This window comes from Lactuca saligna, chromosome 4 (genome assembly GCF_052625555.1).
Source record: "Lactuca saligna cultivar CGN05327 chromosome 4, ASM5262555v1, whole genome shotgun sequence".
NCBI lineage: Eukaryota > Viridiplantae > Streptophyta > Magnoliopsida > Asterales > Asteraceae > Lactuca > Lactuca saligna.
This window is the reverse complement of record NC_136420.1, coordinates 272,779,450-272,923,628: the sequence shown is the minus strand read 5'-3', so window position 1 is coordinate 272,923,628 and position 144,179 is coordinate 272,779,450.

The following is a 144,179-nucleotide window of genomic DNA, read 5'->3' as shown; positions in this document are numbered from 1 at the left end:
ATTATCAAGTGACACATATAGAGGGCGCGCATTTAACATACAGCGCCCTCCATGTTTTTAATTTTTTTTCTGATAACACTAATTTAAGGGCACGCAATAATGCGTGACCTAAATCCTTAAATTTTTTGAAGAGATAACACTTTTTTAATGTCACTCTCTTTTGCGTAACATAAATTAACGAGTGTCGTGGTTTGCGCGTCGTAAAAGGGTCTTTTTCTTGTAGTGTTGATTCATTGTTTCCGTGTGTTGTGAGTTCCTCATAACCATACTAGACGCAGTACCTATGTTGACATTTGTCACCCCTAATGACGGACTGTAGCTAACAGTCAGTGTGCGGAGTTGTCAACCTCGTATAGATCTATACACACTTGTCACGCTCTCCCTTCAAGAGACTCTGGTTATAGGTGGGGAATTTCATTTGGTACAAACAAATCCATATGACACCACATGATTGCTAACAACGAGTTCACGAGTAATATGATGAAAAATCGTTTGTATGAAATGATTTCCTTTTCTACCGTGTTACAAAGACGTGATGATGAGTTGAGTTTTCTTGTAAAAGCATCATGTTATAGTTGAAATGGTTACCCTTGATATGATGTAGTATGCAAACTTATAAATAAAACATATTTCTATTTATAAAACATATTGTATCCTAAGAGGGTAAAGTTGTGTTGTGAGGTATTTTGCATGATAATAACTTCATAAGATAGTTAAAACAACAGTATAAAAAGTATAGCAAAAGATCGATGTTTCACATGATTTTAGTCGTGTGTTTACTTGTATTCCCCCCCTTAAAAGTGTATAAAAGCTTTTATAAAACATTTGAAAACGTAGTTATATGGGTATGAACTCACCTGATTGATTGAAGAAAGCGAGATGAAAATCGAGTAGAATTTTGACTCGGAAAAGTTGATTTTCTCGGGATTCTTGGGAATCTCGGAAACACAAAACCTTCCTTCGGGACTTGAAGGTGAAAACAGGGGCTTTGGGAGGGTCTCTGGGGCTTAAACGCAGAGTTTCAGCGCGAGAAAGAAGGGAACTGAGCAATGAAACTCGGAGCCCTTGAAATCTATTTATATAGGCATTTCTGGTGTGCCACGTCGTGGCTAAGGTTGGCCACGTCGTGGGGAGCAATTCTTATCTTCTTCCATTGATTGGATGCCCTCAGTCACTTGCCGGGTCGCGGCAAAACTGTGCCACCTAGTGGCAAACCTGACAGCCTCAGATTTCGGGCCTCGAACTTGTAAAATCCGTAACTTTTGCATACGAGCTCCGTTTTCAACATTATTTATATGCACGCGTAGCTGAAAATATGCTCTACAACTCTCGTTTAGACTTCATTGGCTAATTATTTATTTTTAACGGGCCGGGACACGAATATTCCGTTAAAAATCCATAACTTCTTCATCTGATGTCCGTTTTTGTTAGACTTTTCATCGTTGCACTACTATTGTTGAGACCTTCGATTTTCATTTAGGTTGTTTTGGCCAAAAGTCTCTCGATCTCTATTTCGAGTTTTTAGCTGTCTACTATTATATCCGGATCTTGGAAAAATCAAAACTTCTTCATACGAAGTCAGATTTGGACGTTCTTTTTATGTACGCTCGCAGTTTAATGTTATCTACAACTTTCATTTAGATATTTAAGGCTAAAAACTATTGTATTGAAACTTAGCGTTTTTCGTTTAGTCGGTGTTGTCGGTTTTGTTGGGAATTTTAGAATGGTTATAACTTCCTCGTTATAACTCGGATTTTTGTGTTCTTTATATGTATGAAAACCTTGTTACGATTACTACCACTTGATTTAACCCAACTAAGATTTTAGTAAAGTTATATTTTGACCTAAATTTGACTGGTTTTACATTAGATTGTCTCTAAATATCGGGTTGTCACATCATCCCCCCGTTACAGAGAATTTCGTCCCGAAATTAGAGTTTAAGCAGAATTGATAATCATGCTATGGTTAGAAGTTTTATTTGCTCCTCGTGTTCTTAAGTGAACTCAGGTCCTCGCTTGTCATTCCAACGAACCTTTCACTATCGGGATACTACTTTGCTTCTTTCATTTGACTTCACTTGTGTGGTAACTCTTCTTGGTCGAATGTATGCTGAATGTTTTGTGGTTTGTGAGAGTATACCCTACAAGTGGTGTCTCCAGATCTTCAGAGCAATTTCCATTGCTCATGACTCAAGATCACATGTTGAATACTTAACTTCTTGTGTCTTAAGCTGTCTTGAGGTATAGGTAGCGACCTTTCCTCTTGCTTAAGAACACAACCAAGACCTTGGTTGAATGCATCGCCTTTCACCACGAAATCGTCTATCCCCTTTGAGAGGGATAATATCGGTGCGGTGCACCAGGCTTACTTTAGCGTTTGAAACGCTCTTTCTTATTTACAGACAAGTCCGGTGCTCCTCCAAGTGATAAACTTGGCCTGAAGAATCCTCTTCTGAGGAGTTTGTTAAGCTCACTAAGAAGTTTTTGCATCTCAGTTGGAGCTAGAAGATAAGGTGATTTGGCTACTGGGGTAGCCCTTGTAACTAAGTCGATTCAGAACTCGAATTGAAGTTGTGGTGGTAATCCCGGTAGTTCTTCTGGAAAGGTGTTGGAAAGTCGCGTACTTTTGGGATGTTCTGAATGTCCTTCACTTCTTGGCTTGTATCGACGATGTGTGCAAGGGATGTGTGATATTCCCTTCGCAAGCGCTTTTGAGCTTAAATACACGAAATGATGCGAAGGTTCGTACTTGATTTGTCTCCGTAAATAACAAGAGGTTCTTTGATAGGGAGGTTAAGATGAAAAGCATTATCAAAGCACTTGATGTCGGCTCGATGTAGACTTAACCAACTCCTATTGATTATGATGTTAAAACCTTGGGGTGGATTAGATGTCGTGAAGATGTAAAAGAAAGTAAGACTACTCGTGAATTAGGGAAAAGGATAGGTATTTCTAAGTTTATTCTCACGGAAGCACGATCACTCTCAGCCTTGGGCAGTCTTCGCCCTGAAGTTCATAGTAGAACCCATACCAGGTTCATCAATCACAGTCTCGGGTATACGAGTTGTATATAATTAAGATTGAAACTGTGGGTCTTTGGATTGAACTTGATGTACTACACGAGTGGTACTTCGGGGAGGTTTGCTGAGGTTTCTTTGGAAAGGATAAGAAACATGAGGTACTCTATGCATGAGTACTTAAGAAACATGAGGTACTCTACGCATGAGTACTTCAGAATTCTGAAGTGATAGTTTCGATAGAAAGATGATTTCGAAGAAAGAGATTTACGCACGAAACTAGTATTGTGAGGATCAAATAGACTCTGATCGTATGATGAAATCAGAATCACTTGGAAATAAATACACTAGATTTGATCTTAAAGGCATTACAGATAAAACACAATAGTGCAACTTTTTAACAGAGTTATAGTTTTTTAGAGTAACTACAGGAATACTTTTACGAACAGAGTATACTATAAAAGGCAAGTATACGCAGCACGAGGGTCCCTTAACTGACAGGATCTCGCAAAAGAAAAGAATCGAGTTGCACTAGTTTCGAACATGTTTTGAAAACATACATAATACTGACGATTGGAAGTGAACCTATACTATAGTAGGGTCCTTCATTGCCTCTCTCCATTAAGAGTTCAAACTCCTCCGGATTCACCGTCGTTCTACTCTGTTGGATAGTCCCTCTTGAAGTGTCCCATTACGCCACATAGATGGCACATTCGAGAGATTTCGACATTGGTGGTTGAAGTAATGTGTTGGATCCGAGTCTTGCAGTAACGGATCGTGTGTCCCTTTTTATTGCAGTTTAAGCATTGCATTTTTCGACAAGGTCCATGATGGTGATAGTTGCATTTGTTGCACTTTGGGAGGTTTCCAGCCTACTGTCTGGCCGGGTTAGGGATAATTAAGATACTAGAAGAGATGGTAGTAGGAGGTACGGAAGTCGTGGCTGCGAAGGCTGCCACGGTTTGTTGTCTTTTGCTCGCCCCTTGGAGTGATTTGCCTTTAGCTTTAGCCTAGAACTTTTGTTTGTTATTCTTTGGCTTGGGATTCGGGGTGTCGTGGTAGTTTGTTGCTTGTTAAGGTACTTGATTGTTACTTGGATTGGAATTATCGTTAACAATCCCGCTAACATTCGCTTTGTTAGTGTTAAGGTGGGTCAGAACAGCTGACACGGCAGCCGAGACTGCAGCTTGAAAGGTAGCTGCATCAATCTGAAGAGTTGGTGTTTGGTTGATGGGTTGATCGTTTTTCTTCGACGACATGATTCTGTTACACAGAAAGAAAAATGAATTTGTGAGCGAGTATGGTTGAACCTAGACGTAGTTCAATCGTTCGTGTAATGAATGGAAGTATGTTCTCGAAGGTTTGACCTACATCCCTATGATGCAGTCCCAGTATGGAATAGTAGTATGTTCATGAAGGTGTGACCTACATCCCTATGATGCAGTCCTAGTATGGAGTAGAAGTAAATTAATAGAATGGTCTCAAAATGCTTATCTTCCAAACCAGGGTATTATTGGTTGATGGATAACATGATCCAACCTTTGAGAGAAACTTGGAAATGATCCCGGAGTTAAATTACCATAGTCCAATAACTTGACTAGATGGGGTTTTAGATAGACTCAAATGAAAGCGTGATGAAAGCATTTGAACAAAGACTGACACGGAAGTTAGCCGACTGTCGATATCATTGATGTTTAAGACGTAATAGGTTTGGGAAATTGACCTTGTTGTAGGTCTTACATCATATTCGGAGTAGAAAAGTCTTCGACAGCATAAAGACTTAAATAAAAGTACTTATAGTACAAGGTAATTACATAGAAAGTACTACATAGAACTTAGACAGGAACACGGTATCTCCTACTGGCGACGATCACCCCTATGGTGAACCCTTAGTTCGGTTAGTTGACGTTCCATATCAAGTAGGTATCTCTCGTACACCCTCTTGCGTACTTGGAGCTCTATGACTTCGGCTCGGGTTTCAGCTAGTGCTTGCAGCAGGGTCTCATGGTTTATCTCAGAGCTCTCACGAGCATCTTCCAGACGAATGGTGCGGAGGGTATGCATGCTCGCATTGGTATTAACCTTTTTGATACATTGGAGAGCCGTCATGCCCTGAATTTCGTTTCGGGCAACTCTACGGATTAGGATTTGTAGAACTCTGTCTGCTGAGCTCCCTTCATTTACGTTGTAGAAGCTTCGATCTCCATTAAACGGAATAGGTTGATCTTGCTCTTTGCTCCATGTTTCCAACCATTCTACCCAAGGAGGCGTCGGGCCATGAAAAGCGGGGGGAGGGTTAGGATTTAGAAATGGAGCTATCGGGGTAGGTTCTCAACCTCAGGTTCAGAGTTATCAACATCCGAAAGGTTTTCAGCATGGTGATCATTCAAAGGTATTGGATGATCATTCTCGGGTTCTTCTTCAAACCCTCCAACATTGCCTTCGTTCGGAAGCTACGGGTTGCCGTGGGGATGGAGTCTAGCCACTGTGTTTGTACGAGAATAGGGAGATAAGGATTGTCTAGAACTAAGGCACATAAGGTTGACATCAAAGTTAAACTATTGTTGCATAAAATACTCCTATAGTATTCTAAATGTTATGTTTGATTCTAAAGTTTATAAGTTTGGTAAGTTTTAGACTTGTTGTCCATTGTAGCTATCTCCTGGCATACACAGTTCGGCTCTCAGACAAATATAGTTGATCAGGCAATATTTATCCCAGTCCCGATTACATATCCCAAGGCATACCTGTATTGCACAACTCATCTATAATACTTCTATATTGTTTTAATTATGACACTGACCCTTTTATTAATATGAAATGAATGCATGCCTACTTTACAAAAACTAAATAAATTTAATTTTAAAAGTATGACTCTTACTCAGAGTGTTTTTTCCCAGTTGCCTTTATAGTTGTATATCAAAAATGGTTTTGATATACTTAGTTCACTATAAACAATGCTCTGATACCAATTTGTCACACCCCCAAACCAGAACGGCGGAAACGTTCGGGGGCGGAGGACGTCATGTCAAGTATCATAACAATTGAATAGTAAAGAAAGTACACACCACCATAATATAAATATATTTGAAAAGTTTACATGATTGTATGTGTTACATGTTTGCAAAAGAAATCAAATACAATATGGTGACCCAAAATATGTTACTAACGCCAGCGCGTTAGTCTTCAAAATTAGTTGCTACCTGGTTTAGCGGTTTCCTGAGAATACAAGTTATTTCAAAGAAAAAGTGTCAACATTTAAGTTGGTGAGTTCATAAGTAGTGTTTTGAGGAAATGTATGCCATTCGAAAGTGCGTGTGTGTTTTCCAGAAAATCCGATATTTTCTTATAAAAGTATGAAATGCATGAGAATATTTGTTGTATAAATTGTATGTATTTAAACCAGGAAAATCCCTTATTTTCCTAAAAGTGAAATGTAGTCTCAAATGACCAAGACCGTAAGCTGTAAGCAACTATGACATGCTCAAAAGAATGATGTTTTAAATTGTTATTGTACAAAATGAATGTATATGAACTAGGAAAATCCTATATTTTCCTAAATGTGAAATGCGGTCTCAAATTACCAAGACCGTAACATGTAAGCAATTATGACATGCTAAAAAGAAGATGTATAGTTTTATTGTTAAGTAAAACTAGTTGTGGAAGTGTTTATTCTGAGTTTTTGATTATGCTGATAATACCCTAGAATATAGTTATTACCCCCCAAGCATGATTGAGTTATGTATTACTACGTGCTTGAGTCATTGTTTCCACGTGTTGTGAGTTCCTCATAACCATACTAGACGCAGTACCTATGTTGACATTTGTCACCCCTAATGACGGATTGTAGCTAACAGTCAGGGTGAGGAGTTGTCAGCCTCGTATAGATCTATACACACTTGTCACACTCTCCCTCCAAGAGACTCTGGTTATAGGTGGGGACTTTCGTTTGGTACAAACAAATCCATATGACACCACATGATTGCTAACAACGAGTTCACGAGTAATATGATGAAAAATCGTTTGTATGAAATGATTTCCTTTTCTACCGTGTTACAAAGACGTGATGATGAGTTGAGTTTTCTTGTAAAAGCATCATGTTATAGTTGAAATGGTTACCCTTGTTATGATGTAGTATGCAAACGTATAAATAAAACATATTTCTATTTATAAAACATATTGTATCCCAAGAGGGTAAAGTTGTGTTGTGAGGTATTTTGCATGATAGTAACTTCATAAGGTAGTTAAAACAACCGTATGAAAAGTATAGCAAAAGATCGATGTTTCACACGATTTTAGTCTTGTGTTTACTTGTATTCCCCCGCTTAAAATTGTATAAATGCATTTACAAAACATTTGAAAACGTAGTTATAGGGGTATGAACTCACCTGATTGATTGAAGAAAGAGAGATGAAAATCGAGTAGAACTTCGACTCGGAAAAGCTGGTTTTCTCGGGATTCTCAGGAATCTCGGAAATGAGAAACCTTCCTTCTGGACTTGAAGGTGAAAACAGGGGCTTTGGGAGGGTCTCGGGGGCTTAAACGCAAAGTTTCGACGCGAGAAAGAAGGGAACTGAGCTATGAAACTCGGAGCCCTTGAAATCTATTTATAGGGGCATTTCTGGTGTGCCACGTCGTGGCTAAGGCTGGCCATGTCGTGGGGAGTAAGTTTTATCCTCTTCCATTGATTGGATGCCCTCAGTCACTTGCCGAGTCGTGGCAAAACTGTGCCACGTCGTGGCAAACCTGACAGCCTCGGATTTTGGGCCTCAAACTTGTAAAATCCATAACTTTCGCATACGAGCTCCGTTTTCAACGTTCTTTATATGCACGCGTAGCTGAAAATCTGCTCTACAACTATCGTTTAGACTTCATCGGCTAATTTTGACTTTATTTTTAATTATTTATTTTTAACGGGCCGAGACACGAAAATTCCGTTAAAAATCCATAACTTCTTTATCCGATGTCCGTTTTCATCAGACTTTTCATCGTTGCACTACTATTGTTGAGATCTTCAATTATCATTTAGGTTTTTTTGGCCAAAAGTCTCTCGATCTCTATTTCGAGTTTTTAGCTGTCTACTGCTATATCCGGATCTTCGAAAAATCATAACTTCTTCATACGAAGTTAGATTTGGACGTTCTTTTTATGTTCGCTCGCGGTTTAATGTTATATACAACTTTCATTTAGTTATTTAAGGCTAAAAACTATTGTATTGAAACTTCGCATTTTTCGTTTAATTGGTGTTGCCGGTTTTGTCGGGAATTTTAGAATGGTTATAACTTCCTCGTTATAACTCGGATTTTTGTGTTCTTTATATGTATGAAAACCTTGTTACGATTACTACCACTTGATTTAACCTAACTAAGATTTTAGTAAATTTATATTTTGACCTAAATTTGACTGGTTTTACATTACATTGTCTCTAAATATTGGGTTGTCACAAAAGGAGTGATCCGCTTCGGGAAGACAGGGAAATTGGATCCCCGATACATTGGACCATTCTGGATCATTGCTAGGGTTGGCAAGGTAGCATGCAGGCTAGAGCTACCGGAGGAGCTTAGTCCGATCCGTAGCACTTTTCACGTTTCGCAATTATCAAAGTGCATTATGGGTCAGGAGGCAGTAGTATCGTTGGGTGATATTCAATTCGACGAGCGCCTGAATTATGTGGAGAGGCCCGTGGCCATACTGGAGAGGAAGATGAACGTTCTACAGAACAAGGAGATACCTTTTGGTAAAGGTACGCGTGGGAGAATCGGAGGTGATCCGAGTGGACGTGGGAGCCCGAGTCTGAGATGTGCGTGCATTACCCGGGTCTATTTACTGCAGCAGACTTCAAGGATAAAGTCTAGGTCAGGTGGGGGAGAATTCTAACATCCTTTACTTTTACAAGTATTTCTGAACCCTTTCTACTATCATTATTTGGTCGTTTGTAGTCCTTGGGGGTCAAGGTGTAGAGCCAAGATAAGTGAAAGGGACAAGGTTGCAACCTTAGGTCATGAAGGAGTACGTTGAGCGTACTAAGGTCCGCCTTAGTACGTTGGGTGTACACTTACATATGTTGGGCATACTTATGTCAGGATGAAACCCTAATATTTAGGGTTTGGGGTTTATATAAGCAACCTTAGGAGCTCAAAACCTTCCCTTACCCCATCCTCCACTACTTACAGTCATTTTCCCCAAACCCTAACCATTTGTTTGAGTGTTTGAGCTTATTAAGTGTTTTAAGAAGAAGGTGTTGCATCAAGGCGTGGGAGAAGAAGATCAAGATTGTAGATCTGATGTTGGGTTGCACCCTAGAAGCTCCAAAATGTAAAAAACTTCAAACTTTATGCATATATGTATAGATCTTGCCATTTTGCTTTAAAGGACCATTTCTTTTCGCAAAAAGTCCCAAGATGGTGCATGATGTGATATGGACGAAATGAATTGTCCTTATAGAATCTTGAACGGGTTTTGAGTGATAAAAATGAGGTCTAAATGGCTAAAGATGTCCCATACATGGGGTAGGAAGGTCTTAATGGATTAAGATCAAGTATTAAGAGCTTTTAGGACGTCCAAAGTGATAAAGTTCGTGACTTTATGGGTCATAGGCACGTTTGGTATTTGGATCTGAAGTTTGGGCTTAAGTGCTTTATCCATTAAGCACTTATTCAAAATTTGGCAAACCACTACGTACGCCCATCGTACTTAGTTAACCACCCTGATGGTGTTCAATATCATGACGAGTACGCCTAGCGTACCGGAGGAGTACGCCCTGCGTATGTCCTCTGTTGGGCTTTTGACAATTAGGCTTGGGGAAATGGGTTGCTTATGGACTAGTTGGATTTGGGCCTTTGTTGGACTTTATGAATATGGAGTTTTGGGCCATTTTTGAATATGGAGCTTGGAATGAGGCCTAATTAGACAGTTGGGGCCAATTTGGTAAATTGGGCCAATAATGGGCTTTGCATAAGGACTTTCAAGATTATGGATTTGGCATTGGGCCTAGGCACAGTAAAGATGAAGGAAATGATGGATTGAGTGGACCCTTAGTCAAAGACTAATATCTCGGGTGTTGACTTAGTGTTTGTTATGTAATAGTTCGGGATTCCGGTGAGATAGCGATTAGAGGTTTTCAGTAGTTTCAGCACTACTTGCGAGGTGAGTTATCCTCACCATATCAACTAGGTCTAAGGCACCAATGTCGGCCCTTATCGGATTTGGACCCCAATTTATTGCATGATATGCTTCTTAATTTACACCCTGGTAGTTAGGTTGGTGATATGCTATGTTAAGGACTGGTTAGGTATGTATCCTAGTAATAGGGTGTTGATATGATTAGTGATCGGTTAGATCGGTTTGGTTGTTATACATGCTAATGTATGATATGTATGTGCACATGTTTGTTGATTGGGGGATCGGTTAAGGCGGTTCTGCTTTATGCTGAAGAACAACATACCCAGGGTGGTCCAGATAAACTTAAGGTCCTCCAAAGGGGTTCAGTTAGGCCGAAAGCCCAGAGAGCGGTCCGGAGAGGTTGTAGGCCCTGCAAGGTCGTCCAGACGTGCCGAAGGCCCAGAGAGCTGTCTAGATAGGTTGAAGGCCTATGAGACGGTCCAGTCAGGCTGAAGGCTAATTGTGCATGATGTTTGTTTATATGTTTATATGACATGGTTATATATGTATGGTGTTGGTATTTTGGGGGTAACTCACTAAGCATTCGAGCTTACATTTGTTGATTATTGTTTAGGTACTTCGGATGAACGTGGGAATGTGAAGGCGTGACCGTACACTTCCTTAATTTTATGTTTATGATTTCTGTGAACTCTTATGTGATACTATTTTGAAAATGAATTGTAATAACTTAATGATTTTTAAATGTTTTAAAAAATTCAAATTTGGCATGCTTTTTATGAATGTTATAAAAATAAACAAATGAACATGAACAATTTAATTTATTAAACGAACGAACACGAACAAGGAAATTCATTCGTTTATTATCTGTTCGTATTTATTCATTTGTCCGACTAACTTAAAAAAACAAACACGAATAAGCCCTCAGTCATGTTCTTTCGGTTCATTTACAACCCTACTCACGAATACTCTTATCAAAATCCCGAATAGTAGATGTCACCAATATTAAATGCATTCTTCTTTCCACCATGCTTACTATATATTATTTGAAACATCATTGAACGGACAAATCTATCTACTTAACATGAGTATTCAATTAAACAATGTAAACTTAAAAAGCCTAAATGCTAGAAGTAACAAATTACTTTTTAATATAGGATGGGTAAAATATTAAAAAATAACAATGTATTTTTTTCACAGCTGGTCGTGTTAATGTTATAAGTTCAATTTGGCCTGTCGTACACAATACCGGAAAAATAAAATTAACACAGGATGAATCATGGGCTTTGCTACTAGTTAACCTTATACTATAAATAAACACTTATATGATAAATTTTAAATTAAATACATACATAATGTTTATCGGCTAGAGAATTGTCAAATACTTTGTTCTTATCGGTGTGAGCATCATCGAGTACTTATACTTACTCTCGTTCTGTTTATATAGTTGGAAAGAATTATATATATATATATATATATATATATATATATATATATATATATATATATATATATATATATATATATATATATATATATATATATATATAAAATAAATGTAGACATTGTTGAACGACTTGAACATCTTGGTGAACCTGTCTAAGCTGACCATGCCAAATCTGCTGCTACGTGGAGTTGTGGGACCGTCGGGCCCACAGGTACCGACCGTAACTTCCGACCATTTTATCCCAACATTGTTCACCTTGAGAGAGATTTTTAGTAGTTTCTTTTTAATTCTGTTAGATTTTATAATGATGTATGGATTTGATATGTTTTTAATAAATTATAAAGTAGTAATTTATATAAAAAAAATTAATAAAAATATAAATTAAAAAAACATCAACATTATATAATGAAAATTTTTCATTTAATGTTTCTCCTGTTATTTATATTTTTTATTAGGTTATCTAATTGTGAGACTCATGTATTACACGTGTTAATTTTTAATATATATATATATATATATATATATATATATATATATATATATATATATATATATATATATATATATATATATATGAAGGTGTAACACCGTAAATTTTAGAACCAATTTTTCATTTTAAAATCATAACATTCCTGGAACACATTTCACAGAAAGCTCATTTATTAAATTTATAAAACACAACCCCATAATTGTTTAATTCAAATTCCAGGATGTTCGAAATATAACTCTATCTCTGTTGTGTACAATCAAGTCGGTGCCTTCTTGCGATCCTGAGAAAACCTGAAACACATATCACATAACACGGGAATCACGAAGCTTAGTGAGTTCTACAAAATACCACATACACCTATTAGCCACTCGAGGCTATAGCTCTCTAAGACCTTCTGGTCAATGCGTCTTAGTGGGACCCTCTGGTCCCACAACTCTGGTAGACCTTCCGGCCCTACCATGACTTACCTTCCGGCCCCAAACTATGATTGCCTTCCGGCCCTAAACTCTGATTGCCTTCCGGTCCCAAAACATACAACATATACATATCACATAAAGCCACATAACTCATAAATACATAAGACCTTCCGGTCACACATAGTTACCGTTCCAGGTAAAGTATAGTGAGAAGACTCACCTTAAAAGCAACCAAGCGACAGTCTCCCACTCAGAAATATCGACCTAGCTTCCACCTAACACATAGTATAAACATTTATTAGCAATACTTACTCATACTCAAACATACCCAAGGCTATTATCTTTCTCTGTCTAACTCTTGAAGTGGATAAAAGACCATTTTACCCCTCCATGGTCTCCATTACACATGGTTGACACAACCCTAAAGTCAACCGAAGTCAAACTCAATTCAACAGTCTAGATTTGGCCTGAGTCGGCGAGGGAACCCTTGTTATTCGTCGAGTCCACTCACTTTCTCTGAAGTTTCACGAAGATTTAGCTCAACTCGTCAAGTTGATCCCACAACACATCGAGTTAGTACGCGACTCAGCTTGATCAGGAAAAGCCTACTCGGCTCGTCGAGTCTGCACATTGACTAGGTGAGTCTATCCAGTCTCATTCTCAATCGGACGATTTCAACCAGATCTATCACTCTAAACTATAGATCTATCATCTTAAGGCTCAATAATCACGTAAAGCTTCGATCTTTATGTTCATGCATGACGCTATTGCTTCAAGACGCCATTACATGCTCTTCATGAAGGATTTAGCTCATCAACCCTCATTTGGACAACTAAAGTTGGGGCATCTAATCTTCAAGGACCTCATAAGGTTAACATCTGAGGTTTTCCACCTCAGATCATGTCTCAGTTAGCTCATAGGCACAAAAGGAGGGGAGTAAAACCCTAAAACTCCCAAGATCATGAGATCTAATCAAAATAGATGAAATGGATGTAAGCTTTTACCTTCTACATCAACCCCACATAAAGAAGTGCTAGATCCATAGCCCCCATCTCGTTTCTTGCTTGAATCAAACTCTTTTGCTTCCAAAAGACCCACCAAATTACTTGATTTCATCATAAGAACCCACTCATCGCAACAATGGCGATCTAGGGTTTCTCACAGGAGGTATGGGCAGCTAGTGAGGCGCATCTTAGGTTATAGGTTCCCTTAAATAGGCCCCAACCCCGAAAACTTAGGGTTTTCTCTTCCCAGGACCTACTCGGTGAGTTAGACCTCTGATTCGTCAAATCCACTCATTAAATCCACGTGGTAACTCGACACGACTCAGTGCGTCAGGCATTCAACTCGTCGCGTCTCTCCTTATTCATCAAAATTGAAACACAAAAATACTATTCCTGAAATTCAGATGTTACAAATCTCCCCCACTTAATTTGATTTCTCCCTCGAAATCGCTTTTTAGCATTACACAGGTCACAACCTTAAAGCCCGCGAAGCACCACCAAAGTGGATTTCATACCATACACTGTCTTCCTCTAATAAACCTTAAAACTCATTTCCCTCTTTTTGTCGCAGTAACTGATAGAAACTAGTCGAAGCCCCACTAATTTGTTACTGATCACTATTCCATACATACTATGCGCTTCACATCAAACTCCAAGGAACGAAAGGCTCAGATTACACCAGAGACCCGACCACTACACTGCAATCGAAATCCTATATAACGGATAACTCCTAACATCCTGTCCTTAGACAAAAGAAGTGATCAGTCTCGCTCAGGGGCATCCCCTGCAAATATCTCCTTCAACCACGGAGCCCCAGGTCAACTTCTGACCAAGTATTGAACCCCCAAGGGTAGCCCATTGCACACCCCAAAACATCCCACTGACTTCTTTCTCACTATAAATTTCTCAGCCTATTGTGACTGTAACGCCCTGATTCTCAGGTATTGTTTTAAATAAGAATTATTGGGTTAAACCTCACTCGACGATTTGGTTTTCCTACTCATCGAGTAGCAGCGGGGTGGGATCGCGTGTTAAGTGACCTACTCGACGAGTCCATATTGGGACTCGGCGAGTAGGAGCTAGCAGATGAAACCCTAAATCTCGGGGTTTGTACCCCTATTAAAGCGACCTTAGCCTCCCTTGGACCTCTTTACGGTTCTAAAAGAGTCCTTGAGAGCCCTTATTCGTGTATGTGTGCTTTGTGTGTGTTTGAAGCTTGAAAAGAGGATCTTTGGAAGGAGAAGACTTGGAGGAGAAGGAGATTGGAGCATTAGAGTGTGGGAATCAACAGTTATCTCAGGAATCATCTTCCAGAGGTACCTAAATCGACATCTTTCTCGTAGATCTCTTCCATTAGTTGAGATTTAGGGTTTTTCTTGGAATATCAAGTTGGTATGATGAGCTATGGGCTAGATTTGAAGTTGTAACTTTAGATATGGACCCTCTTCGGATTCTAGAAGCATAAAGTTACAGTTTTGATCATGATTGCGGTCCCTCTTGAGCATGAAGACCCATTAAGAGCTTAGATTTGGCATTTGGAGCCTTTAAATCCATGCATGCACGTAAAGTTTGCAACTTTACGTGATAAGCATGTCCTAGAAGCTTGGATATGTGAGTTGGAGCCACTGCATGGCTCAAAGTAGTTCTGTATGGAAAAAGGACTGAATCGACTCGGCAAGTCACAAGGTTGACTCGGTGAGTCACATGAATATGGCTGCGAACTCGACGAGTTGGATGAACAACTCGGCGAATCCGATGAAGATTGCCATAAACTCGACGAGTTTAAGAACAACTCGGCGAGTCGGATGAGTTTTCTCCAGGATATGTATGTGTGTGTATGTGTCAAGTTGCAAGGAGGAAACTCGACGGGTGGCCTTAAAGTTTGATCGAGAATTGAAGGAACTCGACGAGTCACCCCAATGACTCGGCGAGTTGGAGAGTGCTTCAAGGAACTCGGCGAGTAGCCGAGGGTACTCTGCGAGTTAAGGTCAACATGGACTGTTGACCATGACTGAGTACTTTGACTTTGACCAAGGGTTGACTAGTGGGTTATGGAGTACCTTATATGGTTAAGGACTTATGAGTATGTTGTACTATGATAATAGGTGGTGGAGCCTGTGTCAAGTGATCCGAGGGTTGGAGTTTACCTTTTGAGTCGACATCTGCAAGGTGAGTTATCCTCACTATATCGATAGGTCCTACAATACCAAGGCTGACCCTTTAGTTGTTATTGTTACGGTGTGCTACATGTGGTTATGAGTTGTTAGATTGGAATGTTATGCTCTTATGATCCGTAAGGATTGGTATGTTAGGGACCTGCTAGGTCGATACTCTAGTTACAGGAGGATTCTATGGTTGATGATCAGTGACATAGATATGTTTTATGTTGTATATGCCAGCATATGATAGTTATGTGCACATGGTTATTTGCTTGTTGGTTGGGTTGATGTAGTCCTGCTTTGTGTTGAAGGCCAACATACCCTATGAGTGGTCCGGGGAGATTATAGGCCCACGTGGTGGACCAGTCATGCTGAAGGCTTGGGATAGATCCAGACAGACTGTAGGCCCAGTAGGGCGGTCCAGTCAGGCCGATAGCACAGTATGCATGATTGATTGATTGATTATTACTGATATGGTATTGTCAGTGTGGTATTGGTATTTTGGGGGTAGCTCACTAAGCCCTCAGGCTTACAGTTTTCAGTTTATTGTTTCAGGTGCATCAGGAGATCATGGCAAGGCGAAGGCGTGACCGTACCACTCCTCATCCTTATGTTAGGATTTTGGGACACTCTGACGGATATTAATTTGAAAATATTTTTGTAAACAAATGCTGTTTGATTTTATTTATGATTGAAAAAGTTTAAGTTTAGCGTAAAATTTATGGATGTTACAGTGACACACAAGTCACAAAGCTTGCCCTTCAATCAAGCGAATACTGCCACCACCAGAGTTCGACACCCTCGGTCTCTGACATCTACTACTCATTAGCTCTATGCGTCCCGAGGTCCTTCTCATATAAACGAACCATCCCTACACAGGTCTAAGATATTAGATTATACACAATACCCCTTAGCAGTGACCCACCACTAAGCTCGGAATCTCATCTCGTTTTCATATTCTACCCCTAGAGCCAACTCAAACTCGAGAGTCTGTTCTGCCGTGAAATTAGATCTACTCTCCCCAATGAGGCACTCAACTCATAATCCATTACTCATAACTCTCTCTTACATCCAATTTACTCTGATTTCTATCACCACACCGAAGCTCTGAATATGATAACTTCTGAACATTAGGGAGACCCCAGTCTCGCCCATGGCCTAACCACCAGGCCCACAGACCCAAAGATAAGGCTACCCATGCCTAGGAACTCTCCTGTATCATGCTCTGACTAGTGAAGGCTACGGAACCCCGTAGTTCCATAATGCTCTCTCTTACTGCTTGGCGAATACTACAACTCCCTGCAGTATCGCCACACCATCTTGCTGACTGGTGGACACTACAGCTTCCAGCAATACCACCACACCCTCTCACTGACTGGTGAATACTACGGCTCCCCGTAGTATCACCACACCTTTTTACACTAACTCATGGATGATGCAGCCCCCCGCAGTCTTACAATACTTCCTCCTACCACCCCACGATCTCATCCTCAATCGATGCTATAATGCGTACACTAACTCTTTTTCCACAGCCCAACCTTGATAGGTGCACGCACACCCATCCAAAAGTAAACATTCACTACTTTGGACGACAATCGTCATAACAAAACTCCTTTTCTCGCTGCAATCCACATTCTTAAATAATCTTGTTTGTTGTCAATTTTCTGAAGGGCTCCCTCTAGAACCTTAGATACTTGCTACCCATTTTCCATCTCTTAACTCATGACTTAAAATAATATGGAATTAAGAACATCATACTTGGATGCCTCATTACACCAAAACAAAATCTCACGATGTTCTGCCTCAACCAAAGATCTCACACTCACGACATCATACTCAAATACTACATTACTCATTCATAATCTCACAACCGATCTTCCTTTCACATCACTTGTAACCTCAGAGTATTCCATTTCCAATTTGAAACACAAAGTCATCGTCAAAGGTTCAGAACCCGGTGACGAAAACCCGAAGCTCCACCTTCTATTGATCACTACCCTTACGGAAATACTCATGTGGATCCTGAAATTGGTTGACACATCATCTGTTGCCCTTCCTGGTGTATATATCATAATATATACCTGCACTTGTAAATTTATGCTATTGCACCCTGAATCTAGCGACCCCATCACACTTAAACTTTGACATACGTAATTTCCGAAAATCCCAGGCCATAATGAGTTCTCCAACCAATAATCACCTGTCGGGGATCCACTCATCCTTTCCTAACCACGCACTCGTACATTTTCCTGCCCGGCACCTTCCCTCATCCTTCACTATCTCAGGTCTCATATGTCCGTACCACAGGTTCCCATAGTCATTTCTCTGGCCGCACTTGAATGGATCACCGATCCGTTTTACTGGAAATCCAGTTCTCCCCCACTCAGGGTTCGAATCATCCCCATTTGGCATGACCACAATCTACTCAGTAGACTGTCCCACCAGCTATGTCACACTTGACTCTTGAATGTATATCGCAATCATCCCAGGGACTTCCCTAAGGAAACCAAATAATACCCGAAAATCCCTTTCCTGATAGCATCTTGGATTCCTCCCCACATAACTGCCTCTAGACACTTCGAGGCCTCCGACTGATACACCGCCAGAAACCCCACTTTTCCGAATCCAATTTGTCTCAAATATGGAAATAGTGCCCTCTCACATACTTTGACTCTAACTCTTCGCCTCGCTTACCAAATCGGGTATAATCATAAAAGCACATACATCATCCTCATTATCGATACACAATGTAGACCATGAGGGCCACCACCCTGATATGCTCATCTCATCCACCGAAAACTGACAATAACAATGCACCACTCTCAACAAGGCACCTTCTTGTTCCCAACCATCATAGCCCCACTAATGAATCACTCATGAGATAAGAATATCTGTCATAAATTACCGCCCAAACATTCTGGTCAAAAGATTACAACCCTTTGCTACCCTCTCACGGTCTACCTCTAACTGTGAAACCGGACTCTCATTATTCCCTTCTGCTTCTCACAGAAAATAGTACAACTCTAATCACTGAAACTAGCATCTCCGTTATTGGCTGACTGCTCAGCTCAGACTGCAATCCTCCATAAGGCAATACTTGTATTCATCCTTGAGTCTTGCGACTCCAATTAACCTCTTCACAAAATTTTTGGAAATCATTCGATTTTCCACCCTCCTTAATTTATGTTCCATTGGAACTCGTTCACATGGCCCTTTGGCCCCACACTCTATTACATCTGATCCCTAGTTTGATAAATCTCAACAGTATAGCTGGTAAAAACCCAAAGCACTATCCACTACGAAACATGGCACTCGAAACATGCTATCTCCCCCCAATCTGCTACAGATCATGGTACTCGAACAATGCGATCACCTCTCATCTGCTACGAATCATGGTACTCAAACCATGCGATCACCTCTTATCTGCTATGAATCATTGTAATCTAACCATGCGATCACCTCTCATTTGCTATGAATCATGGTACTCGAACCATGCGATCACCTCTCATTTGCTACTTAGAACATCTAGAATTTTCCCAGTATCGAGTATGGGTCCTCTGCTTTCAGTAGTACGGGCCCATACTACCTGCCACATCTACCCATACTTTCCACCTGAATCATCCCAAATTTCCTAAGTAGGTACTTATTCTCTTCAATTCACCAATCCCATCATACTTGTTCGCTCTCCTGCGAATACTCTTCTTCCATCAGCATGCTCATCTGACAAAGGTCGTTCCCTAGGCTCTCCCTAGGTCCTCACACTTCTCTTCCATCAGCTGCTGCAGAACTCCTTATGATGCCTGTCATCTACCTCATGAATATCGTCATATTCACTTAGTAGCTGACTCCCGTCATCAATAGTCCCACAAAGCACGGAGCAAGAAGCATTCAGGCATCGAATATCCTCCATCAACACATAAAACCACTCTAGGCTACAATTTTGCTCGCTCTACACACCCTCAAAAGGGTATCACCGAACTCAAGCAACTTTACCCCTCATGGGTATCTACTACTCTCTAAAAAGGCTTCTCCAATGCTCATCTAGGTATCTCTCCTAGATTACTTCTCTATTCAAAGCATAACACAGATAGCAAGATCCCTGGGCTAAGGCATCACAAATCAGGCCACTCTAGTCCTAAATCATGAAATACCTAGACTACTTCTATCATGCATAACATATCTCATATCATCTCATAACACCTAAAGTAAGGGCAGTTTACGAAATCACCGTTGGGGCACTGGCTGATTGTACACACGACTCGTTACCTCTTTCTCTTAAAACTTCTTACTCATTTGTAGAAAAACTTTCTTTTGAAAACCTTTCTTAATTCCTTAGTTTGAGTCCAGACATACCCGAAGGTGTATCCGAATCCCTAAAACAAGGCTCTGATACCAAATTGTAACACCGTAAATTTTAGAACCAATTTTTCATTTTAAAATCATAATATTCCCGGAACACATTTCACAAAATCTCATTTATTTAATATATATAAAACACAACCCCATAATTGTTTAATTAAAATTCCAGGATCTCTGAAAGATAACTCTATCTCTGTTGAGTACAACCAAGTTAGTGCCTTCCCGCGATCCTGAGAAAACCTGAAACACATATCACAGAACATGGTAAGCACGAAGCTTAGTGAGTTCCCCAAAATACCACATACACATATTAGCCACTCGAGGCTATAGCTCTGTAAGACCTTCTGGTTAATGTGTCTCAGTGGGACCCTCTGGTCCCACAACTCTGGTAGACCTTCTAGCCCTACCATGACTTGCCTTCAGGCCCCAAACTGTGATTGCCTTCCAGCCCTAACTCTGTTGACCTTCCGGTCCCAAAACATACAACATATACACATCACATGAAGCCACATAACTCATATAAATACATAAGACCTTCCAGTCACATATCACATAAAGTCTCATAACTTATACATACACATAACACCTTTCGGTCACACATAGTTACCATTCCAGGTAAAGTATAGTGAGAAGACTCACCTTCAAAGCAACCAAGCGACAGTCTCGCACTCAGAAATCTTGACCTAGCTTCCGCCTAACACATAGGATAAACATTTCTTAGCAAAACTTACTCAAACTCAATCATACCCAAGGCTATTCTCTTTCTCGGTCTAACTCTTGAAGTGGATAAAAGTCCATTTTACCCCTCCATGGTCTCCATTACACATGGTTGACCGAACCCTAAAGTCAAATGAAGTCAAACTCGAGTCTATAGTCCATATTTGACCCGACTCGACGAGTGCACCCTTGTGACTCGTCGAGTCCACTCACTTTCTCCGAAGTTTCGCGAAGATTCAGCTCAACTCGTCGAGTTAGTACGTGATTCAGCTCGATCAGAAAAACCCTACCGAGCTCATAGAGTCGGCTCATTGACTTAGCGAGTCTACCCAATCTCATTCTCAATCAGATTATTTCAACCAGATCTATCACTCTAAACTATAGATCTATCATCTTAAGGCTCAATAATCACGTAAAGCTTCGATCTTTATGTTCATGCATGATGCTATTGCTTCAAGACGCCATTACATGCTCTTCATGAAGGATTTAACTCATCAACCCTCATTTGGACAACTAAAGTTGGGGCATCTAATCTTCAAGGACCTCACAATGTTCAGATCTGAGGTTTCCCACCTCAGATCATGTCTCAATTAGCTCATAGGCATAAAAGGAGGAGAGTAAAACCCTAAAACTCCCAAGATCACGAGACCTAATCAAAATAGATGAAAAGAATGTAAGCTTATACCTTTTACAGCAACCCCACGTGAAGAAGTGCTAGATCCATAGCCCCCATCTCGTTTCTTGCTTGAATCAAACTCTTTTCCTTCCAAAAAAAACCCACCAAATTACTTGATTTCATCATAAGAACTCTCTCATGGCTCCAATGGTGATCTAGGATTTCTCACAGGAGGTACGAGTAGCTAGTGAGGCGCATATTAGGTTATAAGTTCTCTTAAATAGGCCCTAACTCCGGAAACTTAGGGTTTTCTCTGCCCAAGACCTACTCGGCGAGTCAGTGCTCTGACTCGTCGAGTCCACTCATTAAATCCACGTGGCAACTCGACATGACTCGGCGAGTCAGCCTTCGACTCGTCGAGTCTCTCCTTAATCCTCAAAATTGAAACACAAAAATATTATTACTGAAAATTCGGATGCTACAAAAGGTCTAAATATTTAAGAACTTTTAATTCATAAGAAAATAAGAAAAATAATGAACTGTTAAATTTGAAGTGTTTTTTTATCTTTTAACTTTAAATAAATAAACAAAAGAAACTAATGAACTTTAATTTGAAAATATTTAAATTAGAAGGTAAACCATTAATAAAATTGATACCATTTGTTATTATATATATATATTGCAATTATTATATTACCATATTATGTGAATTTTAATAAATAGAAAAACCCATAAAATGACATGTGAAAAAAAATAATTCAAAATAAACACAAAATAACGTTTGACAAAATGAATGACAGTGTAACATATAACAATTTTTTTTCCAATTATTAGAGTAGACTAGTTTATAACTTGTAGAAACCATGGTTATAAAATTAATTAAACTTTCATAGTAAAAACTCAAAATTATTAATCAATTATTTAAAATAAACTATTTTAGATAAATTATTAATTAAGAGATATGTTTTAGTTATACATAAAATTATAATTGTTGATTTAAATAAATACCTAAAATTATATTACCTTATAAAATGCGTTAATTTTATTTAAATTTTTATATAATGTTATCCTCTCTAATAAATAAAGTTTTTTTTAATTGCTAATTGTCACACTCATTCAATTTATTAAATGTCATTTTGTGGTTATTTTAAATTAAATTTTTTTCCACATATAATTTTATTAAGTTTTTTTCTACTTTAGTAAGTTCCACGTAATATCTTAATATAATAATTGTAATAAATATAGCAATAAATAGATATTAATTTCCTTTTAATTTCAAAATTACCAAAATTAATGCTCATTAATTTCTTTTCTTTATTTTTATTATTTATTTAAATTTAAAAGATAAAAAACATTTCCATTATAATAATTGATTATTTTTCTTGTTTTATTATTAATTCAAAGTTCTCAAATATTTTGACATTTATATTTAACTTTTTTTTTTTAAATTAACCCATTTAATATATGATTCTCACAACTAATTAATTTAATTTAATTAGAGTGGGAAATTTAAAATTTAAAATTTAAAATGAACGATCAATAGATTGACAAGTGGCATGATATTAATTTGGATGCCTAATAGGCTGATACATAAGAAAAGGGAATAGAACAATTCTTTTATTCTTTTATTAGAATTAGAATTAGAATGGGGAGATTTTATATAACTTTTATTTATAAATTAACCTTTCATTTCTTTTGTTACAAATATATAATTAAACAATATAAGTGGTTAATTGAAATTGTTATAATTTTTTTTCTTTAATTATAACTAGAAAGGTTACCCCCGCTACGCAGGGGCCAAAAAGCTTTCAATGTTATTTCTGAATCGATAAATATGACAGACGTAAAAAGTGCAAGTATAAAAAGTCCAAGCTTTGCTCCGGACCGTTTTTTTCCTGTTTTTATGAAAAAATGTAAAAGTTTTTACTATAAGGACCAAAAGTGTCAAAATGGCTAAAGAATTAAAAGGGTAGGAATTAGTAACTTTTTAGAGAAGGGATCAAAGTTATCAAACCGTTAAAGTTTTGTGGTCAAACTTTAAATATTAAAGGATTCCTAAAAAATGTAAAAATATTGATTGCAAGGACTAAACGTGTCAAAATGGCTAAAAAATGAGAAGGAAAGTTGCCAAAAAAATATTCAAATTTACTCTTCCCAACTTTGAAGCCCAACAATAATTAAAGGATCAATTCTGCCAAAAAAATAACAAGTTTACTATTACTACTGATTCATTTATTATATATATATATATATATATATATATATATATATATATATATATATATATATATATATATATATATATATATATATATATATATATATATATATATAGGAAAAAGTGAATATACCCTTAAGGGTATATAACCTTAGGTACCAAAACACACCATAATATGTCGTTTTGTTTGATATATTCATGATAATGTTATTAAACTTCAACCCCTAACTTGATTTACTTTCAAGATTTTCGAAATTTCATTATTATCTTCCTCTTACATCACATCTTTTTGCCGACCACATACTAGGTTATACATATTGTAGTTGAAAATAAAAATTATTTAAGAGTAAGATAAATGTGTAATTCATAAAAATCATGGAAGTAAATCAAGTTAGAAGTTAAATTATAAGAACCTTAGACAATTAAAATGAATTATATGATACAAAAGGTTAATTTGGGTACCTAAGCTTATATACCCTTAAGGGTATATTCAATTTTCCCATATATATATATATATATATATATATATATATATATATATATATATATATATATATATATGTTATAAATTTGATGTAACTAAAAGAAGATTAGTAAAACTAAACTAAGAACCTTTAAGAAAGAAGAAAGAAGAAAGAAGATTTGGAGAGAATTTGATAACTTATATAAAGTATTCAAATTGGTGTGTCTTTTACATATGTGATAGTGCTATTTATACTAGTTAAATCACTAGACATAATTAATGAGTTCTTACACATATTTGACATATTTATCATAAGAGTTGAAAATAACTCTTACACATTTGACATTAGGAAATGTTGTCATTCAATTATTTACAACACTCCCCCTTGGATGACATCATTTCAAATTAGAGTTCAACCTTGAAGTACTGCCTCATTAAAAACCTTGCTAAAGAAAACCCAGTGGGAAAAAAAACTTTAGCGAAGGGAAAAAGAATGCACTGTATAGTTGACTCCCCTTTATTTAGACATCTGTCACATTATATTCTATGCACATGTCGCATTCCGATGCCATGGACATGTTTCCTGAATATTGCAGTAGGAGGTGACTTCGTAAAAAGGTCTGCTGCATTGTTACTGGATTGAACATATTTGATTTCAACTTGATGGTTCTTTATAAGCTCTTGAGTGTACTCAAAAAACTTTGGAGGTATATGTTTTGTCCTGTCGCTCTTGATATATCCTTCTTTCATTTGAGCGACACATGCTGAGTTATCTTCATATATTAAAGTTGGACATATATCCTTTTCAAGTCCACATGAAGTTAAAACTAGTTGTGTCATTGATCTTAACCATGTACATTCTCTACTAGCTTCATTTAGTGCAATTACTTCAGCATGATTTGAGGATGTGGCAACAAGTGTTTGCTTTTGAGAACGCCAGGAAATTGCAGTACCTCCATTCATGAATACGTATCCAATTTGAGATCTAGCTTTATGAGGATCGGATAAATAACTTGCATCTGCATAACCAATCAAACCTTGTTTTGAATCGTTAGGGTAAAATAACCCTAAATCACTAGTTCCTCGAAGGTATCGAAAAATATGTTTGATTCCATTCCAATGTCTTTTTGTTGGGGCTGAACTAAATCTTGCTAGCAAGTTTACTGCGAAAGAAATGTCAGGTCTAGTACAATTGGTAAGATACATAAGAGCTCCAATTGCATTTAGATATGGCACTTCTGAACCAAGGACTTCTTCATTTTCTTCGCATGGATGAAATGGATCCTTGTCAATATTTAATGATCTAACAACCATTGGAGTGCTTAAAGGATTTGCATTGTCCATATTGAAACGTTTCAAGACTCTTTCTGTGTAATTTGATTGATGCACAAGTATTCCGTTAGGCATATGCTCAATCTGTAAACCAAGACAATATTTGGTTTTTCCAAGATCTTTCATTTCAAATTCTTTCTTTAAAAGTTCAATCACTTCAAGGATTTCTTTATTCGTTCCAATGATGTTCAGATCATCAACATAGACTGCTATGATCACATATCCAGATGTTGTTTTTCTTAATGAATACACATGGACAAATAGTGTTATTTTTATAACATTTACTTGTCAAATAATCGCTTAAACGATTGTACCACATGCGCCCAGATTGCTTTAAACCATACAAAGATCTTTGTAATTTTATAGAATACATTTCTTTGGGTTTTGTACTTAATGCTTCAGGCATTTTAAATCCTTCAGGGATTTTCATATAGATATCACTATCAAGTGATCCATACAGGTAAGCTGTAACAACATCCATAAGACGCATCTCTAAATTTTTAGATACTGCCAAGCTGATTAAATATCTGAAAGTGGTTGCATCCATTACTAGTGAATAAGTTTCTTCATAATCAATTACAGGTCTTTGAGAGAAACCTTGAGCAACAAGCCTGACCTTGTATCTTACAATTTCGTCTTTCTCATTTCTTTTTCGTACGAAGATCCATCTATATCCTAATGGTTTCACAACTTCAGGTGTGAGGATAATGTTCCCAAAAACCTTTCTCTTGTTAAGAGAATTTAATTCAACTTGCATAGCTTCCTTCCATTTAGCCCAATCATTTCTTCTTTGACATTCAATGACAGATTGTGGTTCAGGATCATCATTCATAATATCACATGCAACTGAATAAGAAAATATTGCATTTATACTGTCAGTTTCATTTTGGTTACATATTCTATTTGGCTGACCATAATTTTGTGCATCATCCTCTTTTCCTGGGGGAATTTGAATAATTCGTGTTTCTCCAGGAACACTTTCCTCATGATCTAGTGCATTTTCTGCTCCTTTTCTTTTTCGTGGGTTCTTATCCTTAGAACCAAATGGCCTTCCACGCTTCAGGCGTGTTTTAGACTCTTGAGTGACTTTATCATCAAATTGTCCATGTGGAATGTCAATTTGAGCTGGAACATTGACAGCGGGTATATATGATTTAGTCACCCTTTTTGTGTCAGTAAATGCATCAGGTAATTGATTTGCCATTTCTTGGAAATGCATTATCTTTTGAACTTCTATATCACATTGCCTTGTGCGAGGGTCAAGATATGATAAAGAAGGCTCATGCCATGACACATCCTTTTCCATGATCTTCTTTTCTCCACCTAATGATGGGAAATCTGCCTCATCAAATTGACAATCTGCTAGGCGTGCTGTGAAAACATCACCTGTTAATGGTTCAAGATATCTTATAATAGAGACTGACTCATAACCAACATATATTCCCAACCTTCTTTGAGGACCCATTTTTGTCCGTTGAGGTGGTGCAATAGGGACATATACTGCACACCCAAAAATTCTCAAATGGGATATATTTGGTTCTTGACCGAAAGCAAGTTGTAGTGGAGAATATACATGATATGAACTTGGTCTTATGCGTATCAATGATCCAACATGTAAGATTGCATGGCCCCAAACAGACACAGGAAGTTTGGTCCTCATTATCAATGGTCTAGCTATTAGCTGGAGACGTTTAATCAGTGATTCAGCTAAACCATTTTGTGTGTGTACATGAGCAACTGGATGCTCAACAATAATTCCGACAGACATACAATAGTCATTAAATGCTTGTGAAGTAAATTCACCAGCATTATCAAGTCTCACTCTTTTGATAGTATAATCAGGGAAATGTGCCCTTAATTTAATAATTTGGGCAAGAAGCTTTGAAAATGCCATATTACGAGTTGATAATAGGCAAACATGAGACCATTTACTGGATGCATCTATTAAGACCATAAAGTATCTAAATGGTCCAGATGGAGGGTGAATCGGTCCACATATATCACCTTGAATTCTTTCTAGAAATCTAGGTGATTCCCTTTCAACTTTCATTGGAGAGTGTTTTATAATTAACTTTCCAAGGGAACAAGATATACATGGTTTTATGCTATTGGATTGAGGGAACTTTTGGTCCTTCAATGGATGCCCATGTGTATTCTCAATTATCCTTCGCATCATTGTTAATCCTGGGTGGCCCAACCTATCATGCCATAAACTGAATGTCCCAGGATCACAATGTTTTCCTTCGATTACCATATTTGATTCAAGCATATGTATATATGTATAATGCAGACCGGAATCAAGTGTTGGTAGTTTTTCAAGCACATGACTTTTGTCTATAATATACATATATTTCTTATTTTCAATGGTCACAGTCTTTGTGTCATATCCTTTGAAATATATGTCATTGAAACTTAATAAGTTTCTATTAGACTTTGGAGAAAATAAGGCATTTTCTATACAAAAGTTTGTACCATTTGGTAATATAAAATGGGCTTTCCCGATTCCCTCTATCAAGTCTGCAGGACCTGATATTGTATGTATAATTGTTTTTGTTGGTACTAATTTTGAAAAATATTTCTTTGATTTCAGAATAGTATGTGTACTACCACTATCTGCTATACAAAGATCTCCAATCTTTTCTTGGTGTTGTGCTCCAGTTGGACTCATATTAAACTTCACATATAAAAGGAATAATAAGTGAATAAACATAATCATAATTATTATTAAAAGAAAGTTCATTTATTGAAGGAAAGGCATTACATGTAAAATAAACGAAGGAAAAACAGTTTTACTAGAACAATAATAGATTTTTTTTAGTTAATGTCTTCCATGTCATTGTAGAAATCGACAACATTTAGCGGAGTGAATTCAACATTATCAATGAAGTTTGCTTCTTTTCCTTTTCCTTTAATGGACTCTTGATAAAGTTGACAAAGATGTGCAGGTGTGCGACAAGTCCTTGACCAATGGCCTGTGCTACCACATCTATAACATGAACCATTAGATTTTTGTGATGTCCCAGTGTCATGCCTTGCCACTTTGGCCTTATCTTGTGTGTGGACATTGTTTCTTTGTGAATGTTGGTAATTATTCCTTTTCTGGCCACGACCACGATTATTACCTTGTCCACGACCAGAATTATGGTTCTGATTATGGCTTTGGTTTCGATTAAAATAGCCACGGCCTCGTCCTCGACCACGACCACGCCCTCGTCCACGTGTATTGTTTCGATGACTATCAATATTTGTAGCATTTGCTTCAGGAAGTGCTACTAATCCCGTTGGACGAGATTCATGGTTTTTCATCAAGAGTTCATTGTTTTGCTCTGCAACGAGCAGACATGCATTCAATTCAGAATATCTTGTGAACTTTTGCATCCGATATTGTTGCATCAAGGTAATGTTTGTTCCATGAAATGTGGAGTAAGTTTTCTCCAACATATCTTCATCAGTAACTTCTTGTCCACAATATTTGAGTTGTGAACATATTCTGAACAAAGCTGAGTTGTATTCATTTACTTTCTTGAAGTCCTGAAACCTCAGTGTTCTCCATTCATCTCTAGCATTTGGAAGTATAACTTCCTTTTGATGATCAAATCTTTCTTTCAAAAGATTCCAGAGAATACTTGGATCAGTAACATCAAGATATTCAAATCTTAACATTTCATCAATATGCTTACGAAGAAAAACTTGTGCTTTTGCTTTGTCTTGTGCCAAGCAATTATTAAATTCATTTATAGCATTTGAGATTCCTATGGACTCAAGATGCATTTTTACATCTATCATCCATGGCACATAGTTTTTCCTGCTAACTTCAAGTGCTGCAAACTCGAGCTTTACAATGTTGGACATAATGTAACTATAAATTTTAAACAAAATAAAAATTAAAATCCATTTATTTCAATAAATATTACACAAAAAAGAAGCGGTAAAGCTAACATTGCATACAAGCCTAAAAGTAGATGAAATTCCATATTATCTTCGATGTTAAAGATTGGGATAAAAAGTAATATGACTATTATAGTCATGATTATCACAAACGGGTGAATCATCATGAACCTTGATTTCTTGAAATTGATTTGTTTGATAGAAGAGAGAAATATTTATTGTGGGTAAAATAACCAGGGTAAATATATTTATTTATAGTAAAAAAAAATATAGCCGTTGTTTTTACTGTTTATAACCGTTGCACATATATATACAGACATATATATATATATATATATATATATATATATATATATATATATATATATATATATATCCGTTTTGTATATTTATAAATCATTTAATAAGATTTATAATTAATACATAACTTTACTTTGTATAATTTTACTAATTAGATACATTAATAAATATTAGTAAATGTTAAAATAAAATTATGAAGAGTAAAAAATAAACATTGACATGTATAAATAAATATAATTTAAATGTTAGTATGCATAAAGAAAAAGTCAGTTGCATAATATAAATGTTAGTATGCATAATTAAAAGTTAGTTGCATAATGTAAATGTTAGTATGCATAAATAAAAGTTAGTTGCATAATGTAAATGTTAGTATGCATAAAAAAATTAGAATACATAAAGAAATGTTAGTATAAGAAATAAAAATCGTTAGTAGTCCATAATGTCTATAATGTATAAGTTTTATTAATTCATTAGTATTATTATTTATTTTAATATGATGAGGGTTTTTATAATTAATAATGTTTTTACTAAGTAATACATACCTTGATTAAGATAGATGTGATTTCCACTTCTAAATAACCTTTGTTTGAGCTTTCGTGCTGATAACGTGTTATAAATTTGATATAATTAAAAGAAGATTAGTAAAACTAAACTAAGAACCTTTAAGAAAGAAGAAAGAAGATTTGGAGAGAATTTGATAACTTATATAAAGTATTCAAATTGGTGTGTCTTTTACATATGTGATAGTGCTATTTATACTAGTTAAATCACTAGACATAATTAATGAGTTCTTATACATATTTGACATATTTATCATAAGAGTTGAAAATAACTCTTACACATTTGACATTAGAAAATATTGTCATTCAATTATTTACAACAATATATATATATATATATATATATATATATATATATATATATATATATATATATATATATATATATATATATATATATATATATATATATATATATATATATCTTTTGTTACAAAACTTTAATTAAGCAATATATTTTGTTACTTAAAATAGTTATCAAAATTTTATTTAATTATAAATTTGATATCTTTTCTTACAACGTGTAATTAAAAATATGCTTCGTTACATGTAAAAGTTATTGGCTTTTTTATTTAAGTATAAATTATAAGAAAAATTATAAATTATAAATTATATAAAAAGAATTCTTGAGCAAGACATTTTATTTAATTATAAATTTATAATAACAATTATAAATTATAAATTAGACAAAATTACAAAAATGTTCCCTGTTGTTTGCCAAAAGTAACAAAGTCAGTTCCTATTAATTTTTTTTTATGTAAATGCCCTTGTAGTTTGCAAAAATTGCACAGATGGCCGTTTTTACTAACGTTGTTAGTATTCAACAGTTAGGGACTGAATTAAGAAGAGTAATTTCGTCCTTTCAAGTATACAGGAAACTGGATTCGCAACTTTGGCTAAACCATAGAGATTATTTTTGTAATTTAGTCATAAAATGATAGAAAATAAGGGGAGAATGATTCAAACTTAGGACCTCCTTCCCCTTCCTTATTCAACTAAAGTTTGCTAGAACCAAACCTATTATATATTTCCGAAAATTAATTAGTATTATAAAAAAGTGTAAGTAATTAATAATAAAAAAAATAAAAAAAACATATTTTAAAAAAACCTAATAAAACAAAATATATTTTTAGCGTATTGTAAAAAAATATTTTTTACAAAAAATTTACTTGTTTTTTTACATATTTGTTTTACATATTTTTTTTTAATGTAGTTAAAAAAATACGTTTTTGTATACTATGTTATTACATTTGCTATGATCCTAAAACATATTTTTATGTTTTCATTTAAAAATACGTTTTTATTTTCTTTCAGATAGAAAAAAAGTTTTTTTTTATGTATAAAATATGTTTTTTATATATTTAAAAAATACATTTCCGTATAAAATGTTATTACGTAAAAACATTAAGAACGTGATAACAGAACGTAAAAATATGTTTTAAGATCAAATCAAAACGACATATATTTTTTAGGTAAAGCAAACTAAAAACGCTTATCATGTTAACGTTTTTAAGTAAAAAATTAAAAAAAAAATAATAAAAATTTTTTAAAAAAAAAAAAAAAACGTTATATGGGTGAGGGACAAATCACCCATACATAAAAAAAACGTTTTTAGTTTACTTTACGTAAAAAATATATTTTTACGTAAAAAACACATTTTTATTTTAAAAAAGCGCATTTTTACGTAAAAAAATACATTTTAACGTTATGCTAAGGTCTTTAGTTTGCTTTGCGTAAAAAATATAAGTCGTTTTGATTTTTCCTAAAACATATTTTTATGTTATGTTATCATACGTAAAAATATTTTATACGAAAACGTATTTTTTAAATATATAAAAAACATATTTTATATGTAAAATTTTTTTTTTCTATGTGAAAGAAAAAAAAACGTATTTTTATATGAAAACGTAAAAATATGTTTTAGGATCATAGCAATGTAATAACATAGCATACGAAACGTATGTCTTTAAATACATTACAAAATTTTTTATGTAAAACAAATACGTAAAAAAACAAGTAAATTTTTATAATTTTTTTTATAATACGCTAAAAATATATTTTGTTTTATTAGTTTTTTTGTAAAATATGTTTCTTTATTTTATATTATTAATTATTTATGTTTTTATATTATATTAATTAATTTTCGAAAATATATAACAGGGTTCGCTCTAGCCTAGTTGGTTTGAGCTTTGACTGAATAAAGATGGGGTAAGTAGGTCCCAAGCTCGAATCATTTTCCCTTTATTTTCTATCATTCTTATCATTTTAAGACAGAATTACAAAAATAGCCTCTATGGTTTACCCACAGCTGCGAATTCAGTTTTTTTATACTTGAAAATACGCTTGCTAATTTAATCCGTAACGGTTGAATACTAACTGCGTTAGTAAAAAGGGTCATCTGTGCAAGTTTTGCAAACCACAGTGGCCATTTGCATCAAAAAAAATTAATAGAGACTGACTTTGTTACTTTTGGGAAACCACAGTGATTATTTTTGTAAAATTGTATCATTTTCTTGAATAAAAAGTAACTATATATATATATATATATATATATATATATATATATATATATATATATATATATATATATATATATATATATATATATATATATAAAGTCAAGATCAAATAAGCAGAAAATTTTTGGTAGCACGGTAAGAAGTTTTTTTCTACATATTTTTTTCGCGAACAAACAAAATGAATCATTAGATGATTCATTTGTAAGATGATTCACAAGAAAAAATTCTCAAAAAAACATCTAGATGATTCATTTATATAATGATTTTGTTGTTACTCACTAAAATTATCATAAATGTGAATTTTTTCTTAATTTACTTAAAAATGAATCATAAAGATGTTTTTTTGAGAATTTTTTCTTATGAATTATCTTACAAATGAATCATCTAGTGATTCATTTTTTTTGTTCGTCAAAAAACTATGTAGAAAAAAACTTCTTACCTTCCTACTAAAAAAAATTTCTTACCGGATATATATATATATATATATATATATATATATATATATATATATATATATAATAAAAAGAAAAAAATTTCTTATGTGCATTAATCCATAAATATTTTTTTCTTTTTATTATATATATATATATATATATATATATATATATGTATATATATATATATATATATATATATATATATATATATATATATATATATATAGGGTTAGGTTCATTTGAGACCACCTATATTTTGTGAGACCGTGAGACGCATTTTTTTTTTATTTTTTTTAGTTAATTCATGTTCCGAAAATAATATTTAAAGAAAGAATTTTTTTGATTTTTCCATTTATTTTGCATTTTAAAATTATTTTTAGACTATGTACAGTGTAATATTCTATTTAGAATATTTCACGTATTTTAAAAAAAAAATAGAATTTTTTTAAATTTTTTTTAGTTAATTCAAGTTCCGAAAATAATATTTAAAAAAAGAATTTTTAGATTTTTCTATTTATTTTGCATTTTAAAATTATTTTTTAGAATATGTCAGTGTAATATTATATTTAGAATATTTCACGTATTTTTCAAAAAAAAAAAAGAATTTTTTTATTTTTTTTATTTTTTTTTATATATTTTTTTATTTTTTTTAGTTAATTCAAGTTCCGAAAATAATATTTAAAAAAAGAATTTTTGGATTTTTCCATTTATTTTGCATTTTAAAATTATTTTTAGATTTGGTCTTACGGTCTCACAAAATTAGAATGGTCTCAAATGAACCTGAACATATATATATATATATATATATATATATATATATATATATATATATATATATATATATATATATATATATATAATTGCAAGGTTTCTTAGGTGCCATTGACGGTGATGGTTTAGTGGCCATTCAGCAAAACAAAAAGCTACATGATCGATACACTGTTACGTTCGCATGTCATCTGCTAGGATATTTCGATATTGAGAGGTTTAGTCAAGTATGACCAAAATAAAGTACATAATATCTTGTTGGTATCAAGTTAAGACAACGCTATTGCTTCTTGATGTCATAGATAACAGCGGGAATTTTTAATATTTATTCTAATAAATTAAAATATTTTTTTTTGCCAAATGTTAAGTTATTATCTGTATCAATTTTGTGGTTTGATGTCATTTTATTGTTTCTTATTTATATATTAATTTCATATGATATTTAAATATAATAATTATAATAAATATAATAATAAATACATATTAATATTATATAACTTTTCTTTTAATTTCTAGTGTTTTATCCTTATAAAACATAATCAGTTTTGTTAAATGTTATGTGCTCTTGCATTTGCATTTGACAAATATTATTTTTTAAGATTAAATTTTTCTTTTTACACTTGTCAGTTTATGTTCTCATGCATTTGACACATGTTATTTTTTTAAAATTTTAAATTTTATGAAAATATAATTGGATTTCAATGTTTCACAATTAGTTAATATAATATGTTTCTAAACATTTTCAAAAAGATCAACTTAGAAAATGACAATGTTCATCTCTTTGTGAAAGATTAATGGAGTTGTCAAAACGATCTTTTGAATCTTTGTTAATCAGTTAGGGGTTGTTATATATGTATAGAAGATTCAACCATGATAACAAAACTCGAAATGAATGAGAATGGTGTATTGGGAACATGAAAAAGTATATTGATAGTGTTACCAATATGGTTCATTAATGTAAAGCGGTTTTCACACAAATTTATTGGATGGTTGTCGTGTATTTTATAGGTCATAATATTTCCACCATATTTGGAGACATGGGATTTATGAACGTTTTGCGAGAAGTTTGGAACCATAAATCAAGTATACATTGCATAAAACATTTATTCATTATTTATTTTTTAGAACAACTACAAGTAACTTTGACTAAAACATCACTTCTAGTGGTATTGTATGAAGCCTCTATAGTGTTGAGGTTGGAAGAGATAATATTTCATTCTTTCCAAAACCCAACATACTAGTAGCATAAAGAGTGTCTAGCATTAGATGATTTGAAACATTATTAATGTCTTCATTCACAATGTCTTCATTTGCTTTTTCGGAACACTCCACTGCTTTTTTCTCCTTGGTTTGGTGATTTTCTTCAATTTTGGTGTTGAGTCCGTCTAAAAAATTACAATGTTAATTAATTATAAAAAACGTAATATTTTATAAATACACCAAATTTAGATTAGATTAATACCACTGTGAGAGGCGTCCGTTGAAACCGATAAACACCCCTCATTCGTTGTGGCCTAACAATAGGACTGACTATTTTTTTGTGATGTTAAACCACGACGATGATGGCTTAACATATTGCCTTGTAGTTGTAGGCCCGACTTCCCCCTCCAAACCATGGATAAATGTATCATCATAATTTAACTATGTACCATGGTAATATGTTTCTTCCTCCTCTTCATTTACCATGTCATCTCCACTAAAACCTGTATGTGGTTTTTTTTTTTTTTTTTTTTTTTTTTTGTAATACACGGTCTACTTTAGAAGTTAAGTCAATCGCAACGCCTATTAGACGCCTCACGAATGCCTTTGTGCCCGTCTTCTTCTTTATTGGGGTTGTTGATGTTTCACTTGACATACAACTTCTTTCTAATTGAGGTTGTTGCAAGGTAGAAGCATTTGTGGCCGTTTCAGTTAAAGATGTTTCCGACTTGTACTTCTTTCTTCAAGGAGGCAAGGCAACAATAGGCGGTGGTCTTTGCTTCCATGGGGGAGATTCTTCATGGTTAAGAGTCCATTTCACATAATGAATATAAAAAGGCTCCATGATCTGCGTCTCGGTTGCCACGACAACATCATGATGGTTGTTAGGTTGCAAAAAATCAAATTGTTAGTTTAACATGAAAAAACATTGAAATTTGCAATTATATATAATTATAATATAAAAAACCATACCACAGACACGTTGATTATTTGACAACAATCAACCCAAGATAATGATGTTTTTCTTCTCCACGACCTCATTTGTGGAAACTCTGTCGACATGCGAACATAATATTGTGTTGCCTCTAGGAACGACTAAAAAATCCATACATATGGAAAAAGGTAAGTATGATGTTATTATAGTATAAAAATGAAAGTACAACAATATTATACAGTACAAATAGAAGTACAATGCTATTATGGTAAAAAAAATGAAAGTATGATAACTATTTAAATACATTAGAAACTAACCTTAAAAGGAAATATAAAACTGGCAACGGTATACTTGTGTACTTTCGTCAATTCGGAATTGGCCTCCTTCAATATTCTAAAATTTTATATTTTATCAAACATTCCACGCATGAACCCCGAAGTATAAGTCCAGAAATATGTACCCCATGCTAACCTGTAATTTTCAAATTATTTATTACAATTATTATTGTATTTATACACATTTTTAAATGTATACATACATATATATATATATATATATATATATATATATATATATATATATATATATATATTATCAGCAATCTTGTATACTGCCACGAGAATGCATGTTTTAACGTCCTGTCAGTGGAGACCTTTCAACACAAAAACAAGCTGGATAAGCATTACCGCATCTTCATCCTGAAGTGCCAAATAATTCGGAGACACAATGTTCCCTTCTAAATCTCTGAGCCGCAGACGTGCATCTGTAATGTCAAGGAACAACAATCCCAAAGATTTGAATTTGACCGACCTTTTTCGTCGTGGAGTAAATCCACATAAGGACCAACTCCTAACCTACTAATCATAATATACTCAGTTTCACCAAAATCCAACTGCATCCCACGTATCTAAAAAAACCCTCCCCGATTCAAACACTTCTTGATATTGTACTTCATGCAACATCATCAAATGTACAAGTGTCACAACCCCAAACCAAGGATGGCGGAAACGTCCGGGGGTGGCGGACCTCATGTATAGTATCATAACAACGAGTACAACAGTGATCAAAGCAATACAACCAATCATAAATATAAGTGGAAAAGAATTACATGGTTTCATGTAACGACCCGTCCCTGGTATGTGGTTTTCAGTATTTATTTTTTTTGAAGTTCATGGAGGAACTCGGCGAGTCTATGTCCCGACTCGTCGAGTAGGGTCGCGTTGTTGATCAGCGTATAGATCGGCGACTCGGTGAGTCCATATTCGGGACTCGACGAGTCAGCCTGCCAGGTTGAAACCCTAAATCTCCGGGTTGCTCACTATTTAATCCACCTTATAGCCCCCATTCTCGCCTCCTTCACCCTCAGAATGCTGTGAGAAAACCCTAATCCATCCTTGAGTGATCTAAGTGTTCTTGTGTTGATTTGTGAAGGCTTGAAGAAAGAGAAGAAGAAAGGAGCAAGGAGAAGAGGAGTAGTGCAAAGATCCAAGGGCAAATAAGAGTTATTTGAGGTATTCTTCGGATTCCCTCTTGTTTTATGCTTTAAACCTCCATTAGAACTCTTCTAGATCTAGTTGATGCTTTTCCCAAGCCTTATGATTGTATGGATGCCCTAATAAGTTGAGATATCCTTAGATCTATTCATTGAGAAGTTTCAGAGCCCATATCTATTGGCTTTATGAAGATACTTTGCATGGAAACCCTAGATCTAGCCTTTATTATGCTTTTTGAGCCATTTTATCTTCATGAATGCATGTGGGCACGTAAAGATAGAATCTTTACGTGCTAATCGAGTTAAGGGAGTCCAGATCTATAAGTTTTATGCACTGGATTCAAGCAGAATCAAGTTTTGAGTTGCTGCATGCAAGCGACTCGGCGAGTCGGAAGAACGACTTGGCGAGTCGAGCCGCAAGTCCCTGATTTTTCCCTTTTTGAGTGATGTCGAGTGAGACCAGTGAGTGGTGGAGTGGACTCAGTGAGTTGTGGTTAGACTCAGTAATGGAGGGACTCGGCGAGTTGTTCATACAACTCGGCGAGTCCAAGGCAATCTTCTTAGCTCGAAGAACAACTCGTCGAGTTGTTCATACGGCTCGGCGAGTCTGATGCAGATTGCCTGAGGTTTTAGATTCGAAAGGGAACTCGTCGAGTTGATGCCATACTCGACGAGTAGCAGCGAGTAGGGTGAGAAATGAGAGTAGGGACTCGGCGAGTTGGCGGCCCAACTCGGCGAGTCAGGTCAACTGTAAAGTTGACTTTGACCAGGAGAGTTGACTTTAGCCAGGGGTAGAGGAGTCATTTACCCCCAATACAGTTATTAATAATTTGATTGAGTGTAATTGTGGATTTGTAGCCGGGGAGATACCGGAGCAGCAGCAGATAGTTCCCGGAACCACACACTCAGCAGCCAGATCACGAGGTGCGTTTCCTTTCAGTAGGAACGGGTCTAAGGCCACAATGTCGGTCCGTTTAGCTAGCAGTAGTATCCGGACTTCGGTTCGATGCAGATTTTAGTATGTTTGATGCCTTCGTGGCTCAGACAGTATTTGGTGTTATGTATTCCGGGTTACATCACGATGTAGTATGCTATGTATGTACTCATGTTAGTTGATATGCTTATGTGATGCTATGTTCAGTATGTTCCGGATTTCTGTTCGATGCAGTCAGTTCCGGACTTCGGTCCGATGTAGTAGTTCCGGACTTTGGTCCGATGCAGGAGGCAAGGCCTCAGTAGTTCCGGATCCTGATCCGATGTAGAGGGCAAGGCCCTGGTTAGTTCCAGACTTTGGTCCGATGCAGTTTCCGGACTTCGGTCCGATGCAGTGGGCAAGGCCCAATATGTGATTATATGTATTATATGGTATGTGGTAGTTTGGGGGAGCTCACTAAGCTTCGTGCTTACAGTTTCAGTTTTGGTTTCAGGTACTTCCACAAGCAAAGGGAAGAGCTCGAGTTGATGGCATCGCACACACACACACCACAGCGTCATTTGTCCTGGGAGTTGTTTTGTTTCTCATAGATGTGACTAATACATTCTTGATTCAGTTTACTTATAACACTTTACTATTGTTGTGAGATATTGACGTACGAGTTTACCTTATGATTTTATTATGGTGTTTTTAGTAATTATTCAACAAAAAAATTTTGGGTCATTTTTTTGGGATGTTACAAGTTGGTATCAGAGCCTTGGTTTGAGGAATTCGGATGCACCCCCGGGTGTATCTGAACTCAAACTAAGGGAGAGATAAAAAGATTTTCAAAAAGGAAAAATGTTTTCGAATGAAATTTTGAAAAAAAAAGAGAGAAAAAAGCACTTAGAAAGAAAAGAAGTTTTAAACAAGATAAGGGTGTGGTGCATGCGATCAGCCGAGCTCAAGTAAGTACTCCCAAATTACCCATACAAGTTTTATAATTATGAATAATTGTTCCAGTTTTAGTAGAACAGCATGCTAGTATAGGACTAAGGATCTAGGAAGATGTCTTATGTGCCTGTTATATGTGTTTAGCTTTATGAGAATTGCATGCTAGTAACGAGTAGACAGCAGTAGGATAGCCTATTTAGGTTATGCCTGGTAGCGCGAGCTTAGCATTGTATGCTAGATCGGTTTCTCGTTATGAGAGTAGGATTGCCTGGGTTATTTCTGGTGTCCAAATGCTGCTTGCTTCGTGCTTTGTAGAACTCTTAGTAATGAGAGTTAGCCGTTAGGTGAATACGTCACGTCACATATGATCAGGGTTGAATAATCTCAGAGTGTTGAATTTGGCCCTATTGCGCAACTCTTGTTTGAGTCTAACCGTTGTAGGGACGAGCCTTTTACTCGAAGGATTATCCGAGCCTCATCACATGTGATGGTATTCAGGTGATGGCTAATTAGCATTTCAAGGAGGCCTTCAGCAGCTGAGGACTGTTTTGAGCAGAGTCAAGATTTCCCTAGGGCAAGCCTAGGATGAGAGTAGCAGAGAGCAGCAGTAGTAGAAGTGACTTGGTGGAGTCAAGGCAGTTCTTGAGGAAAGTACGGATATATGTGGAAGGTAGTATGGGCCCGTACTACTGAAAGCAGAGGATCCGTACTCGAATCAAGGAAGGCCAAGACAAGACCAGGAAGCTAGTAGTAGTATCATGATCCATTGAGATATTTCAGTTTTCTGATGTTGTTATGATATGTTTCAGAATGGTAGTTTTGCGTTCAAGACCGGCAGTCGGCAGTTCAGATGCCGGAGGGGGATCAGGATCAGGATCAGGTCCGGAGGCCGGGCAGATGGATGAGCAGACCAGAGAGTTCCTTTCTTCTGATGTTACCCGCATCATACTGGAGCAGACTCCTGTGATCTTCGGTTCGATCAAGGAGGGTATTTTAGAGCTGATGGATGAGAGATTGGGCATTTTCCGTGCCGAGATGGCGGCCATGATGGGGTCGCGCACACTTACGTTCAGGGAGTTTAGGGCATGTAGAGCTCTAGACTACCATGGGGCGCGGGACCCCATAGCGAGCACGAGATGGTTGGCGGATGTGGTCAACGCATTCCGCACTAGCAGGTGTCCCGAGGGGGACAAGGTTAGATTGGCGTCCTGTCTTCTGAAGGACAGGACACGGGATTGGTGGGAGGAGGTCGGTCATACCATTGGAGATGATGCAGCGTTAGATGCCATGACCTGGGCCGATTTCTCTACCAGGTTCAGGGCAGAGTTTGCACCAGTTATTGAGGTACAGCAGTTAGCCCGAGAGTTTCAGGACCTCACCCAGACTACAGAGACCGTGGCGGAGATCACCGCCAAGTTCAGGGAGAGGGCTCTTCTTGTTCCTCAGTATGCAGCCAATGAGGAGATGAAGAAGGCCCGTTATCATGAGATGTTGTGGAGTGATATTCGCATGTTTGTGAGCTGGTCCAACTGTAAAACGTTGGATGACATGATTGCTAGAGCTCGGGAGAGGGAGATTGAGCTAGAGATGGAGAAGAAGAGGAAACCGGAAGCGGTTTCGGGTTCAAGAGGTTCGGGCAAAAAGCCCAAGGTATCTGATCACAGGTCCAGGAGTCAGCAGAGCCACGGTCGATGTGGCAAGTGTGGGAGATTGCACGAGGGAACGTGCAAGGCAGGGAGTTCCGGCTGCTACAAGTGCGGTCGGACTGGGCATTTGAGCAGGGATTGTACGGCCCCTGCTACTGCTGTTGCAGCATCAGATCTGATTTGCTTTCAGTGCAATCAGAGGGGACATAAAAAGTCCCAGTGTCCAAGTTTAGCTGCAGCAGGGAAGGTGGTTGCACCTACCCCTGCTACTTTGAGGATTACAGATGGCCCTCAGGGCCGAGCAGAGACACCAGTGGCTAGGAGCCGAGCTTTTCAGATGATAGCAGAGGAGGCGTGAGCGACTCCTGATGTGGTGACGGGTATGTATTTTTTTCCTTCATCTCTACATTATTGTTATTATTATTTAGTATTGCTTATGGTTATATGTTTTGTATAGGGTCATTCTTTGTGAACGGCATCTCTGCTACAGTATTATTTGATTCGGGGGCTACTCGATCGTTTGTATCGCTAGCGCTTAGCAAGAGATTTAGTAGAGCTCCTAGGGAGCTGGATTGTCCACTAGAGGTTGAGATAGCAGATGATAGGACCGTGAGGGTTGCTAGAGTACATCGAGGATGTTCTCTTCAGTTGTTTGACGAGCAGTTTTTGGTGGATTTGGTCCCTATTCCCCTGCGAGGAAATAAGGTTATAGTGGGCATGGATTGGTTGAGTCCCAACGGGGCCGTGATTGATTACGAGTTACAGATAGTGAGGATTCGCACTCCCAGTGGTGGAGAGTTAGTGATTCAGGGCGAGAGGCCACAGCGTGGACCAGTTCTTTGTTCAGTCGTGAGGGCGAGACGCTATTTTCAGCAGGGTTGCGCAGGCTATGTAGCCTACGTTATGGATGCCCGGGAGGAGGGCAAGTCGACAGTGGACGATGTTCCGGTAGTGCGAGACTTTCCGGATGTATTCCCGGAGGATTTACCTGGAATACCTCCCGAGAGACAGGTCGAGTTTGGGATTGACCAAATTCCTGGTGTGGCTCCGATAGCCAAGGCACCGTATCGGTTAGCTCCCTCTGAGATGCATGAGTTGTCTACGCAGCTGCAGGAGTTGCTGGACAAGGGTTTTATTCGGCCGAGTAGTTCACCCTGGGGGGCGTCGATCTTATTTGTGAAGAAGAAGGATGGGTCGCACCGTATGTGCATCGACTACCGGGAGCTGAATAAGGTAACGGTGAAGAACCGTTACCCTCTCCCGAGGATAGATGATTTGTTTGATCACCTTCAGGGAGCGTCTTGGTTCTCCAAGATCGATTTTCGCTTCGGATATCACCAGATGCGAGTTAGAGGCGAAGATGTGCAGAAGACTGCTTTCAGGACCCGATATGGTCATTATGAGTTTGTAGTGATGCTTTTTGGGCTCACTAATGCTCCAGCCGCATTCATGGACCTCATGAATCGCGTATGCAGACCGATGCTGGATCGGTCTGTGATAGTATTCATAGATGATATCTTGGTGTACTCCAAGACTCAGGAGCAGCATGAGGAGCACCTGAGGGAGGTGCTAGAAGTGTTGAGAAAGGAGAGGCTTTTCGCAAAGTTCTCCAAGTGCGAGTTTTGGTTGCGTGAGGTGCAGTTCCTTGGTCACCTCATCAACCAGAAGGGTATATTGGTAGATCCGGCCAAGATAGAGGCCGTGATGCAGTGGGAAGTCCCGAGGTCTCCAACCGAGATTCAGAGTTTCCTGGGGTTGGCAGGGTATTACCGGAGGTTCATTCAAGATTTCTCCAAGATTGCAGTACCGCTCACCCGACTGACTAAGAAGTCGGTGGTGTTTCGTTGGGGGCCTGAGCAGCAGACGACATTCGAGACCCTCAGGCAAAGGTTATGCGAGGCTCCGATTCTTTCCCTGCCCGAGGGGATAGAGGATTTTGTAGTCTACTGTGATGCCTCAATCACAGGTATGGGAGTAGTGTTGATGCACCGGGGGCATGTGATAGCCTACGCCTCGAGACAATTGAAGCCTCATGAGGCTAACTATCCTACGCACGACTTGGAGCTCGGGGCAGTGGTGTTTGCCCTCAAGATTTGGAGACATTATGTTTATGGGGTCCGTTGTACCATCTACACGGATCACAAGAGCTTGAGATACCTTATGGATCAACCGAGTCTAAACATGAGGCAGGGGAGATGGTTGGATGTGCTGAAGGATTATGATTGTGAAATCCTTTATCACCCAGGGAAGGCCAACGTAGTGGCCGATGCCTTGAGTCGGAAGGTGACAGCAGCCCCTATCAGAGATTTGTGTTTGAGAATGACTGTGATTACTCCGTTGTTGGAACGGATCAGGGAGGCTCAGGTTGAGGGCCTCAAAGAAGAGAAGCAGAAATGTGAGAGGATTGTAGGTCGAGTAGCTGCGTTCGATTATGATAGTCGGGGGTTGTTGACCCTTCATGGGAGAGTGTGGGTACCGTACGGAGGCGGAGTACGACAGGTGTTGATGGACGAGGCTCATAAGTCTCGATTTTCTATCCATCCAGGGGCAACGAAGATGTATAGAGATCTTCGACCCGATTATTGGTGGCCCTGCATGAAGCGGGATGTTGCTTGGTATGTGGAGAGGTGTCTGACCTGCAGGAAGGTCAAGGTAGAACATCAGAGGCCGCACGACAAGATGCAGCCGTTAGACATTCCCGTGTGGAAATGGGAGGACATTACTATGGATTTTATCACCAAGCTTCCCAGGACCACACGAGGAGTAGATTCGATATGGGTAGTAGTGGATCGGTTGACGAAGAGTGCCCATTTTATCCCGATCCAGGAGAGTATATCGGCAGAAAAGTTAGCCGATATCTATGTGTGTGAGATTGTGGCACGCCATGGAGTGCCGGTATCGGTGGTGTCAGACCGAGATGTCCGTTTTACCTCCCGATTCTGGAAGCGGTTCCATGACGAGATGGGTACTCGTCTCCACTTCAGCACTGCTTTCCACCCTCAGACGGACGGGCAGAGTGAGAGGACGATTCAGACTCTTGACGACATGCTTAGGGCATGCGTTTTGGATTTTGGTGGCAGTTGGGATACATATCTTCCATTAGCGGAATTTTCATATAACAACAGTTATCATGCGAGCATCGATCGACCTCCCTTTGAGATGCTTTATGGGAGGAAGTGCAGGACCCCGATTTGTTAGGGCGAGGTGGGTCAGCGAGTCATTGGGAGCACAGAGGTGGTGCTCAAGACAACCGAGTTGATCCAGCAGGTCCGTAGTAGACTGCAGACTGCGCAGAGTCGGCAGAAGAGTTACGCCAATAGGAGGCGTTCAGACTTGGAGTTCCGGGTGGGTGACATGGTTCTTCTGAAGGTCTCACCTTGGAAGGGTGTTATCAGGTTCCGGAAGAGGGGCAAGTTGGGTCCTAGGTTTATTGGTCCATTCAGGGTTTTGGCCCGGGTGGGTCGGGTTGCTTATCGGTTAGATCTTCCGGCAGAGCTTAGCCAGATCCATGACACTTTCCATGTGTCTCAGTTAAGGAAGTGTTTGGTGGATGAGTCAGCAGTTGTTCCTTTAGAGGATATCCAGGTGGATAGCAACTTGAATTATATTGAGAGGCCGGTCGCGATTTTGGACCGGAAAGCAAGGACCTTGAGGAACAAGGTAATTCAGCTAGTGAAGGTGCAGTGGGAGCACCGGAAGGGGTCTGAGTGGACGTGGGAGGCTGAAGATGAAATGAGAGAATATTATCCCGGGTTATTTGCAGATGCAGCAGCAGACTTCGAGGACGAAGTCTGAGTCAAGTGGGGGATAATTGTAACGACCCGTCCCTAGTATGTGGTTTTCCGTATATTTTTTTTGAAGTTCATGGAGGAACTCGGCGAGTCTATGTCCCGACTCGTCGAGTAGGGTCGCGTTGTTGATCAGCGTATAGATCGGCGACTCGGCGAGTCCATATTCGGGACTCGACGAGTCGGCCTGCCAGGTTGAAACCCTAAATCTCCGGGTTGCTCACTATTTAATCCACCTTATAGCCCTCATTCTCGCCTCCTTCACCCTCAGAACGCTGTGAGAAAACCCTAATCCATCCTTGAGTGATCTAAGTGTTCTTGTGTTGATTTGTGAAGGCTTGAAGAAAGAGAAGAATAAAGGAGCAAGGAGAAGATAAGTAGTGCAAAGATCTAAGGGCAAATCAGAGTTATTTGAGGTATTCTTCGGATTCCCTCTTGTTTTATGCTTTAAACCTCCATTAAAACTCTTCTAGATCTAGTTGATGCTTTTCCCAAGCCTTATGATTGTATGGATACCCTAATAAGTCGAGATATCTTTAGATCTATTCATTGAGAAGTTTCAGAGCCCAGATCTATTGCCTTTATGAAGATACTTTGCATGGAAACCCTAGATCTAGCCTTTATTATGCTTTTTGAGCCAGTTTATCTTCATGAATGCATGTGGGCACGTAAAGATAGAATCTTTATGTGCTAATCGAGTTAAGGGAGTCCAGATCTATAAGTTTTATGCACTGGATTCAAGCAAAATCAAGTTTTGAGTTGCTGCATGCAAGCAACTCGGCGAGTCGGAAGAACGACTCGGCGAGTCAAGCCGCGAGTCCCTGATTTTTCCCTTTTTGAGTGATACCGAGTGAGACCAGTGAGTGGTGGAGTGGACTCAGTGAGTTGTGGTTAGACTCAGTAATGGAGGGACTCGGCAAGTTGTTCATACAACTCGGCGAGTCCAAGGCAATCTTCTTAGCTCGAAGAACAACTCGTCGAGTTGTTCATACGGCTCGGGGAGTCTGATGCAGATTGCTTGAGTTTTAGATTCGAAAGGGAACTCGTCGAGTTGATGCCATACTCGACGAGTAGCAGCGAGTAGGGTGAGAAATGAGAGTAGGGACTCGGCGAGTTGGTGGCCCAACTCGGCGAGTCAGGTCAACTGTAAAGTTGACTTTGACCAGGAGAGTTGAATTTAGCCAGGGGTAGAGGAGTCATTTACCCCCAATACAGTTATTAATAATTTGGTTGAGTGTAATTGTGGATTTGTAGCCGGGGAGATACCGGAGCAGCAACAGATAGTTCCCGGAACCACACATTCAGCAGCCAGATCACGAGGTGAGTTTCCTTTCAGTAGGAATGGGTCTAAGGCCACAATGCCGGTCCGTTTAGCTAGCAATAGTATCCGGACTTCGGTTCGATGCAGATTTTAGTATGTTTGATGCATTCGTGGCTCAGACAATATTTGGTGTTATGTGTTCCGGGTTACATCCCGATGTAGTATGCTATGTATGTACTCATGTTAGTTGATATGCTTATGTGATGCTATGTTCAGTATGTTCCGGACTTCCGTCCGATGCAGTTAGTTCTGGACTTCGGTCCGATGCAGTAGTTCCGGACTTTGGTCCGATGCAGGAGGCAAGGCCTCAGTAGTTCCGGATCCCGATCCGATGTAGAGGGCAAGGCCCTAGTTAGTTCCGGACTTTGGTCCGATGCAGTTTCCGGACTTCGGTCCGATGCAGTGGGCAAGGCCCAATATGTAATTATATGTATTATATGGTATGTTGTAGTTTGGGGGAGCTCACTAAGCTTCGTGCTTATAGTTTCAGTTTTGGTTTCAGGTACTTCCGCAAGCAAAGGGAAGAGCTCGAGTTGATGGCATCGCACACACACACCACAGCATCATTTGTCCTGGGAGTTGTTTTGTTTCTCATAGATGTGACTAATACATTCTTGATTCAGTTTACTTATAGCACCTTACTATTGTTGTGAGATATTGACGTACGAGTTCACCTTATGATTTTATTATGGTGTTTTTAGTAATTATTCAACAAAAAATTTTTGGGTCATTTTTTTTGGGATGTTACATTTCAGGTGTTACATATTTCAAAATGATTGATTACAACATGAGATAAAAATAGTTGTTCAACATGGTAGCGTTCCATCCTCAAAAGCTTGTGGTTACCTGGGTTCGTTGATTTCCTGAGAATACAAGTAGTTTTGAAAAAGCGTCAACAATTAAGTTGGTGAGTTCATAAGCTTTTTGAATGAAATGTTGAAATCCATTATTGTAAAAGTAGTGTTGGTTCCAGAAAAATCCAATATTTTCCTTCTAAAATGTATTGTAGTCTAAATTGTCAAGACTAATAGTGTGCTAGTACTTTTCCATTTAAAAATCGTAATTCAGGCAAGTTTAAATCGACATAAACTTACAAAAGTGATGTGTGGTCCTTAATTTTAACACCGAAAGTGTATAAGTAATATCAATACTTATTGATACAAAATGTGATTTTAAATCGACATGAAACCCTTTTTAGTTTGAGAAAATCCCCATAAACTTTATGTGTTGTTAACTCTCTATTTGAGTCGCTATAACCATACTATGACTAATGAACCTGCCACGACGTTTCTCAAGCTTCGAAAAGTTAAATGGCATTTGTCACCTCAGACCTGCCGGTCTAGCTGTTGCATGCAACTAAGGTGTGGGTTTGCCAAATCCAATATAGATCTATACACAACTATCACGTTCCCCCTTACAAGTGACTCTGGTTATAACTACCAGGAATTTTAACCTGTACTCTAAGAGTACTGAGAAGAATGTCTCACAATTTACGTTAACAATTTTACGTGTAGTGTGCGTGAGTGTAAAACCTTTTTCTGTGGGAATAAAACCTTCCGAAATGTGTTCATTGTGTTAGTGGAAACATAAACTATACCTATTATAGCTTATCAAAACGTTTTGTAATGGTAGAAATCTTCTTTGTATACGATGTAACCCTTTATAATGAGGTAAAATACATGTAATATACCCAACATGCATTTATATATGTTAAAACACACCTTGCTCAACAGGTTACAAGGTGTAAATAGGTTATCAACCATTTGCTAGTTTTATCTTTTCTCTTCTTGTTCTTGGAATAATTATAGAAAACTCATAGAGATAGCGCCTAGTTCGTTCATAATTTTTGTCATGATTTTTAGAAGTTCATAACTGGTGTGAAAACGTCCATATTCACAGACTGGTCCGAATTCATAGCTACAGTGATAGACAGTTTTGTAAAAATCGCAAAAAATTGTACAAAAATCATGTGAATATGTGCAAGTATTCATTTTAAAGGTATAAACCTAAACTATTTGCATCTAATACAGTTTTTAAAAACTAAAAAGTTTAAGATATTCAAAACAGTCCGTGAATGAACACTAATTTTTCTGTTGAAAGCTGATGTTTGAGTTTAGTTATGTTATTAGTCTTTTAACTTGTATTATCCCCTAAAACTTGAAGAAAACATATAAATATGGGGGGTATGAACTCACCTTGAGTGATTTCAGAAGATGGATGGTGAATAGAAGAAGTTTCCAAGTCAAGAACACTTGGGAGATGCTTGGAGATTTGTAGATCTAGCAACAAGTTTGATGATATTTGTGTATGGAACCCATGATTTGAGTGAAGGGCTATAAGATAATCAAGTGGAGGATGAAATTTACTTACCAAAACTAGATGACAAGCTCAAAACCCCTGGAGAATCTCGAATTTCTTGGAGAGAAAATGGAGAGAGAAGAATGTTATCTTTTGGTGTAAGAAATGGCTTCTTGGAGGAGATATAAGAAATTCCAAGCCCATGTACAAGATAACTTGCTGGGGAAGGGTGAGAGGGGGCAAGGAATAGACTAGGGGTGATGGGATTGGTGACTTAAAGCATGAATAGTGACATGGAATGGGTTTAGGAGGTAGCTTGTGTCATAGATTTATGGAAAAGTCAACACTCCACCTCAAAATCTTATCCAAAAGATATTACTCTTAGGCAATGATTTTCCTCCAAATATGATTAAGATATGAATATTTAGGGTCTCTTATGTTAAAATACGAGTTTGGGTGAAAATATCGTGTTAAAATCACGAAAAACAGGCTTAAAACGAAGATTGGGTAAAAAACCGGGAAGAAGTTGCGAAATTCCGAAGTCAGGAGGCGAGGTTCGGTCTTAGGAGCTGAACAGCCGAATGGTAAGTTCGGTTTGAGAAGGGTTCGATTGATACATTAGAACCAAGAGTGAGAGGTTCGGTCCGAGCCTCGCAGGCAAAGCCATCAGAAGGGACCGAAGGCGAAGGGTAGTTCGGTTCTTGAGGAGGTCTCAGTTCTTAAGCTGGTTTCGGTTTCATACAAGTTCGGTCCTCCTAGTTTGGCTCCTTAAGAGGGTTCGACTCCTTAAGATGGTTCTGCTCCTGAGAGGGTTCGACTCCTAAGAGGGTTCGGCTCTAAGAGGCTGTTTTTCGTGATTTCTTCTCTTTTTGAGTGATCTTTGACCAAGTTAAGGGTCAGGATAACCCAGATGACTATAAAAAGTTGAGAGAGATTCTAAGAGAGATTTGGGAGAGATTTCACATATTTTGAGAGATTTGAGAGAGATTTCACATACATGGATAGATTTGGGAGATGTTTTACATACTTAGAGAGATTGGGAGATATTTCACATATTTAGAGAAATTTAGGAGAGATTTCACCTACTTAGAGAGATTTGGGAGAGATTTCACATACTTAAAGAGATTTGGGAGAGATTTAACATGCTTAGGGAGATTTTAGATAGAGAGAGGTTTATAAAGAGAGATTGAGAGAGACTTCGTTTGCGAACTTTGTGAGTGTTTAATGTCGTAAGGTAAGGTTTGTAAACCCCGTTAAGCCGTGTTTAAGAGTCTTATACACCCTCAAAGGGTATGCCTTAGTGTTTTATCGTTTTGTTACCCCACTTACCCTGTTTAGGGTTTAATAATTTCGATCATACGAACTTTCCAAGTGATATTTTCTTATTAAGATAGCGAGTTGTACCGTAGCTAACATATTGTAAACCATAATATACAAGGATTACAGAGTTGATCGGTCTGACTTGTTGACTTTATTTGACTTTGACTTGACCAGAAAATTGACGGTTTTCACAACAAGTAAGGGGTCACCATTGGGGACATGCATTCCTGAGAATATTCCAAACGGTGAAACTTCCAGTAATGCTCATTGTGATTGACTTAGTCACGGAAAATAGTACCAACCACGCCTTTTAAAGTTAAATTTGCTTTTTGTTGGAGACCATCATGCTATGAAACATATACATTTAAGTTAATATAAAATGTTATTAATTGAAAATAAAAACAACCTTTTAAAATTACATAGTAATTCAATTAAGGTAATAAATAGCAACATACTTTCAATTTATATTATAAAATTAAAAAAATACTCAATTATACCATTCACATCAATTTACATCAAAAATTAAATAGCAACGTACTTTGAAATTAATTGCTATTAAGGGATCATTTTGAAATTAAATGATATAAAATGGCAGAAAAAAGGGAAAATTGGAATTTTAGGTCATTCTGCGGAGGTTATAGGTCATTCCGCGGAGACCCTAATGCGAAGTAACGTATCTCCTCCACAGAATGGATATTTTCCATTTCAATTAAAGATTAGGTCGTTTTGTGGAGAGTATAGGTCACTCCACGGAGGGCCCTCTACGGAGTGGCCTATCCCTTCACAGAATGGATCTTCACAATTTCAAACCCATTTCAGTTCTATATGCACCTATTTGTAGGTTATGAATTGCATATTCATACCATTTTAATCCTAAATCTAAACCATACGAAAAAGGGAAACATTAATCTAAAGAGCATGAAAAAGGATTACCTAGGAGTTATATACATTGGTGAAAATGTCGATCCATCTACTGTCCCCTGAAAATGTCGTCCGAAGTGGGGTTAAACTCGATGTCGGAAGAAAGGGATGCTGACGGGGGTTGAAATCTCCACCCCCCAATATATATATATATATATATATATATATATATATATATATATATATATATATATATATATATATATATATATATCATACATACATACATACTTATAAAGCTAGCATTTTTCTTGAATCTCAAGCATTTGAAACCCCCATTCTTTTTTCCTTTCACCACATTCATTTGAAACCCCCATGACTTTTCAATTTCTTTATAATAATAATTATAATTTGGTAATTAGGTTAAATAAATATCAAATCTAAAGTGTATTCATATATAAACTAAATTTCAATATTGAAATAATATCTATAATTCTACTTATAAAATTATGCTTTTTAACTTTTAACATATTATACTTAATTTATTAGTCTTAATATATTGTTGGATGTAAACGATTATCATTTTAAAGGTATAATTTTTGAAAAATTTGTATAAAATACTTAAATTATTAAATAAAGTATAACATTATAGGCTCAACTTAAATATAAATTTTATTTAACTTAGACAACCCAAAGATTATTTTATAAATAGTTAAAAGTGATAAATTGTAGTATCTTTCTAATAATGATTGTAAGTTGGTTAATAAGGTTAAATAAATATCAAACCTAAAGTGTAATCATAAATAGACTAAATTTCAATTTTAAAATAATATCTTTACTTCTATTTATAAAGTTATGTCTTTAAATTTTAACATATTATACTTAATTTATTAGATTTAAAATGTTGTTGCCTGTAAACCATTATCAGTTTAAAGATATAATTTTTGAACAGTTTGTACAAAATACTTAAATTGTTAATTTAAATATAACATTACAGTGTCAACTTAAATATAAATTTCAGTTCCACTAAAAAAACCAAATAATATTTTGTAAATAGTTAAAAGTGATAAATTATAGTGATAAATGCAAAAACTAAATTGTAATATTAGTTTAACTAAAATATTTCCTAAATATATTTATATAATCGTTAAAAATTTTCAAATAAGTAGCTTAAAATAGCTTATAATAACAATAGTTAAAAATAACTTTGTATAAATGATTATATTGCTACCTTTAAAATCAAAAAATAATGTTTGATATTTTAAATAATTATAATAATAGAAATTAAAATATTAAGCAAATAAATTTTAAAAAATTAGTTAAAAATAACACCTATAAATAATATTAAACCATATATAATATTTAATTTTATTGATGTGTAACTCGCGAGTAGAAATTTTTCAAACGATTGAGATTATGACGTTATAATAGATTTATATATTATCATATAATTCAAAATAATCAATATATTATATCAAATTAATATACGAGTTATTATATAAAATTTAACAACAATGTTAGTGTTATATTTTAAAAAATATACATTTGTAAAGATTTCAACTATATAGGTATTTCTGCGCATTACAATATCAACTCAAATATAAATTTCAGTTTCATTTAAAAAAAACTAAAGAATATTTTGTAAATAGTTAAAAGTGATAAATTGTAGTGATAAGAGCAAAAACTAAATTGTAATTTCAATTTAACTAAAATATTTATTAAATATATTTTTTATAATCGTTAAAAGTTTCCAGATAGGCAGCTTAAAATAACTTAGAATAACAATAGTTAGAAACAACTTTATATAAATGATTATATTGTTAGCTTTAAAATAAAAAAACAATGTTTGATATTTTAAATAATTATAATGATAGAAATTAAAACATTAAGAAAATAAGTTTTAAAAAATTAATTAACAATAAAAATAACTATAAATAACATCAAATCGTATATTATATTTAATTTTATTCATGTGTAACTCGCGCATAGAAATCATTCAAACGAATGAGATTATGAAGTTATAATAAACGTATATATTATCATATAATTCAAAATAATCAAGATATTATATCAATTTAGTATATACAAATTAATATATCAAATTTAACAACTTGTTATATTTAAAAAATCATATATTTGTAAAGACTTCAACTATATAGGTGTTTCTGCGCAACGCACGAGCATTCGCCTAGTATATATATAGTTGGTATTTTCCCTTAAGATATGACGCTAAAGTAAAGTAACCAATTGAGTAAAGTAATCAAGCACAATAACTACAGCGTATACCGGTAGCTGTAATCAAACACATTTGTTTCATGTAATCTAATTAGCTTTTTATCTCTATTTTTATAAACTATATTTTTATAGAACAAATTCTCATTTCTAACATTTAATAACAAAATTTTATGTTTACGAAATCAAAGATATGCAACAAATCAAACAAAATTTATAAAACTTTTGAACCTTTTGATATTTAAGAGAAATTAAATATTCTACTAGATTTTATTCTTTCCAATCTTCTTATTTATTTAAATGATGACATGTGTCCTATTAGTATACTACAATATCATTAAATTTCATCAAATATACTGTAAATAAGACACATGTCACCATTTAATTGGGGAATAGGGGATTAATAGGAAAAACAAGTAGGAGGATATTTAATTTCTCAATATTTAAAAACTAAAAAAATATATTAACAAACGTGGAACAAAGAATTGTATTACAACAAATCAAATAGATGATGTACAACAAATAAAACTAAATTTACACGACTTTTGAATATTAACGGGTCTAAAAACCTAAGCTAGGTGTTAGATTTGTGGTATAGTAAGGCTTGGAATTCTGAGAATTGTGTAAAACACTTTCAGATTAAAGCATTTGGGTGGTACTCCCAATATTCTTTAATCGGATAAGACTCAGAGGGACAAGAACCTGGAATGCTTTGATGATTATTTCGTTGTACCAGAAAATGAGACCAAAAACGAATTTATGATCTTTATCTGAAAACTGTCATATGACAGTTTCAAACTATCATAAACTGTAAAAACTGACATAAAATGGAAGTTTGGATAAGGGTCAAACAATGATCAATTCTCTGAAAATATGTTTTTCTGATGCATTTTTTATATAGCAACATACCCTAGCCAGGGTCAAACAATGGTCAGCTCGACCCCAGCCAGGGGCTCTGCCCCTTAGATCCCGCCAGGGGCTCCCGCCCCTTGGACCCTGCTCCCAGTGGCGCTGCCCCCGGACCGCCGTTCGTTTAGCGGCTTCGCCCCTAAATGACAATGTACTTTGAGAACTTGATCAAACTTAAAAAAATGTGTACTCCACACCTTCCTTACTTGTTTAATATTTATCAAGATCACCTTTGGTCAACAAAGTAATCCCATTATACTTAAATAATATTGATGATAACAAATCACCAACACTAGGTGTGTCCATTAGAAAGAAACAACATCAAGGATCTCAAAGATCTATGGTTTAAATGGTAAAAACAGTATCATAAATCTTTTTAATATATAGCAAGAATATACAAACATTAACCACAAATGTAGAACAAATCAATGACATGTAAAACAAAAATTCCATAACTTTGAACTTACGAACACTTATAAATCAAAAAATCTATGTCCTATATGTATGAACGAGGGAGATTAACCTCGTCCAAATCTGAAAAATCAAGGGAATAGAAAATGGAAAACGGTATAAGATCAAGAATGTTTTTAACATATAACAAATACATAACTTTCTACCCTAAATCTGGAATAAATAAACGATATACAACAATTAAAAAAAAACTTTACACAACTTTTGCAATAGTTACCGTTTATAAATCTAAAAAATCTATACTTGTTTGGTGGTGGTAATCAAAACCAGCTAGTCTTCATCATAAATATAGGGTTTTAAATGATGGTGATTGTTGTTAATGGTGGTAGACCGATGACCACAAAAGTGGAGAGAAAGCTACATGACGGTTTAAATCTTGGGTTTCAAAGAGATTAATAGAAGAAACAAGAGATTGGGTGCTCTGGAGATACAAAAGAGGTGATGTTAGTGTTACATGACTGAGAGCGTTGGCTATTTGGGGTTTAAGATTATGGGGTAGTGGCAAGTGCAGTGATGGTTGTGATTTCGGAGAGCAACGATGGTAGTGGTGGAAGTGGTTTGGTTTTGGTGGTGACAGAATTTTCAAAAGTGAAAGGATGCTAGACATAGAAAATTAGGGTTTTGATATAATAGGATGAAATTAGGAAAGTCTTTGATAGTGACATTATTTGTTTCTGAATGGTTCTAAGTTATTCACTTGGATCACCTTTAAATAGTGTGAAAACGTAAAAACACTATGTTTCTATTATTATTCTGCAATGAATGTCATATATGTGTATTGTTGAAATAATTCTAACAATAATATTAACATTTGATTATTTATATATTTATTAGAATGTTATTATTTTATTATAAATTTACGTATGTGTATTTTTGTAGTAAATTCTAATTTTTATTTTAACATATGACTATTCATTTACTCATTGCTGAATAATAACATAAAGCTGTGGATACAGAATTCAATGCAAAATAATAATATAAAAGTAGTATTTTTATGTTTTCACATTTTTTACTGCTTTTATTTGAACTATCCTACACACACACACATATATATATATATATACATATATATATATATATCTATCTATCTATATATATATATATATATATATATATATATATATATATATATATATATATATATATATATATATATATATGGGATGGTTCCATTGACATTTTAAAAATAAAGATATTGAGATTCAACATCAGCCACATGTATACGTAAACATAAATGATTATACATATATATTTGTTCACAAAGTGAGTAATCATATATGATTATGGTGGTTGGTGGTGACAGAGGTGGCAATGGTAAATGTGACGAAGATGGTAGTGGTGGGTGGGTTGGTGGTGCTTGTGGTGGTGAAGAACGTGGTTGAGAAAAAGGAATGGGTGGCACTGCATCATCATTTAAGATTATATGTCTCTCATTGTGCTGGTACACTGGAGCGCTAGAGCGGCAAATGAGAAATAGGAGGCTAACATTAAATCTCAAGATTTCTATTTTTTTTTAAATTCATATATATATATATATATATATATATACATATATATATATATATATATATATATACATATATATATATATATATATATATATATATATATATATATATATATATATATTAGGCACATGTTAAGGCACGACCCACGAAGGGTAATATGGATATTTCTTTTACCATTGTCTGAATCTCTAAAGAAATATATATACTGTGTATATTGCTATTATCAGGAAAGAAAAGTTGTGTTGCTATTATTGGCAAAGAAATGAAAGTAAATACGTTATTATGGATAGGAAGAACAATGATAGTCAAACAAATAAACGTTTGGGCAAGAAACATTAGAATACCAAATATCAATTATATATTTAAACTTTGACTTCAAATTGTGATGACTGTATGTTGGGAGTATATTTGTTACTATGAAAGAGAATAAAATAGTACATGGATGTGAATAAAATCATACAGAAAGGCTTTAACAGGGATTGCTAGAATTGAAGATGTATTTATGGCTAATTGAGAAATGGTTTGAAGTCACTTTTCTCTACACATGTGCGGTGTCTTCCATATAGAGGCATTACTATTCATGCAATGGAAATAATTAATCTGCATGCGTTTCCTAATCATGTATATTTCAAGATAAGGTTAGTAGTACATTTGTATGACTTAATAGAACTTGGATTATTTCTTTCTAGATATGTTTAAATGTATAAATAAAATACAATTTAATTTAATTTTACAAATATCTATTGCCTTTCATCATTGAATAGTTTGTAGAGATGGGGACTACATTAACCCTCTTATATTATGTATGTCACCTGATGCTTAATATAATTTGGATATTATAAGATTTTATTAACTTATTGCGAACACTATGTACATTTTGGAAAAGCCATATAGTTTGATAAACAACTCATCCTCTCTATATTTTGACACGTAGAATTTCTTTTCTTTTTCTTTTTGAGAATTTAAACTTGATGTTCATTAAAACATAAAAAATGTCATGGTTTAGATTTGGAATGTGGAGGATGTTGTTGTTGTCTCTGCTGGTCTGATGGGTGATAAGCATGGAATTAGGAAGAAAGAAAGTTCTACTTGAAAATGGAGAATGAATTTTGAAAAATAAATCTACAGATAAAGAATTAAAAAATATTCCAAAATGATATACTTATTTCTTGAGGTCATATACAATGACTTTCTCATGACTTTTATAAGCAGTCAAACATATGGTAACACTTGCAACATAAAGGTTAAGTCTTGTGTCCTTGTAAATTCAATCAAACATTTATAGATTTATTAAATCATAATTTTAAAGATCTATATTAGGGTTTTTTTTGTTATGTTTCATTTATAATTCATCTTTGTGAAACTATATTTAAAAAATAATCTCTTTTTGAGGAGATGTCTAAAATCTAATTTTTTACAAATTACATGACAACTACCATCCATGACCATGTACGTACGTTGCTAAGGATAGTGCTTACTTTGTTTAATGACATCTAATCTACTCCTAAGCAATTCCTTAATTCCACTTATGTCCATGACTTGAATTCAATCCTCGATCTCAAAGAGGAAGGACAACACCTGAGACCGTTGGGCTAGAAGTCATTTAATGGGGATTCATTGGCAAGATATGTTAAAAAGGAACCCATGCGGGGGAATAGGATACCCCCACATTTAATTCACGTATACCTACAGGTCGTAGTCATGTTAGTATGTGGTCTTTAACATCTATAGGTCATAGACCTGTCCATGTATGTGTTGTTAACACATGTCGATCATAGATATGTCCGCGTTAGATTCCTTAACACCTATAGGTTACAAACCCGCACATGTATGACTTATAAACATCTAATGGATTTCAAGCCTGCCTATTTTTGCCAAACTTGTCCAACGTAGTCTGTGGTTGTCACTTAAATTATACTAGATGACTATTCCCTACTAGTACACACTACAACGTTGGTTATGGCCTCACAACATATTTTACTTTCCTCAACCCTTTACTACCCGATATGATTTAGATAAAATAAGTAATTTAATATTTTAAAAGATTTAACCAAGTAAGACACATTGAGCAAGAATATTGCAAATATGGGAAATAAGAAAACATATCATCTAATAATTTAAAATGCTTCATATCTATGCATAAGCTAAAAGTAACTATGCACTCACTTGTTAAAGTGGATGATTGGAAATTTGAGCAACGTTTTGCTTCAATACTTAACTTTTCCTTTGATATGACCTAGGTATGAATGTTACTATGCCTTAGTCTTATATTCTAGTGAATAATGATAATCAAGATTCCTTACTAATCCTAATGTCAACATCAAAATCTATCAAGTAATGAACAACCATGTAGGATCATATCAGAGGTAGGGTCCATTTGGAAAATTGAGTATACTATTTGGAAATCCTGCTTTAAACACCTCACTAAATCCAACATTGACATCATCCCCGTAAGTAGATCAATTAGTATAATGACTTGGAATTACTGGTAAATCTTATTTATAGTTTCATAATAACGACTATGAACAAAAAAATCTACACTTAAAATAACATAAGTGTAAATTAACTTACAGAGATTTTAGCAAAGACCGGGAAAATACGCAAATTGAATTCCAAACCGAACACCTCTAATTGTCTCCTCTCTGAACCTGCAGGCCTCGCTAAAGTAATTGAGAACTAAGGATCTAAGGGTGTAAGGGTGGAAAGTGTTCCAAAGAGAATATGAGGAAATGGATGGAGAATAAGTTGAATTTCAATGAATTTAAAGGGATGAAAAGCAGTGCACGCCTACCACTATTTTTGGGCGCACCGTGCTTAGTGTCTTAAGAGGTGATGTAGCAGATATGGAGTGATGACATGGGTCAAAATCCTATGGTGGGTCAGAAGCACACCGCGCCTCTTGTCTGTGTGCAGGGCTACGTGTGAAAAATCTTATTTTCTTTATAAATTCATATCTTCTCAGTAGGAGTTCCATTTTCGACGTTCTTTATATTCATGTGTAGCTATCATCGTGTACTATAATTTTTGTTTAGACTCTGGCGGATGAATCTCACTTTATTTTTAATCGACTTAAATTGTTATAGTACATAGAAAAATAATAACTTTCACATACAATATCCATTCTCAACTATCTTTATATCGACAGATAGGTAATGACGAGATATCTAACTCTCGTTTATATTGTTTTTTCTAACAATCGACCAATTTGAATTTTGGTATCTGTGTCGCACTGTTGTGCTGATAACTCCCTCTCACGAAGTCTATTTTGGACACTCTCTATATGCATGATCTTGATTTTACGATTACTACAAATTTCGTTTTGACTTCTTAGACTAATGAGAAGTTTCGATTTAATTTCGAAACTTCAAAGAAGCATAACTTCCACATATGAAGTCGTATTTCAGAGTTCTTTATATGTACGAAATCCTTGTCACATATGCTATAACTTAAATAATCTTCTATAAAGATATCATTTTCTTGCCTATTATATCTTCATTGTCTAGCTCGTATCTTGGGGAATTACAAGATACATCCAAATTAAACGTAACCAGAATTGGTATCAGGGTGACTGCCATCCTAAAACCAAAATAGGAAATGAATCAGAAAAAATTAAAACAATAAAAAGTTTTGATCTTTCAAAATCCAAAAACAGAAACAGAGAAAAATTTGATTTGAAGATTTACATTCTATAGACAGCAGCGTGAAGGTATCATGTTCTTCAGTGCGTCTCTCATTTCATACATTAGTAGACTCAGGTGTTGCTGGTTCCGAAGTTAGTGAGAAAGAGAAAGAGAGGGAGAGGGGAGAGTGGGAGAAAAAGATAAGTGATTTATGTTTTTTATTGACAACATCTGAAACAAAATAAGAGTCATGATGATGAAAAATATGATGATGATGGACATTTGATTTCCAAAAGAAATTACATCAATTAATCCTCTTGGAGACATGCGTGAGTTGATGAAATATTTAGCCATGAAATGGGGTTTTTTGTAGTTGGTGCGGTCAGTGTTTTCTATTGAAGAAAACAAGAATATAAATCAGTCATCAAGTGACAAGAATGAATTACTTACCAATGAAATTAGGGTTTTTTTTCTTGATGATGTCCTCAATATTCATTGCTGGAGAGGGAACTGGAGTGATAGTTAGTAGAGAAGGAAAATCGATGAGTTGATGGGTCTTGCAATGTGGAGATAAAACGTTGAAGTATATATGCTTAGCTATGTTGTGTCGATTGGAATGCAGGCTACGTGGCATATTTGGAATAATGTGAATTTTATTTTTAAGGCATGACAATAAAAAGGTTATATATATATATATATATATATATATATATATATATATATATATATATATATATATATATATATATATATATATATATATATATATATATAATACTTTTATGTTAATCAAGTCCATTTAACACAACATAATAGAAATTATAGTCGATGTATTATGACCACTCGATAATTTAACATATATTTCATCCCACTTCTATTTTAATTTAATTTTAATATAATAGCACACTTGGTACAATTTGATTTCAAAATACAGCATATAAGTTGTTACCAAAACATACAACAAAATACATCCAGGAACTGAGCTAAATAGTGTTTTGGTTAACTCAAAATTTTTGTAACTAAATTAGTATGTGAGGCGTGTCTGACACCCGATTCCCAAATTGAGTATTTAACAGGTGCGCTTACCAATTTTTTTTGTGAGGGTTTCATGTTTGGAGATTTTAATTGTATTTATCAATTCCCACGTATGCTTTTCCCATGCTGTGATTTGTGGTTTTATAATCCAATGGAAAGTAGAAGGATGGGGCAAATGAGGAAGCCAATAATCATATTTTTCTAGAAAACTGAAAAATTGTTGAACTGTGGTGAGGGCGAAGAGTGCTTCCAGCCTAGTGGGTTGGACATATTTTAGGTTTTTGGGTTATTTAAGATGCCTTAACTCCAAAGGGTTGTCGTTTCTCAGCCTCCATTTACCCTAGAATGTTCTTTGAGTGAAACCCTAGCCTATTTTCAGTATTGTGGGCTTATCCTATCTCGTTGAACCATTTTTGGGGCTTATTTGGGTATTTTAGTGAAGCTTGAAGATCAAGAAGGTTTATTCGGTTGCAAGGATGGTGGTTTTAAGTGTACATTCAACAATCTTACTTCATTTTTGGACCTTTTCGAGTATAAAGATTCAAACTTGCTCTTTGGTTTGCTAGATCTTAATATTTGCTGTGTTTTTCACTTTTTGGTCCATTTTGTTGGTGATCTTAGAGTTGAATAAACTACAAAAGCTATTGAGCATTTTGAAATGTCCCTTAGAGGTTTTAGGATAAAAAGTTTGTGATTTTTTGCTTTATCATAAGGTTATGCAAGTGGTTTGGTCCATTAAGTCAACTTTGAGTGTTAAAGTTTCGATCTTAAATGTTAGGGATGTCTTAACAGATAACATTGGAAATTTTATTCATTAGTATCCCAGTGATAATCAGGTTTAGAAAGTTTTACCATTATGAAAATGTCAGGGCTCGGATGTGACGTGTTTTTAAGGTTTTTCTAGATTTATGTCTAATTGTCTAAGAACACGACTATTTTGTTTTCTTGTGGGCATGGGGCTCATAGTTCAGGGCACATAGCGTCTGTTGACTAGATTGTTAAGTTTTCTACTTTGATCGTTGACTTTTGACCAATTTGACTTTTAGATCAAACTTACAGGTTTTGAGATGTAGACTAAGTTTTAACTTGTGTTTGGTATAGGAGGTTCGAGTAGCAAACTATTTGGACTTTGAGTAGTCAGATTTAGCTCATGTATTCAGGTGAGTCTTCTCACTATACTATAGGACACTGGGTGTCTTTATGTATTATTGTCTTTGTGACTCCTACATGGATGTTATGTGGGCGAGGCCTAGTTGCATGATTGTTTAGGAGAGGCCCATTATGGTATGTTGTATCTTGGGCAACTCACTAAGCTTTTTGCTTACAGCTTCAAGTTTAAATTCTGTCAGATTTTTCTAGTTGGAAAAGGAAGGGCATAACTTGATTGTATCACATCTATTGGAGATGTATGTAGTTAAAGAATTATATTTTTATAATATGATCATTGTTTGAAACAATTCCTTTTTTAGATCTTTAAAATTGGATTTGGAACAAATGATTTTATTATTAAATAAAAAATTTACTATGAATTTTGGCTCATTAAAAGATTGTATCAAAGCCTTGGTTTGAGGGATTCAGGCTCACACTAGGTGCGTCATAATTCAAACTAAGGAATAAATGAATATTTTTACAAAAAGGTTTTTTTGAATAAGTTTTCTAAAAAGAATAAGAATATGAAGAATGAAATCAGTCGGAGCTTGAATAAGTGATTCCCAGAATACCCAAATATGTTGTTAAGTGTTATATTATGATGTACATGCTAGAAGTTATAATTGATATTGCATGCTAGAATACATGCTTAGCAGAGACGGATTTTTGTGCTTATTGGGTGAACTATTAGAAATGCATGATAGTGTGTAGGCTAAGGATCTTGCATTAATTGAATTTTAGAATTGCTTGATCTTGATGATGCCTTTTTTTCTTGAATGTTGATTGCTTTTTGCTATGTGAAACCTACATTTATATTAACTAACTATTAAGCGAATGGATTAGGTTACATGCCATAAATATAAAATAGTTTTAGAATGTTTAATTTGGCCCTATTGTGCTGCTCTTGTTTCGGTCTAAATGATGTAGTACAAGATCTTTCAGTCGAAATATTTCTTAGCTTTTGTTGCATGTAACTGTATTCGTAAGATAGTTATTTGACATTAGTATAAGTTCCTTATATGGTTGATAGCAAGGTAGGTGGAGTTCGTAGTGGCTTAGGGAGAATGTCAGGATATGCTGATATAGGTATATGCAAAAAAGGAATCCTACAAGAGAATCTAGGAAGATTAGTGGTGTGTTCTTTTTGTGATCACGTGTATAAGAGATTATAACTTTCAATAATGGTCATGTGTAGTGACTTGGTAACTTTGAGGAAATTCTTGAGACGAGTATTGTAGGGTTTGAATATGTTGTGAGGTGTTGAATTGTGTCTTAGTCAGTTTTTGTGTCGAAGCGTGTTTGTATGATTGTTTATTGTAAGGGCATTATGTTTCGAAACTTAAGTGTTTTTAGTCCCTTATATTTTTTATATGGTTTCTCTATCCCTATATATGGGATGAGTTAGAGTTAGAGAGTGACTTATTGATTCACTTTGTATTCTTTGAAATATTCTTTGTACTTGAGAAAGCTAATCGATCCAAAAAGACATTATTTAGATCTTGTGTTCATCATTCTTTCGTAACTCTGATCTTGTAATTCTTACATGATTAAATCACAACCACATTTGGCATCAGAGTAGGAATCAAACTGTTTACAATATGATTTTCTTTTGATTTCAAAAATATTTTGAGGCTCGTTCCAGATTCAGAATTTTCAACTCTTTTGAATCTAAAAATCATTGTAGATCATCTATCTTGATTCGATTATGCGTTTTGTTGTTTGAAGTGAGTAAACATTGTCAATTTCTGATAGTTTTCATTGTTATATCTCAATTTTTTAAGCTTTCTTGAAAAACCTTCCGTACAACAATGGCAAACTTTAACATGAACACCATGACATCTTATTCTCATATTCTTGGTTCTTCAACAAGTTACCAATGTTAATTCTTGAGTTTTACAATCAATGGGCTGACTGTATGGAAGACTACTTGAATGAGATTGATGAGGAGCTCTGGAAATGCATAATCAGTGATTTTCGTCCTCCTCCTGTTGTTCAAAATATTGGAACTTCTTCTAATAATCAAAATGTCAAAGAACATGTTGAGAAATTACAGAAAAATGAAAAGAAGTGTATGCAAGAACTTTGTTGTGCTCTACCACCAATAGTATACAATTATGTGCACAGCTGTAGAACCTCAAAGGAGATTTGGGATACGCTGAAGGAAAAATGTCAAGGAAGAGAGAACAAATATCAGTTCAGTCAAACAATGTATGCTGGAGTTAGGAGAGTTTAAGCAAAAGGTAGGAGAATCGATTGAGTCTTATTATGATTATCTGAATGAGATTATCTTGAGGTGTAACAGATATGGCATAATCAGCTCTAAAATGGAGTTCAATCTCGCTTTCATCATGGGTCTTTGAAAAGAATGAAGAAATGTTAGCCTCATGATAAAGACACAACAACGTTCTGATTATTTCTCTTTGAATGATCTTTACAATGTGGTGAAAGCACATGAAACTAAAGTGAACGAAATTGCTGAGGAATCGAAGATCAGTCTTGGAGGTCCACTTGCTCTTGTTTCAAAAGTTGTTGGAAGAGATGTTGAAAAAGAAAAAGCTGAGAAGGAGAATTTAGAAGATAAGGGCTTGATAGTCAACTCAGATGAAGAAGTTGTAGCTTTTTACTCAAACAACCGAGCAAATAAGTTTTTCAAAAATCCTTTTAATGCGAAGTCTCGAGCAAGTGATATGAAAGGAAGTTTTGATGGAAAGTCTGTGGGTGAAGAGAAGAAAGTATAGAAGAAGGAGGTCAAGTTTGAAGATACGAAAGTAGAGAAAACGCTTAAAGGTGACCGTGGATTCAACTACCGTTACTGTAATGGAGTGAATCATATGGACAATGGTTGCATGTTATGAAAGAGGGATGAAAAGAAGAATATAGTCAAAGATGAAGCTTATTATGTGGAAATCTTGGAGGAGGTAAGAGCAAAAGCGAAGGGGATGTCTGGCCAAGGGTATGGATGATGAAGAAGGAACCTACCAAATTTGGTTGTCAGTTTCTAATGATGAAGAGATGTGAAACCGGACACATGAGGCCATGTTTGTGAAGTAAGAGGAAGAGGAGGAAGAGAAAGTCACAAGGAGGTGCTTTGTTTTGACATCAACTCATGAATCACCCATGACTTTGCAGGTATGTTCTCTTTCACAATCTTTTAACATTCCTTTTAATGCTTACAATTCGATTTTATCTGAGTTTGATGAAGCAATTACTTATGTTAATGATTTGCTTAATTCTATTAGTAATGATGCTAAAAAGACTAGTATTCAACTGTTAGAGGGACTAAGGATATTGGAGACTAAGAAATCATATATAGATTAGTTACACTTTCAATTGACAAATGTAATGTTTTATCGAGATAGTTTAAGATCTGTGAATAAAGATTTGCATAAATAAAGAAACTTTTATTGTAACACTACTAAGAGATTCTATGGAAAATTAACTGCTTTACATCATTAATCAGATATTAGTAGAGAACAACATTGGAAACTATTACCCTTTTTAGCTTTTGAAAGGGAGAAAATAGATTCGATTTCCTATGACTGTGAAAAGAAAATATCATAATATGAAAAAGTCCCAAACGATTCTTATGCGTATGGTATAGTGAGAATTGATGAATGTTTGGATGCAGAAGAATTAGTTGCAATTGTCAATGAGACCTTGACCAAAAACGAACAAATCAAAATTTTGAAAAAAATTGAAAATTTGACACTTGACTCTTGAAACAATTTTGCTGATATCAATGATAATTACGATGATATGAGTGATATTGAGACAGAGAAAATTGTTTACTGTTCTCAGTTATTTGTTATTAATGTTACTTCTTTAGCAAAGGGTAAAGAAAAATGCAATGATTCTTCGGTTAAAATTGACACCGACCAACCATCGACTTCAAAAGTTGGCGATCCTAAACATGTGACTGTTGAAGATAGTCAGATAGATAGTGATGAAGATGATGATGATATGCTGGAAAAAAGAACTATTCACCAAGTTATTGTTGAACAAGTGTACGAGGATACCAAGAAATTCGACAAAATCATGTAGGAAAAGGGTTCTCATTTCTTGAACCAAATATGGATGTGTATCCTAACTTCAAATGCTCAGATGAAGTTGTTTTCCCAAATCAGGTGTTTGTTACCTCAGGAAATGGTGATAAAGTTAAACATGAAATCAACAAAATTTTTAAAGAGGATAACAAGCATGTTTCGAAAGAAGGATTTTTTTCAAATCAAAGTGTTGTCGAGAATAATCTCACCAAGAACTCATGCACTTTTCAAAGACAAAAACCACAAAGAAAATGAGTTCTTAAAACAAAAATCGAAAAATTGAAAAAACAAGAAAATGAAGTTATTTCTCAAAAATCTAAAATAAATGATCAAAATTCCAAAGATCAAGTCAAAAAGGTTTCAAAAGAAAATGACATTTCAAAACGAAAAGCAAGAAAGAAAGTTTATTGGCAAAATATGGAGTCTAAAAAGTCACAAAATGTTTTGTTAAATAAAACGTCTGGAAAGAAAGAGTCTAAATCAGTTCAAAAAGTTCTCATAACGAGTCTTTTTTTAAGAAAACAATTCTTCAAAGTCAAAAAGTTTTGTAAAAAACATAACCACAAGTTTCGATGCCAAATTCAAAACAAAATTTTCAAAAATCAACCAAAGAAATTTTTTTTAATCCAATGTCAAAGAATTTTGTTCACCATTCACAAAACAAAAGGTTTTCTGAGAGTGAACAAAGATTTTCTAATCAACAAAAGGGTTTTCAACCAAAAGAACACAAGAACTTTTCTCAATTTTCAAATCAAAGAGGATTTTCGAAAGTTCCACAACATTTTCATCAATCAAATGTTGATTATCAAAAACGTTTTTAAAGTCATTTTCATTCACAAGTCAAACCTGGTTTTCCAAAACTACATTCTGAAAAATTACATGCACACACAAAAAGACATGTGGCATTTCAACCCACTCAACCACATTTTCCAAATCCATCTTCTAAAAAGCGAAGTAATATTTCATTTTCAAAAGGAACAAATGATGTCAAAAACATCAATCATTGGTTGGAAGAAAAAGACAAATTTTATCAAATCGAGAAGTTTTCATACGAATAAATCCAATATGCATATGAAGGTTACTTGAATGAGTCTTCGAATGGAAGTTCATCATCCAAATATTCGAATCGCTCGGTTCGAAAATGGAAAGATGTTCCTAAATTGAAGGTTGAGGTGAAACAAACTGAGAAGCTTAAAGAGAAAGTCAGTGTTCATCCTAAACCAAAAGATGATTTCATTTCGATACCCTCTTCTAGAGAAGTGGACTTAATAGATAATTTGAAATCAAAAGTCCGTAATTGGATTATAGGATCTTGATTTCATCATGCCTTTTTCTCTAAGAACCAAGGACCCAAAAAACCTTGGGAACCTAAATTATTCAATTGATTGCAGATTTTGTGTGACGATCAATATGATGACAAATGATATATTGATAGTGGTTGCTCTCGTCACATGACTAGTCAGAAGGAAAACCTGCGAGATTATCGAAGTCTTGATAATGCTCGCATAGTGAAGTTTGGCAACAATCATAAATTTTATGTCAAAGGTTATGGTAAAGTTACGAATGGAAACTTCACTGTAATCGAGTAGCATATATTGAAGGTCTTCAACATAACTTGATTAGTGTTTCGTAACCAGTTGTGAGCACTGGCAATCAGGCTATTTTCAATGAAGAAAGAAGTGTGATTTCGAACATTAAGACAAAATAATTTCTTTTCAAATCCAAAAGAAAAGGATACATGTTTACCCTTGACATCAAACCAATTGTTGGTGTTCCTTCAGTTTACTTACTTTCAAAAGCATCATCAGACATATGCTGGTTATGGCATCAGAGGCTTTCTCATTTGAATTCCATGAATCTGAATAAATTAGTGTTAAATGATCTTATTCGTGGTTTGCCAATATTAAAATTTGATAATGATATTTTATGTGCAGCTTGCGAACAAGGAAAGCAATATAGATAAGGTCATCCGATTTTCATTGATTCAAAGATTGTTGAACCTTTGGAACTTCTTCATATTGACCTTTGTGGTCCTTCGATGTTGAAACTCTCAACAAGAAGAGGTACATTTTGGTTATTGTTGACGATTTTTCTTGGTTTACTTGGGTATATTTTCTTCGTTTAAAGTCATAAACAACTCAAGCAATGATCGAATTTTCAAGGATATTGAAGTGAGTTTAAAGAAAAAGGTTTGAAAGATCAAGATTGAGAATGGATCAGAATTCAAGAACAAGATTCTTGATTCGTTCTTACTTGAAAAAGGAATTTTGCATAACTTTTCGTCTCCTTACACACCTCCACAAAATGGTGTTGTTGAAAGAAGGAATCGGTCACTTTGCGAACCTGCTAGAACAATACTTACATATGCGAATCTTCCACAATATATATGGACTGAAGCCATTTCGATAACTTGTTTTACTCAAAATCGGTCTTTTATTCATCGTCGATTTAAATAAACCCTTATGAAATCATTAAAAACAGGAAACTAAATGTTGAATTTTTCCATGTTTTTGTTTGCGGATGTTTTATTATGAATCTTAAGGATAAGCTTTCGAAGTTTCATTCAAAAGGTGATGAAGGAAATTTCTTGGGATATTCTCATAATTCTGTTGCTTATAGGGTGTTAAACAAAAGAATCCAAAAAATCGAAGAAACTCTTAATCTCACATTTGATGATTAATATGTTAGAAGAGTCAATAAATGTTCTGAACAAAAACCCATTATTAATGAATCAACTATTGAATCTCGAATTCTGAATTCATTCGATTTTGATTTTGATTTAATTTTTGGTGTTCTTGATAGGGAAATTGATGCCGAAAGCAATGCTGATGACAATCGTATGCCTGAGGAATCAAAACGTAATGATGGTTCGACTATCACACATGATGTTGGTGATTCCATCTCATCAACCAATTCTCTACTGAATAACGAAAGTATGCTGGAAACTACTAATGCTTAGGTGGAGGCGGAGCACTTGACTTCAACTAATGTTGTTGAGGGGACACATACTTTCGAGGGGGAGAAAGGACAATTGAATGTTAATGTTGAGGGGGAGCATCTTCATGATAATCCAAGTGTTGAGGGGGAGCAAATGGAATCTCACATAAATAATTCGAATTCACAAAATGAAAATTTTCATGATTCAACTGATCAAGCGTCTGTCGCGGGTGATGGTTCCGAAACAAATTAACCATTCGAGGATGCACTATTAGATTTTGATCCTTCATATCCACCAATGTATAGATGGACACGAAGTCATCCACATGAACAAAATTTTGGTGATCCTCAAGCTAGAGATTTTAACAAGAGCTCAACTACATGCGAAGAATAAGGTATTAAATGCCAATTAAGAGTTTTGCATGTTTAATGTGTTTATTTCTAAAATTAAACCAAAGTCAATGAAGATTGCTATGGAAGATCCTGATTAGATAGTTTCTATGCAATCTAAGTTGGCTGAATTCGAATGAAACAAAGTGTAGAGACTTGTTCTGAAACCTAAACATGTATCAATAATAGGCTTAAAATGGTTTTTCGAAAATAAAACTTATAAAGAAGGGAACATAGCTCGAAATAAGGCTAGGCATGTAGTAAAATGATATTCACAAAAAGAAGGTATCGATTATGAAGAAACCTTTGCCCCTGTCTCAAGACACGAGGTTGTTCACATCTTTTTAGCCTATGCAGCACACAAGGATTTCGATGTATATCAAATGGATGTAAAGTGTGCTTTTCTTAATGAAGTGCTAGAAGAAATGTTGTATGTCGATCAACCCCCAGGTTTTATCAATTCTCAATATCCTGGTTATTGTTATGTTTTAGACAAGGTTGTTTATGGACTTAAACAAGCTCCTTGAGCATGGTATGACACTCTTACAAGTTTCTTAAAATCATTAAAATTTAAACAAGGATGAGTTGATCCTACTCTATTTCGCAAGAAAGTTGGGAATCATCTTATGCTTGTTCAAATTTATGTTGATGATATTATTTTTGATTCAATTGACCCTAAATTGTCTAGAGAATTTGAAAACATGATGAAAACTTAGTTTGAGATGAGTATGACGGGGAAGATAAACAATTTTCTGGGATTAAACATTCGTCAAAGCAGAGAAGGAATTTTTATCAATCAAGAGAAATATTGTCAAAATCTGCTTGAAAAGTTTGGCATGAAGAATAGCTCAAAGTTGCGAGTACCTATGGCAGTTGGAATAATATGTGGTCCTTCGTTAGACAAACCAGCTGTTGATCTCACTTTGTACTGAAGCATGATAGGTTTGTTACTACACATTACAGCTAGTCGAACTGATATTATGTTTGCAGTGTGCAATTGTGCTAGGTACCAATCAAATCCCAAAGAACCACATCTTAGAGCAGTCAAGAACATTTTTCGATATCTCAAAGGCACAGTTTCATTAGGATTGAGGTATCCTTCGAAAACAGGATTTTTCATTCAAGCATTTTCAGATGTAGACTTGGATGGTTGTCAAACTGATCATAAAAGCACAAGTGGCGGATGTCAACTTTTAGATGAGAAGCTTGTTAGTTGGCAATCGAAAAAGCAAACATGTGCTTCGATTTCTATTGCCGAAGCTGAATATGTTGTTGTTGCAGCTTGCACTTCTCAAATCATATGGATTCAAAGTTAACTGCATGATTATCCAATCAACATGAAGAAAATTTTGTTGTATTGTGACTCACAAAGTGCTATTCGCATATGTCATAAGCCTGTGCAAAATTCGAAGACAAAACACATTGCACTTCTTTATCACTTTATCAAGGATGATGTTGAAGATGGAAATATCGAAGTTCACTTTGTAAAGACAACTGATTAGCTTGTTGATATCTTTACAAAACCATTAGATGAAAACAATTTTATTTGAATTTTATCGGGCTTAGGAATGCTTGACGCAAATGTTGTACCGGGTCTGAGTTCATTATAAAGCAAAGGTATGTCAACTTTACGTTGATCCATTCGGAGGTTACTGTTCACCATTGAGTGTTTGACATGCTTCGATTTTGAAAGTCCGCTGATTGATTCTGTAGGTGTTTCGATTCTTTAAATCTCTGTAGTTAGTACTGTAGATTTCGCATGTTTAGTTCATTTTTTGTTACAAAAACACAAAAATAACAAAAAGACTTTCTTTAAGTTATGTTATTTCAATTTAAAACCAAAAACATCACAAATATTTTTTTATTTTGTTCTTTTCATTTCAAAATCCGAAATCTAAAAATAATTTTGTTTTGTTTCATTAACGTGTTTTGTGAAGCTTACTTGCGAAAACCTCAGGTGGGACATACATTGCAACTTTAGGGAAAGGTATAATTTTGATACTTTGCACTAGTTAAGTGTCTCTAGAAGCATGTTGCCCCAAGCCTCCCAGACTCAATGGGTTTTCGAAGCGTTAATGGATCTCTTATCATGATATTTCCTTCCCAATCAGGCTACATTTCCATTTGTCACTAAGCTACTTTACTCTTCTCAAATGAGTTAAGAGTTTCCTACTTGGTCCACTTATAACAAAGGTACATTTCGAATCTTGAACAAACCTTTTTTTTATCGTAATGTTCTTTCACGGTTACACACTATGACACATACCCAAGACATCTCTGGTCGAAACCAACCAGATTATAGGTATGTAAACAATTTGTATTTATGATCTGTATTCTTTAGACATTGATGAAAGTGAAACCCAAAACTTTGAAACTTACAACTAGAGGCTCAATGTCCAGTTGGTTTTTGGTTATGCATTTGGTGGAATGTTTTTTTTTGTTGGGAGTCTTAGTTGTGTATCAACAGTCATTGGGCGAGTGTTTGTTTTTGTGGGTTATTTGCTAAGAGTTTGGTTACTAGTGTTGGGTATTGGTTCTAGAACTTTGGATCAATAAGTTCATTATAGATCTTTTGTTTGATTTATCAGGTGGTTGTGCACCTAAACTGATATGGAAGTTTAGATGCCATGCAAGATTTTGGAATGACTGTTGTTATGTTCGGAAGAATGACGGGTTAGCGATGAGTTGACAAGAAATCAAGTGACCAACAAAATCTATATTGGACAGGGTTTTTCCAAAAGTGACAACCGATCTTTGAGTATGAATTATAGGGTTGTACATCGATGGGTTCCTCATCTTGTAAAGCTATCTTTGGGCTTCGTTCGTGATTATCATGTTGAGGGTTCCTATTGGCATATTTTTGCTAAAAATTTGATTGTATCATTAGTAAGAGAAAGAAAATTACAGTGGTTTTTGTTAGTACATTTGGATTGGATGGATCAAATTATGGAGTGGGTTGAGGAATTCATAAACGATTTTATGTAAGGTATGTTTTCTACAATTTATCCAAGTCATATTTTGAGTACAAAATCTAGTTTAAGTACCGGAAAATTGTAACACCAGGTTCCTGAATTAAATATTTGACAGGTGCACTTACCAAATTATTTATTTGAGAGTTTCATGTTTAGAGGTTTTAGTTGTAATTCTTTAGTACTACATAGGATTTTCCCATAATTTGATTAGTGATTTTATAGTCCAAAGGGAATTGGGAGGCTGTGACAAAGCAAGAAACCATTAATCATATTTGCTGAACAAACTAAAAAATTGATGAATTGCACTGAGGTCGCGAAGAACCTTTGACCCAGTGAGTTGAACATGTTTTTAAGGTGTTGGGGATAATTAAGGTGCATTAACTCGTAGGGCTTGTCATTTATTAGCCTTTATTTAGACTATAATGTTTCTTAATTGAAACCATATCCTCCTTTTAATATTATAATCTTATCCTCTCTCCTTGAAGCATTTTTGGTGCTTATTTTGGTAATTTAGTGAAGCTTGAAGATAAAGAAGCTATTTTTGGTTATATGGATGGTGGTTTCAATTGTAGACCCAAAAATCTTACTTCATTTTTGGACTTTTGTGAGTATAATAATTCAAACATGCCCTTTGGTTTGGTATATCTTGCTATTTGTTGTATTTTGTAGTTTTAGTCTATTTTGTTGGTGGTTGATAGAGTTAAAAATGTGATCTTTGAGGTAAACGAACTGCAACAGCTTTTAGCCACTTTATAATGTCCCTTGGACCTTTTGAACTAAAAAAATTGTGATCTTTTGATTTCCCATTAGGTTATGCAAGTGGTATGGTCCTTTAGGTCACTTTTGAGTGTTAAAGTTTAGATCTTGCATGTTAGGGATGTTTTAGTGGATAAAGTTTCAAAATTTATCCATTAATCCGAAAGTGAGAATAAGATTTGGAAAGTTGAGACCTAACTTAATGGATTCAGTCGATTTACCGTTATGGGAAAGGTCAGGCACGATGCTTTTTCGAGGCTTTTCTAGATGCACATCTGATTGTCTGAAAATGTGGCCATTGTCTTTTTGTGGGTGCGGGGCACCTAGTTTTGGGTGCGTAATTCGTGTTTGTTTTTGGAAATTCGGATAGTTGATTCTTTGGACTTTGAGTATTCAAATTGTGCTTACGATTCTAGTGACTCTTCTCAATATACTGTACGACACTAGGTGTCGTTAAATGTTGTTGTATTTGTGAATCGTGGATGAATGTTATGTGGGCAAGGACCGGTTGCATGATTTTTTTGGGTGAGGGTATCTTGGGAAACTTACTAATCTACATGCTTAAGGTTTCATGTTTAAGTTGGTTCATATTGTTATCGTTGCAAGGCGAAGGGCGTGGGTTTATTATATCACATCTATTGGATATTTCCAAACTTAAAGACTTTTATGTTTATACTGTGATCAAAATTTGAAACATATGGTTTTATTTACATCTTTGAAGTTGGATTTAGAACAAACGATTTTATTATAAAATGAAATTTTACTAACAATTTTGGGACGATACGCATGATCTTTTGTTTAAAGAATTAAGGAAGAAAAACTAAAAAATCTTTAAGATTTTGAAAAATGTTGAAGATCTTGAAGAACTATCAAGATCTTAAAGATGTTGAAGATGTTGACAAAAATCAAGATCTTAAAAATAAAATAAAATGCAACTAAATATTTTGAATACTTTATATGCGTGATATTTCAGAATTTCAAAGATATCCAAAATGCAAAGAAAAGCATGTTGTAAATATTTTACTGTAAGAGACGAATAAGGAGTGTCAAATGTTTAAAATATGTTAACTGTCGAGATGTTTCAGATTCATAAAAGATTTCAGATAGTCCAAGTACATTAAAATACATAAAATTATGAAGATGTTGAAGATAAGAAGAATATTAAATATGTTTGAAACATATAAAAGTAAACATTCAAAATGTGACTGAAGATATTCGAGGAAAACCCTTGATCTTGGCTGACATCTTTGACATAAAACCTCGTGAGCCGGAAATATCCGATTGTCTTTGATGATTTTACTAAGAAATGAGTGAGTAGAAGCAATATATGTAATGTTGTAGAGTAGAGTTGATAGTGTAGATATAGAAGAGATAATATGAGTTAGTGTGTGTTATCAGTGAGTATGTTAGGGATGAGATTTAGAACCGGAAAACCAGACCGAAACTAAAGTCGAACCGGAACCTGAACCATTAGAACCAGAATATGTAGAACTAGTTATGGTCCTGGGTTTAAAAAAATGGCATTATCTGGGTTTTGGGTAATCTGGGTTTTGGGTCCTTCGGGTCCGGATAAAACGGGTTTAAAAAACGGAACCATGTTAGAAACTAGAACTGGGTTTAGGGGCCGGAATCGGTTTTTATGAAAAGTTTAAACGTGAATATCTCATTCTTTTGAAGTCATATTGACATGAGGTTTTTTTCAGAGTGTAGTTTATAGTTTATATTCGTTTTGTCATTTTTGGTCTCATATTCGTTTTTCAGAGTGTAGTTTATAGTTTTGTCCAAAAATGGGTTTTTTTCAGAGTGTAGTTTATAGTTTATATTCTTTTGAAGTCATATTGACATGGGTTTTGGGTCCTTCGTTTTGTCCAAATAAAATACTCTTTTGAAGTCATATTGTCATTTTGTCATTTTGTCATTTCTGGGTTTTCCGGTTCTAGATCCACTTTTTTCCGATACCTTACCCGAAATCGGCTCCTACATACCGGTTCGGTTTCCGATCCTACAAAATCCCGTTAACCGGTTTCCAGGTTTTCCGAATCCAGATTAGGACCCACTATCATCCCTAGAGCATGTTGTGTTATTTTTTTTGTACAAATCTATATTTATATATAAGGGTCCTAAGCAAAATCCCTACAATGTTGGCATTGTTTACTCTTGAACATTATGCTAGAAATTTGTAGTGCTATCTTGACCGTTGCGCTAGAAATAGGTGATTACCAAGTATTATTCTATGCATTTCTTTAGGAAATAGCAATTTGACAGGGTCTTTATTGATGTTTTCAGCATCTGAATTGGACAGGAGAATAAAATATAGAATAATAAATTAATTTAGTATGCTTCATAATCTTGACTGGAATCTTGTCCAAGATTTTGATTGAGATTTTATCCAAGATCTTTAAGCTCATTTTTACCTTCAATCCTACTAAAGACGATAGTCATAAATTTTCACCCACAAAAATTTCCCCTTAAAATATGAGTTTAGATTATAATTTGCATTTTAAATTTCAAAATATAAAAATTATAAGATCTTCAAAGGATTCTGTTGTTGATATGTTGTTGATAAGAGTAGAAATCTTGTGGTATGAACATAAGCGTTAAATATGGATAATACTTATTAATTTAGTTTTTAGAATAATATTAATTTTATGTCCCAAAAAAAAACTTAATTCAAGATTGATAAAACCTGATAAAGTTCGTTCATTTGGACAAATCTTCAAGAGTATTTTATTTCGCATGATCTCAATGCAAATCTTCAAAAGAATCTAGAAACATTCTGGAAAAATATTTAAAATTTCATAGGATATACTCAAAGTTCCTTAGGAATGTATCCAATGTGACTTAGTGTGTATTATCAATGAACGTGTTGTATCATTTTTCTGTGTATAACTCTCTCTTTATACCTAAGGTTCCTAAGGTAAATTTGTAGAATTTTGGCATTATCTTCTTTTGACCATTATGCTAGAAATATGGAGTTTTATCTTAACCATACGCTCCAGGACTCGATTCTTCGGTAAATAACACTTTGACCGGGTCTTTATTGATCTTCTCAGCAGATGAATCATATAGTAGAATAAACGATAGAATAAATTAATTTAGTACGCTTCATAATCTTGACAGATCTTATCCAAGATCTCGATCAAGATTTTATCTAAGATCTAAACCATGTTTACTTTGAATTCTGCAGAAGATGTTAGTCATAAATTTTCACCCACAACAAATAGTTACAACTGTTTTACATACCTAAAAAAAAACTATACATAAACTTATAGTTATTCTTGTTGAAGACCAATTTTGCAGTGTTTGTGGTTTGTGAATATTTTTTTATGATTTTATTTAATTAAGAGATTTATGCACTTTTTTGTAAATATTTGAGTTTTGCATAATCTTGTAATCTTTTTTTTTTTTAACGTAATCGAGCTTAGCAAATGATCGCTCCTTAAAAAACTTACTCGTTTTGTAGAATGCATGAGTGTATCATGCCACAATCTCTATAAATCTTTTTGGTTTTAAATATTCATAAAGGTAAAAGCTTAAAATAAATTTTAAAAGTAAAATCCTAATAAATGACTAGTCTGATAAATAGTTTTGTATTAAATGCATTTTCTTGGAATTGAAAGATGATGAATTTATTGCTAATAAATATGGAAGAAGTATTCAGAAAAATTTGCATATAAAATATAACAAAGTGATCATTTTAAATCAAATACAAACTCAATCTCATTATAAAAAATTTCTATTCTCAAACATTCCCTAAAGAAATGACAATAAAGGTTGGTCACAAGGTGGAAGTTATGGGCACATAAGAGGGGTTGAAAGGACCTTAGTATATGGAAAAATATTAGATATGTGAAATGGAAGATGTATTGTGCAATATTGGACATTCATCACAAAGAATGGAGATCCTCTATGAGAAGTATTGGCAGTGAAGTAATTCAAACGTACCCACCAGTTGTGGTAAAACACTGTGAAGTTTGAGACATTCTTCATGTCTGGTACACAGATGGATGGTGCTTGGGAACATATTTTGAACGTCAAGATGGATAATATTTTATGTATCTCCATCAATATAATTCCCACATCCCATTTCCATAAGGAAAGCTCAGAGTTCACCAAGATTGGAGTTATGTGAATGAACTGATGGATATATGTTAAGAAGTAACTAGTATGTACTTGCTTATGAAATGAAATGATTTTTTTTGGTTTTGCAAATGTTTTTAAAATTTACTTTTTCAAATGTTTTTATGCTTTATTAACAAGAAAAGATTAAAACCTAACCGGAAGAAATTCAAATTTCACTCTAAGAGGATCAGTAGTCAAGTTTCATCATCTGAAGACCATTTAAGATATGCACTCAAGTCTTTTCGTTGAGAGATTTTGTTAAAATATTGGCTAACTGTTCTTGGGTAGGGATAAAGTTAATTTCAATATATCCCTCTTGGATGTGATCTTTGATAAAATGGTAACAAAGACCAATATGCTTTGTTTTTCTAATGTGGAATAGATTTATAACAAATTCAAATTGCACTTTTATAATCGCAAAATAGGGGAATCCGCATCATGTAATTGCCATAATATTTTAACTTTCTTAGCATCCATAAAACTTGCGAAGAACACATAGTTGAAGAAATATATATGGCCATGGTAGTAAAGATAAAAACAATTGTTTATTTCTTCAACTGCCATCTAACAATTTATCACTAATAAATTGACAACCATTAAACATGTTCTTCCTATCAAGATAGAAAACACGAAGACCAACATCTGAGAATGCATGAATAAAGAAACATGTTTCGGCAGGTTAACAAATGCTTAAAGATTGTGTCTTTCATTGTGAGAATGTAAGGTTCACGAGGATTGGACTGATCTTGTTCATATTAGGAAATAGATAACATAATACCTGGTCTATTTGAAGTAAGATATAATATTTGATACTCTGATCGATCAAAAACTGGTTTCTCTAGTGAAAGATGTAGTTTTGTTCCAAATGACATAAGAACCTTCACATTATAGAAAATTTCCACACCAAAGTGTGCAAATAATTTCTTCGTCTAAGCTTCTTGGTTGATGAAAACACTTTCTTTTAATTGATGAATGCTATGTCCAATAAAGAAAATGCTCATATCAAACTGACTTTTCATGAGTTCCTTAAAACGTTTCTTGCAAAACTTGGGTTAATTCAACCAAAAATGATGTCATCAACATATACCTAAATCATCATGGGATTTTTACGAACATTCCTAGTAAATAGAGTAGGGTCAACCGAGCTTTGTTTAAAATTTTACATTTTAAGAAACACTATCAACGTCTTGTAACAAGCTCTAGGTTCTTGTTTAAGTATATAGACAGCCTTATCTAGAATATAGCAAGGATTTGGATACTTCTCATTCATGAAACCTAGATTTTGTTCAACATAGAAAGTTTCCTCCAATCTAACATTCAAAAATTCACATTTCACTTCCAATTTATGGACTTTGAAATTTTGGAGTGCAGCATACGCTAGAAATATTCGAACTGACTCGAGCCTTACAACCAGGGAAAAGGGTTATTCATAACTAATGACCTCTTGTTGGCTGTAACCTCTATCTACTAGACATGCTTTGTTTCGAACAATGTTTTCATCATTGTCTTGCTTATTTCCATAGACCCATTTTAAACCAATAACACCTGAATAAAATGGATGGTCAAACCAATCTCTAAGCATGATTTTGGTAAAATATGAAATGTCCTACTTGTATCACCTCTACCCAATTCGAATGTAAAAGGGTTTCTTTAATTCTCTTGGGTTCATCTTTCAAAATGAAGACATTGGGTATGGAAAATGTGAGAGCAGTTTTTTCATAACATGTATTATGATGAGGAGAGTAATGCCCAACTAAATGAACATGACATTTCCAGGAATGAGATAAGAAAAAAACCTACTAAAAGGTAGAGTACATAATGTATTACAATGTATTTTGCCTTTGGACTAACAGATGAACACAATGCATCAATGTTAAAATCATAAAGCGGTTTGGTTAAATCAAAAGTCAAATGGAAGTCAAATGGCGTATAACACACATGTATTTAAGGTACGTGACCTGGTGAGGTGTCTAATTTTTGGATGCGTGTAATAAAGTGGGTGACAGGTGGTGAAAGATAGTGTTGTATAGCAAAGGAATAGAAAGATATTGTAGACTCTAGAAAGCAAGCATGGATGTGATGCGTACATAGCAGTGATGCAAAGCATCATCATGTAAATCATCATCATATATATATATATATATACACACACACACACACACACACACACACACACACATATATATATATATATATATATATATATATATATATATATATATATGCTCAAATGGTTTATCAAGATGATTCTTTTACAAATGAAACCTAGAGAAATCAATTGGTGATTTGTTGCTAAAGAAGGCGAGTATTAACGTCAGTGAACAAGGATACAACTATCGATGTGTTAGTGTAACATCCTCATATTCGGGCTAATCAATAATAAGCGTTAAAAATAATTTTTTTATTATATATGATAAAAAATCTTAACCAAAGTAATAGCTATGGTCAACAATTGTAACATATATCACGTAATAAATAAGAACTATGTGAATATTATTTGTTTCATGATTATTATAATATAAATAGGAAAAATCATCCGAATCGTCCACAAATCGTAAAACTAAGTGCGCAAAAACATATATATATATATATATATATATATACACACACACACACATGTTATTATACATTTAGAATGTACACATCTCCCTGATCCCGAAAATATAAATTTTATAGAAATACGACTCAGTATGAATTAGATATGATTTTTAAAAGATATAAAAATCAGCCGCGCACAACGAATGTATGACATAAAAAGCTACGAAGAGAATGGTTGAATATTAGGTAAGGCAACCAAAACGAAAATCGTAGTACTCCTTAAAATAGGAAAATTGAGAAAAGGAATGCCAAAACGGAGTCCGTACGAGAGAGTTATGATTTTATCAAAATCTTTTAATTTTATAAAAATATGGACAAAGATATAAAATCAAAATTAGCCGGCGGAGTCTAAATGAATGTTGTAGATCTCGTCGATAGCTACGCGTGGATATAACGAACGTCAAAAACGGAGTTCGTATGAACGTGTTATAATTTTTAATTTCAAGACTCCTTACTAGAAGCCTCCACTCCAAACGTGTGTTCAAAGTCAATATTTTGTAGAAAAGCCCAACTGTTCAAGATGAAGTTATTCATATCGAAGATTCATATGTTCATCTTGAAGTTGTGAAGAAATCAAATATTAACTCTGAAGCCAAGCTTAAAGCGAAGATTGAAAAGAATAACAAGCTACAAACCCAGGAGGAGTTAGTTAAGTCATAAGAAAAGAAAGCTATAAACCAAGGGGGAGATTTTTGGGTCTAAATGTATGGTTTATACTTTGATTTTCTAGGCTATTATGGTTTCCGGTCATGGGCCAAAAACAGTCTTGGGTTTTATTGTAGTTTGGACCGAAATCATATGTGATTTCGGTCAGGCCTTTGGGTTTTGGGCTTGGGTTTTTGGTCTCTATATATATATATATATATATATATATATATATATATATATATATATATATACATATGGGGGAATAGAAAGAAGGGGACATTCAAGGAAGGGGATGCCATTGTTAAACTTGGTGTTCTAGAGAGAGAAAGTAGAGAGAATGTGTGTGTGTGTGTGAATCTTATGTATTGGATCATATTAAATATCATTGTACACATTGAAGATTCATCTTGTTCTTTTTCTTCTTCTCAATTCTATCTTTCATCATCCACTTGATTGGGATTCCACACTATCAAGTGGATCTGATTGATACATCAAAACGAATTAGGGACTTAAACATAACTTGTACACAAATTTGGAATTGGAAAGGTCTCATTCATGGAACATAAGAGTTCATAAGTTATGAAGGTCAAATTTTTTGACAAGTTACAAAACTTTCCCTCAAGTTTTGGAACTTGAAAAGTTACATTAATGAAACTTTAATTCCAAACCCTGGAGTTTTAAAAGTTTAAAATCCAACCCTTATACTATTATAATATTAATGTTATATATATATATATATATATATATATATATATATATATATATATATATATATATATGTAAGACAAGTTAGTCTTAGCGTTAGTAGGCCTCATTCACGAAGCCGATCTATAAGTGAGTATAAGGTTACTACCTATAAAATGATGGTTTAATGGGTGTCTACTCTCATCCACCGCTTCCTTGATTGGTCAAATCTTGTTAGCCGAACGGGTAGGATAGGACACTAATGCTCATTAATAACTATAATGAAAATTATTAAATTAACTAAACTTCTATAAATTCCAAATCTTAGTTACTTTAGGAAAAAAATGTGAAAGTGGTGCTATTCCATGAAATTGCACTTCGCACCTTGGTAAGTTGTTGGTGGAGCATGTGTGGTTAACCGGCATGCTAAGTTGGGACTGACAATGAGTGGAAAAGGGTGGCTTGGTGTTGATCATGATTAATGGTGTGTGTGTGGTTAACTGACACATTGATTATGTGATCTGTAACATCGAGAGTACCAAGCTAATTTTCATGGTTATTCACACCTTGTTTGTGATCCTCGGTATCCCAATCACAAACTTGAAGGGAATAATTGAGATTTAAACATGCCATTGAAGAGTTCAATGAATCTCAAAAGAATCGAGGAATTTCAATTCATTTAAAACCTAATCTTTAATCTCATTTTTCATGGTGGAAATTGGTAAATCGTCATTTACCTACCTTCAAATATTTTACAATTAGATTATGGCATCCCTCTTCCAAATTGTAGAATATTTTGTTGTGTCCTATCCTTAATATTCCATTTTGGGTGTTATATTAAGGATCGTTATCTAATCTAAACTTTGTCTTTCTTTTTAGATGTCTACTTCAAGCAATGCTTGCAACCCAATCCCTTCCGGCTCTTTCTCCCTCATGAACTTATGTGGGAGGGTCATCTTCGATGGATCAAATTTTATGATTATATTCAAAACATCCATTTGTGATTTGTCATATCGAGAATACCAAGCTAATTTTCATGGTTATTCACACCTTGTTTGTGATCCTCGGTATCCCAATCACAAACTTGAAGGGCATAATTGAGATTTAAACATGCCATTGAAGAGTTCAATGAATCTCAAAAGAATCGAGGAATTTCAATTCATTTAATACCTAATCTTTAATTTCGTTTTTCATGGTGGAAATTGGTAAATCATCATTTACCTACCTTCAAATATTTTACAATTGGTGTACGGCATCCCTCTTTCGAATTGTAGAATATTGTGTTGTGTCCTAGCCTTAATATTCCATTTTGGGTGTTATATTAAGGATCTTTATCTAATCTAAACTTTGTCTTTCTTTTTAGATGTCTACTTCAAACAATGTTTGCAACCTAATCCCTTCCGGCTCTTTCTCCCTCATGAACTTATGTGGGAGGGTCATCTTCGATGGATCAAATTTCATGATTATATTCAAAACATCCAAATCGCTATTCGTTATGAGGACAAATAATATGTCTTTGATAAAGAGATTAAGGATATTGATGAATCAACTATTACTCCCGAATAGATTGCTGAGTATAGAACTCATAAGAGGGACACGACCAAAGTGTCATGTATAATGATCGTTACCATGACTGTTGAGCTTCAAGATTCCTATGAGGAATTTTGGCCTTATGAAATGCACCAGGATTTGATGGAAAGGTACCATGAAAGTGCTCGGCAGGAGAGGTATGAGATGATTGCCTCCATGATCACAACCAAAATGAAGGATGGAGAGTTAATCACGACCCACTTGCAAAATATGCAAAGGTTTGTGGACCACTTGTTGAAGTTGAATGTCAACTTCAATGAATAGTTGGCTATAGATATTATTCTGTAGTCTTTACCTCATTGTTATGATTAGTTTCATATGACGTATCATATGAACAAGAAGGAGGTCACTCTAAGCAATCTTCAAGGTCTCTTGAGAACTACTGAAAGCAATTTGAAAGGCAAATATGTTGTACCTACTCCTACCGCAACTCCCCCTGTCCTAGTAATTGGACATATAAATGGAAAGAAGAGGAAGACTCCTTCCAAGAGTCATAAGGGAAAGTCCCTTGTTGGATCCTCTTCTAGTGGAACTAAAGTTTCTTCTGTTACACCCTCTTCCAATCCAAAGGAAGTTGAGTGCTTCCATTTCCATGAAAAAGGGCACTAGAGACGAAGTTGCCCCAAATACTTGAAGGACATCAAGGATGGAAAGATCAAATTATCATTTGCATGTTTTTATAATATTCTATCTAATAACTCATCACATGCTAATTCTCGGATCCTTGATAAAGGATGTGGTTTTCACATTTGTTCTGATTTGCATGGTCTAAAAAGAAGTAGGGATGTGGAGCATAGGAAGATGAACTTAATCATGGGGAATAGGAAAAAGTCATCTGTTACCAAGATTGGAGTTTATTCTTTATTGCTTAGCAGTAGTTTAAAATTAGATTTGAATAATTGTTGCTACTCGTTTGATATGGCGAGAAACATTATTTCCTTTCACAGTTTGTACGAACAAGGTTTTACGTTTTCTTTTAATAATGAAATTAGTTCAATAAATGCTTATTTTAATGGTGTATTTTATTTTTAAGCATTACCTTGCAATGGCATATATGAAACTGTGATGGTTGTAGATAACTTAGTAAATAATGTGTTTCATATTGATTCATCTAATGATTTGGATAAATCTTGCTTATGGCATTGTCGTCTTGGACATGTCAAAAAGAAGCACATAGCGCAACTCCAAAAGGATGGAGTGTTGGAGTCGTTTGACTTAAAGTCAGATAACACTTGTGAATCTTGTTTACTTGGAAATATGACTAAGTCACCCTTCACTGGTTCTTGTGTAAGGGGTGAAGGTTTGTTAGACCTCATACACACCGATGTGTGTGAACCCTTCAGAACCGCCACAAGGGATGCTAACCGCTTCTATGTGAATTTTACTGATGATTACAGTAGATATGGCTATGTCTACTTGATCAAGAATAAGTGAGAAGCCTTTGAAAAGTTCAAAGATTTTAAGCAAGAAGTGTAGAATAAATTAGGCAGGAAGATAAAGATGCTTTGATCCGATCATGAAGGAGACTATCTTAGTATCAAGTTCCATGACTATCTTAAGGAATGTGGAATTATATCACAATCGACACCACCTAGGATACCACAACTTAATGGTCTAGTTGAGAGGCGCAATCGAACCTTGCTAGACATGGTTCGTTCGATGATGAGTCGAGCCTTATTAATCTAGACCTAACTAAAAAAGTTGTCAAAACACCTCATGAAATGTGGACAGGGAAGGTTCCCTCATTAGCATATATCAAGCTTTGGGGTTGCGAAGCTTTCTTAAGATGAGAGACTCATGAAAAGCTTGAGCCTCATAATGAGCGATGTATTTTCATCGGCTACCCACATAAATCCTTTGGATATCTCTTCTATAGACTGGGTGACAATGTTGTCTTCGTTACAAGGATAGGAGTTTTCCGTGAGAGGAAACTCATATGCCAGAAGGATAGTGAGAGGCAAATTGACCTTGAGGAGCTTCAAGATTTAAGTTATGAATGAACCTCAAACGCTAGCACTCAAATCGATGATAGCACACTGGTAAATTTGGAGGAACCTCACAACTACAAGGAAGACATGGCTCGCCCTAAGTCTGCTAAACGGAAAGAGGCGATGGACATCGAGATTCAGTAATGTATGACAATCAAGTTTGGAACGTGGTTGACAATGTACCAGGCCGTAAGACAGTCGAGTGCAAATGGATCTTCAAGAAGAAGATCGACATGGACGGGAAAGTACACACTTATAAGGTGCAACTGGTTACGAAGGGATTTACTCAAACTCCTGGAGTTGACTATGATAATACCTTCTCACCAGTAGCGCAGATTAAATCTATAAGGGTTATGCTGGCTATAGATGCATTTCATGATTATGAAATACGGCAAATGGATGTCAAAACAACTTTCCTTAATGGGAAGTTGGCTGAGGATGTTTACATGAATAAGCCAGATGGTTTTGTTGGTGCAAAGTACCCTAATAGAGTGTGGAAGCTTGAGAAATCCCTTTATGGATTTGAAACAAGCATCTCGCAGATGAAATCTTTTTTTCGATGAGAAATTCAAAGAGTTCGGTTTCTCAAGAAGAAAGGACAAGTCATGTGTGTATGTCAAATTTAATTGGAGTATAGTTATCTTTCTCGTGTTGTATGTGGATAACATACTACTCATAAGAAATGACATCCCAACCTTGCAAGAGGTTAAGTCCTGACTTGGGAAGTGTTTCTCTATGAAAGACCTCAGAGAAGCTGCTTATATTCTAATGATAATAATATTGAGAGACTATAGTAGAAGACTAATAATAATTAGTTAAAGTACCTACTTTGACAAGGTGTTGAAACGTTTCAACATGCAGGATTCCAAGAGAGGAGAATTACCTATCTAGAGCAATACCAAACTGTAACATCTCAAAATTTCCAACAAATTTGAACTTTTTAAAATAGCATAAATCATACATTTAATGTATCTTTTTCAAAAAAATTGAAATACCAAACCCCAAGATCAAATCAGTTTCCAAACATTAGTAGTTATAATTCTAAAATTTATCAAAATGTAACCAATTCAATATCAATTCTAAAAACCTTCCTAAAGCCAGTATGCACAATCATGCCCGATCATCTTGTGTACCTGAAATAGTAGTTTTAAGGGAAAATGGGTAAGCAAAAAAGTTTCGTGAGTTTCACACATACATAGTATCATATCATATAATCCTTATCCCTATACACGAATACAATCAACATCAAACACATAACCACGCATGCATATCAAAGAAAAAAAAATCAATAACATACATACTCCTACTGGGACACATTGGCTAGGCCTGATCCCCATTGGTCAGTACATCGAGCCCTTGGGATACATTAGCTAAGCCCGATCCCCCTTACCCGAACCCATTGGGACACATTGGCCATGCCCGATCCCCCTTGCTCAGTTCGTAGAGCCTTTGGGACATATTGGCTATGCCCGATCCCCACTCGGATGCATCGGGTCCTACCATGAATAATCCTCAATACATGAGGCAAACCACTAGACTCTACCCCGCCTAGTAATACCCACATAAATAATACAATACATACTACACATGAGCTAATGTAAAGAAGATATAACACAACACGGTGTAGTGGGGAACACACCTCCAAAATAAAAGCAACATCCAAAGCAACCCGAAACTCACTCACACCTTCTTGCCTTTCACACTTCCTAATAATAATAAATTGAGATGGTTTTAGTTGTTAAATTGCCTTAATTATGAATATAACTAATGGGTAAATTTTCCAGATTTCTACATAAAAATTAGGGTCTGTTCAGGACCTGTTTTGCCTACCTTAATTTCTGTGTTATTCAAAATTGTATCAGATGAAGATAGATCATGTCCTTAATTTAAAGGTAGTACTTGCACACATTCATACGATTATTCTACGATTTATGACAAACTTTACAAAACTGCCTCGCATAAGAGATCATTCCGGACCAGTTTGGGTAAATAGTCGTTTTTACCCTGGCTATAGGCATTTATCGATTTCGGTCAAAACTAATGAAATTTAGTAAACTCCAAAATGAAACTTTGGGCACTTGTTTCGTGCAAAAATGATGTTTCTATAATTATTTATGATATTTACAAAAATGGTACAGAACAATGGATTTTTCAGAAAGATAAAACTAGGGTTAAGGTTCAATCCACTTAACCCATTAGGTCCCAATCTCAATTAAAACCTTCCAAGTCTGTAAAAAATCAGCCCTAGGTCCTAAAGTACTTTTCGAATCAATGAGGAAGAAATCATACCTATGTTTTTGAGATTGAAAACCCCATACAAGCCTTGCAACGAAAACGATTTCGATAATAACCCTAAAACTTCTTCCATGATCGACGATCTGTAACACGAGCTCCAGACATTTAAACCGAAATACCAACAGTCAAAACTTTGATACATGTCTTGGGAGGAGGCATGCCAAATTTCATGACGATCTAACAGTTAATTCTCCAGGGATCGTCCAAACACTGATGCAAGGTCTTCAAAAACGGGAATTCTGAAAATTCTTCAACTTGGATTCGTTTTCTTTTGCATGATCGAACTAGTGAGTGGCTAGGGCTAAGTTTTATATTAGTTTATGTTCCTCATTGGCTTACTTTGATCCCCATGCTTCAAAACATTTATACTTAGGTCCTCATTTTTAACTCCGTAACAAACTTAACATTTTTTTTATTAATGTTATATCTTTCTAACCCCTCATATATACCTTGTAGAAACTAATATGAATCCTTAAAATCATATTATTACTTTCAACTCTCAAATAATAACCCTTAACATTATAAATCTATTTCTACGATAGTTAACTGTTTTAAAATATAAAACAAAAAAATGGGGCGTTACAACTCTCCCCTACTTGAATTAGAATTTGTCCTCGAAGTCCCTATCGGTGAACCACTACGAGTGATGCTCCCACATCTCCGTGTCTGTCTCCTAGCCCATTAAGAACCTTTCTATTTTTTTCCAATTGAACTTTTACTATCCCGATCACCTTGTTATGCAAGGTATTTGTCTTTTTCTCAATGATGACAATTGACTTTTCAACGTAGTTGAGCCCGCTCATTGATCTATATATCTTCCATAGAAAGTTTTGTGCATCAGTCCCAACTCATCTGCCAGCTCCAACCAATACGCCACCTTACCAACCCAAGTAAAATCTTGTAAGGGCCTATAAGTTGGGGTTCTAATTTTCCCTTCTTGCATAAACGAATCACCAATTTCCATGTTGAAACCTTTAGTAACACGTAACTCCATCCTGGAAGTCTAAATCATTCCTCTCTTGTCAATGTATCTCTTTTGGTGACTCTGTGTTGTAACCAATCTCTTTTGTACCATTTGGATCAATTTATTCATCTAAGCACTATATTTATGCTCCCTAAGACCTGATGACCAAACTCACCGCAACAAATAGGCATCCTACACTTCTTGACATACAACGGATCAAATGGTTGCATGCTAATACCGGAATGAAAGTTGTTATTATTGGAAAACTCAGCCAATGGGAGATAACGATCCTAAATACCTCCAAAATCGGTGACACAAGCTCGAAGCATATCTTCGAGTGTATGGGTCGTCCTTTTACTCCGCCCATTTGTATGAGGATGGAAAGTTATACTAAACCACAAACTAAGTACCCGACACCTCCTATAACTTCTCCCAAAACCAAAACGTAAACCGAATGTCCCTAATAGAGATAGTAGAAATTGACACCTTGTTCCTGGCTACGACTTCCCTAATATAGATTTATTCTTGATACCTCCTATGTAAGAATACATACCTAAGCATAACATGTCAAATAACCCTGAATATCCTAATCATTAGTCACATTCTCACTTGAAACTCTCTCGTAGTTGACATTCTCTCCTACAAACGCCACTTCCTACACCTTCATGCACAAACCAACTAATCCATTAACAAGGAATTTCACCAATCTGAAAAGAAGCAATATCTTGATCAACACTTCTTCAATATCTCGATGAGTACAATGGTTATGACACTCATCCATAAAACTCCTAACACTCCAGCTATTTTCCGTACAAATCAACAGCACCCACTACATGAACAAGGCATACCCTCTACACTAGCTAGCAATCTTCCCACGATACGCCTAATTTACACTCCTATATTGATCCACATCACACCCAAGGTCTCGTATCTTGCATGAACCACACACCCGAGTATCCTCATCATTCAATTGCTGAACAATCAGACTAACTAAACACGTATACAATACCTACCAACTGTAATTATTTTTTTTGGTCTTGCTGTCATCCAAAAGGAGCCTACCTGGCTTACGACCAACACCTTAATAAGCCTAAAGGTATAAAACCATGATCCCACGAACCTGAAGGAACCCAACCATCGTCTCACATCCCATAACACTAGAAGCCAAGAACAAAATGAAATATCGAACCCTAAGAACCTAGATCTATCTAGTCTTCGGATCATGCCACAAATCTCCAAGTCTTCATCAAACAAGAACATGCAAAGGAACTCTCACCACAATCCTAAGCCAGAGCCTATCCAAATGCATAATACATGAATCGATGTTTATGACTCTAAACACCTGATGAACACCTACTCAAACAAGCTGCACCCGCTAAAGATGAACGAATCCGCAACATTCTTGAATACATAACAAGCAATAATGGAAAAAGCAATTCTTGAATCGAATCATCCATATCTAGATGTTTTCTGCCTTTTTGACTTCCTTGCACGTGTCGCCTTAAAAGACTAGGGTATTTTTGAAGTCCTTAGGTTGTTGTCCTGAATGGTAACTCTCCCCCACTTAGAATCCATCAACCTTTGATGTTTCCCTTCACTGATAAAACCCCTAATTATCTTGATAGGACTATATGGTATGCATAATACATAACTAGGTAGATCTCTCTATTTATGAAAACATCTTAAAGCTTATCAAGGAAAACTCCCATACAATAGAAACATCCTCATATATCTCTCTTCTACATTGTTGCACATATCCACCACGAGTGCTTGCAACTAGACGTAGTGATATGCCCCGCCTATGTCATCACCTCGTATTATTGTTCTTCCCCGCTTGGGGTTCAAACTCATACCTGTTTGCAATGACAACAAACTACACATCAACCGTGTCCTTGAAATCTATATCCACTGTAATACACAGTTCCCGCATCTCTCAGAGCCAAGTCAATCGGTTACCTTTAACTTTTAAAGGTGGTTCACAACTCTCATTACAACATCATCTTCCTGCTAAATGTAAATAATCCTAGGAGAACCTCGTTCCCAAGTTGGAATTGGTTTAAGAAATCACACACAATACAAGATCAAATAGACAGTCAAATAATTATTCCTAAGGCTAAGAAACCTACTCGTGCAACTCCTTAACCCGATCATGCTTTATATAATGGAAGTTTGGCTCTACATATCTAAACATATGTAATTAGGACACAATAAAAACACTAACATGAAGAAAATGAACTAGCAACATCTCGATTAATATGGTCATAATGATGATCATGATGACATATCTTCATCTCCAATATGCAATCTTCACGAACATGTCCTCTTTGTATGTGCCTGCCGTATTTAGACTTGCAAGGCGTGAACACGTAGGTCCACCCACCCTTACCACTGATGTCGTGGTTCTTCTGACCTCCAATTCTTGGCACACCACTGTCAAACCTTCTTGATAGCTATTAACAAATTCAGGTCTTGTACTCGCTTCCTCCTTCCCAGTTGTATCTCCCAACTAAGGTCTCTGTCCTGTGATGCCCCCACTACCTCATCAGGAGTTTGAATGGTTGCAACCCACTCCTCGAACCGAATGACCAATCTATCAGTGATTTGTCTAATGATACCAGACAACTCTTCTAGTAAGGTCTTACAAGACCGCAACAAAAATCCCATCCCGCATGACTGCGTTGTCCGAACCAATCCTAGAGCTCTAAACTTTATGTCGCATAGTCGACATTCGGTTGTTAAAAACAAAATCCATCACCACATAATCAAGTGTCACTATTATATTATTCTATGTTTACTCGCTTACTGGTATACCCGCTCACCATTCCTAAAAGCATACGACGTCACTTTCGTAACCATCTCTAGTATCTCATCGCCAGTAGTAGATCCCGCAGCATCCTTTCCCATACATACCATTTTGAAAATGAATGGGGAAACCTTAACATTAATATAGTTTAATAAAAAACATATAACCATGTGAGCATTACTACACTCAAGCTCCTCAGATTCCCCCTTGACTTCCCTTGACTCGGGCGTGAATCTTGTGTTTTCAATAGCATGGGCCCTAGTACTATCGTCCACACTGATTCATGCCTACTCCAAGGTCTATCCTGAAGTAACCAAGTCACTTCTCACCGATAAGTATAACGGTGTGCTTTACACTAGCACATGCTAACACTCTTCCTAGATTACTAGGACCCCCATCCCATCCTACTATTTTATCGGAAAGAAACTCCTAGTAATGTTAATTAACTATCTCGCGAATACTATTACATGCAACTAGAATTAAGTGGTCTTTTTACTGAAGCTTTCACACTACAATGGTTGGACTCAAACAAGAGCTGCAAATAGAGCTAAACCTACTATCTAAGGCTACTTAGTTCTAAGGGGATACAACTTCACATATTCGTCTGATAGCTAATTAATATTAACAAAAATTCCTAAAAGCACAAAGTAGTCGACAATTAAGCAGTCAGTCTACACAGGCAATTCTTTCACATCCACTCACTACTAGTATCTGCTATAATTTTCCTAGAAACATAGGAATCACTCTCACCCTTCTACTCTAAATCTCATGGAGTATTCACCAGTCCTAACATGTTGTCTCGTGAATGCACAATCATATACAATCTAAAACCTGATAGTCATTCGAATAAAAGATCCCACACCAGAACGGTTAGACTCAAACAAGAGCTGCGCATTAGGCTAAACCAGTCATTTTAAGTCTATCAAGTTCCTATTGCATACAACCTAAAGCATTCACTTAATAAGCTATCAAGACTAGCACAAAATCCAAATAACACATAACATGCATCCAACATAGCATGTGAAGAATCAGGTTATCTAGCATATATAATAAAATCATATATCTAAGAACAATAAATAAGATTTGAACACTTTCCCTTTTTCCTATGGTACCGGCTGACTGTACACACTATGCTTGCGTTAACCATTTCCAAATTGCTTCATTTAGTTTCCATAAAATTATCTTTGAGCCATAAACTTGAGTTGATAACTCACTAAATTGATCCTGATTCTCTTAAGTTGTGCTCTAATACCAACTTGTAACATCCCAAAATTTCCAATAGATTTGAACTTTTTAAAATAACATAAATCATACATTTAATGTATTTTTTTTCAAAACAAATGAAATACCAAACCCCAAGATCAAATTAGTTTCCAAACATTAGTAGTTATAATTCTAAAATTTGTGAAAACGTAACCAATTCAATATCAATTCAAAAAACCCGCCTTAAGACCGTGTGTACAATCATGCCCAACCATCTTGTGTACCTGAAATTGTATTTTTAAGGGAAAAGGGGTAAGCACAAAGCTTAGTGAATTCCACACATACATAGTATCATATCATATAATCCTTACCCCTATACACGAATACAGTCGACATCAAACACATAACCATGCATGCATGCCAGAGAACAAATCAATAGAAGACATACTCCTACTGGGACACATTGGTTATGCCCGATCCCCCTTGCTCAGTACATCGAGCCCTTGGGACACATTGGCTAAGCCTCATCCCCTTACCCGAAACCATTGAGACACAATGGCCATGCCCAACCCCCCTTGCTCAGTTCGTCGAGCCTTTAGGACACATTGGCTACACCCGATCCGCACTCGTATGCGATGGGTCCTACCATGCATAATCCTCAATACGTGAGGCAAACCACTAGACTCTACCCCACCTAGTAATATCCATATAAATAATACAATACATCTGTCACACCCCCGAACCAGACGGCGGAAATGTCCGAGGGCTATCGTGACTCAATTGAATACCATCACAATGCATATACATGAAACATAACATTATACATCACCAACATTTGGAATGATACAACTGGTAGCGTTTACATCCATTACATTGTTCCAAAACATGACATTCTCAAAAATAACTATTTGATACTAAATTAAACCACAGCAAAACGTCTTAGAGTACAATTCATCCTCCACTTTATCTGATACCTGAGAATACAAGTATTTTGAAAAACGTCAACATATGAAATGTTGGTGAGTTCATAAGTAATGTTTGAAATCCAATGTTTGTAATGTTTTGAGAAACACCAGAAAATCCGATATTTTCTGAAAATAGTAAAGTCAAAAATGTGTGAAGATCCATAGGTATGCTTGTTTGTTTCTATACTTGTAAAAATTGTTCATTTGAAATTTGTGTGCATTCCGAATCCGTATGTATTGAAATACCCTAGGAAAACCTGATGTTTTCCTAATTCGTACATTGAAGCAATTGCAACGTGTGAAGTTATCAGTACCAGGCGACGTTGGATTATTGTTGAGCATGATTATTTGCTACAAACACACGTTACACAAACAACTAGTCTATAGCGATACTAACGATCCCGTAGGCGTCGTCCGTACTAATCACGTTCTCCAACCGCCCTGACTACGTGTAGTCCCACACCCGAAGAGAACGAGGACACGAAGGCCTCAGTAACTCCATTAGCCGGTTGGGGATAAAAGGTACGAGGGGTCCCAGACTCGCCTCGCATGAAAATGTAGACTTTACTAGCAATACCAAAGGACCCTTGGGGACCAGTAGTATACGAGCCATTGAAAGTCCTTTTACGTTATGTCGGGTCGGTAAAACCCAACACTTCGTAAGAGAGAGGTCTTCGGGCCTTAAGATCAGGTCATTGGGCTAGCTAGGCTCAACGAACAAGATTTTACACTTTTGGGGCCCAAAGGTGGTGCGTAGATGTCTGTGCACACTCGCATGTATAGTGACTTCCCAATCGTTATTAGTTATTGATCGTAGTGTCATTATGTCATAGTGTCGTCGTGTTAGTAGTTTCAGATTTTTATTGGTTCGAGACCGAACCAATTCGTTTAACAACGACTTTTGGTGTTGTAATGTATTGTATTTCGTCAATAGTCGTGGTACCATCATTTGGTCAAATTGCATGTATTGAACTAGCCTTGAGAATTTTCTGTTTTCAGCCCCTCCTTGTTTGTAAAATTTACTTTTTCAACCCTTTATTTAAATACTTTACGGTTTGGTACTTAAATCAATTTTCTTGATATTTTAATACCAAAAATTATTGAAATAAGTATTTTCCAGCATATTTTTCATAGAAAACAGCTTAAGTCCCTGAATTCCAGTTTTTCTCGGTTATAACCCTTCTTTTTCGAAAGTTTGACAACTTTGGCCCAAATTGAAAATTTTTTGCAACTTTAGTCCCTTTTAAATTTAAAAAGCATTTTAAACCTTTGAAAAGGACTTGAAACGCTTATAGTCCACTGTTTTACAGAAAAATACAGTTTTGGCCCTCCAAAACAGAAAATCTCGCATAATGGGTCTCATTGGGCCTAAAATGTCATTTTTAGCCCGTTAAGCTTGAGATTTATGTTTTTAATCCTCTAAATGAGTATATTTCCAGAAATTGCTTTATTGAAACTGTTTTGACATAGTTCAACCATCAGAATTCGTGATTTGTCAATTTAGGCCCTTAAAGTTTGTATTTTTCGCATTTTAAGTCCAAAAATGGTGTTTTTAGCCCAAAGAAATTGTTACTAAACCATTTAGCCATTTTTTCTAGAAATACTTTGTATGTAGAAATATAATTGATGCTAGAGTCTTTTAAAATAAGGTATATCTCGGTTTTGAGGGATTTTATGGCTAGATCCAACATTATAACACACAAAAAGCACACATATAAGCATGGAATCATACAAAGCATACAAAATACATATAGATCTACACTTTCACTTGTATTCCCCCCCCCCCCCCCCCCAAAAAAAAAACTCATGAAAACCGAAAATAGGGGGTATGAAGCTCACCTTGTTTGAAGCTTTCGGTTTTTAGAAGAAAAGATGGAAGAAAATGAAGTGATTTTTCGGCCTTAGCACCTTTCCTTGGTAGATCTCGAGTTTGGTGACTTCTAAGTTGCATGATCACAAGTTGGAATAGATTTAGAAGAGGTTTTTGATGGAGTAAAGTAGCTAGATCATGGATATAAGTAAAAACTTACCTAAAATGATGATTAACTTGCAAGATCCTCTTGAAAGCTCCTAAATTTCGAGATTCTTGGAGTGGGGAGGAAGGAGTGTTCTTGAGTGATCTAGAGAGAATGGGATGGATTTTTGTGAGTGTGTGTGTGTTGTGTTCGGCCGAGAGTGAGAGGGAGGAGAGAAGAGAGTGATTTTTGAAGTGATATGCATGGAAGAATGAGATGATTTGCATGGATATCCAATAGGTAATAATGATGTGGCACACAAGTCAACTCTTCCATCCTCTTGGGCTTGTGCATTGGGCCGAGATTTTTGGATGGAAAAGGGAGAATTTGGGCCTTTGCCCCTAAGCCCACTATTAGAGTTAATCTTGGGTATGTTTTAAGTCTAAAGAAATGTGGTAGGATTTTTATATTTTTATTGGACTAGTTTAGGTTATTCATGTATCAAGGCTTTTAATTCGTTTCATTCTAGGTCCAACATAGCCCAAAAATGTTGAAACAAATAGATGTGGGTCCAATTAGAGTCCATTTAAGAGTTCTAAACCCAAGATAGTCAAATTGGAAGTTTATTGGTCTATTAGGCCCAATAAGGAAGTTCTAGTCCAAAGTGGACCTAAGTAAGAACTTCTAGGGTTTCTAATTGCTTGTTGACCATTTGAAATGATCGTATGGTGTATTTGATTGAAATTTTGTTGTTACAATCATGGGTGTTACACATGTTATTAAGCTTTTGATTCACTTTAGCTTGAGTGTATAGTTTACAAGACACAAAATTTCCAGTTGTGACATCGTATACACGAGCTAATGTAAAGAAGATATTACACAACACGGTGTAGTGGGGAACTCACCTCCAAAAGAAAGCAACCTCCAAAGCAACCCGAAGCTCACTCACACCTGCTTGCCCTTCACACTTCCTAATAATAATAAATTGAGATGGTTTTATTTATTAAATTGCCTTAATTATGAATATAACTAATGGGTAAATTTTCTAGATTTCTACATAAAAATTAGGGCATGTTAAGGACCTGTTTTGCCCACCTTAATGTCTATGTTATTCAAGACTATATCAGATGAAGATATATCATGTCCTTAAATTTAAAAGTAGTACTTGCACACCTTCATATGATTTTTCTACGATTTATGACAAATTTTACACAACCGCCTTGCATAACATATCATTCTAGACCAGTTTGGGTAAGTAGTCGTTTTTTCCCTAGCTACAGGCATTTATGGATTTTGGTCAAAACTATGAAATGTAGTAAACTCTAAAATGAAACTTTGGGCACTTGTTTCTTCAAAAAATGATGTCTCTAGAATTAGTTATGATATTTACAAAAATGGTACAAAACAATGGATTTTTCAGAAAGATAAAACTAGGGTTATGGTTCAATCCACTGAATCCATTAGGTCCCAAATTTAATTAAAACCTTCCAAGTAAATAAAAAATCAGACCTAGGTCCTAAAGTACTTTTCAAATCAATGTGGAAGAAATCATACCTATGTTTTTTATATTGAAAGCCCCATACATGCCTTGCACCGAAAACGATTTCGACAACAACCCTAAAACTTCTTCCATGATCGACGATCTGTAACTGGAGCTCCATACATTAAAACCCAAATCCCAAAGGTCAAAACTTTTATACATTTATTGGGAGGAGGCACTCTAAATTTCATGACGATCTAATGTTTAATTCTTTGGGGATCGTCCAAACACTGATGCAATGTCTTGAAAAACAGGAATTCTGAAAATTCTTCAACTTGGAGTTGTTTCCTTTTGCATTATCGAAATAGTGAGTGGCTACGGTTAAGTTTTATATTAGTTTATGTTCATCATTGGCTTACGTTGATCCCCATGCTTCAAAACATTTACACTTAGGTCCTCCTTTTTAACTCCTTAACAAACTTAACATTTTTTTTATTAATGTTATATCTTTCTAACCCCTCATATATACCTTGTACAAACTAATATGAATCCTTAAAATCATATTATTACTTTCAACCCGCAAATAGTAACCCTTATCATTATAAATCTATTTCTCCGATAGTTAACGATTTTAAAATATAAAACAAAAAAATGGGGCATTACACAAACTGAGTAAGACTCAGAGTCCGAGTATCGATGTTGAGATAGCAGAAATGTGTGGAATACGATATGCTTCTATAGTTGGTTCGATCATGTATTCTATGACCTATACTCGCCCTGATGTAGCCTTTGCATTGAACATGGTTAGCAGATATCAAGGGAATCCTAGTAAAGCTCAATGGACTGTGGTAAAGAACACTCTTAAGTGCCCGTGAAGGACTAATGACTGGATCCCCACCCTTGGTGGGAGTGATGACTTAAGAGTGATAGGGTATAGTGATGCCAACTTTCAAACCGACAGAGATAATTTCCACTCTTAGTCGGGCTGGATATTACCCTAAATACAGGAGCAATAACTTGGAAAAGTTCCAAACAGGAGACTGTACTTAATTTAACGTACAAATCAGAGTATATAGCAGTGAGTGAAGCATCGAAGGAGGCAATATGGTTGAAGAACTTCATCGGAGACCTTGGAGTTGTACCGACTATAAAGGAGCCCATGGATATTTTATGTGATAACGATAGTGAGGTTGCCTTATCTAAGGAATAAAGAGATCATAGCAGATCAAGACACATCAACAGAAAGTATCAATTCATAAGACATTAAGTAGAAGAGGGACTCCTCATGGTTAAGAGGGTATCATCAAAAGTAAATCTAGCAGATCCCCTTACAAAGGGACTGAGTAGGTTAAGCACTTGCAGCACGCTATTAGTATCGGGCTGAAGGACAATATTAGTTTTAGTGATTAGATAGACATTTAGAAACTTGTAATAGTTAATATGTAATTCACATTTGCTGATTAAATAAAAGGTGTCTTTATTTTTATGTAAAGTTACTGTCTTGTGTCAATTATTTACTATCGTTTCATTTTGCATGTTTTAACTTCCACAATAATAAGATTATTCAAACTATCCACAGTCAATCATACTTTGGAACTAGGTTATGAAAGAAGACTAACATGAATGGGTTTTTGTATGATTGTCTAAGGTGTTAGACATAGCAAAAGATTGCTACAAACATTCATGAATGCTCTTGAAATAAGATTTGAGTATTGGACTAAACCCATGCTCACATATCACTTCATGGAATTTATCATGGGTGATTGTGAGACGATAATATTGTATAATCTTCAAACCCAAGATATATGAGTTGGTGATTATTTGTTGATTATACATTAATAGTGCGAAAACCCATCAATAACTCGATGTTATAAAACATGATATTATGTATGATTCTGTGAATAGTTAGCACAAGCATATAAGTAGAACTTTATGTGTTCCTTTTATCCTAAGAGGACTAAAAACGATATGTTGGGCCACTCGATGATTTTGTTTTGACTTATGTGTTGGGCCCAGTTAGAACCCTATTGATGTGTTTAGTTAAGTTCTATGTTGAAGAAATCATAAATCAGGAAACCAAACGTTGGAAAATGAGTATGACTTTAATTCCAAGTCTTTTTCCATACAATATCTTATAGAACAGAGGATTATACGATCACTTATCTAATAGATGCGTAAGAGTTAGACAACGAATTTTTTAGAGCTACGATTGCTAATCGGATTGAAGTTACATTGGCAATTATAGTTATTAGACTTATCCAAGTGGAATACGATTGAAAAGGTGTCTAAGCTCATAACTATAATTGGTATGTACTTGATCCGATAATAGCATGGTCCATTTCGGTTGCATTCATCAAAGCAATATGTTACGAAGGATATTTGAGTAAGAGGTTAATTATGATTTATTAACATATTATATGTATACTATATTAATTGAGGAATGATATTATTTAAGTAGTATTGATCAAGAATTAATTTAGTGATCAAAAGAGACTAATTAAATTGATACATATCGATTGGGCTAATGATCCATGATTTATTTGTGATGGGCTTGTGGGTTAGTCCATGAAGTAGTTATCACAATCAAATGGTGGATCATAAACTTATGGGTATGGATTAGGGTTACACATGACCCTTGATATCACACACACACACACACACACACACACACATATATATATATATATATATATATATATATATATATATATATATAAATGTATTCATAAGCTAAAATCGGACACACATACACAACTTGTATTTTGAATTTGAAGAGTAAGAACCAAATTTAGAGTCTCCATAACCTCTCCATATTCATCCTAATTGTTCTTAGTGTATTATGATTCCATTTGATGCATCACACTTGGGGTACTAAGCTTTCTTGAGGCCAAGTCATTCAAGCTACTACACAAGGTAATATTCTAACTAGTTTTTATTATTCAGAGATCCCCTTACATACTAGTTTAGGCTTCATGCTTTGGAAAATGTTTATTGCATGTATAATTATAGAAAACTTAGATCCAAAGCATTAGGGTTGTATGTGCACCATAGGAATGTTAGAGTACATAAAACCCAACAGTTACAAGTTGGTATCATAGTCTTGGTTTGAGTGAATTAGAGGAGCACTCATGTGAATCTAGACTCAAACTAAGGATAAAGATTTTTAAAAATGATTTTCAAATTGTTTTCAAAATAATCTAGGAGGATGCGATGTGTACAATCAACTAGAGCCAGTAAGTAGACCCCAAATTACCACACTGTTATTTGATATTGAGATATCTTAGAACAGCATGCTAGTGATAAGCTAGGGATATCCAGGATTTGCATGTTAGAATTGCCTAGTTGTATGATACCTGATAGCCTAGGGTTCTTCTTTATATGGAATTGACATCCTTACTGTAGTTGCATAGCGTATGCATAATAGTTCTACATAAGTAAGATTCTATAGCCTGATAATGTTCAGTTTGGCCTTATTTCCTGTTCTCGTTTGATAAACAGATTAGGGTAGAATCAGTTATTCGACTATCTATAGGATCCGTTGTTATGTATGATTATCATACACGAGTGCCATAGGGTTGGTGGAAGTTTCATGGATGAGTTGTGTGGGGTCATCCAACCCGTTTCATAATGTGTAGCCTTCCTCTAGGAAGTGATTATAAAGTGTATGCGTATGCTAGTGTGTATTTTTAGGGTTGTTGTGGTGATCCTTTGAGACAAATACAACTCGATGTGGAAGGTAGTATGGGCCCATACTATTGGAAGTATAGGACTCGTACGCATAGCAGGCTAGTCACAAACCCTAGGGTTTGTTGGGAGTTTTTCCCCTAGTATGATATGTGTTTTATTTGATATCTCCCTGGTTTATTTTCAGTATGGTGATGACGAGACGATTTGAGGTAGGATCCTGATTTGGATCGGGAGCTGGTGGCTAGGATAGGAAAGCTTTGACTAAGGAGCGGGTTAGGGAGATCATGCAGGAGGAGATTGTTTCCCTTTTTCGGGATTTGTTACCAGAGATGTTTGGGTCTATTAAGACCGTTATGGTGGACTACTTTGAGGAGTGATATGCTACACTTTTTGAGGCTGTTGTTGCTGTTGCAGCCCCCGCACTCGTTGCTTCTGTCGGGATTAGCATTGGGATAACCTTCCAATATCCGGATTTTGACAATACGAAGCCCCTACATTTGATGGAGTTTAGGATCCAATCATAACCATGAGATGGTTGTCTAATATCGAGGGATGTTTCTTCACATGATCTTGCCCCGCTGAATAGAAGGTCAAGTGTGCTCTGAACCTTATCCGGTCCTGAGCAAAGGATTGGTGGAGACTTGTTACTAACTTGTATTCTCCTGAGCATAGGATTATAGTGACTAGGGAGTAGTTTTCGAAGATGTTCTATTCTAGATATTTTCATGTAACGCCTGGTTCTTGGTAAGTATTTAAAATCATAATTTATGCACTTTTATAGAAGAAATCGACGAGTTGAGAACCCTAAACTCATAGAGTAGGAATAAATTTGGGACGCGGGTTAAGAAACCTAATCGATGGATTTAGAGTCCCAACTCGACGAGTAGGGCTGGCAAAATGAAACCCTAATTTCAGTGTTTTGCACCCTATTTAAACACATTAACCACCAAAGGCTGGCCTCATTTACAGTCTCCAAGTCCCACAACCCTAGCCACGAAACCCTAGTGCCTTGTGTTAGCTTATGAATCATTTTTGAAAGAGAACTTGTGCATTTGAAGCTGGTGGCAGAAGAGAAAGATAGAGGACTCAAGAAGAAGAGAGTAGATCTAGAAACTTCACTCCATTTGCAACATTTTTTGGTAAGCAAATCTCAAACTTGCTTAATGATTTCTTAGATCTCTTCATTTCACTTTTATGGGGGTTTTGTTCCAAGAATGTTAGCTTTTGGGAAATGGACGTCCCAACTAAGTACACTTCCAGATCTAGCACCTTGGAGGGCTGTAATGGCATAAAGCTGAAAACTTTATGGAAATTGGAGCCCCATGCAATCTCTAAGATGTCATTTTGGCCTTTTAAGCCCCAAAAGGCCATGCATGGAGATAAAGGCAAAAACTTTACGTGTTCAAATGGTGTCTAGGGTCTAGATATCAGTTTGTATGCATTATTTTGAAGTATATATGGCTTTTGGATCAAGATTTAGATCTTAAAGAATTAGGGTTTGAGCTAAACCCATTAAGGAAGGCTAATAATGGGTAAAGTTGGAAACTTTACCCTTAAAAGGACATTTTTAGTATGTAGATGAAGTGTGGAGCCTAAATCTGAAGGATATGAGCTTAGTCTTTTAAGATGGATTAACAGACATAAGAACTCATCGAGTTCATATAGGAACTCGACGAGTTGTGTCGAAATGTACCGATTCTATAAAAGGGAAAACTCGATAAGTTCAAGGATTACTCGACGGGTAGAATGGGAAAGTCACGATATTATGGATAGGAGGAACTCGATGAGTTGTGAAAGAAATCGACAAGTTGGATCATGGTTTTAGAGTTCTATGATTTATGGAACTCGACAAGTTGTTGGGTCAACTCAGTGAGTTGAGTCAACTCGGAACGTTGACTTTGACCAAGAGGTTGAGTTTGACCAGATCGTAACTTTAACTCTGACCAAAAAGTTGACCCTTAAAGGGTTATGAGCATGAAATGGGTAACTAAGGGAAATCTCTATGTGTAGGAGTTTGAGTGCGGTGGATTTCAAAGCCAAGGATAGTTCAACTATATCATAGAATTTGAGGTAAGTTACCTTCCAGTAGAAGTGGGTCGAAGGCACCAAGACTGACCCGCTAGTAGTTGATTTAGTTGAGATGATTGTCTTTGTGATAATTATAAAGTATGCCACTATCTGTTATGTATTATGTGCTAGTATGCTTTGATATTATGTGATATTAGTAGGAGGGGTAAGATAGACCCCATTAAAGGTTGTAAGGACCGATAGGGTAGGTCGGGCACCCATATATGCCCAACTGTATGTTTATGCTATGTATTATGTGGTAGTGGTAGGGTGAAATAGTCCCTGTAGCCAGTTGAGATACACCAGATTGTAGGTAGGGCACCCAGATTCACCTCGCAGGGTAGGTCGAGCACCCAGATATGCTTGACAGGGTAGGTCGAGCACCCATATATGCTTGAGAGGGTAGGTCGAGCACGCATATATGCTTGACAGGGTAGGTCGAACAACCAGATATGCCTCACAGGGGAGGTCTGACACGAAGATATGTCTGGTGGTATGTAAGTATGTGGTATGATGGGAGAACTCACTAAGCTTTGTGCTTATGATTTTCAGTTTTGGTTTCAGGTACTTCCTCTTCGAAGGGAAAGGAGCCGGCGTGATGGCAGCACATCACACTATATTTTCAGCACTAGAGATCTTTGGGATTGTTACTCTGATATTGTTATAGCATGACATGTTTTAACTATTGATATAATGGATTTGATATGAGTTGATACTATGGTTGTTTTCAGATAAATGGCTTTATAATTGTTTGTGTAAAAATGATATTCTTGGTTGTAATTTTTGGGATTTTACAAGTTGGTATCAGAGCCTTGGTTTAAGGGATTCGGGCATGCTTTCGGATGTGATTGAACTCAAACTAAGGACTTGGTAAAAAAATTTAAAAGAAAAACAATTTTTACAAAAGATTTTGAAAAGAAAAAAGAACAAGGAGTGTGATGCGTGCAATCAGCCGAGATAAAGTATGTTTTCCCCAAGATACTCATACATGTTTATATGATATATGATATGATTATCAGAATTGCATTCTAGATTAGGGCTAAGGATCTAGGAAGGATGCATTATATGCCTACTGTAAGCGGATGACAACTGCATGCTAGATTAGGGCTAAGGATATAGGAAGATGCCTTATGTGCCAACTATAAGTGCTTATCGAAATGTATGATAGTACTGACTAGTCGTGATGTGATAGCCTGGTTAGGATATGATTTGTTTTGGTTAATCAATGCCCGAATGCTGCTTGCTTTGTGCTTTTAGGAGTCCTAGTTCTCTTTAACTAACTAGTAAACGAATATGTTAAGTTACATATTACGAGGACTAGATAATTTCAGAAGGTTAGGTTTAGCCCTATTTTGCAGCTCTCGTTTGAGTCTAACCGTTTCAGGGTCTGGGTCAGATTCATGTATAGGTTCCAAGCCAGTGGATGATAGATTGTGCGAGTTAATCGCATTCGAGATTACATGAGGCATCCATGAGGCGACCCTGGTGATTTTCGGGTCGATCAAGGAAGGGATAATTGAGCTGATGGAAGATCGCCTTAGGGCATTTAGGAGCGACATGGCATCTGGCCAGTCAGGGACTCGCACGCTCTCCTTCAAGGATTTTAGGGGATGTGGAGCGCCAGACTTTAGTGGGGTTAAGAACCCCATTGTGGCGAGACAATGGATGATGGACATTGAGTCTGTGTAGGTGATGAGCTTCTGCCTTAAGATGTCGAAGGTCAAGTTTGTTGCTAGCTGTTTGAGAGAGTGGGCTAGAGACTGGTGCGAGGCAGTCAGTGATTCTTTGGGAGCTCCAACAACGGAGGCTGTGACGTGGTCAGATTTTGTGACTTGATTTTGAGTCGATTTTACGCCGGCTGTGGAGATCCAGCAGCAAGCCACAAAGATCCTGGATATAAGACAAACGACTGAGTCAGTAGCGGAGATTACCGCCAAGTTCAAGCAGAGGGCCTTACTTGTGCCTCAGCATGCGGGTGACAAGGAGATGAAGAAAACCCGGTACCATGATATGTGGAGAGCCAACATTCAAAAATATGCCATCTACTCAGCATGATCGACATTGGACGACATGATAGCTAGGTGAGGGATATGGAGATTGATATAGACCACATTGGGAAAAGGAAGGCTGAGGTGGGGCAGAAGACTAGGTCATCATAGGAATGGATTAGTTGAGCCCTAATGGAGGCGGTGATCGACTGTGAGTAGCTATTGGTTCGTGTCAGGACCACGAGTGGGGGAGAGTTGGTGATTCAGGGCAAGAGGTCACAGCGTGGGCTAACTGTGTGTTTTGCAGTGAGGGCTAGAAACTACCTTCAGTAGGGATGCGCATGTTATGTCTCCTATGTTATGGATACACATGAGAACGATAAGGCAACCATGGATAATGTGCCAGTGGTGTGGGAGTATCCGGATGTTTTCCTGGAGGATTTTCCTTGGATACCTTCGGAGAGACAGGTGGAGTTCAGGATTTAAATAGTTTCGGGTGTGGCTCCGATAGCCAAGGCACCATATCGGTTGGCTCCTCCCGAGATGTATGAGTTGTCTACACAGCTACAGGAGATGTTAGACAAGAGATTTGTGACAAACCGAACCTTTTCTTCGTTACCTTTAACCGATTTCCGTTAATAAAATTTGAATTTTATTGAGTTTCCGTCAAACTTCTTGGTTTAGAAAATCATCTAGTTTTATATAATTAAATTTTTATATACGAGTAATAACCAAAATCGCGCGAAAAACCCGAAGTTTCCTTGAAAAACTAACAATTTTCGGCCTGACTGACTTTACGGTCGTAAACCTCTTTACGGACGTAAACCCATTTGCAGTTGGTGTCAGGTGGACCCCACCACCAATCATACTCCCAACCTATATATACGCGACCCCCACCTTCATTTGAACCTTCTTGGCCGAAATCTCTCTCATAAGTTCTCTCTACCTCTTGACCGTAAACCCCAAAACACCTTCATTTCTTTCGGAAATCGTTAAGAAATCACCTCTGGAGGTTGTTTTGGCGCATCTAAAACACGTGTTTCATGGAATTCTGCATACTTGTTCTTGAGTTTACGGTCGTATACAATTCAAACCTTTAAAGGTCATAAACCCTTCAAGAGGCATGTAACGACCGAAATTTCAAAACAATTAAAACTTTTCAAAAACAATCCATTTTAATAACGTTGTTACAAAAAGGTTTTCAATACATTATTTAACAGAGTATTTCCCAGGTCCATTTCATAAACACCAACGCGAGGAACGGTACGATCATGCCTTTGCCTTGCCACAGACTCATGAGAACCTGAAAACATAAAAACCACAACTGTAAGCCCGAAAGCTTAGTGAGATACCCCCAAAATACCAACCACATATACACCCTTCTAGGCCACAACCTTCCGGTCCAAAACATATCACCTTCCGGCCCATAGCGTAATGCCTTCCGGCCCATAACACATTGCCTTCCGGCCCATAACATATCGCCTTCCGGCCCGCAACATAAAAAGCATACATATCATGACAGGACATAGAACAACCATGCACACCGGGTTACACTCCAGACCAGACAACCATGCACATAACATGTAATCATATAACAGTTCACAGTTAGCAAATTGATCAACAGATCACATAACATATCATTACCCTAACCAAGATACCAGCCTAGCCGATCACTAGCATAACATCACCCTACGACTCAGCCAACATAATAATTATGCACATACACCTTTCCAGGCCATGACCTTCCGGTCCACAACGCATTGCCTTTCGGCCCACAACATGTAATGCCTTCCGGCCAATAACGTAACGCCTTCCAGCCCATTTCCCGCAATATCATACAACAGACAATTACCCGGATTTCCATCCGATAAAAGGGTTGGCCTTGGTGCCTTAAACCCTATAGATATAGTGAGGATAACTTACCTTGAAACTGCCGACTGAACAGATAACTCAAGCTGCTCCGATCACTGATGCGATCTCCAACACTGGATAGCCACCAATGCACTGAACTCAAAACCATAATCAACAATTACCAAAGTACACCTGGAAACCACTAGTTAACCCTTGGTCAAATACTAGGTCAAAGTCAACCCCTGACTGACCCTACTCGCCGAGTCAACCCTATGAATCGCTGAGTTCCCATACTCAAAACTTCACTCAATCCGCGACCTAACTCGCCGAGTCACCCCGAGACTCGCCGAGTCCAATAACTCTGAGTCCACTCGCACACAACTCACCGAGTCATCCCTTGACTCGCCGGTTCTCGACTCAACCAGAAAATATTTGGACTCTTTCACAAGACTCGCCGAGTCCAAAAACAGACGCGCCGAGTCTAAGGCTATCATCAACCTACTCATCGAGTTGTTCATACAACTCGCCGAGTTTCAGGCCATCTTCATCCAACTCGCCGAGCTGTTCTTCCAACTCGTCGAGTCTTAGCTCATCTTCAAGCAACTCATCGAGTCCACCCATGTGACTCGCCAAGTACCACTGGTCTAAATCCATACAGAAGCGTTCCAGACCATGCAATTGATCCAAAACATAGATCTAGCCTCCTACCACTCATTCATCACGTAAAGTGGCAAACTTTACGTGAATCCAAAGAGATCTATGCATTTTGCACTTTAGGACTAAGGTTTGGGACAAGATAACATCATCCAACACTCAACACAGGGACCTTTCCTACATTCCAACTCTCCTCCATTCTAGATCTGAGGTAGCAACCTCAGATCTACCCTCTAGATTCCAATATCACCCAAGATAAGCTTCCCTCAAACCCCAAAATGAAGAGACAAGATAACAAAAGCCTAAGAACTAGATATTACCTCAAAGGAACGCCCCAATCTGCAAGGAAACTCGAATCCAAGCAAAGCCCCTTGCTTCACACCTTCAAATTCCCAAACTTTCTTCAACAATTACATCTCCAAGCTCCAATCCTCTCAACAATGGTGCTTCTCCACGATTTTAGGGTTTCAGGGACTCAAAGGGGGTGATAAAGAGGCTGGGGAGGAAACATAATGCTTTTTATATAGGGCTCAACCCTGAGAATTAGGGTTTTCTCCACTCAGCGCCTACTCGCTGAGTCCATCTCATAACTCGCTGAGTCGGCTATTTAACACGCAACCAAGTCGCGACTCTACTCGCCGAGTCCATCCATGGACTCGCCGAGTCACTCTTTCCCAAATTACACTTTTAGCCCTTCAACTCAACTCTTGCTATTTCGGGATGTTACAATTCTCACCCACTTAAATTAGGCTTCGCCCTCGAAGCCTACAGCAACTCAACTCCAAAGATACCCCCACAACGCGCCACCTGGTCTTAACCGGACCGGGTTCCTCGAGGCATACACATCGAAACTCGAACACACTCTCCCTTCCTTTACGGTGTCCTGACCACCGTCTCGAACAGGGCACCGACTGTACCCTCTGAGAATCACACTCAATAACCGAGAATTACCCAAGATGCATCACTGCCCCAAATCTCAAAAATCACTCGACCCATAAGGGTTAGAAAACCATGAACCATCGGATCCCCGATCCGAATCCCCACTCTCTCTAATCCGGGACGACTGAGAGACCCAGTCTCAATCTCAGAGCAACTCTCACGAGTTCTCCCCTTGCAACCGCATACACATGCTGAACTAGCTCTAACACCCTCAGGTTGGGAAAACCTAATACACTGATAATATCCTCAAACATTCCCCATGATAAGCCACTAATACATACCCTATACCCTGATCAGAATCACACTGAGAGTTCAAGACTCTATCCCTGCATCCTTTCCGAGCCTCTTGGCTCTACACCTGCGGAATTCCCTCCGCAACCTCAGCAGCCATACCAAACCGGATGAGCTCCTATTCCACTGCCGCAAACATGCTGCTCAAACCATACTCGAAGTACTCTATTCATAACTCTGCTCTGCCACTTTTACTTCCGTGAACTTGCACTCCCTCTCGGAGTTACACACCTCTTACCTCTCTCCTTTCCTTTACCAAGGAATCCACTCGGCCACAATGTCAACCCGACAATTGCCACGGTGCTCACCCAACGCTACACCACCCTTTAGCGTGTTCGCTATCCATACAACACACTCACTCTGACTCTCCTCGTAGGGACTCTTAATCCCATGCACTACCTCAACTAAACAAGATCACTACCCGGGGCCAGACCTCCTAATGTAATCACACTGCAACCTACAGAATCCATATCCTCAGACTGATTCAACAATACCTGCAGGGTCTTCAGCATGACTGGACCACCTCACCAGCATTCGACATTCCGAGTTATCACCCCCGGAAATCCTCCCATGCATACCGTTCTAGCCCTCAAGGGGTTCCGAACTCTAGCTCCATCAAACATACTCGATCCCGGCCTGCTCCTAGGCCTCCACAACCAAATGCCCTAGGTCTGAATCCTGCCCCGTATGCCCGACACTCGCTCCTATCAGCCTATACTCTGGGCTGACAGAACACTACTGAATCCCAACAGCTAAGCACCCTCAAGTACTCATCGATCTCCTGGAGAATTCTCCAATTCATCCCCTACTTATAGCACTGACTAACAACCACCGGTCGCCATCAACGACCTTCCAGAACAACCCTGCACAAAGAAGACACTTACACACTGACTGCTTCCCACAAGCATAAACAACCCTCAACAAAACACATCTCCTCACTGATCAATTTGCTCAAAAAAAAAATCCGATCTCCAATTATCCATTCCACGACTGCAGATGCTACCCGAGATTCAACCCAATGCCGCATCTCCACTAATAACCCTCACGAAAGATAATCAACGATAGCACAAAACACCAAACTATAATCATACCAAACCCTTTGGGAACAATGGATACCAAGACGAAAACCCAAAACACGAATCCATAACCATGCCAAACCCTCAAGGAACAACGGATACCAAGATGAAAACCCGAAACACAAATCCATAACCATAACCTCAACCTGCAAAACGACGAATACCGCATCGAAACCCACACAAAGACACCAGCACAAACAATACACCACATTAATCGCAAGATAACAAGACATCAAGAAAGAAACATACCCGCAGCTGCATCCGGCACTGCTCTGACCTCCTCTGCCACAAGCTGATAAGCACAACCCTGAGCCCTTGGGGGCTCCGCTCCATCCTGACCTCCTCCTGAAATCCTCAAAGTGGTCGGTGCTGGAGCCTGCACCGGTCCTGCGGAAAGCTGTGGACAGTTGACCCTCATATGTCCAACCTGACGACAATGATAGCAAATCCTCAAATCCCGAACCGGCGCTGACCGCCGACAATCCCTCGCATAGTGCCCCTCCTTTCCGCACTTGCGGCATGCCCCACCAGACCTGCAAACTCCAGTGTGACTCCTCCCACACTTCCCACAAATGTGGCTGCTCAGATCCCCCACTCTGACATCAACGGTCTTAGACCGTTTCGGCACTGGCAGCGACTGCACCGGAGCCTGCCTCAGCTCACGCAACTGCCACTCAATCTCTAACTCACATCGCCTGTCGGCCTCCTGCAACTCCAACAAGGTCTCGCACCTCTGCGCAAACACAAACTATCTGATATCCCCCCCCCCCCTGAGCATACTCAGATATCGGGACATCTGAGCCTGCTCCGAAGCGAACTCAGGGCAAAACATCGCCCTCTCAGAGAACATCCTGGTGATCTCAGTCACCGACTCCAAATCCTGCTTCAGCTCAAGGAACTCTTGAGCCAATCTTTCCCTCTCATCCTGCGGAACATAGTGAGCGCTGAACATCTCTCTGAACTAATCCCATGAAACCGCAACCCTCTGCGCATCCGAGTATGACCCCGTGGTCAATCTCCACCGATCCTTCGCCCCGAGCCTCAACAGGTTCAGAGCACACCTCACCCTTAGATCAGCAGGGCATGAACACGTGAAGAAACACCCCTCCATGCTCGATAACCACCTCATAGCAACAATCGGGTCCTGAACTCCATCGAAGGTGGGAGGCTTCGTATTATCGAAGTCCCGATACTGAAAATCCCTATCAGCTCCTCCCCCCGCCGCTGCTACAACCATTGTAGCCGCCGCGGCAGCCGTCTCCGTGAGAGCCACATAGCACTCATCAAAATACTCCACCATGGCGGTCTTGATCGACCCAAACAGTTCCGACAGCTCGGCCCGGAACAATGCAGCAACCTCATCATGCATGCTCTCACGAATCCTTGCATCCAACTCGTGCGTACTCATCTGACCGATAACCTCGGGTGGTACTGACCCGTCCGCAACTCCTCCTCCTGTACCCGATCCTGACCCGAATCCGCTTCCAACATGCCTCGAAATCTCCATACTGAAAATATACTAGAAAACCTCAGACTCTTCCCACTATCCCGGGAACCAACTCTCAACCCAACCCTAGAGGTCATGGTTTCCCCGATACGCGTATGGGTCCTGTGCTTTCAGTAGTACGGGCCCATACTACCTTCCACACCTACCCATATTTGTATGAAGTACTACCACAACACCCTAGCGACAAATGTTCATAGCAAGCGCTCGATCCTCACTCCTAGAGAAACACTAGAAATCTCGATAGAGGAAAACCATAGGCTAGCAGGCATCATAAAATAGGCAACATTATCATGAAATCCTGAAGATCCCTAGCCTAACACTAGCATGTTGTTCTATCAAAGCTCAATAAAACAAATGTCATGAATGGTAATTTGGGGTTACTTACTGGCTCCGGCTGATCGTACCTCCAAGTCCTCCTTTACTTAATTTTTAAAAAAAAACATTTTATTTCCTCTTTTTAAAACCCTCCTCGATTTGAGATTGGAGTCACACGAGTGTTCCTCCAATTCGCTCAAACCAAGGCTCTGATACCAACTTGTAACGACCGAAATTTCGAAACAATTAAAACTTTTCAAAAACAATCCATTTTAATAACGTTGTTACAAAAAGGTTTTCAATACATTATTTAACAGAGTATTTCCCAGGTCCATTTCATAAACACCAACGCGAGGAAGGGTACGATCACGCCTTTTCCTTGCCACAGACTCCTGAGAACCTGAAAACATAAAAACCACAACTGTAAGCCCGAAAGCTTAGTGAGATACCCCCAAAATACCAACCACATATACGCCCTTCCAGGCCACAACCTTCCGGTCCAAAACATATCGCCTTCCGGACCATAGCGTAATGCCTTCCAGCCCATAACACATTGCCTTCTGGCCCATAACATATCACCTTCCGGCCCGCAACATAAAAAGCATACATATCATGATAGGACATAGAACAACCATGCACACCGGGTTACACTCCAGACCAGACAACTATGCACATAACATGTAATCATATAACAGTTCAAAGTTAGCAAATTGATCAACAGATAACATAACATATCATTATCCTAACCAAGATACCAGCCCAGCCGATCACTAGCATAACATCACCCTATGACTCAGCCAACATAATAATTATGCACATACGCCTTTCCAGGCCATGACCTTCCGGTCCACATCGCATTGCCTTCCGGCCCACAACATGTAATGCCTTCTGGCCCATAACGTAACGCCTTCCGGCCCATTTCCCGCAATATCATACAACAGACAATTACCCGGATTTCCATCTGATAAAAGGATCGGCCTTGGTGTCTTAAACCCTATGGATATAGTGAGGATAACTCACCTTGAAACTGCCGACTGAACAGATAACTCAAGCTGCTCCGATCACTGATACGATCTCCACCACTGGATAGCCACCAATGCACTGAACTCAAAACCATAATCAACAATTACCAAAGTACCCCTGGAAACCACTGGTTAACTCTTGGTCAAATACTAGGTCAAAGTCAACCCCTGACTGACCTTACTCTCTGAGTCAACCCTATGACTCGCCAACTTCCGATACTCAAAACTTCACTCAATCTGTGACCTAACTCGCCGAGTCACCCCGAGACTCGCCGAGTCCAACAACTCTGAGTCCACTCACACACAACTCACCGAGTCATCCCTTGACTCGTCGGTTCTCAACTCAACCAGAAAATATTTGGACTCTTTCACAAGACTTGCCGAGTCCAAAAACAGAGTCGCCGAGTCTAAGGCTATCATCAACCTACTCGTCGAGTTGTTCATACAACTCGCCGAGTTTCAGGCCATCTTCATCCAACTCGCCGAGTTGTTCTTCCAACTCGTCGAGTCTCAGCTCATCTTCAAGCAACTCGTCGAGTCCACCCATGTGACTCGTCGAGTACCACCGGTCTGAATCCATACAGAAGCGTTCCAGACCATGCAGTTGATCCAAAACATAGATCTAGCCGCCTACCACTCATTCATCACGTAAAGTGGCAAACTTTACGTGAATCCAAAGAGATCTATGCATTTTGCACTTTAGGGCTAAGGTTTGGGACAACATAGCTTCATCCAACACTCAACACAGGGACTTTCCTGCATTCCAACTCTCCTCCATTCCATATCTGAGGTAGCAACCTCAGATCTACCCTCTAGATTCCAATATCACCCAAGATAAGCTTCCCTCAAACCCCAAAATGAAGAGACAAGATAACAACAGCCTAAAAACGAGATATTACCTCAAAGGAACGCCCCAATCTGCAAGGAAACTCGAATCCAAGCAAAGCCCCTTGCTCCACACCTTCAAATTCCCAAACTTTCTTCAACAATTACTTCTCCAAGCTCCAATCCACTCAACAATGGTGCTTCTCCACGATTTTAGGGTTTCAGGGACTCAAAGGGGGTGATAAAGAGGCTGGGGAGGAAACATAATGCACTTTATATAGGGTTCAACCCCGAGAATTAGGGTTTTCTCCACTCAACGCCTACTCGCCGAGTCCATCTCATGACTCACCGAGTCTGCTATTTAACACGCGACCAAGTCGCAACTCTACTCGCCGAGTCCATCCATGGACTCGCCGAGTCACTCTTTCCCAAATTACACTTTTAGCCCTTCAACTCAACTGTTGCTATTTCAGGATGTTACAAGGCAGTTCACGGCCGAAACAGTTCACAGCTGTGAACCCCTTGACGGCCGTAAACCCTCCCTAAGTGGTGCATTAGACACGGAAAACCCGCTTTCCCTGATTCAATCAAGTTTCGGTAACATTCCTTAACCGAAAATAAGTGTTTTTCTAACACTTTATCCAACGAAATCGCTGATTTAGATACATATATGTATTTAATTATTATTAGGATTCCATTAAGTGCCACATACACCAACTCAAGGGTCTTCATTTCTAGTTCGTTGATTCGACGCTTGCACACAACCAACAGTGAGTTCATACCCTTACACTTTAATGATTTTTTAAACGTTTTTAGGGGGAATACAAGCCAACCACAAATTACTTTGTGAACTAAAACAAAAGGATTTCAATAATTTTAATACTTATGAAATTGGTATAGTTAACGATTTCCACATTTTTATAAAATATTTAGATATTTTATCCCTTTTGTATTATGCGGAGCATAAGGGACACTTTCAACGTGAAAACACAATCTGCTTAGTTTTCAGAACAATACATAAACCAAGTACCTAATATTTCAGACAAACTATAATAGATATAGTTTGGAGAGTTTATCATACAGTTTTTACCAATCCAGATTATATACATGGGTAAAAATATAAAATATGACAACTTTAGTTTAAGATATTCATTACTACATTCGGAAAACAAGAGTATAACACCAAATAATTATTTATGTATAATTATTAGTACTCTAACAAGTATACAAACGTTTTCCATTTACGAGAAAACAATACAGAACTACACATAAACTAGTTAATATAGGATTGTGAGACAACTCTTCATTTGTACCCTTCAAGGTACGAGTAAATTCTTCAACATCTAGTGTGACCAGATTTTCCTGGAGGGAGAGCATGAGATTTGTGAATAGATCTATTAAGGAATGACAATCCCACACCTAAATTGCTAGCTATAGTTAGGCAGGCATGCTTGGGGTGACAAATATCATACCATATGACGTCTGAAGAACGTCACTGAGGTCATCAGTCATATCAAGCATGGTTATACGAACTCACAATAGTACAAACTAATCTTTGTTTACGGGATTTCATTCTTCATTAGTTTTATTTTAATTAATAGAACTACCATACATTACACTGGAGGATTACAGGGATAAAATACACGGTTTTATTTTAAATAATAAAACTACTATACATACTGGTGGTAGCCAAGGTTTTCAAATAGAACATACTATACATATTGTTGGTAGCTAGGGTTTTCAAATAGAACATACTATATACACTGGTGGTAGCTAGGGTTTTCAAACAGAACATACTATACATATTGGTGGTAGCCAGGATTTTTAAGTAGAACATACTATATATACTGGTGGTAGCCAGGGTTTTCAAATAGGACATACTATACATACAAGTGTTGGTTAAGGTTTTTGAACAAATTACAATAATGAACATACATGTTAGAAAATATTGGATTTTATTGGGTAACATGCATACATTTTATAGAATTCAATGATCGGTTTTCATTACAAAAATATTCTTATGAACTCACCAGCTTTATGTTGGTACTCTTTCAAAATCTCTTGTATTCTCATGAAATCAGTAGATAGGTACTCTCACCGACTTTTCAGAATACGGAGCATACAGAGTCACGTCTTTTATGTTTTGCTATACTTTTGATGTACACAAACAATAATCAAAACATATGTAAATATTCATATCTTAATGTAATGGTTGTATTTACTTTGATTACTATGATGAAATTGTTGTGATACTACACATGACGTCCTCCACCCCTAAACGTTTCTACTATTTCGGTTTGGGGGTGTGACAAGATTTATTGGGCCGAGCAGTTTGCCTTGTGGAGCCCCGATCCTGTTTGTGAAAAAGAAGGACGTGTCACATTGGATGTGCATAGATTAACGGGAGTTGAATAAGGTAACAGTGATGAACCGTTACCCACTCCCGAGGATTAATGATCTCTTCAACCAAGATCAATTTGAATTCAAGATACCATCGGATGAGGGTCATAGATGAGGATGTGTAGAAGACTGCTTTCCGGACTCGCTATGCTCATTACGAGCTTATGGTGATGCCCTTTAGGCTCACCAATGCTCTTTCCACATTCATGGATCTCATGAACCGTGTATGCAGACCGATGTTAGATCAGTTTGTGATAGTTTTTATTGATGACATCCTGGTTTACTCCAAGCGCAGGAGCAACACGTGGAGTACTTACGAGAGGTGTTGGATAGCCTGAGGAGGGAGAGCTTGTACGTCAAGTTCTCCAAGTGCGAGTTTTGGTTGCGCTAGGTGTAGTTTCTGAGGCACCTTGTCAACTAGATCAATAGTCTAGTTGACCCGACCAAGGTGGAGGCCAGGATGAGATGGGAAGTTCCGAAGTCTCCTTCCGAGAATCAGAGTTTCCTCGGTTTAGCAGGCTATTACTGGAGATTCATATAGTATTTCTCCAAGATAGCGGTACCACTGACTCAGTTAACGAAAAAGGTTGTTGTATTTTGTTGGGGGTCGAAGCAGCAGGCAACGTTTAAGACTATGAGGCAGAGATTGGGCGAGGCGCCAATATTAGCCTTGCCAGAGGGCGTTGAAGACTTTGTGGTGTACTGTGATGCGTCTATTTTGGGATTGCGCATAGTGTTGATGCAGAGAGGGCACATCATTGCCTACACCTTAAGGCAACTGAAGCCTCATGAGGTGAATTACCTGACACACAACCTTGAGTTTGGGTCAGTTGATTTTGCCCTCAAGATCTAGTGGCATTACCTCTATGGGGTTTGTTGTACCATTTACACTGACCACAAGTGTTTGAGGTACTTCATGGATTAGCCAAATCTGAACATGAGGCAGCGCCGATGGTTAGATGTAGTGAAGGATTACGACTGTGAGATCCTCTACCACCCAAGAAAGGCCATTGTTGTGGACGATGCACTTAGCTGTAAGGCAGCCCTGATTAGAGACATATGCTTAATGATGATAGTGGTGACTCCGGTTTTTTATTGGATCCGAGAGGCGTAGGTCGAAAGTATGAAAGAGGAGCGCCAAAAGTGTGAGCGGATCATCGGAGGGTATGGGTTCCATACTAGGGTGGGGTGCGCTAAGCTCTAATGGATGAGGGCCACAAGTTGTGGTTCTCCATCCATCCCGGAGTGACGAAGTTGTAGCGAGATCTTTGCCTTGATTATTGGTGGTCCTGCATGAAGCAGGACATAGCTTGGTTCGTCGAGTAGTGCTTGACCTGCAGGAAGGTCAAGGCCGAGCATCAGAGACCTCATGGCAAGACATATCCGTTGGATATCCATATGTGGAAATGGTAAGATATTACTTGGATTTCATTATGAAGCTTCCCAGAATGGCACGGGGAGTTGATTCGATTTGGTTCATCGTGGATCGGTTGACCAAGAGTGCCCATTTCGTTCTGATCCAAAAGAGCATTTTGGCTGAGAAGCTGACCAACATTTACATCAAAGATGTTGTAGCTCGACACAGAGTGCCAGCTTGTGTGACTTCTAACTGAGATGTACGGTTCACTTCCAGATTCTTGAAGAAATTTCATGACGAGGTGGGTACTCGTCTGCACTTTAGCACAACTTTTCACCCGCAGACGGATGGTCAGATCAAGCGGACCATCCAAACCTTGGAGGATATGTTGTGGGCATGTGTTCTAGACTTTGGTGGTAGCTGGGATACCTACCTTCCTTTAGCATAGTTTTCCTATAATAATAGCTACCACACCAGCATCGACAGTCCTCCCTTTAAGATGATTTATCGAAGGAAGTGTAGAACCTCGATATGTTGAGGTGAAGTTGGGAAGAGGGTCATGGGGAGTAACCAGGTGGTACTCAAGACAATAGATAGGATCCAATAGATCCAAAGCAGACTCTACACGACCGAGATTCGACAGAAGATTTAAACCGATAGACGCCGATCGGACCTGGAGTTCCAGGTCGAAGATATGGTCCCTCTGAAGGTGTCCCCTTGGAAAGGTGTCATCCGCTTCAGAAAATGGGGCAAGTTCGGCCCCAGGTATATCGGCCGTTTCAGGGTTATAGCTTGGGTGGGCATGTTGGCGTATAGGTTGGATATGCTAGCCGAGCTTAGTCAGATCCATAGCACCTTTCATGTCTCCCAGTTATGGAAGTGCTTGGTAGATGACTATGCAGTGGTGCCTCTAGAGGATATTCAGGTAGATGATAGGTTGAACTACATCGAGCGAACAGTAGCCATCCTTAACAGGAGGATGAAGGATCTAAGGAACAAGAGGGTGGAGTTGGTGACGGTGCATTGGTGGTACAATAAGGGCTCCGAATGGACGAGGGAGCCGGAGGACGAGATGAGGGAGAACTACCCAGAGTTATGTCCAGATGCAGCAGACTTCGAGGACGAAGTCTAAAATAAGTGGGGGACATTTGTAACGCCCAGTTCCTGATACCTATTTAAAATCATAATTATTTCACTTTTATAGAAGAACACGATGAGTTGGGTGCCCCAAACTCTTCGAGTAGGAATTATTTTTGGGACACGGGTTATGAAACCTACTCAACGAGTTGAGAGCCCCAAGTCGACAAGTAGGGCTGGCAGAGTGAAATCCTAATGTTAGGGTTTTTCACCCTATTTAAACACATTAACCCCTAAAGTTTGGCCTCATTTATAGACTCCAAGTCCTAAAACCCTAGTCATGAAACCCTAAGGCCTTGTGTCACCCTGTGAGCCATTTTTTAGAGAATTTTTTTGCACTTGAAGCTTGTGGAAGAAGAGAAAGATAGAGGACAAAATAAGAAGAGACTAGATCCAGAAACGTCACTCCATTTGCATCATTTTCGGGTAAGTAAGCCTCAAACTTTCTTAATGATTTCTTATATCTCTTCATTTCTCTTTTAAAGGGTTTTTGGTCCAAAATGTTAGCTTTTGGGAAATGGATGTCCCAAGTGGGTACACTTCAAGATCTAAGACCTTGGAGGGCTGTGGCATAAAGGTGCAAACTTTATGGCCATTATAGCCCTACGCAAGCTCTAAGATGTCATTTTGTCCTTTTAAGCCCCAAAAGGTCATGCATACAGATAAATACAGAAACTTTAAATGGTATCTAGGGACTAGATCTCAGTTTGTATGCCCTAGTTTGAAGTATATATGTCTTTTGGATCAAGATCTTGAAATTAAAGAATTAGGGTTTGAGCTAAACCCATTAAGGGAGGCTATTAACATGTAAAGTTGGAAACTTTACCCTTAAAAGGACATTTTCAATATGTAGATGAAGTATGCAGCCTAGATCTGAAGGAAAGGAGCTTAATCTTTTAAGATGGCTTAACAGACTAAAGAACTCGTTGAGTCCATGGAGGAACTCGAAAAGTTAGGTCGAATGTCCCGATTCTATAAAGGGAAAAACACGACGAGTTCAAGGATGACTCGACGAGTAGAATGGGAAAGTCCCGTATTTTGGATAGGAAGAACTCAACGAGTTGTGAAAGAACTCAATGAATTAGATTGCAGTTTTAGAGTTTTATGATTTATGGAACTCGATGAGTTGTTGGGTCAACCTAGCGAGTTAAGTCAACTCGGAACGTTGACTTTGACTAAGAGGTTGACTTTGACCAGTATGCTGATGTTGACTTTGACTTTGACCAAAAAGTTGACCCTTAAAGGGTTATGAGCATGGAAGGGTACTAAAGGAAATCTTTATGTGTAAGAGTTTGATTGGGTCAGATTTCAGAGTCGAGGACAATTTAGCTATTTCACAACATTTGAGGTGAGTTACCTTCCAGTAGAAGTGCGTTGAAGGCACCAAGGCTAACCCACTGGTAGTTAATTGTATTTAACATGATTGTCTTTGTGATAATTGTCTGGTATGCCATTGTCTGTTATGTATTATGTGCTAGTATGCTTTGATATTATGTGATAGTGGTAGGAGGGGTGAGATAGACCCCGTTATTGGTTCTAAGGACCAGTAGGGTAGGTTGGGCACCTCGATATGCCTGAAAGTATGTTTATGCTATGTATTATGTGGTAGTGTTAGGGGTGAAATAGTCCCTGTAGCCGGTTGAGATACACCGGAGGGTAGGTCAGCCACCCAGATATGCCTGGCAAGGTAGGACGAGCACCCACATATGATTGACAAGGTACGTAGAGCACACAAATATGCCTGACAAGGTAGGTCGAGCACCCAGATATGCTTGACAGGGTAGGTCGGGCACACAGATATGCCTCACAGGGTAGGTTATCCACCTAGATATGTTTGGTTGTATGTAAGTATGTTGTATGATTGGGGAACTCACTAAGCTTTGTGCTTATGATTTTCAGTTTTAGTTTTAGGTACTTCCTCTTCGAAGGGAATGGAGCCGGCATGGTGGCATCACATCACACTACATTTTATGCACTAGAGATCTTTGGGATTGTTACTCTGATATTGTCTTAGCATTACATGTTTTGACTATTGATACTTGTGGATTTGATATAAGTTGATACTATGGTTGTTTTTAGACAAATGGCTTTATAATTGTTTATGTAAAAATGAAATTCTTGGTCGTAATCTTTGGGATGTTACAATTCCGTTGGTGGAGTATGAGCATTTGGCCTAGGAGTACATGGAATTGGGACAGGGGACTGAGTAGGTGATGGAGATCACCAAGATGTTTATAGAGATGGCCATGTTTCATCCTGAGTTCGCTGCTTCTAAGCAAGCTCAAATGACCGGTTACTTGAGTATGCTCAAGATAGACATCAGGCAGTTTGATTCCACTAAGTTTATGGTTCATTGTTGGAGTTACAGGACGCCGCCAGGAGGCGTGAGATGGAGATAGAGCCCCAAGGGAGGGAGTAGATATCCGCCCCGATGCAGTCGCAGCCTACGCCAAAACGGTTCAGGTCCACTGATACTAGATCTAGGAGTCATAGGGTCCACACTTGTTAGAAGTGTGGCAAGGTTCATGATGGATCTTGTTGATCTTCTTTAAGATGCCACAAATGTGGCAAGCAAGGCCTTGTTGAGAGGGAATGCCAGCAACAGGCTCCAATATTCGACATTAGGATGTGTTATCATTGTGATCAGGTTAGCCATCTAAAGGTCCAGTACCCCTTGCTCGCTTCTAGGTCAGCGCAGGCTCCAGCCCTAGCTACTCTGAGGATCAAGGATGGGAGTCGGGGAAAGATGGAGCCCTAGAGGGCTCAAGGTCGCGCTTTCTAGCCCACGACAGAGGAGGTCAGGTCGGCACCAGACATTCTAACCAATATGTTTTTGTTTATTATTTTGTAGATTATGTTCTATATTATTTTCATTTATATGTTCATAATAGGTACGTTTTTAGTTAACTCTTTTCCTATTCTTGTATTATTTGACTCGGGCACGAGTCGTTCCTTTTGATCTCGATCACTCAGTAGGGGGTTTTGATATGTCTATAGGGGGTTAGAGTGTCCATTGTGGGTTTCTATCGCCAACGAACATGGGGTTTCTAAATCCGCAGTGTATCAGGGTTGTGTATTGAAGATCTTCGGGGTGCCTTATCTGATTGAGATAATCCCTATCCCCATTGGGGATGTACTCGTGATAGTAGGAATGGATTAAATGAGCAGGTTTGGTGTCATGATTGATTATGACAGCTAGCCGGTGGTAGTTTAAACCCCAAGTAAAGGAGAACCGGTTATCTCTAGAGAGGGTGTCATACTTGGTTTAGAGTTTTGTTCAGCAGCTAGGGCTGAACAGTATATTTAGTACGGGTGTGTGGGTTATCTGGATTATGTGGTTAATACTCGGGTAAGGGAACAGACTTCAGTTTTAGAGGTCCTAGTTGTCAAGGAGTTTGCAGATGTTTTCCCGAAGGAGTTACCCATTGTGCCTCTTGAGAGGCACACCGAGTTCAGCATTGATCTCGTGCCAGGTGTGGCCCCCGATTGCCAAGGCTCCATACCGCTTGGGATTGTTTTAGATGCAGGAGTTGTCATCTCAGCTTCAAAAGCTGCTAGGCGAGTAGTTCATCAGACCGAGTTGTTCTCTGTGGGGAATTTTGATCCTAGTCGTCAAGAAGAATGATGGTTTACATCGGATTTGTATTGATTACCGGTTGTTGAACAAGTTAACAGTGAAGAACTGCTCTCCCTTCTTCCGATTGATGACCTCTTTGATCAATTGCAAGGTGCATCTTGGTTCTCCCAGATAGATCTGAGGTATGAGTATCTTCAGGTGGGAGTGACAGAGGAGGATGTGGAGAAGACCTCATTTTGGATTCGTTATAGGTATTACGAGTTCCTAGTGATGCCATTTAGGCTCACCAATGCGTCTGTTGTATTCATGGATTTGATGAATCGTGTATGCAGGTTGATGCTTGAACAATCTGCCATTGTGTTTATTGATGATATCTTTGTGTATTCCAAGACCAGATAGCAACATGAGGAGAACCTTCGACAACTTCTGGGGGTTTTGATGCGTGAATGACTTTATGCCAAGTTCTCAAAGTGTGAGTTTGGGTTATGATAAGCCAGTTTCTTGGGCACCTCATTAACTATGATCGGATTTTGGTTGATCCAGCCAAGATTGAGGCTATGATGGAGTGGGAGGTTCTGAAATCTCCCTCAGAGATAAGGAGTTTCTTGGGTTTGGTAGGGTACTATCAGAAATTTATTCAGGACTTCTCCAAGATTTCAGTACCCCTCACTCGTATGACGAGGAAGGTGGTGGACTTTCGATGGTGCCCTCAGCAGTAGTCAACATTTGAGACTCTTCGACAGAGGTTATTTGACGCCCCTGTATTGACCCTCCTAGAGGGAGTCGAGGATTTTGTGGTATTCTCTAATGCATCCATCACCGGCTTAGGGCGATCCTTATGCAGAGAGGATGAATAATTGCTTATGCTTTATGGCAGCTGAAGCCGCATGAGACACGTTATCCCACACATGACCTGGAGTTAGGGGTAGTGATGTTTGCCCTCAAGATTTGGAGACATTATCTATATGGGGTCCGTTGTACTATCTACACGGATCACAAGAGTTTGAGATATCTGATGGATCATCCAACCCTGAACATGAGGCAGTGCAGGTGGCTGGACTTGATTAAGGATTATGACTATGAGATCCTTTACCATTCGGGTAAAGCTAATGTGGTAGAGGACGCTTTGAGCTACAAGTCGGATAGGTCTTTGGTTGTGGAGATGTGTATGAGGATATTTGTTGAATCTCTACTTGTGGGATTGATGAGAGAGGCTTAAGCAGAGGGAGTTTGGAAGGAGAATTGGAAATAGGAAAGGAACAAGTATGAGATGGTCAGGTTCCTTTATGATTGTCAAGGGTTATTGACTCTATGTGGTCGGGTTTGGGTTCAAGTTCTAGGCGGGATCAGACAGACAGTGTTGGAGGAGGCTCATAAGCCTCGTTTTTCTATACACCCAGGATCCACCAAGATGTATCAATATTTGAGATCGAGTTATTGGTGGTTGTGTATGAAGAGGGAGATAGCATGGCATGTTGAGAGGTGCTTGACCTGCAGGATGGTTAAGGCCAAGAATCAGATGTTGTAGGGAAAGTTGCAACCTCTGGTGGTTCCCATATGGAAATGGGAATAGATCACCATGGATTTTAACACCAAGTTACAGAAGACGGAAAATGGTTTTGATGTTATATGGGTCATTGTGTACCGATTGACCCAGAGTGCCCATTTCTTGGCTATCCCGGAGAGTTCTTCAGCCGAAAATTTGGTCGATGTGTATGTCCAGGAGATAGTTTCTTGTAATGGGGTTCCGATCTCTATTGTTTCTGACCAGGATGTTCGGTTCACTTCCTATTTTTGGCAGAAGTTCCACGAGGAACTAGGCACAAGGTTTCATTTCAACATTGCATACCATCTGCAGACCGACGACCAGAGTGAGCAGACTATCCAGACCCTTGAAGATATGGTGTCGGCCTTCATCATTGATTTTGGTAGGAGTTAGGATTCTTACCTACCTCTTATGGAGTTTTCATACAACAACAGTTATCACTCCAGCATTTGTGCTCCACTATTTGAGCTCTTGTATGGTCGGAGGTGTCGTACCCCAGTTTATTGGTGAGAGGTTGGTCATAAGATCATGGGAAGGACCATAGTAGTCCTTCACACCATGGAGCTTATCCAACAGATCAGGCAAAGACTACTGACTGCTCAGAGTCAGCAGAAGAGCTATGCCGGCCAGCGCTGATCAGAGTTGGAGTTTTAGGTTGGCGATATGGTGCTTCTAAAGGTCTCACCTTGGAAGGCTGTGATACGCTTCAGGAAAAGGGGTAAATTGGGTTCCCTATTTGTTGGACCTTTTCGGTTGATTGCAAGGGTTGGCAAGGTAGCTTATAGGTTGGATTTTCCGAGCGAGCTCAGTCATATCCACAACACTTTCCACATTTCTCAGTTGCAGAAGTGGATATTAGACAGTGAGATAGCGGTTTTATTGGATGATATTCAGGTCGATGAGTGCCTGAACTATGTTGAGAGACAAATGGCTATCCTAGAAAGGAAGATGAAGCTTTTGGGAAACAAGGAGATACCTTTGGTAAAAGTACAGTGGCAGCATCAGAGAGGATCCAAGTGGACATGGGAGCAGGAGGCTGAGATGCAGGAACATTACTCGGAGTTGTTCGTAGTAGTTGACTTCAAGGATGAAGTTTGATTCAAGTGGGAGGAATTGTAACAACCGAATCAGGTGCACATTATCTTTAATATTGTTGTAACGACCAGGAATTTCAACAAAATTTAAACTTTTCAAAAACATCCCAATTCATTAAGTTATTATAAAAAGGTTTTTAATACATTTATTATCAGAGTATTCCCAGGTCCATATCATAAAACAAAAACACGAGGAGCGGTACGATCATGCCTTTCCCTTGCCATGGTCTCCTGAAGAACCTGGAAAACATTAAACCACAACTGTAAGCCCGAAAGCTTAGTGAGATACCCCCAAAATACCAACCACATATACCACACACATAACATGCTATATCATATCGAATCACAGAACAGCCATGCATATCAGGTCTACTGTGTGACTGGTCCGCCGCACCGGCCAACAGTCCACCTGGTCCACCCTCCGCGTCTACCCATATACATCGAGTCTGCAGTGTGGTTGGTCCGCCTACACCGGGCCTTCAATCCACCTGGTCCACTCTCTGAGTCTACAGTATGACTGGTCCGCCTGCACTAGGACTTCAGTCGGCCTGGTCCACTCTCCGAGCCTCGGCACGTCTGGTCCGCCCTCGTGGGGCCTATAGCCTATCCGGACCGATCGCTGGGCCTTCGGAATAACCGGTCCACCCTGGGTATGTTGGCCTACAGCACAAAGCAGGTCCCGCCTCACCCCAACCCCAGTCAAACAACCATGTGCACATAAACATACAATCATATAACAATTCATATTTAATCAAACCGATCTAGCAGATCACGTAACACAACATACTCTAAGCAGGATACCGACCTAACCGGTCACTAGCATAGCATCTCCCTATATACAAGGATACCGACCTTAATCAGGTCTCTAACGAATACCATCCTAACTACCAGGATGCAAACATAGTAAAACAGCAACATAACAACAATACCCGGATTACAATCCGATAAAGGGCCGGCCTTGGTGCCTTAGACCCTGTTGATATAGTGAGGATAAATCACCTCGCAACTGCTGACTGGAAAAATAAGACCGAGATGCTCCAACCACTGACACGATCTCCACCACTAGCTAACACCAACACTGAACTCAAAACAAAAGCCAACAACTACCAAAATGCCCCTGGAAGTCAACTGGTCAACCCGTGGTCAAGGTCAAAGTCAAACTCATCCTCCTGACTGACTCTACTCGGCGAGTCAACCTAATGACTCGTCGAGTCCCCATGCTTAGAACTTCCCCAATCTATGACTCAACTCGTCGAGTCACCCCGAGACTCGCCGAGTCTCACAACTCTGAGTCCCCTCGCACTCACTCACCGAGTCCTCTCTTGACTCACTGATTCATGGCTTCACCAGAAGAAGTTTGGACCTCATGACCAGACTCGCCGAGTCCAAGGCCATCTTCAACCTACTCGCCAAGTTGTTCTTCCAACTCGCCAAGTTTTTCTTCCAACTCGCCGAGTTCCAGTCCATCTTCAAGCAACTCGCCGAGTACACCTTTGTGACTCGCCGAGTGCCTCTAGATCTTAACCCATGCAGAAGCTTTCCAGGCCATGCAGATGATCCAAAACATAGATCTACCCTTCTACAACCCTTCCATCACGTAAAGTGGAAAACTTTACGTGAATCCAAAGAGATGTAGGCATTTACACTCTAGGGCTAGGGTTTGGGACAAGATGGCTTCACAAATCACTCAATAATAGGGACTTTAATTCACTCTAAACCTCCTCCACTTCAGATCTGAGGTAGCAACCTCAAATCTATCCTTCAAAGTCAAGATACCACAATCTAAGCTTCCCACACAACCCAAAAATGATGAATCTAGAAGAACACAGCCCAAGAACGAGATATTACCTCAAAATGAAGTCCCCCAACAAAAAGGAATCTGAATCTAAGCAAAGCCCCTTGCTCCAAGCCTCCTAACTCTCCAAGATCTTCTTCCAACTTTCTTCTCCAAGGCTCAATTGCACTCAAAACCTTCATAAATGCGTATTTAGGGTTTTTGGACTTCAAGGGAAGGTAAGGAGGCTGGGGAGAGGGTATAATGTCCTTTATATAGGGCTCATCCCCCGAATTTAGGGTTTTCTTCACACAGCGCCTACTTGCCGAGTCCAGCCTTGGACTCGCCGAGTTGGCCACTTAACACGCGACCTGAGTCGCGAATCTACTCGCTGAGTCCTCCCATGGACTCGCCGAGTTGCCCTTCAAATTTACACTTTGTACCCCGAACTTGCACTCCTGGACTCGGGATGTTACAATTGTGAAGTTAAATGTTTCATTATTAGCCCTTCTCACGACGTGAGGAATTACTTCTCACATCATGAGGTGTAATTTGGACCCGTGCATCATTTTAAGGCTTACGACGTGAGCAGTCTAGTGCTCATGATGTGATGGCTACCTATGACCAAAAAACCTAAGTTTTCACTATTTAAAGGAATGAGAGGGCTATGGTTTTTCAACGTCAGCCTCTCTCATTCTCTAAACCTCGAGAAACCCTAATCTCACTCCTCCCTAAGATCCTTTGTTATTTTGGTGCATTTCTATCTTGAAAAAGAAGAAAAGACAAAGAAAGAAGTGCTCTAGTAATTGTGTGGGAGAAGTATCATCAGCGTCACCATCTTTTCCTGCTTTTGGACCCTTGTAAGTATCAAAAGCTCTAACTTTATTGCTTATCATGGATAGATCTTGAGTTTTGTCCATCTAATTGGTTTTATTGCATGCTTAAGTGGAGTAAATCCATAAAGTTTGCAACTTTATGGATTCTAAGAGTCCCTAGAGCATTATATTGTTTACATATGGAATTTGGTATAAATTTGAGGCATACATGAAAGATTAAAGCTAGTTTCTTCCCTTTTTAACCGAGAAAGTGAATGATCATCTTTGGTGAAAGAATGGCCATAAATGAAACATTTTTATGGACCTTATGGGTCCCCTTTAACTTCTAGATGAAGAAGACTCAAAGACTTAATGGAATAAGGACATAAAATTTTGACCCTTAGCCTTAGACAATGCTCACGACGTGAAGATGTAAGATACCACGACGTGAGATTTGGAGCACCTCGTCTTCTATTAGAACCCTTGGAACTCACAATGTGAGAATGGGTTCTCCCATCGTGATGCCAGTTCAGATGGTTTATTTGACTGAGTTGACTAGTGTGGCTCAACTCGAGTGGGAATCGGATCAGGTGCACTGTCACAACGTGACCAATTCCTGGCCACGACATGAGGCAAGTTGAATTTGACTTTAAACAAGTTCGACCTACGAGTATTTTGTGATTTTGATTGTGATTGGTAATTTGTTGGGATATTTGATAGTTAGAGAAGAGATTCAGAGTTGATACCTCATTAGCTTTTGTTCAGTCTGTGACTTGAGGTTTCCTCATTGTACTTATGGGTAGAACGCACCAAGGTCTTCCCTTTAGATTTGATATATTGTCATGTGATAGTATGTTATCGTGTTGCGGTGATCTATTAGATCTTCCTGACTATCTGTGGAATGTCTATATATTTATCTATTATATGTTCACATATTTGGTTGGTGGTCGAGGCTTTACTACTTTGTGCGTAAGCCACCAAGCCGGGTCATACCAACCTGATGGTTGATTGGACCCAAGGGCATTCCATCCCAAGGATGATAGGACCTTTTCTCTATTTCCATGCCGACTTGATGGTTGATTGGACCTGGGGTATTTTAACCCGATCGTTGAATGGACCCATAGTATTTTGGTAATCCAACCTGATCTTTGATTAGGCCAAGGGTATTCCAACATAGTAGTTGATTGGACCCAACATGTTGCTATGGTATATGTTATCTTTTTATGTGGTACTTTGGGGAACTCACTAAGAATTGGCTTACAGTTTTGGGTTATGTTTTCAGGTACTTTGGATGACCACGGGAAGGCGTAGGCATGACCGTACACATCATCTTGTTTATAAATTTTGATTTTGGGAGACTCTAATGATTGGAAAATGTTTAGAAAACTATGATTTGTATGCACTTTATGAAATTGGGTTGATTTTAAAAGTTTAAATTTATTGTGGTTTTTATGGATGTTACATCCTAGGAAAAGGATACCTCAAAGAAATCCCTGCAAGAAGATAGGAGAGATCCAAAGAGAAAGATCAAGATCCTCTAAAGATCCTCGACGAACTAGGATCCTCTCTTGCTGATGCCATGGTAATCAATGTGATCTCTAGAGGATCTGCATTTGTAGTACCTCTTATTCTGCAACATAGAAGCACGCCAAGGTGTCAAAAATAGACAAAAAAAGGCCACGAAAGAATATGTCAATCATCAACAAGAAAGAGATCACCTTTGATGAAGCAGATAGACAACAGATCCAGGATGCTCACCATGACGAATTGGTGATCACTCTTTACATCGCCAACCATTTCCTCAGAAGGATCCTTGTCAATGGAGGATCCTCAGTTAACATTATACTCCTGGACACATTAAAAAGAATGAACATCTTGGAGTCCAAAATAGTTAGAAGATCCTCAATGATGATTACATTCAGCGATGAAACCCAACACACAATCGGCGATATAAAGCTAGATATCTACATAAAGGGGTAAACTCTATGCAACTTTTTGTGTAATTAATACATTATCCTCTTAAGGCTCCGCCACCCTTAGCTTCTAAGTTCTTATCCATTCCTCTAAGGGATACACCCACCACGTTTTCAGGTTTCAAGGCTACAAGTTGAGCCTCCTGAATTTGTGTAGACAAGTGTGAATGGATAGTCATTGTCAACGATTTGACCCTTCGATCAGAGACTTAGGGCGTCTGCTACTACGTTAGCTTTACCTGGATGATAACGAATTTCGCATTCGTAGTCATTGAGTAGCTCAACCCACCGTCATTGTCTCATGTTGAGCTCCTTCTGATCGAATATGTGCTGCAAACTCTTGTGGTCTGTAAAGATCATGCTTTTCGTACTATACAGATAGTGTCTCCAGATCTTCACGGCAAACACAACTGCCCCTAGCTCAAGATCGTGTGTGGTGTAGTTGACTTCGTGTGTCTTCAACTGTCTCGAGGCATAGGCGATGACCCTACCTCGTTGAATCAGAACACAACCGATCCGTTGGTTGGATGCAGCGCAGTATACAACGAAGTATTCTATCCCTTCAGAGAGGGATAGTATCGTTGCGGTGCATAAGGCTCGCTTCAGCGTTTGAAATGCTTTTTCTTGTTTCTCTTCCCGATCAAATGGCCACTCCTTTCCGTGTCAGTGTAGTAAGAGGTTTTGCAATCCAGGAGAAGTTCTGTATGAACCTGCGGTAGTAGCCAGCAAGACCTATATATTGATGAATTTTTGTAGGCATCTTCGGTGCTAACCAGTTCTCAATGGATTTAATTTTGGATGGGTCCACGTGGATTCCCTCTTCACTAATTCGAATCTTCGGATCCAAAGTTCACATTTAGAGAACCTTGCATAGAGCTTCTCCGTTCATAAAGTTCCTAGAACTTGTTGCAGGTGATCGCCATGCTCTTCCTTACTTCGAGAGTAGATGAGAATGTCATCAATGAAGATAATGACGAACTGATCCAAGTATGGACGACACACTCTATTCATTAAGTCCATGACCACTGCGGGCACATTGGTTAATCCGAATGGCATCACCACGAACTCAAAATATCCGTAACGACTTCGGAAGGTTGTCTTTGGATAATAATCCTCTAGCACTCGTAACTGGTGATATTCGGATCTTAGATCAATTTTGGAAAAGTAACTCACCCCTTGCAGTTGGTCAAATAAATCGTCTATGTGAGGCAGCAGGGTAACGATTTGTGACCTTCAGTTTGTTGAGTTTTTTGTATTCAATACACATACGTACTGATCTATCTTTCTTCTTAACGAATAAGACCGGTGCTCCCCAGGGTGAGAAGCTTGGTCTTATAAAGCCCTTGCTGAGCAGTTCGTTAAGTTGACCAGATAGTTCCTGCATCTCTTCCGGTGCTAATTGGTTGGGAGATTTGGCTACTGGGGTTGCTCCTACGACTAAGTCGATTATGAACTCGACTCCTTGTTGTGGAGGTAATCCAGGGAGTTCTTCAGGAAAGATGTCGGGAAAGTCGCTCACTACCGGAATTGTGACATCCCCAAAATCTCGGCCAGAAAAGATCGATTTTCACTTATGCTTTTAAAATGATTTCAAAGTAAATCCTTTTGATTTGAAAGAGTTGCGGAATTTGTTCCCAAAAACAAAACATGATAAAACAATGTTTACCAAAGCATTTCATAAAAGAAATGTATTTTCATTATATAATCAAAACTCGGGGTGTCATGTTCCGATACAAACCAATAAGCATAAACGATAACATTACAAGTCATTCAACAAATATATACATATACAGACTTGTAAACAAAACAACTTGATGGTTCATCCATCTTATGCCCTTGCGCCACTTCCTGTAATACAAATAAAACTGAGTGGGTCAGGCTTGGGAACCTGGTGAGCATATAGGGTTTTCAACCCACAATAAATAAATAAATTAATTATTATCAACCAACAAAAACCCAATTACCCATTCCCGTTATTCTCACTTTATGTCCCTAAAATAAGTAACACAAGGGACCTAGTCTAAGAATATTTCATCGGGGTGACAACACATGCTTCGGGGGTTCCTCAGCAATATAAGTCAAATAAGGCAACCATTAGGGGGATGGAATACAACGAATGAACACCCAAGTTCATTAACACCTACAGGTTATGAGCCTGCTAGCGTTCCACTGGACTGTCTAGAAAAGTCTGTGGTCGTCATCTAAATTCCGCTAGATGACTGGATCAAAACAACATCGAGGCCTCTTATCTGTTTATTACACACCAAATATCTACCCATGTTCTACCCAATATATTAGTAGATAAAAACATACATTTTTATACATAGTTTCAAAACCTGTATAGCATGCTTGATCAATACATTTTCCATATAACAGATGAGGCACACATACATAACACGTATTTTATATAGAAATAATCAGATCTGTAAGATAGAAGAAAGTGAATATACATTCACACACATAACAACAAAATATACACATAACACGTATTTCGTATAAAATACTTCATAATTATGCGTTTGAAGAAAGTAACAACACACTCACACATATAAACAACAATATACTTAATACACTCAAACTGTACTTGTATTATTATCGTGTTTATGAAAGGTAGTATACACTCACTTGATCAGAAGATGATCAGACAGCACTACGACTTGCAAAAGTAGTAATCCTCATTAGATCTGGAAGATCTCTACAAAAATCGAACTTCTCGCGGGCAGAGCTTCGGCTTGGAAACCGCACTTCTTGGGATCTTCGGGATCTCGAGACTTGCTTCGGGACTCGGGAATATTACCGGGGCTTCGGGGTATTTCTGGCACGCAAAACGATGAAAAACGGGAGAGAGAAGGGAGAAAAATAGCAAAAGAGTCGGCTGCCCTCGCATCTTATTTATAGGAGGCTGAGGCCTTGCAGTACGCGGGGCGTACTGTTCCGAATTCGTAAGCGGATGCGTCATCCAAAGTCCTCGAGTCCGAGTGTCGACATCCTTCGCTGTACACGGGGCGTACACGAGTACGCGGTGTGTACTTCGGATGAGTCCGGTGACTCACCTTCGGATAATACCGAATTTAATAATTAAATTTAATTATTAATTATTTAATAAATTTCGAAAATTCATATCTTCTTCATACGAACTCCGTTTTCGATGTTCTTTATATCCATGCGAAGGTGAGACTACGCTCTACAACGTTCGTTTAGACTCCGTCGGCTAATTTTGAATTTATTTTTATTATTTATTTTTAACAGGCCGGGACAAAAAATTTCGTTATAAATTCATAACTTCTTCATTTGACATCCGTTCTCGCCTAACTTTTTATCGCTTTGATACTAACAACGAGATCTTCGATTCTCGTTTAGATCACTAGGACTAAATATCGATCTAACGTAAATTTCACTTTTTACGTCATTCAGCGATGTCGGTTTTGTCGCGAAACTTCGACAGGTCATAACTTCTTCGTTATAACTCGGATTTCGGCATTATTTATATCTTCGGAAACATTGTTTTAACTACTACAACATTATCTAAAGATGTCAAGTTTATTTTACACTTAAATTTTGATGTTTATTTTAATTCTTAATTAATCAAACCATATAATTAAGCAATTAAGCACAAAACACATAATACTCAAATAATACACTTCTAATATTTCAAAACGGGTTACAAAGGTTAACCTAGACTATTACATTGCTAAAAATGGCAAACCCAGAAACACATGCGCTACATTTCTCTCCACCTTAGAATGATTCCATCCCCGGAATCACACCTCAACAAACAAATGCGGATAGCAACCCATCATGTCACTCTCCGTCTCCCAGGAGAGATTCGGCCCATTTGTGTGTTTCCATCGGACAAGCACTAACTCGACCATCTTGCGTCGCAACTTCTTAGTCTTTCGGTCAACAATTGCCTCTGGTTCTTCAATCCACCTTTTGTTCTCATCGATTCTCAACTCCGAAAATGGAATCATGTCGGGAACTTCCCCCGTGAACTTCCGTAAATAACACACATGAAAAGTGTTATGAATTCCATTCAGTTCTTCTGGTAGTTCGAGCTTGTATGCTTTGTTCCCAATCCTATGAAGAACTTTAAACGGTCCAATAAACCTTGGACTCAACTTTCCCCTTTTTCCAAATCTTATAAGTCCCTTCCACGGCGAGACTTTAAGCAAAACCGAATCCCCAACTTCAAAATTCATCGGTCTTCGCTTTTTGTCAGCATAGCTCTTTTGACGATCCTGGCCTGCTAACATTCTTTCCCTAATTATTTTCAACTTTTCAACAGTTTGATGAACCATCTCCGGTCCCATAAACTGCTTTTCCCCAGCTTCAAGCCAACAAGACGGCGTACGACATTTTTGTCCATACAAAGCTTGGTAAGGTCCCATCTTAATGCTCGAGTGAAAACTATTGTTATAGGAAAATTCTACCAGTGGTAAATGTTCATCCCAATTACCTAGGAATTCCAAGGTACATGCTCTCAGCATATCTTCAAGTGTTTGTATCGTTCTTTCACTCTGACCATCAGTCTGCGGATGGTAAGCTGTACTTAAACATAACTTGGTACCTATTTCCTCTTGTAGAATTTTCCAAAACCTTGAGGTGAAACGACTATCACGATCCTGCACAATTGTTAGTGGAACACCGTGATGTCTCACAATTTCCTTCACATAAGAATTCGCAAGCTTTTCCATAGACCATTTCTCCCTAGCTGCTATGAAATGCACACTCTTAGTGAATCGATCGATGACCACCCAAATCATGTCGTGACCATTCTTTGTTCTGGGCAGTTTAGTGACAAAATCCATAGCAATGTCTTCCCACTTACCCATAGGCACAAGTAAAGGTTCTGAATTCCCATACGATTTCTGATGTTGTGTCTTGACTCTCGCACAAGTCACACACTCGGCCACATACTTTGCAACATCAAGCTTCATCTTTGGCCACCAGTAGTAGGGTTTTAAGTCCCTATACATTTTAGTGCTACTGGGATGAATCGAGTACATGGTTTTGTGAGCTTCTTCCATCAGAAGATCTCTGATTCCTCCTGTCTTAGGTATCCAAATCCGATCTTGGAACACCTTCAGTCCGTGACTGTTTACACCGAACACCAATGTTTTGCCCAAACGTTCCTCCTTTCGGTCATTCTTCTCAGAAGCTTCACTTTGAGCTTTCTTTATACTTTCCAAAATACTCGAGACAACTTCAATTCTCAACGCTCTTGGCCTTTTCCTTTCAAGATTGACTTTCCGACTGAGAGCATCAGCAACAACATTAGCTTTACCGGGATGCTAAAGTATCTCACAGTCGTAGTCCTTGAGTAATTCCATCCAGCATTGTTGCCTCATATTCAATTCCTTTTGATTAAAGAGATATTGGAGACTCTTATGATCAGTGAAAAGTTTGCACTTCATGCCATAGAGGTAATTCCTCCATATATTTAGAGCGAAAACTACCGCTGCCAACTCCAAATCATGAGTCGGATAATTCTTTTCATGCTCCTTCAGTTGTCGAGACGCATATGCTATCACCTTTTCTCTTTGGGTCAAAACACAACCCAATCCGACCCCAGACGCATCGCTATAAACAACAAAGTCTTCAACTCCATCGGGTAGAGAAAGTATCGGTGCCTCGCATAGCTTCTTCTTTAGCTTCTCGAATATTTCTTTATTCTTATCACTCCAAGCATAAGTAGCTCCTTTGTGGGTCAAAACTGTCAATGGAGTAGCAATCGAAGAAAAGCCTTGGATAAACCTTCGGTAATATCCGCCTAATCCTCAAAAGCTTCGAATCTCTGTGGGACTTTTCGATTGTTCCCACTTCATTACACCTTCAATCTTTGCTGGATCAACCATTATCCCTTCTTGGTTGACCACGTAACCCAAGAATTGGACTTCACGAATCCAAAAATCGCATTTGGAGAACTTAGCATACAGCTTCTCCTTCTTCAATACTTCTAACACTTCTCGCAAGTGTCTTCCATGCTCCTCCTAGCTTTTCGAGTAAATCAGAATGTCATCTATGAACACTATCACAGATTTATCAAGGAACAGATTACAAACTCTGTTCATTAAATCCACAAATGCTGTCGGAGCATTGGTTAGTCCAAACGACATAACCAAGAACTCATAGTGTCCATATCTAGTTCTGAATGCGGTCTTCTCGATATCTTGCCCTCTTACTTTTAGTTGATGATATCCTGACCTTAGATCGATCTTCGAGAAATAGCTTGAACCTTGCAATTGATCAAACAGGTCATCAATCCTTGGCAACAGATATCTATTCTTTATTGTTGCCTTGTTCAGCTCTCTGTAATCAATGCACATTCTCATACTTCCATCTTTCTTCTTCACGAATATCACCGGAGCTCCCCAGGGTGATGAACTAGGTCTAATGAAACCTTTGTCCAATAACTCCTGAAGTTGCATCATCAACTCCTTCATCTCCGTCGGTGCTAATCGATAAGGTGCTTTTGCAATTGGCGTTGTTCCTGGTAACAAGTCTATTCTGAACTCTACTTGTCTATCCGGTGGTAATCCAGGAAGATCTTTGGGAAATACTTCTGGATAATCACACACCACAGGAATACTCTGCATCACCTTCTTTTCCTTCTTAGCATCAATCACGAATGCTAAATATGATGTATATCCCTTGGTCAAACACTTTCTGGCTTTCATTAGGGAAATGATCCCAGAATTCACTCGGCGTTTGTCCCCATACACCATAAACGATTCTTTCCCAAGCGGGTTCACTTTAACTATCTTCTTCTTGCACAATATCTCGGCATCATTGGCACTAAGCCAATCCATTCCCAACACAATGTCGAAACCATTAAGTTCGATAGGTAATAATTCTTCGTGAAACTTATTCCCATTAGGGTCGATTAAGATGTTTTTCATACGATGGCTAACAGGTACAAACTTGCCACTAGCAACTTCGACTAATAAAGCATTATCTAGTCTATCAACAGGCAAGGCTAGTTTTCTACCAAAGTCATGCGATATAAAGGAGTAGTTGGCTCCAAAATCAAATAAAATTTGGGCAGGCAATGTGTTTACGAGAAACGTACCTGAAGCGACATCAGCTTCATCTTTAGCAGCTTCCAGCGTTATCTGGAATGCTCTCACCTTTGGCTTTGGTGGAATGTTTGGCTTAGCTGCCTCCTTCTTCTTCGGACAGTCTTTCAAAATGTGCCCCTCTTCATTACAACCAAAACACATCCTTTTGTTGTTTGGACATTCATTGACAAAATGTCCAACCTTCCCACACTTGTAGCAGGTCACATCCTCGCTACATTTCCCAAAGTGCTTATTCTTACACTTATCACACCACTTCGCTTCGCCTCCTTTTCCTCCACAAAACTTTTTCGAATCAGACTTCGAAAATTTGCTTTTCTTACCGGAACCAGATGTTCCCTCAAACTTTCTCTTCTCACCAACCTCAACCTTGTTGGTGGTTCTCCCCTTTATCATGTTCTCAACATACTTGACAGCCCAGATAGCTGCCTCTAAAGTATGTGTCTGATTTACTGGCACCTCGTACTCCCATGGGAGTCCCTTCGCATACCGGTCCACCTTTATCAGCTCATCTGGAATGATACGCAAGGCAAACTCCATCTTATCAGTGAAGTTATTGGTGTATTCATCAACTGACATGCTGCCTTTCGTTAATGTCAGAAACTTGTTCTCTAGTTCCAATAGATTTTGAGCCGAGCAGAACTTGCGCTTGAACTACACCAAGAACTCTGCCCATGTCAATTGAAGTGTCTCATTTGGGCTTAAAGTCTTCCTTAGAGTGTTCCACCAACGAACGGCTCCACCGCGGAATCGACGCACTGCATAGATAGTCTGCAACTTGCCTCTGCAGCCACAAGTCATGAAGGCCAATTCCATTTCTGAGATCCAATCCATAACTCCAATCGGATCCTCCTTTCCATTGAAGGTCGATGGTTTGCAAGTTCGAAAGTCCTTGTACTTGCATCCCATTCCATCATTACTTCCATCATGGTTGTCTCGCCTAACTATCGGTGGGTTGGCTTGACCAACAGACCCACTGAAGTTTCCACCTACCGAGTGCCCTTCATTTAATTCGGGCTCTTCCACACGAATTGACAGTTCTTCACGATTATGTTGAAGCAACCATCTAGTTTCATCCATCTGACGATCCAACATTGTTTGAATCATCATTTGCACACCAGCCATGGTTATTGGCTCAGGTGTTGCTGCTACGACAGGTCTTTGTTCAATCACTGGTGGTTGATTCTTGTTTTCATCAGCATTTCCAACTCGACTTCTTGTTCTCACCATTTTTTATCTACACACCGAATAAGGTGAAATTAGATCCTCATTCACGATAGATATTCAGATCATCCTTATCACTCCGAAACGTTTACATGCTAGTTCTAATATCGTAGACGTACGCTTAGAATCCTACACACATACAGTTTCTAGATCCGGTCGGCAACAGACCATAGATTCGAACAAATAATATCATATATGGCAACATATAACATTTAGCACATAAAGCATTTTAGGCAACTTTCCTAAAATAAACTAGTGCTCGTGTCTAAAATACAACAGACACACATCTCAAAATTCCACTTAGCATTCTAAGTTTAAGTCAAGAAATCCGACAAATTCCTAGTTCGCTTAAACTAATGCTCTGATACCAACTGTGACATCCCCAAAATCTCGGCCAGAAAAGATCGATTTTCATTTATGCTTTTAAAATAATTTCAGAGTAAATCCTTTTGATTTGAAAGAGTTGCGGAATTTGTTCCCAAAAAGAAAACATGATAAAACAATGTTTACCAAAGCATTTCATAAAAGAAATGTATTTTCATTATATAATCAAAACGCGGGGTGTCATGTTCCGATACAGACCAATAAGCATAAACGATAACATTACAAGTCATTCAACAAATATATACATATACAGACTTGTAAACAAAACAACTTGATGGTTCATCCATCTTACGCCCTTGCGCCACTTCCTGTAATACAAATAAAACTGAGTGGGTCAGACTTGGGAACCTGGTGAGCATATAGGGTTTTCAACCCACAATAAATAATTAAATTAATTATTATCAACCAACAATAACCCAATTACCCATTCCCGTTATTCTCACTTTATGTCCCTAAAATAACTAACACAAGGGACCTAGTCTAAGAATATTTCATTGGGGTGACAACACATGCTTCGGGGGTTCCTCAACAATATAAGTCAAATAAGGCAACCATAAGGGGGATGGAATACATCGAATGAACACCCAAGTTCATTAACACCTACAGGTTATGAGCCTGCTAGCGTTCCACTAGACTGTCTAGAAAAGTCCATGGTCGTCATCTAAATTCCGCTAGATGACTGGATCAAAACAACATCGAGGCCTCTCATCTGTTTATTACACACCAACTATCTACCCATATTCTACCCAACATATTAGTAGATAAAAACATACATTTTTATACATAGTTTCAAAACCTGTATAGCATGCTCGATCGATACATTTTCCATATAACAGATGAGGCACACACACATAACACGTATTTCATATAGAAATAATCAGATCTGTAGGATAGAAGAAAGTGAATATACATTCGCACACGTAACAACAAAGTATACACATAACACGTATTTCGTATAAAATACTTCATAATTATGCGTTTGAAGAAAGTAACAACACACTCACACATATAAACAACAATATACTTAATACACTCAAACCGTACTTGTATTATTATCGTGTTTATGAAAGGTAGTATACACTCACTTGATCAGAAGATGATCGGACAGCACTACGACTTGCAAAAGTAGTAATCCTCAGCAGATCTGGAAGATCTCTACAAAAATCGAACTTGTCGCGGGTAGAGCTTCGGCTCGGAAACCGCACCTCTCGGGATCCTCAGGATCTCGGGACTTGCTTCGGGACTCGGGAATATTACCGGGGCTTCGGGGTATTTCTGTCTGGCAAAACGATGCAAAACGGGAGAGAGAAGGGAGAAAAATAGCAAAAGAGCCGGCTGCCCTCGCATCCTATTTATAGGAGGCTGAGGCCTTGCAGTACGCGGGGCGTACTGCTCCGAATTCGTAAGCGCATGCGTCATCCGAAGTCCTCGAGTGCGAGTGTCGACATCCTTCGCTGTACGCGGTGCGTACTTAAGATGAGTCCGGTCACTCGCCTTCGGATAATACCGAATTTAATTATTAATTATTTAATAAACTTCGAAAATTCATATTTTCTTCATGCGAACTCCTTTTTCGACATTTATTATATCCACGCGAAGGTGAGAATACGCTCTACAACTTTCGTTTAGATTTCGTCGGCTAATTTTGACTTTATTTTTATTATTTATTTTTAATAGGCCGGGATAGAAAATTTCGTTATAAATTCATAACTTCTTCGTTTGACGTCCGTTCTCGCCTAACTTTTTATCGCTTTGATACTAACAACGAGATCTTCGATTCTCATTTAGATCACTAAGGCTAAATATCACTCTAACGTAAATTTCACTTTTTACGTCATTCAGCGGTGCCGGTTTTGTCGCGAAACTTCGACAGGTCATAACTTCCTCGTTATAACTCGGATTTCGGCATTCTTTATATCTTCGGAAACCTTGTTTCAACTACTACAACATTATCTAAAGATATCAAGTTTATTTTACACTTAAATTTTGACGCTTATTTTAATTCTTAATTAATCAAACCACATAATTAAGCAATTAAGCACAAAACACATAATACTCAAATAATACACTTCTATTATTTCAAAACGGGTTACAAAGGTTAACCTAGACTATTACATTGCTAAAAATGGCAAGCCCAGAAACACAGGCGTTACAGGAATGTTCTTTAGTTCCTTCGTTTCTAGTCTCATATCGACAATGTGAGCAAGGAATGCACAATATTCCATATGTAGATACTTCCGTGCTTGAATACTTGAGATGATATGAAGACTCATGTCTGGTTTGTCGCCATAGATAATGAGAGTTTCGTTAGATGGAAGATTAAGGCGTACAGCTTTTTCGTAACACATAATGTCGACACGAAGAAGACTCAACCAATCTATGCCGATTATGACGTCGAAACTTTTAATCAAGACCGGCATGAGGTCGCTTGGAAATGAATGGCTATCTAGTGTTAGGGTACATCCTATGTATATGCTATCAGTGCTCTCAGTTTTCCCATTAGCCATTTCTACAGTGAATGGTTCCTTAAGTGTGTGTGGTTTTTGTTTAAGTAGGCGAGCAAATTCATGATTCACGAAGCTTCTCTCTGCTCCGCTATCAAAAAATATGCATGTATAAGAGTTATCGAGGAGAAACGTACTAGTTACCACCATAGGGTCAGCAACTACTTCTCCATGGCCTATAGCCAGAACTCTTCCTGCTCCACCAACATTTTTTGTTTTGGGGCAGTCCCTTTTGTAGTGGCCCACTTCGCCACATCCGTAGCAGGCCTGGCTCACACCAGCACCGACAACTTGGGTGATCGGCCTTGCCAGAGACTTGTAGAAACGGACAATGTGTCCTTTCTTGTTGCAGTTAGAGCACTGCATTTCACGACACGGTCCAATGTGGTGGAAATTACATTTGTTTCACTTTGGAAAACTTCCCGCATACTGCCTTATTGGAGTAGCAGCGGTAGGTTCGATCGCAACATGAACCACCACGACTCTCTGCTTTTTAGAAGCTCTTTGTTTCTTCTTATCATCCCATAACTTCTGCTTATTATCAACGGATTTGGAGGGTTCTAAGATGGCCATGGTTGTTTTTGATGATGGGGATTGGACACCATGGTCGATGAGTCGCTGTGCTAATCGTTGGGCACTGTCGAAGGTAGCAGGGTGTGAAGCTAAGACATTTCAATGATACAGAGGCACCAACCCCCAGATCTACCTTTCGATCTTTTTCCCTTCGGTGGGAACCATGTTGGGACAAAGGGCCACCAGTTCACTGAACCTGGATGTATACACGATTATCTTAGAGCCCCTCACGGTTAGGCTCCACAGCTCCTGTTCCAACTTCTGGATCTCGCCCCTTGGGCAATACTCCCCAATCATGAGGTCTTTCATAGTTTCCCAGCCCATGTCGTTTTCCACTCCAAGAGTGAGTGACTTGACATGGTTGTTCCAACATGTTAGGGCTTTCTCCTCGAAGGTGCAAGTGGCAAACTTAACCTTACTCGCGACAGGGCAGGAACAAATCTCAAAGACCGACTACGTCTTCTCGAACAATTGCGAGAGGGAAATGACTCTACCAGTCCCCTTGAAGGACTTTGGCTTGCAATTAGTGAAGTTCTTGTAGGAGCACTCTCTCGAGCGCACAAGGAGTTCACCTTGAGTAGAGTTAATAGGGTTTCCACCTCTGCTGGCATCAGTGGAGTGATATTGAGCCATGGTCGTAGCCACAGCTGCAGCCACTGCAGCATTTAGAGCTGCTGCACCAAATTGTGGAGGAGGTGGTATTGGAGTTGGGGTACTCAGAAGATTACGCCTTGTTGATTTGCGAGGAGGCATCCTTTAACTATAAGTTTAAATGAAAGATGTACATGGTGGTTAGAATCAATTGTAAGCATGGTGAGAGTGTTCCATGGGCTAAATTACCATAGTCCAACAATTGAATGAGTGTATGTTTTGGAATAGCAGTATAGTAGAAGAGTAGGAAAAACACAAGAGTACAGATTTTTCCAACAGATTAGATAATTGCCAACAATACTGGTATTACTGATGTAAACGAGTTCAGTAAAAACGAACTATCAGTAGGTCTTACATCAAACCATATGAGGGAAAAATGTTTGACAGCATAGAAGGCTACATAGTGTACTGAAAGATAGGAATATTTTATAGACAAGTTCTTCATAGAGTACAGATACGAAAGGCTATTCCTTAATCAAAAGAAAAGATGTGCTAGACATCTTTTAACAGAGATGGGAATTCCTCGGGCGAACCCTAAGGTCTTCCATCTGACGAACCACATCTTGGAGGTGTCGTTCATGAGCCCTCTGGGGAACTCAGAGTTCTATGACTTCAGTTCGAGAGGCAGCTAGTTGTTGCTGTAGAGTCTCATTAGTCCTTCTGGTCCTTTCCATTGCCTCTTCAATATGGCGAATGCGGGCCGTGTTGACACCAGTGTTGGCATTAATCTCCACTACTCGGATGATGGCTTCCCGACCTTGCTCCACATTCTGATCAATCCTAAGGACCAAGATGGGTAGGGCTCGATCAGCCGAGCCACCATCGCTTATGTTGTAGAAGCTTCGGTACCCGTTGTAGGGTAAGGGTTGACCTTGTTCGTCGCTCCAGTGATTCAAGTTTGTTGCCCACAAGGGTGTGGGACCCTGAAACGCTGGTCGGCATTGTTATTTGGGGTTGGACCTACTTTGGGTAGGTTGTTGACTTCTGGCTCGGAGTCAGATCCATCCGAGAAGCCGTCTGTGTGATGATCATCCAAAGGGATTTGATGCTCATCATTGGACTCTGCTTCAAGCCATCCAACATTGTCGTGGGGTGGAAAGTATGGGTCGTCCTGATGATGGAATTCAGCCTTGATATCTACGCGAGAAAAAGGGGTATAAGAATCTTATATAAATAGACGTACTACCTAAGATAATTATAATATGATCTTTATCAGTTATGTCAATACTTGTGTAGTGTATACCGGTTATATAAAATCGAAGTAGGATAGACCTTTGAATAGGTGGTCCTAACTCCAAATCCACAACGAAACAAGGACAGAAAGTAAAGCAAAGATCACAGATTTTGAGTCTATAACACCTAAATTTCATATAACCTTAGCGTATGCACTTAACAACTATTGACCTACTTGATAGAGACATTTTTATGTTCCCATATAAGTGATTATAGTAACACAAAATAATCCTATAGTATTTTAAACTTATGTTCTGTTCTAGTGCTTTCATTGTGGTAGTGTTGGTAGTTTTAGAGTTGTTGCCATATCACAACAATTCTAGGGCATATGCTACTCACTCCTCGGACCAACATAGTTGATCAGGCTATGCCACTCCCAAGACTGACCATACATCCCCGAGCTTACTCGTGATATTCAACAATCATAATACTTTTGTATTTATCATTGTGACACTGATTTTAGTATCAATGCAGTCTTGTATACTTACTTAAATATTTTATTATCTAAAAGTATATACTGTTGGTCAAAGTGTTTTAATCCCAACGAGTTTATAGTTAGTATATCTTTTATGGGTTAATATACTCAATTCACTATAAACAATGCTCTGATACCAATCTGTCACACCCCAAAACCAAGAACGGTGGAAACATTCTAGGGCCGAGGACGCCACGTACAGTATTACAACACAGTATAATAGTAAACAAGTAAACAACATCATCCATTGCATTAAATAGATCATTTTAATACAAGTGTGTGTAGTAGTATATAAGACACCAAAACCTAAATCAAAATATAAGATGAGTCTTGAATGCACTCCATCTTCCCAAAAGCTGTCATCGGTACCTATCTACTGATGACCTGAGAATACAAATTATTTTGAAAGAGTTTCTCAGCATTAAAGCTGGTGAGTTCATAAGTATTTAGTGTCTATGTTTGTATCAAAATGTCTGAACCATTTTTTGAAGTACGAGTTTGTAAACGTTTGTAGTAAAAGTATGTGAATGTTTGTAAGTGTTTGTAAAAGTTTGTAACCCCTAGAAAATCCTATATTTTCTACTAAAAGTAGCCTTCTACCAAGGCACAACTATTTTGTATGTTTGTTTCTTGTAAAAGTGTCTAATGTTCCCAAGTATAACTATCATTATCAAAATATAGTTTGTACATTAATGTTTAAGTGAAGTAATCACCAAATAAATGTAAAGGGTAAATTAATGTAGTACTGTAGTGTTGTATTTTAGGAAATAATGATGTACTATCTACCTTAAACCGGATTTATATCAAGGTATTATGTGATTAATTGTACCATACTATCGATTGGAAAACACGACGATGTAAGTCGTCAAAAGGTATGACATTTGGCACCCGAAGACCTGCAGGTCCCGTTGTAGCTAGCAGCAAGGTGTAGGATAGTCAATCCATTATAGATCTATACTCAAACTCACGCTCTCCCTCCAGGAGATTCTGGTTACAATTCAGGCCATGACAATGAAGGCATGCTCCGATACAGTGGATCACATTTATGTTAAAGTATACTTGTATATGTAATGTATTGTTTCTCATCGTAGTATCGTTGTATATGTTCTCATCCTAGTATAGTTGTATATGTTCTCATAGTAATAAGTAATAACTCTTGAATGAACAGACTCTTGTATGCTTCATTGGACTAGAAGTAGTAAGTAGTATAACTCTAAACTATACCTATTATAGTTTATTAGTAAACTTGTTTGTATGACTGAATATACTGAACTGAGATAAAAGTCTTTATATCTATACATATATACATAATATGTAACTAAGGATTCAATGACACTTGGACAAACAACCAAGTACTTTAAGACCACAACCAAACAAGGACAGGAAGTAAAGTGGGTTATCTCTCCTAAGTCCTTCAAACCTTATTTATATAACTATATATGTAGTAGACATGGTTTTAACAATATATAAGTTTGAAAACTGTAAGTGAATTTGATAAAGAGTTTAACATGTACAATAGTTTGATAAACAATTTGAAGTCATTTGATTAGTAAAACAGTTTAAAGTATGATAAATCCATTCGTATGTTAGTTATTAATCACATATAATTGATATAATAACTAATATGGTTCAACTTGTATCCCCCCCCCCCCCCCCCATAAAGCATTTAAAAACATTTCAAAGCATTTCAAATTTTGATTAAGGGGTATGAACTCACTTGATTGAAGTGGTTGTTTTGAAGTAGTCAAGAGAAGAATCGAGTAGAACTTCGACTAGAGAGAGATGAAATATCAGGATTTTCGGGGATCTCAGGAGTGTAGGACTTCCTCGGGAATCAAGTATGAAAAACCAGGGCTTTGGGAAGGCTTAGTGAGGTAATCACGCAGAGTATTGGCACTTAGATGGAAAGAGATGAGCACCAAACCCGTGAGTTTTTGTCTGATTTTGGGTCTCACCTCGTGAGTTTTGGATTGCTCACGTCGTGAGGTTGAGTCAGCATGATCCTCTTCGACGAGTTAACATTTCTAACACTCTGGAACCCATCAGTCACGAGCTCACGTTGTAAGCATGGTTCCCTCACATCCTGAGGTTGAGTCAGCCTCGTGTTTTGTGTCCCGAATTTGCAAAGTCCGTAACTTTCGTGTACGAGCTCTGATTTCAACGTTCTTTATATGCAGGTCTAGGTGTGAAAAGGCTCTACAACTCTCGTTTAGACTCTGTCAGTTAATTTTGATTTTATTTTTATTATATTATTTTTAATAGGTCGGGCCTGGAAAAGTCCGTTTAAATCCC